This window comes from Nycticebus coucang, chromosome 16 (assembly GCF_027406575.1).
Source record: "Nycticebus coucang isolate mNycCou1 chromosome 16, mNycCou1.pri, whole genome shotgun sequence".
Lineage (NCBI taxonomy): Eukaryota > Metazoa > Chordata > Mammalia > Primates > Lorisidae > Nycticebus > Nycticebus coucang.
Genome location: NC_069795.1, coordinates 13350718 through 13494896, shown reverse-complemented (window position 1 = coordinate 13494896; position 144179 = coordinate 13350718). Strand labels below are relative to the sequence as shown.

Here is a 144179-nt window from a genome sequence, read left to right as displayed (position 1 = left end):
TCTTTTAAGGCTAGTCAAGTAAAGCAGTAGGAGTGGAGAAGAATCAGGTCTTGTATTTAGGATATTATATACTAAAACCACAAGACTTATGTGAAAAATAGGGCTAGGAACAGACTATTCAAAACCTGTAGGACCTTATAACAAGAGCACTAGTAATGACAAACATTAAGAGTGGAACAGATGTGTTAAGTTTGTGACAGTAAAAGAAATGTTACAGTGAATAGAGTGTTTTACCTTTAAAAGTTGATGGCATGAGCTTCCTTCCTTAATTACTCACTATGCTGATAGATGAATTTTTCCTGGTCTATATGTTAGGGATTTAATGTTTTTATCTTTTCCAAACTCATATGTTGAAATATAATCTCCAGTGTGATGGGGCTTTTTAGGGGATTATTAGGCTATAAGGTAGAGCCCTCACGAGGGGTATGAAGGCCCTTAAGAAAGAGGCTCTGAGGAGTAGCTTGCCTTCCTTCTGCCATGTGAGGATACAAGGAGAAGGTGGCAACCTCTCAGATTTCTAGCCTCTAGAACTGTGAGAAATAAATTCCTGTTATTTATAAACCACCCGGTTTGTGATAATTTTGTTAGGGAAGCATGGTAACAGCTCAAGGTAGTTGCCAAAATAATTGAAGAGAGGAAGAGCTAGTACTATTTTAGCAAGAAGCAAAAATATTATTTTAACAGTTTGAGTTACAAACCAGGCCCCATCCTAGTGACTGCAGGCATCATGGAGAGTGTAGTGCTGGACTGTATACACAACTTTTGTGGAGTGTCAGCTGCTTCTTGAAAATTCCCAGGGTCATGATCAACTCTGTTCCCACCACGTGCCCCATAACAACTTGAATCTACCTGTTCATGTCAGAAAATCTAAGAGATATTAATCAGTCCTCCAAAATAACCAGCTCCCCAAAACAGCCCATCTGCAAGATCTCGATTAGCCCTGCTCCATGACAGCTCAGGTCACCCTGACCAAAGCTAGTCCAAAATAGCCAAAATAACCTAACTATACCCACCGCTATCCACCCTGCTCATGTCTAACTACTAACAATGTGTTTTAGTAACCCAAGCTAAGGTTCTACCTTTTTGCTAAGGATGTGGCTATTTGATAATGCAGCTCCACACAGGGGTTTTAGCTCCTCCCTGTTCATCTTGTCCAAGGCCTCAGTATCAATCTCCACATGAACATTGACACTGAAGTGCCCTGGCTAATTGGACCAGCAACTAACGCTCAGGGCATCTGCAAGGTCAGCTCGCAAGCCACTTTTCAGTTCTCTTTTTAATGTGGCCATTGGAATTTATTCTTTCTTTCTTGTGAGATCACTTATAAATTTTAAAATAGTTTTTGAAAACCTATTTTTCAGGGAGTGCGGTAAGGAGTTCATTTAGGGAGGTTTTCCCATTATCTCAGTCTGCCATCTAGGCAGCAGAATGCCTGCCCCAATTACTGTCTTTTCTTAACAGGATCACTGTTATTAGAATAATAGGAACATGAGGCTTGTTGTGGTTAGCAGGGCACACTTGTGGGAAGAGAGAAAAGGAGAAAGAGACATTTAGTAAGGAGAGGAATTCTTTTTATACAGAAAGTATAACTTTGGGCCCATTCTGTAGGGCTTATCAAAGTTCTTTTTAGCATCTTCCCTAACATCCACTCTAGACACACAGGGTTAATGATTATTTGGGGACTAATTACTCAATGCGTGAACTATCAGATCTTTCGTCTTTTTCCCTCTTCTGTATTGATCAGCATCTCTACAGTTGGCTGGACCATGGCAAAAGGTGCCATAGGAAACAACAAATCTATTTCTTAACAGTTGTTACCATCTGATAGAACCATGATTGGAAAGATGTAGGAGTAACCAGCTGAAACAAGGTCTGAATCCTTACTGTCTCTGCTCTTTTCGTCTTATTCTACATATAAATTTGGCAATGGCATCTGAAACCTCCTATAGGGACCATCTTGTTACAGAAGGGAATTCTAAGTTCTCTTCCTTGGAACTCTAGGATTCCCAAGAGTCCTCAAAGAATTCTGCAGGAAATAATATATCAGTTTATTTATTCAACAAATATTCACTGAGTGGTGGCCAGATGTCTGACACTGGGTTGGGTATGGTCTTTGGGGAGACAGAAGTGCCAAGTTTCTGGCCTCACCCCTTCAACCAGAGCAGCTCTGCTGGCGTCTGCTTTATAGTCAATAATCTGTGTGTTGGGGGGAGGGGGTCAAGCTGCTTAAAGAAAGTTTAAAAATCTTTTCAGGCATGAGGAATGCCCTTATTTAAAAGAAGTTTTTATTAAGCAAATCTATTCAGGGCCATTGCCTATAATAGTTGTACATGTAAATGAATTATATAGAGGGTGCCAAAAAAGGTATACACATTTTAAGAAAGGAAAAAAACTGTATTAAAATTGTAATACTCAAGTCACTTTTGACCTCTACAATTATAAGAGATACAAGTATAATATATAAGATAAATATTTCAGTATATATCAAATATTACAGCTTTTAATACAGTGTTTTTTTCCTTTCTTAAATTGTGTTCTACTTTTTTTGGCATCCTCTGCATATTAGCACAAAGATGAGAACATAGCAGGGATGTCATTCAGCTGTAACATATAACCCCCAAATCTCAGTGACATAATGTGAAAAGCTTACTTTTTGCTTCTATCTTAGACCACATTGTGCATTGTCTATGCTGTACTTCACGCACCTTCCTACTTTGGGACTCATGGCAAAGCAGCCGCTATTGGAACGTAGCTAGTCTGTGGGATTGGGACCCTTATAAGAGGGATCCTGGGCCTGGCACCCATAGCACAGTGGTTATGGTGCCAGCCGCATACACTGAAGTTGGTGGGTTCGAACTTGGCTCGGGTCAGCTAAAAAACAACAATGACAACTGCAACAAAAAAATAGCTGAGTGTTGTGGCAGGTGCCTATAGTCCCAGTTACTTGGGAGGCTGAGGCAAGAGTATCACTTAAGCCCAAGAATTGGAGGTTGCTGTGAGCTGTGATGCTGCCATGGCACTCTACTCAGGGGGACATAGTGAAATTCTGTCTCAAAAAAAAAAAAAAAAAAAAAAAGACCCTGGACAAGTAGCTTGTCTTCTTTCTGCCATGTGAGAAGGTGGCAGTTTGCAACCTGGAAGAGCCCTCACCAGAACCCAACTATGCTGGCACCCTGATCTCACACTTTGGGTCTCTAAAACAGTGAAAAATAAATTTCTGTCATTTGTAAGCCACCCAGTTTATGGTAATTTGTTATAGAAACCTGAGTCAAAGTACCACCATGAAAGAAAAGCATGGTTAAGTTTACATTGGCTCCACCATGAAAGAAAAGCATGGTTCAGTTTACATTGGCTCCTAAGTTAGATGGGTCACCACTACTGACATCTCATTGTTAAACATATTCAATGGCTTCATCATCTGATATCATTGGCACAGGGAAATATAATCTTTCCATAAGGGAGGGACAGCAAATATTTGGGAATGATAATGCAAAATGCTATAGTACTCAGTAAATATTTGAGATTAAACAACTCTGTACAACACATATTCATGTATCAATGCATTCTTATATCCCAACCGTATAAACCAGTCTCTCTGAGAAGTCCATGACTGTATGCTTTTTGAATTACATGAAAAGCCAAAATGAGTTTAAAATAATCTTAAGATTTTATTGCCACAACTAAGTCACAACTAGCCTTCAACACTCCCCACAAATTGGGTAAGGAAACCACAACATTCATTCCCCCAACCCCAGATCTATTCTGCCTTTTCAAATTGTGCTGTAAAATATTAGAAGGAAAAAGGTCTGGAACATCTAAGGATTAAGGAGAAATTCACATCACCAGAAAGCCAGGCTGTAACGCCCCTGAGGAGCTGAAGAGCTGCGTTCCTGAGCCAGATCGTATAAGATGGGGTTTAAAAACTAATCTGGAGCCATCCTATGTAAAACAAATTGTCTGCCAACAGGAAGCCTCAGAGAGGGATGTAGAGTATAAAGGAATGAAATGGATTCCAGGCTACCATGAGGATTTTCTTGATTGAAACAAGAGCAACTTATGGAATCATCCTCTGTGTGAGCCCCTAATTCCCTCTTTTCTGCAAAAACATGAAAGAAAGCATAGTGAATTTTTTTTTGGTAGCTGGATTACATACAGGAAAGATGCTTCTCTTTGCAAAAAAGATACATAAGGGAAAGGTGCAGTTGAACTCTGAAGTATAAATGAAAAAAAAAAAAAAAAACCTAAAGCAAAACCAAAACTAAAGGGTGGCACCTGTGGCTCAGTGAGTAAGGCGCCGGCCCCATATACCGAGGGTGGCGTGTTCAAACCCAGCCCCAGCCAAACTGCAACAAAAAAATAGCCGGGCGTTGTGGCGGGCGCCTGTAGTCCCAGCTACTCGGGAGGCTGAGGCAGGAGAATCGCCTAAGCCCAGGAGTTGGAGGTTGCTGTGAGCTGTGTGACGCCACGGCACTCTACCTAGGGCAATAAAGTGAAACTCTGTCTCTACAAAAAAACAAAACAAAACTAAAACCAACCTTAGCAAAAGGGAATAATACTGATTCTCAAAGCTGAAATGTCCATTAATCTGCACTATAGACCAATTGGACCTAATGGATATTTACAGAACATTTCATCCAAGAGCTGCAGAATTCACATTCTTCTCAACTCATGGATCATTCCCAAGGGTAGACCATATGTTAGATTACAAAACAAGTCTCAAAAAATTAAAAAAAATTGAATTCATACCAAGTATTTTCTCTGACCACAGTGGAATAACACTAAAACCGACAACTTGAGAAACATTGAAAACTGTACAAACACATGGAAATTAAATATGCTCCTAAATGACCAATGGGTCAATAAGAGATTAGGAAAGAAATTTAAAAATGTCTTAAAAAATGGAAATGAAAAAACCACATATCAAAACTTATGGAATACAGTAAAAGCAGTACTAAGAGGAAAGTTTATAGCAGCAAGTGCCCAATGACTTCTCCCATCCAAGTACTAACCAGGCCCTACTCTGCTTAGCTTCCGAGATCAGACGAGATCGGGCGCATTCAGGGTGGTATAGCCATAGACCCCAATGACTTCTTCAATCATGAGATACAGGTATAATAGCAGAAAAGTTTTAAGTAAAAAAACCTAATGATGATCTCAAACATCTAGAAAAACAAGAGCAAACAACCCCAAAAGTAGTAGTAAAAAAAGAAATAATAAAGATTAAAGCAGAAATAAATGAAATTGAAATAAAAAAATACAAGAGATCAACCAAACAAAAAGTTGGTGTTTTGAAAAGATAAAAATAATAGACACACCTTTAGCCAGACTAATTAAAAAAAAAAGACCCAAATAAATAAAATCAGAGATGAAAAAAGAGACATTATAACTGATACTACAGAAATCCAAAGGATCACTAGAGACTATCATGAGCAACTATATGCCAATAAATTGGAAAACCTAGAAGAAATGGATAAATTCCTACATATGCACAAGCTACCAAGATTGAACTAGGAAGAAATAAAAAACCTGAATAAACTAATGACACATAACAAGAAAAAAGCAATAATAAAAAGTCTCCCATCAAAGAAAAACCCAGGAACCAATGAATTCACTGCTGAATTCTACCAAGCATTCAAAGATAACTAATACCAATACTACTTAAATCATTCCAACAAATCAAAGAGAAAGGGATATTCCAAAGTTATTTCATGTGGCCTGTATCACCTTGATACCAAAACCAGACAAGAACATAACAAAAAAAGAAAACTATAGGCCAATGTCTCTGATGAACACAGGTGCAAAAATCCTCAAAAAATACAAGCAAACTTAATTCAACAGCACATTAAAAAGATTACTTATCATGGTCAAGTGGGATTCATTCCAGGGATACAAGGAAGTTTCAAATTCATCAACAAATGAATGCAAATACATCAACATGATACATCCTATCAACAGAATGAAGGACAAAAACCACATGATTATTTGAATTGATGCTGAAAAAACATTCAATGAAATTCAACATCCTTCATGATAAAAACTCTAGAAAACAGTGGGTATAGAAGGAACTTACCTTAATATGCTAAAAGCCATATATGAAAACCCCACAGCTAGTATCATAATGAATGGGGAAAAACTGAAAGCCTTTCCTCTAAGATCTTGAACAATACAGGGAGGCACACTTTTACCATTGTTAGTCATCATAGTACTAGAAGTTCCAGCTAGAACAATCAGACAAGGGAAAGAAAGAAAGACCATTCAACTTGGAAAGAAGGAAATTGTTTCTTGTTTGCAGATGATATGATCTTATATCTGGAGAAACCTAAAGACTCCACAACAAAAATGTTAGAACTTATGATAAAAGGATTTTTTTTTTTAATCTGGGTAGATGCCTAGCAATGTGATTGCAGGATCAAATTTGACTTCTTTGAGGATTCTCCATATTTCCTTCCAAAAAGGTCATATTAGTTTGCAGTCCCACTAGCAGTGTAAAAGTGTTCCCTTCTTTCCATATCTATGCCAGCGTCTGCAGCTTTGAAACTTTGTGATGTGGGCCATTTTCACTGGGGTTATGTGATATCTCAGAATGGTTTTGATTTGAATTTCTCTGATGATTAGGGATAATGAGCATTTTTTTCATGTTTGTTAGCCATTTGTCTGTCTTCTTTAGAGAGGGTTCTATTCATGTCTCTTGCCCAGTGATATATGGGATTGTGCACTAGAATGTTTATAGCATCTCCATTTATAATCACCAAAATGTGGAAACAGCCTAAATGCCCACCAATCCAGGAATGGATTACAAACTGTGGTATATGTATACCATGGAATACTATTCAGCCACTAAAAAAGATGGAGACTTTATATCTTTTGTATTAACCTGGATGGAGGTGGAACACATTCTTCTTAGTAAAGCATCACAAGAATGGAGAAAGAAGAATCCAATGTACTCTATTATAATATGAAGGCAGTAGATGAGCTAATACAAGAGGTGGGTAGGGGAATAAGCAAGTGGGGAGAGGGAAGAAGGGAGGGAGATGGGGGGTCACAGTGTATGGCACACTTCTTGGGGGTAGGACACAATTATAAGAGGGACTTTATCTAACAAATGCAATCAGTGTAACCTAATTCTTTGTACCTTGAATCCCCCCCAAAATAAAATTTGTGCTTAAAAAGATTAGAACTGATAAACAAATTCAAGTAACTTTATAAGATATAAAATCAATATACAAAAATCAGTAGCATTTCTGCAGGCCAACAGTAAACAATATGAAAAAGAAAATAAGAAAGTAATATCATTTACAATAGCTATAAAGAAAATGAAATAGTTGGGAGTAAACTTAACCAAAGAAATGAAAAATCTCTATAATGAAAACTGCAAAACATTGATGAAAGAAGTTGAAGAGGACACACAAAAAAAGGAAATATATTCCAAGCTCATGGATTGGAAGAATCACTATTGTTAAAATGTCCACACTACCCAAAGCAAACTATAGATTTAATGCAATCCCCATTAAAATACCACTGACAATTTTTACAGAAATAGAAAAAAATAATCCTAAAATTTATATGGAACCACAAAAGACCCAGAATAGCCAAATCCATCCTGAGCAAGAGGAAAAAAATTGGATGAATTAATTACATTACCTGACTTCAAATTATACTACAAAGCTGTAGTAACTAAAATAGCATGGTATTGGCATAAAACCCAACACTTAGACCAATGGAACAGAATAGAGAATCCAGAAATAAATCTATAAATCTATAGTGAACTTATCTTCAATAAGGGTATCACTCTCGTGACGTTTGACCTCTCGTTATAATTTAAGCTTCTAGGTCCTCCAAAAAACCAACATTAAAATGGGATCAAGTATGTTGAGATTTTATTAGGGAAAATGCTCGTGAGTGAAGGGGAAGGGGACTTGGAGAAGGTGGGAGTGCTGTTTGACCTTGAGAGAAGGTCGTGTGGAAGTGGCCTTAACTAATGTACCCTTGGAGAAAGTGATAATGAAAGCTAAGTCTTAGGCTATCTTCCTCATAGTCAGGGGGTGACTTCTGTGATCACCAAGGCAGTGGATGTATGTTGGGGTTTCCTTTACCTTTTCTGTATGTCGTATCGAAACATCCACTTAAATTCTTTTATTTGTACTATTTCATTTGGTATCCCCCCTGCCCCCCAAGAAAAATCAAGAATTTCAAGATGCCAATTAAGCACAGGGTCCTCCTGAGTTCAGGGCCCTGTGTGACCTCATGGTCCTGAAGCTGACAGTGTTCTGCCTTAGTACCCATGGGAAGGCTGAGCCCTTGGACAATTATGCTCCATATAGTTGGAGATCTTCCCAGCACCCATAGATAAGCAAATTTATTAATTTTTGTGGGTTTTGTTTCTTGTCTCTTACGAAAGCTCATCTGTGAAGGAGCCTTCTCAGAGTATTCCTACTAGCATCCTTTGTCAATAGGTCAGAGGTTTTTTTGTTTTGTTTTGAGACAGAATCTCACTTTGTCACCCTCAGTAGAGTGCTGTAGCCTCACAGCTCACAGAAATCTCAAACTTTTGGGCTCAAGTGATTCTCTTGCCTCAGCTTCTTGAGTAGCTGGGATGACAGGCATCAGCCACAATGCCCAGATATATCTTTTTTTAAAGATAGGGTCTCATTCTTGTTCAGGCTGGTCTTGAATTCCTGAGCTCAAGCAATCCGCCTGCTTCAGGCTCCCAGAGTGCTAGGATTACATGTGTGAGCCACTGCACCCGGACTTCAGAGTTGTATTTTTAAAGTGCAGATCAGCAGTCATCACTCTCATTGGTTCTAGAATAAAGTCCAAATTCCTTACAATGTGCTGGAAGCCACTGGGACAGCTAGGCCTCCTGCGTCTTGCTCAGGGTGCCTAACCAAGGTGGCCAAGGGGCTTGTGTTGAGTCCTGCCTCAGGTGAACTCTGCTCTGGGGAAAGGGTGCTTGTCTCTAATATGTGCAGAGGGAGCCTGACTACAGTGCTCCCAAGGTCTCTGCTGCTGCTCTCTCTCCCATATCACCTGTCATCACTCTATCTCTTGTTTCCCATGTTCCAGCAGCATTGGCCTCCTTCATTCCTTGAGCAGCTTGCTCCCACCTCCATGCTGTAGCAGGTGTGGGTCTGTCCCTCTGAAACGCTTTCCCCTGGCTCTGTATGTGGCATGCCCACTCTCAGCCTTGGGACCTCCATTCGAATATTGCCTCCTCAGGGAGGCCTTCTCTAAATATCTCAAAAAGTGACCTCCTTAGTCAATTCTCACACTTATGCAGTGATTCCATAAGTAGATAATGAATGCCTACTATGTGCCAGGCATTGGCCCACGTGCTAGGACACTAAATCCCTGCCCTTAGGAAGGTTTCTTTCTGGCGGTAAGGGTCAAACAATACAGGTGACGTGTCAATTTTTCCGTGTCTACTTGACTAGATGACTGTGCTCAGATGTTTGCTCAAACTCTAGTCGAGATGTTGCTGTGAAGGTGTTTTGTTTCAGTCAGATTTTGGTACAGCAGATTAGCCTCCACCATGTGGACTGGCTTCATCCAATCAGCTGAAGGCCTGAAGAGAACAAGACGGAGGCCTCCCTCCCTCCCCCAGGAAGAAGGAATTCAGGCTCCAGCCTGCTCTCAGGCTTGACCCTGAGATGTCAACTCTCGCCTAGGTCTTCAGCTCCCTGGCCTGCCCTGCAGAGCTCAGACTTGCTAGGTGTCCACATCGTGTGAGTCAATTCCTTAAAACAAATCCCCCTCTGTGTAGACCTTCACTGATGCTTTTCCTCTGGAGAGCTCAGATTAAGACAGTAGCTAAGAAAAGCAAGTAAAATAGATGATAAAATAGCAGTTAGTGATAAATGCAATGGATAAAACCCCATAACCTTATTTATTTTCTTCATAGCATTCACCTGTAACTATTTTGCTTGGTAACTTTTTTGTTCTCTGTCTGATCTGCTGGTGTATTCACTGTGACATGCTGCTCTGGTTATCTTTAATGTGTAACAAAACACCCAAACTTAGTGGCAGAGCTGTTCAGCAACCAATTATTTTATTATGCTCACAGTCTCTGTGAGTGCACATTTAGAAAAGGCACCGAGGGGCTGGCTATTCTCTGCTTTGCGATGTCTTGGCCTTTGTTTTCAAGACTTGAGCTTGGGGTGACCAGAGAGGGGACGCAGGAGCCTTTCTAGGATGGCTTCTTCCCTGATGGACTTGGTGCCTGGGCTCAGTGGAGACTGCTGATGGCCACCGACATGACTCAGTGTCTCACAGCCTGGTAACTGGGTTTAATGGGAGGTCTTATCTTCATACATTGACCATTCCAAGACAGCCAGGCAGAAGTGGCTTGGCCATTTGTGGCCTACTTTCAAAAGTCTGATAGTCTCTCTTGGTTTAGACAGTTATCAGCCCATATTCAAGAGGAGGGAACACAGATCTCTCAATTGGAAGAGTGACACAAATTTTTAGGCCATGTTCCCAAACCACCTCACTCTAGAGGTGCTCAGCATCTAGAAAGCAAGTACTCAACAAATATTTATTGATTGATTTATTTATTGATTGATTTATTTATTTTTTGGCCGGGGCTGGGTTTGAACCCACCACCTCCGGCATATGGGACTGGCGCCCTACTCCTTGAGCCACAGGCGCCGCCCTATTGATTTATTTTTGTTGTGGCAGTTGTCATTGTTGCTTTAGCTGGTCCAGGCTGGGTTCGAACCCATCACCCTTGGTGTACCCACTGAGCTACGGGCACAGCCTCAACAAATATTTATTGATTGCATAAATAGAAAAGCCCAATTCAACCAAAAAAAATGTTATATTTATTTTACTATCAAGGGATAATTACTATTAAAATATGCTTGTATTATTTTTTTAGTGCATGGACTTAATGTGCATATGTTCGTTTTTCTCAATGACTATTTCTCTAAGTTCTTCTAGTATAATAATATTTTCCACTTGGTATTCTAACTTTCTCACGCATTCTTCCATGCCACCATATGTCTGTGTAGTATATGCTTTTGGATGGTATCATATTTTACTTATTTGACACCCCCTAATGTTAGACAATTGGACTTTTCCCAGGATTTTGTAAATATTTTAAGTAAATAAAGTAATTAACATATTTGTGTGCAGATCTTACAGACTTTCCCATGAGTTCTTTTGAGGATAACTTCCTAGAAGTAAACTTGTTGAGTCAAAAGTATGCACATTTCCAAGATCATTGATAATACGTTCATACAATATGATTTCCTCATTTTGGAGAAAACAAAACTACTCATTCAACAAAAACCTTCTTGTGTATTTTAAATTAGATTTATTTTCTTTAAACACGGTAAAGCATAAATGTATTCTTTATTCTAAATATTTACTTTTATGGTTTTTGCTTTGTTACAGTTGGTATTTCCATCAAATCAGTAGTGCTTCTGAGAAGAAATATCAGAAGGCTTTCCAAAAATATCACATCTTTGCAAAATGTTCAGATTTGAAAATGAAATGTGTCCCCAGTAATTGAATTGCACTGCAATCCAATTCATCTCAGTTCCAAGGAGGAAAGAAAATTGCACCATGAGAGTCGTGACTATAGGACGTTACCCATGCCTTGCAAACTTGCTTGAACAAAAACCTGGAGCCTAGATATAGAGAGGGAGAAAATGTGGGTTTTAGTTTTGAGAAGGTGATACAATGCTTCATCTCTTCGGACATGATAGTATTTTAATCTTGTTAGGGACCATCTTATTTCTTTCATTTTTGCATAACTTTAGTTACATAAATGATGGGTATTGCACTGATGTATAATTTAATTTTTACAGTCTGACTAAAATTGCAGAGTAAAAGATCATGATACAATGTAACATAGCTGCATTTGCCATTTATGATCTTTGTATAATCAAGTGCTCCCTAAATTCATGTTTTAACTTCTCCATGCTTTAAAGCTGCATGCCCATTCTATGTTTGGTTTTACGATATCTACATTTAGTCTTGGCCAGTGTGATGTTTAACCCTTTAGGAAGATGACCTGTAAAACTATCTATTTGTCCATCATCTATCTTCCTTAGAGCAAATGATATCAGTGGAATAAAATTCTAAAGGCCCTAAGTTCTTAGATCAAAAATAAAATGAATTATCTGATCCTACTTAGAATAGTTTTCTTTGGCAATATTATAGCAGCAGAAATTTACCATCTTGTAGCAGGGCTCTTTTCAGTGACATTGTCACTGTTACTGACACCAGCCTCTCAGTGAACACTTACAAAACCCTTGTTCAGCGGAAGTTTCCTGCTACATCTTTCCAAATTCTTGCTCTTTTAACATGCCTTATTTCTGTGTCAGTTAACTGAGCTGTAATGTCATGAGGAATTCTTTGAAACAGTGTGAATCTTGTTCTAGCCACAACTTTATCTGCTAGGGTATGTGACTATGAGTTCCAACCTTGCTTCCTCCTCCCTGCCTTCAGGACCTTAGAGATAGCTGCACCTTCTGCTAGGTGTTTCCCTGGATTCTGGGAAGAATATGAAAATGTGTGTGTGAAGAGGTTGTCAAAAGAGTTTTAAAACACGAAATAACAATTTAAGATCCCTTTTAAAAAATAAAATTTCAGATGTGAAATTAGTTTATATAAATTCATTCAACAGACTTAGGTAACACTTTTTGTTGTTGTTGTTAGACCAGAAAATTTCTGTTACACCAATGTATTTGTACTTAATTTCAGCTGGGACTTTGGGGCTTTGAGTTATGCAGGGATTATGCCCCTGTATAATGGAGTGTCCTGGCTTTGTGAGGTCCCAGGGCTCCCGAAATCTCAAAGACAACAGTTGACATTTAGAAATGTCTGTATTATTTCCTGTCATTTTCATGGAGCTCAGAAGTTTCTTGGTAAAGAAGTTGATCCCTGTCAGTGATGGGTTATAGTCATAACTCATGATGCTGTGAGACACTGCATCTCAGTCTGTTTCTTGTCACCTGTGAAGAATTCCAGATGTTTCTATGATCCCTGCACAAAGGCTCAGGTCCACATCGGAATTATCTGATCCTACTTAGAATTCACAGCAATTCTGGGACATCTGAATTCTTAGTTAATGTTCCAGAAAGTCTGGAAGCTCAGGGTTAGCACAAGTAAATAGAAATAGAAATATTCTACTTTCTTAATTCCACAAATGGTATTTCCATTTCACATTTCATTTTTCCAGAGTATTAAATGGAAAGAAAGGAGAGAGAGAGAGAGAGGAAAAAGAAGAAAAAAAGGAAAGAAGTCCAGTGGTTCTTGGCATACTTCCATGGAGTTGTTTTACCTTGGCATCTGGGCTGTTCTTCCTTGGCAGGCTTCAGCATACTCTTGGAGTGAAGGCACACCACTGGTTAGCCACCAAAGGTTTATTCTATCCCGCTTTCTTTTGTTCTATGTACTGTTTCCAAAAAGCAACAATTTTGACCTTAATTAAAATCAAAATCATAGCTTTTTGGTGATACAGTATGTAGCACAAAAGGTCATCAAAATCTTTTATTAGGTTTTTGGTATAACTCTGACTAATTTTCCGTTATGCATCTAGATTTCTGTTTGTATAAGCTTAAAAGTGTACACCCTTGTTGAGTCCCCTTTGAGATTGGTTTGTACTTTGAATATTATGCTTTTAATCTAAAAAGAGTATTTGGTCTCTGCATTGACTTTACTTCTCACGTCACTTTGATCTGGAGGACTCACTTATCCTCCCTGTTGTCGTCTCATCTCCCTGTGACAGGCAGCCCCTCCCTCTCACTTGCAGATGATACAGGGATGCTGGTTGCACCTCTCCTCCTTGCCAAGAGGCCAACAACCAGCATTAAGGCATGGCTGGTAAAGTCCTGCCCTGAATAAGGGAGCAACATGATCATAGGATGAAGGAGCTGCAGGACTTAGCCCGTGTGTATTGGCAGAATGGAGGGAAGTGACTTTCATCGGCTGGAGCAAGGGGAGTGGAAGATAAAGCTGGATAAGGGAGAGCTCATCACTTTGGGAGCACCTTCTGGGACACCAGCAAGAATCCTGTTAACACAGTGCTGGGATGGCTCGTAGAGCCTGGGAAAAGCAATGGCCGCCTAAATGAAGCAGTGCTATTAGAACTGCCATGGCACATAGAGGAAGAAGGCCCCAGAGAAGTGGGTGTCTAGCCTCAAAGACTGTGCAAGCCTAGAAATGCCATCAACTGACTGTGTTGCCACGAAGACCCAGAAAACCTTCCACCATATATTTTCCTAAGCAATAAGTAATGCGTTGGTGAACGGGGCAGCCATTGCAATTCCGAGGGCTGTGGTAGGAGATGTCATTGCAAAACTGAGCTCCTTCATATCAATGAACATGATAGAATCCTAAAATAACAGAGGCCAGGTGGCAGCACTTAACTACCAGAAGCCAAACAGGTGCAATTATTGTTATGAACTTCAGTGCTGAGTGGCAGTCAGAGAGGGCTCACCCACAGAAAGCTACGGAGATGGCTATAGAGTGTGATGTTCCTAGGGCTGAGACAGATTGGGAGCAAAGGAAGATATTATTTAATTTATATAGCTAGAATGGCTGAGGGCAGCTGCCCAATATACAAATCATGATTCTTTGCTCAGTTTCTAGACCTGAGCCAAGTTTCTACCCTGGAATCCATTAACTCAAGGAAAGGCTATGTCTTCAGAAGAAGGAACTTCATTGTATTATAGCAATTGTGCACAGTAATGATGCAGCCAGTCCTCCCCCAGAGGCAGCTGTGGCCACTTGCTTGGGTAACTCTACAAAAGGGGACGGGGTATGGTAGCTGGCCTCTAAGATGGGTCCCAGCGATTATCACCTCCTAGTCTTCAGGCCTCTGTGTGGCCCTCTTCATCCTGAGTGGGGCTGATCAATAGGCTATTTAGAAGCTAGGCCATAAATACACTGTGGCTTCTACCTTGCCCTCTCTTAAAGATCACTGCATTTGGAGGAAGCCAATGGCCATATCAAGAGGACACTCAAACCACCTTTTGGAGAAGTCCAAGTGGCCAGGAACTAAGGCCTCTTGACAACAATCAGCACAAACTTCCCAGTGTGTGTCTTGGAATTGGATGTTCTAGTTCCAGTCAAGCCTTCAGTTGACTGTACCCCCAGCCCACATCTTGACTCATGAGAGACTCTCAGCCAGAACCATATAGACGAGTCATTCCCAGATTCCTGACTCACAGAGCTGGCCTGAGATAATGAATGTTCATTGCTGTTTTAAGTCACTACATTTTAGGTTAATTTGCTACACAGTAAGAAGTAATTAATAAAGGGAAATACCCAAATGCTTTAATGACTATTTAGGTCTGAACTGATACCCAGAGGCCTAACGGCCCTGTTAGAGTGACAGCACAGAGAACTCAGATAATCATGGAGTCTTGGTCCAGGTAAAGCACACAGTAGGTCCACTACATCTGTGGACTTGTGGCAGATGTTTTCATAGTTTCCAAATGTAGAATTACAATGGACATATTTGATACCTGCCACAACTGCTGCACTGATTATTGGGCCTTTGGAGAAAGCCAAGTAGACAGTCCTAAAACTGAAAGACAGTTGTGTATCCCAAGAAGAATGCTGGAGATTATTGCCACCTATAGGGACTTATAGGGTGCAGTTGTGATTGTCCCTGACCTATCTCCATTTAATTCACCAGCCTGGCTCCTGCAAAAACCACTGGATCCTGGATAATGACAATACACTACTGAAAATGATAAAAGAAGTAGCCCAAATTGTAGCTGCTAGGCCCAATATGGCACTTTTACTACAACAGATAGACTCAGCCTTTAGTACATGATATGTGGCTATTGATCTGGTAAATGCATCATTATCCATGCTATTAGAAAGAAGAAAAAGAAATGGTTCATGTTCACTTAGATCAGACAGACAATAGAACCTCCTACATTGACCACCTCCTTAAGTTGACCTAATTTTTGTAGACTAGACATGCACCACATGTACATATCAGTACAGTAGGCCTATTTCCTTAAGTTGACCACTTCTATACCTTGACCAGTTTGTTACAGTCCCTCGAGTGGTCAATTTACAGAGGTTCTACTGTATTTATTCTTTCCTTAGGCTATTTTAACTCTTCTGCCTTTGGTCATTCATAGTCTGAAGATAACTGGACTAGCTAGACACCCACTCTGCAGAACAGACTCTGGTCCAGTATATTAATGTCTCCTGTCAAGCAGGTGGAAATGCAAGATGTAGCTGGTGTGCTAAAAGCCTTGGTAAGACCCACGGGCTCCGGGTCCTGGGAGACAAACCAGTGCTTCAGAGTCCTGCCACATCAGTGGTAGAAGTCTAGTGGTCTAGGCACCTTGGGGGCATCTTGCACCTCCCACCACTGAGAAGGAAGGACAATGCTTGTAGGTCCCAGTTTCTGGAGGTGACATATTCCACATCTGGGAATCTTCATCTGACTCACAGACTGGGTTACATGGAAGGCTTCCTACTGTAAGTCAGGCCCAGAAAAGGGCTCTGAAGTAGACCCTACTGTAGTGCAAGTAAAATAGCCCTGCTGCCTAAGCTGACCAACCCTGTGGACCTTAGGTTACTAGTGATATCACAGAGGGAAAAGGCCAGCATGTGCAGTTTACAGTAATTCCCACTGGGAGAAGCACAAAGCAGACCCAAGGATTCTGGAGTAAGGCCATGGCATCTGCAGTGGAAAATTTTACACTCTTCAGAAACCAGCTGTTGGACCTTCATAGAGATGGAGCATCTGGATATAGGACCCCAGAACTGCCCAGCATGAGCTCATCAGGTTATAAGGCTGGGTGGGCTGAGCACCACCATGGCAAGATAGAAGTATTGCATCTGGGCCAAACACGAGCAGGGCCTGCGTGAGTGCCCAGCCAGCTACACGAGCAGCTAGCCCAGGCCTCCATACCCCCATATTATTGCACCAGGAGCTCTCCCTCAGTTCAAACCTACAGCCACATTTGGAAGGGGGATCCCTGATGATCCACTGATGGAGGAGGAAAAAGTGGGAGCTTGAACCTTGGATGGTGTGTGTGTGGATAGGAGCCAAAAACAGACCGTGTCTGCACCATGGTTGTACTCAGGCTGAGCCTCAATACAATGGTGAGGGGAACTCTAATGGGGGTTATCTACCAGGTGTAGACAGAGAGCATCTGTCTTCTCCTTGCTTGCTTGCTTCCCTCTTGTTCATCATTTATTGGTCAACATACCTATTGATGTATTTTCTGTCAATCATTTATCTCTCTATTTCTTTACTTTTATTTAGCGATCATTTATCTGTTATCTATTACTTTATCTGTCAATTATCCATCATTTATTTGTCAGTCACCCATTATTTATCTATCCATCTATCATCTATCTCTTTATCATTTATTATCTGTTTACCTTTCATCATCTATCTACTTTCTATCTTGGTATCATCTCCCTCTCCCCTTTTCTCATCTGTCACTATGAACAGACTCATTGGTAATAACAAATGCCTTAGAGGAGAAAAGCTGAAAGCTGAGGGTTAAGGAGGCCTGGGCTAGCAGGCCCTGTGAGGATGACCTTGGACTCAAAGCATTCGTATCCCATGGTGACACTGGACCCAAAGCATTCATGTCCCATGCTCCATATTCACTAGAAAGTCTCCACCACGGAACAAAGAGGCCCTGAACAATCACGGTCTTCTCAGCCATTCACTTTTTGTTTTCCTTTAAATTTATTGTTTTCTGATTTTTGTCCTAGACACTTTCCACTTTGATTTAAGACTGCTGTGCTAAGAACAATAACTAAAAATAACTTCTATTTTTGTAGCATACTCTCATAATTTGCCTCATTTTATCCTGGCAACAGTCCTGGGACTTAGGAATAACAGGGAGAAGATTTCTTCCAGATGAAGAAAACTGATGCTCAGAGACGATCACGGCCCTGCCCAGGGCCATGGGGCCAGCTGGTGAGGAAGGTACAGGTCTCCAGCTTCTGTTTCCTTGGGCTCCTTTGGGGTGTGGAGGGAATGCAGAGCCGTGTTGACCAGCAGGGGGCGCTTGTCTCCTCTTGTCTGCATGGATCCACCCTTGGGCTCCCAGTTCCAGGTGCACACCTCTTTCCTGAATCTCCATCTGCTGATCACACCCACATTGCCCAACGCACCTCTGTGTGTGCTCATTCTCTAGGTCCTTGTAGACCCTTCGTTGCTGTAGGCTCTTCCCAGTCTCTAGTAAGAATGCATGGGAGTTAGCACCCAGCCAGAGGCTGTAAATCAGCCTTAGTGCTAGCAATAACCTTTCCCTTCCTGCTATAATACAAATGTGGAGCTTGTCATGGAGGTTTATCTTTGTGGCATGAATATTGACCTTTCCCCCATATGTCCTTACATTGTGTGCTTTCTCCTGCAGCACCCAGTTTTGTTGTGTTTCTCCTTCCTGCTTTCTTATTTGTTACAGTTCCCCCTTCTGTAGTGAGAGACCCTATGAATGACAAAGTCATTCAATTATAATAAAATTGTATCGAGTCTTCCCCAGGGGTCAGGCATACTGCATAGCACACTGAACTAAAATCCCAGCCCTCATGGAGTCGGCATTCTAGGGAGGGAGACACATGATAAATAAAACAAATAGGGAACTGATATAATTCGCCAGATGTTAATAGTTTCCATGAAGAAAAATAAAGCAGGGAAAGGAATAAGGAGAGGGGGTGCGGGGAGATGGGGCATAGTCAGGGGGAAATTTGTAATCTGTAGAGAAAAGATCAAAGAAAAGGTTAAAAGCAAGAGAAGGTAACATTTGAACAAAGACCAGAGGTGGTGAGAGAGCTAGCCTTATAGATATTTGGGAGAAAGATATTCCAAAGAACAGAAAATGTAAAAGACCCAGTGGGGGAGCAGACCCCACATGCAGGCCAGTGTGGCTGGGCTGGAGAAGTAGGGAAGGTGAGGTCAGAGAAGTAAAGGGATGATAAAAGGGATGTGGGTCCCAGAGGGTGGGTTACCGATTGTGTAGGGCCCGTGGGGCCATACGATTGATGTTGATGTCAACCTAAGATGAGAAGCCACTTCCAAATGAGAAATACAATAGGATTTCTATAAGTTAACTGACTGAGGGACTGTAACAAACCATACAACAGACTAAGGTGGTCAACATAAGGAACCAGGCCTACTGTACTGATACATACATGTGGTTCGTGTCCAATCTATGAAAATTAGGTCAATTTAAGGAGGTGGTAGATGTAGGGAGGTGGTCAACTATGGATGGAAGTTCTATTGTACATGTGAGGTGACCTGGTCCAGATGAGTATGTATGACGGCCTCTTCCTATAGAACATTTTGAATGTCATTCCTTTTTAATAGCATCTCTCTGGGATTTGGAGAAAGAGGCCAAACATCCAGATGTGGAGTCCCACAACCCTGAGCTCATCTGTAGCTGGGACATGACAAACTTTTCTTACTGAAATAACTGTTGCATTCAGCTCGTAGGGACTGAGGGAATATAACTGTGATTAGAGTCTAGCTCTCCAGGAGGTTCCTATCAGCAGCTGGTTTAAAGAATGTACCTTTTCTTAAATGTCAGGTCAATGGCTGCTAGGAAGAAGACACGGGAGGTTGGCCTGGTGTCACCATCCACATGTCATCATGCCACAGGTGCCACAACACAAAACCCAGAAATTTCCTAATTTCCCACATGGGCATATCGAGAGTTGAGATGAACTCCATATTGCTGCTACTGAATATCTACAAGGTACCAGGCATGGGTGGTTGTTGGAATAGATAAAATCATTGGCTTCATAGACCTTAAAGGAGAAAGAGCGAGGGAGAGAAATGTGTGTTCTTCTGTTAACTAGTGATGAATGACATGAAGAAAAGCTGAGCACACTGAACTGGGATACAGGAGAAGTGATGATTAGGGAAAGTGGCACAGTCACCTTGATTTCTGAATAAAAGAGCAGAGCCCTATGCCAGGCACAGTGACTCACGCCTGTAATCTCAGCACTCTGGGAGACTGAGGCGGGTGGACTGCTTGAACTCAGGAGTTCGAGACCAGCCTGAGCAAAAGAAAGATCTCATCTCTACTAAAAATAAAAAAACTGAGGCAAGAGGATCACTTGAGGGGGAGGAGACAAGATGGCTGACTGAAGCCAGCTTTCCACATAGGCTCCCGTTCAGAAGGAGAGTTAAAGGACAAAAATTCAGCAAGTAACCTGGTGGATTTGAGCTGCACTAAGAGAGAAGGTTGTAGAACGCACGTCAACCCCGCTGAGGCGAGCTGCGACCGCAAGGATACAAACAAAAGGTACAAAATCCATCACCAAGCGGACGGGAGTCCCCTCCCCCATGAGAACGGCTCAGAGTGCCCCACAAACAACCGGGCAGAGTTCAAAGGTCCTCCCACTAAACTCCACGGGAGAGACTCTCTAAAAACGGGACCTACCTCCCCTACTAGGGTGCCACGGCGTCCTCCTGCCAGGCATAAAACTGTATAAACTGTATATAGTCTCTACCTGGAATTCTGAGCTCCCAGCGCTCCCCTTTGCTCACACTGGGGTCTGGAGGCCAGTCCCAGTCAGTCGGCGGAGACGGGACTGCACCGGAGTGGCAGTTCCCTGAGGCACAGTGCGACAGCCGTCTTTTGGTGACAATAAGGCCAGGCATAAAACTGTGTAAAGCTGTGTGTGTTCTCTGCCCACAACCCCAGGCTTCCAGTGCTCCCCGCGCTCCCCTCTGCTCTCGCTCCAAGGTCTGGAGGCCTTTCCCCCAGGGGTCCAGACTCTTGGGCAATTGCTTGAGGGGTGTAGACAGTGCTGGGCTGCAGCCGGTCGGTGCAGACTCTGGGATACGGGAGCGGAGAGAGGACGGTTGGCCCGAGGGGAGCTACACCAGAGCGACGGTTGCCTGAGCCATAAGGCAGAAGCCCTTTTTTGCTAGCAATACGCCTTACTACAGAATATTCTGAAGCCACACCCCCTGTCTCCCTGGGCAACCAGACTCTGAGTTTGCCTGAGGCAACTCCAACTTGCAAACCAGGGAAACTCCCAGGGCAGGGCTGACCCAGAGGTCCACTTTACTAAACCTTAGACGCACCTGGCCCTCAGGGGATCGTCAGCCTATAGACAATACAAGAACAAAGACAAGCTGATTTGGAACTCAATTCAGCTTCTCTTCTGCAGGGGAAATGCAGAGCTGTTCTGTTCTGTTCTGTCAGTAACATTAATCAGGGGCGAGACTGGACCTGAGTGAAAACCCCTCAACCTTCATCTAGCGCCCGAGGTTGTCAGGCCTCACCTCCTCCTGCTGGAGAGAGGCAGAGCGCAGCGGCCTGGCAGACTTCCTTGTGATTCCGGCAGGTACAAACTCCTGGAGTACCGATTCACTACAGGCAACTGGGTCAGCCAACTGCAGGGCTATCAGTGACTGGGTGTGAAGTGGTGCAAGGTGGGGAAGGAGGCAACAACCTTCCCAGACTGATTTATAGGCTGGGTGGCTTCTCCTGACTCCACACAACACTGGAGCAAGCCACACCATAGTAGTGTTCCCAGAGACCTCTTAAATTCTCTCACCCGAGACAGGTGCAGACTGAGACAATTGATTTGGACATTTTTGAACTGAACCAATCACTTGAGGACAAATCAGGTGGTGCCCTAGGTGCACGGTGGTAGGAAGGTTTGATTTTTCTTTTCCAATTGTTTGCCGGTGGGGGGCAGGGTGACTTAATTGCTGATATTTCTCCACAGCTGAGACTTCAATCCAAAGTATCTGTTTCACTAGGGTGGAACAGAAACCAGCTGAAAACAAGGCAGAACCATTTAGCCCCACCACACCAGACAGGGCCCCAGTTTCTCAGGCCACAACACTGTACAGGCCCTCGACAAAGCCCCAGGGGAAAAAATCAGAGGGAGTAAAACAACCATGGGGCGGAATCAGCGGAAAAGCTCTGGTAACATGAATAACCAGAATAGATCAACCCCCCCAAGGAAAGATATGGCAGATGCAATTGAAGATCCCATTCATAAACAACTGGCTGAGATGTCAGAAATCGATGCAGAATTTGGATTGCAGACAAGATTAACAAAGTGGAATTAGGAATTCGAGGAGAAATTCAAAAGTTGTCTCAAGAATTTAACGAATTTAAAGACAAAACCACCAAAGACTTAGACACACTGAAGCAAGAATTTGCAGCCCTCAAAGATATGAAAAATACAGTAGAATCCCTCAGTAACAGAATGGAGCAAGCAGAAGAAAGGATTTCTGACATTGAAGATAAAGCCTTTGAACGCTCCCAAACTCTCAAAGATGAAGGGAAATGGAGAGCAAAAACGGATCACTCTCTCAGAGAGCTCTGGGATAATTCAAAGAAGGTGAATATCCGAATCATAGGAATTCCAGAAACAGATGAAGTGGCCTCGCTGGGCACAGAGGCCCTTCTGCGTGAAATTATGAAAGAGAATTTTCCAGACATGCCTAGAGATTCTGAAATTCAGATAGCGGACAGGTTCAGAACCCCAGCACAACTCAACCCCAATAAGACATCCCCAGGCATATCATAATTAACTTCACTAAAGTTAATATGAAGGAGAAAATCCTCAAAGCTGCCAGGAGAAAGAAAACCATTACCTTCAAAGGCAAGAATATTAGAATGACTGCAGATCTCTTTGCTGAAACTTTTCAAGCCAGAAAAGGGTGGTCACCGACTTTCAATCTCCTAAAGCAAAATAACTTTCAACCCCAGATCTTGTATCCAGCTAAACTGAGTTTCATTTATGATGGAAAAATTAAATACTTTAATGACATTCATATGTTGAAGAAATTTGCCATAACCAAACCAGCTCTTCAGGATATTCTCAGACCTATCCGCCATAATGACCAACCCAATCCTATACCACAAAAGTAAACTCACTCAGAAACTTCGGATCAAACTCCAATTTCCACACTGGCGAAAGGATTAAAAATGGCCACTGGACTTTTGAAAAACTCGATACCCAAAACTTCACCAGACTTATCAATATTCTCCATTAATGTGAATGGCTTAAACTGTCCTCTAAAGAGGCATAGGTTAGCTGACTGGATACAAAAACTCAGGCCAGATATCTGTTGCATACAAGAGTCACATCTTAACCTAAAAGACAAATACAGACTCAGGGTGAAAGGATAGTTGTCCATATTTCAGGCAAATGGTAATCAGAAAAAAGCAGGTGTTGCAATTTTATTTGCAGATACAATAGGCTTTAAACCAACAAAAGTAAGGAAGGACAAGAATGGTCACTTCATATTTGTTAAGGGTAATATTCACTATGATGAGATCTCAATTATTAATATCTATGCACCCAACCAGAATGCACCTCAATTTATAAGAGAAACTCTAACAGACATGAGCAACTGGATTTCCTCCAGCTCCATAATCGTCAGAGATTTCAACACTCCTTTGGCAGTGTTGGATCGATCCTCCAACAAGAAGCTGAGCAAAGAAATCTTAGATTTAAACCTAACCATCCAAGATTTGGATTTAGCAGACATCTACAGAACATTTCATCCCAACAAAACTGAATACACATACTTCTCATCAGCCCATGGAACTTACTCCAAAATCGATCACATCTTAGGTCACAAGTCTAACCTCAGTAAATTTAAATAATAGAAATTATTCCATGCATCTTCTCGGACCACCATGGAATAAAACTTGAGCTGAGTAACAACAGGAATCTGCATACTCCTACAAAAACATGGAAGTTAAATAACCTTATGCTGAATGATAGCTGGGTCAGAGATGAGATTAAGAAAGAAATTGCCAATTTTTTGGAACAAAACAACAATGAAGACACGAACTATCAGAACCTCTGGGACACCGCAATGGCAGTTCTAAGAGGGAAATTTATAGCAATGCAAGCCTTCCTCAAGAGAACGGAAAAAGAGGAAGTTAACAACTTAATGGGACATCTCAAGCAACTGGAAAAGGAAGAATATTCCAACCTCAAACCCAGTAGAAGAAAAGAAATAACCAAAATTAGAGCAGAATTAAATGAAATTGAAAACAAAAGAATAATACAACACATCAATAAATCAAAAAGCTGGTTTTTCGAAAAGGTCAATAAAATAGATAAACCTTTGGCCAACCTAATCAGGAAAAAAAGAGTAAAATCTCTAATCTCATCAATCAGAAACAACAAAGACGAAATAACAACAGACTCCTCAGAAATCCAAAAAATCCTTAATGAATATTACAAGAAACTTTATTCTCAGAAATATGAAAATCTGAAGGAAATTGACCAATACTTGGAAGCACGTCACCTTCCAAGACTTAACCAGAATCAAGTGGAAGTGTTGAACAGGCCCATATCAAGTTCGGAAATAGCATCAACCATACAAAACCTCCCTAAAAAGAAAAGCCCAGGACCAGATGGTTTCACGTCTGAATTCTACCAAACCTTTAAAGAGGAATTAGTACCTATATTACTTAACCTGTTCCGAAAGGTAGAAAAAGAAGGAAGACTACCCAACACGTTCTATGAAGCAAACATCACCCTGATCCCCAAACCAGGGAAAGACCCAACAAGAAAAGAAAATTATAGACCGATATCACTAATGAATACAGATGCAAAAATATTCAACAAGATCCTAACAAACAGAATCCAGCAACACATCAAACAAATTATACATCATGACCAAGTCGGTTTTATCCCAGGGTCTCAAGGCTTGTTCAATATACGTAAATCTATAAATGTAATCCAGCACATAAACAAATTAAAAAACAAAGACCATATGATTCTCTCAATCGATGCAGAAAAAGCTTTTGATAATATCCAGCATCCCTTCATGATCAGAACACTTAAGAAAATTGGTATAGAAGGGACATTTTTTAAACTGATAGAGACCATCTACAGCAAACCCACAGCCAATATCATATTGAATGGAGTTAAATTGGAATCATTTCCACTCAGATCAGGAACCAGACAAGGCTGCCCATTGTCTCCATTGCTTTTTTTTTTTTTTTTTAATTTTATTTATTTAATTATTTATTTATTTTTGTTTGTGTGTGTGTGTGGTTTTTGGCTGGGGCTGGGTTTGAACCCACCACCTCTGGTATATGGGACCGGTGCCCTTCCCCTTTGAGCCACAGGCGCCTCCCCATCTCCATTGCTTTTTAACATTGTAATGGAAGTTTTAGCCACTGCAATTAGGGAAGAAAAGGCGATCAAGGGTATCCATATAGGGTCAGAAGAGATCAAACTTTCACTCTTCGCGGATGATATGATAGTATATCTGGAAAACACTAGGGACTCTACTACAAAACTCTTAGAAGTGATCAAGGAATACAGCAGCGTCTCAGGTTACAAAATCAACATTCATAAATCGGTAGCCTTTATATATACCAACAATAGTCAAGTTGAAAAAACAGTTAAGGACTCTATCCCATTCACAGTAGTGCCAAAGAAGATGAAATATTTGGGAATTTATCTAACAAATGACGTGAAAGATCTCTATAAAGAGAACTATGAAATTCTAAGAAAAGAAATAGCTGAAAATATTAACAAATGGAAAAACATACGATGCTCATGGCTGGGAAGAATCAACATAGTTAAAATGTCTATACTGCCCAAAGCAATATATAATTTCAATGCAATCCCTATTAAAGCTCCACTGTTATACTTTAAAGATCTGGAAAAAACAGTACTTCGTTTTATATGGAATCAGAAAAAACCTCCAATAGCCAAGACATTACTCAGAAATAAAAACAAAGCAGGAGGAATTACGCTACCAGACCTCAGACTATACTACAAATCAATAGTGATCAAAACAGCATGGTATTGGCACAAAAACAGAGAGGTAGATGTCTGGAATAGAATAGAGAATCAAGAGATGAATCCAGCTACTTACCGTTATTTAATCTTTGAGAAGCCAATTAAAAACATTCAGTGGGGAAAAGATTCCCTATTTAACAAATGGTGCTGGGTGAACTGGCTGGCAACCTGTAAAAGACTGAAACTGGACCCACACCTTTCACCATTAACTAAGATAGACTCTCATTGGATCAAAGATTTAAACTTAAGACATGAAACTATAAAAATACTAGAGGAGAGGGCAGGGAAAACCCTTGAAGAAATCAGGATGGGCGAGTATTTTATGAGGAGGACCCCCCGGGCAATTGAAGCAGCTTCAAAAATACACTACTGGGACCTGATCAAACTAAAAAGCTTCTGCACAGCCAAGAACACAGTAAGTAAAGCAAGCAGACAGCCCTCAGAATGGGAGAAGATATTTGCAGGTTATGTCTCTGACAAAGGTTTAGTAACCAGAATCCACAGAGAACTCAAACGTATAAGCAAGAAAAAAACAAGTGATCCCATCGCAGGCTGGGCAAGGTACTTGAAGAGAAACTTCTCTGAAGAAGACAGGCGTGCGGCCTTCAGACATATGAAAAAATGCTCATCATCTTTAATCATCAGAGAAATGCAAATCAAAACTACTTTGAGATACCATCTAACTCCAGTGAGACTAGCCTATATCACAAAATCCCAAGACCAGAGATGTTGGTGTGGATGTGGAGAAAAGGGAACACTTTTGCACTGCTGGTGGGAATGCAAATTAATACATTCCTTTTGGAAAGATATATGGAGAACACTTAGAGATCTAAAAATAGATCTGCCATTCAATCCTGTAATTCCTCTACTGGGCATATACCCAGAAGACCAAAAATCACATCATAACAAAGATATTTGTACCAGAATGTTTATTGCAGCCCAATTCATAATTGCTAAGTCTTGGAAAAAGCCCAGGTGCCCACGAATGGATTAATAAATTGTGGTATATGTACACCATGGAATATTATGCAGCCTTAAAGAAAAATGAAGACTTTACCTCTTTCATGTTTACATGGATGGAGCTGGAACATATTCTTCTTAGTAAAGTATCTCAAGAATGGAAGAGAAAGTACCCAATGTACTCAGCCCTACTATGAGACTAATTTAGGGTTTTCGCATGAAAGCTATAACCCAGTTACAACCTAAGAACAGGGGGAAGGAGGAAAGGGAGGGGAGGGAGGTAGGGGGTGGGTACTCCAGCGGTGCATCTTACAAGGGTATATGTGAAACTTGGTAAACGGTCTGTGAAGCTAGTGAATACTGCCCCATGATCATATCAATGTAGACAGCTATGATTTAATAAAAAAAAAGAAAAAAAAAAAGAGGATCACTTGAGCCCAAGAGTTGGAGGCTGCTGTGAGCTATGATGCCATGGCACTCTACCCAGTGCGACAGCTTGAGACTGTGTCTCAAAAAGAAAGAAAGAAAGAAAAAAAAAAAGAGCAGAGCCCTGAACAAGGTGGGGAACCTCAGAAGATACAGAAGTAGTGAGAAGTAGTGTTATGTACCAAATGTTTGGGTTTCCTAGCCAAATTCATATGTTGAAGCCCTAACCCTCAATGTGATAATATTTGGTGGTAAGAACTTTGGGAGGCGATGGTTTAGTTGAGGTTATTAGGGTAGGGCTCTCATGATGGAATTTGTGTCTTTGTAAGGTAGGAAGGTAGCCATCTGTAAGCCAGTTGGAGAGCTTTCCTCAGGAACTGAATCTGCCAGCACCTTGATCTTGGACTTCTCAGCCTCCATAATCATATATATCAATTCCTTATAGTAAATTCCCATGGAATGTAGAATGTAAATGTTTTGGCACAGTAACTGAGATAACGCCAGAAAGGCTATGTTAACCACTGTGATAAAAATGTGTCGAATGGTTTATGAAGCGAGTGTATGATGCCCCATGATCATATCAATGTATACAGTTATGATTTAATAAAAAAAAAATTCCCATGTACATCTGCTGGAACCTAAATTTTGGATTCCCTAGCCTCAGGACTGTGGGAAATAAATGTCTGTTGTTTATGCCTCCCAGTCCACCTATTTTGTTATGACATGGAGTGAACAGCAAGAACAAAGGTTTTGAAGAAGGGAAGAGCTTGGTGGCTTTCAGGGAGAGCAGGAGGGTGGTAGAGCTGGCTCTCAGGAGGTGAGACATTGGGGCCATTATCACTTGGGGTACATTTTCTGTGGAAGTCTGTTGAACAGTTGGGGAGCAAGTGATGTAATCTGATTCTCATTTTTAAGAGATAGTTTTGCCTTTGGCATGGAAGCAAAGGATACCAGTTAGGAGGTAAGAGAGGATGGTGGCTTGAATAGGGAGACGGGAAAGCATGATGGGAAGTGATCACAGGTGGGTGTTGTTTGAAGGCAGAGCCCTAGGATTTGCTGATGGGTTGAGTCAAGCCCTAGGAGAGGGGTAGGAAGGGGTGTGTATGTGTGTTCCCAGGTTAAGTCTGAGATCCTCCACTCCTGGTGGAGTTGATGAGGGTTGGGCACAGGACTCTGGATTCAGGGAAGAGTTCCATCTTAGAGATCATTCCTTGAGATTCATCAGTAACAGGCGGCCAGTATCCATGGACTTCTGCAAAATTCTTGAGTTACTTCTCTCGATGTTGTGGTGATGAGTGTATTGCTGCTTGACAGAGTGAGAGTTGAAATTCACCATGCCACTTACAACATGCCAATGGCCGAGTGCTTTGTGTGCATAACCTCATTTAAGCCTCACAATCCCTTAATATCAGATTTTTGCAGCTTAAGGAAACTGAGGCACCAAGAAGTATGTTTTCATGACTTATTGTTTAGAGAAGCACTTCATTGTGGGATGCTGGCGACAGCCTGCCCAGCAATACCACGCTAGGCTGCCTTTGCACACGAGTCTTTATGCCTGAGTAATCCTTTCTTCCATAGCCTTTGCATTATGCACATTCAGGAAGGTGGTGTTATAAAAAGAGTAATAATGGTGGACATGTATTCTGGGGGACATAGGTTCAAGTCCAACCTCTGTTATTTATAGGATGCTTTGTTAGGGAGAAATAACATATAGAGTTCACATGATGTCTTCCAGGCAAAGTTTGCTCTTGTCTGCCGTCTTCGTTTTGCCATCCGTTCCTTCTCCAGTTACCAGCCAGCTCCTGCCAGCCTAGCCCCTTCTAGCCAATTCTCATTTCCTGGCTGTGCTGGCCTGATTACTTCTAATTGTCTCTGACTGCTTCCAGCTGGGTCTTCTAGCTGGCGTTCTGTGGGAGTGCAGAGACAGTTCCCCAGCCATATGGAATGAGGAGATGGCAAAGGAAGAAAGCAGCAGCTGATACAAGTCAACTGAGGAAGCCATTCGAGGCATCCAGCCCACTGTGATGGGTAATGTCCTTTGAAGGGTTAACTCATCCATGTCAGAGAATGACCATCACTGACAAGACGATTGTATTTGTTGATGCCCAAAGGCAACCAATAATGTAGCTAAAAACATGTTTAGAAAATCATTAGTAATACCTCCCCCCCAGGATTGAAGGAGTCTTGCTTGTCAGGAGCAGTAAACTCCACTTGAGAACCAGTGAATGATTATTTCATGTCTTTATTCAGTAAATATTTACAGAACAATGACCATGTCTCAGGCACTGTGCTAGGTACTGCAAGGCAGCTAAAAATAAAATTAGACATAGCCCCTGTCCTCAACGGATCTAAAAGGGAAGACATTCCTGATCGGTAATACAGGACATAAGGGTATGTGTGAAAGCAGTGATATGCAGTGAGACAGAACACAGGGGTGCTTGGTGTCTTTGCTCACTGATGGGAAAGGCTTTGTGTGACAGGAACATCAGAGATAGGTAGAAATGGGCCTGAGATAGCAGCTGGGGCATGAATATGGCCGAGGCAAAGGTGTAGAGGTATGAAGCTCATCCTGGAAGAAAATAGCCAAAATGTAGTGCCCAGGGAAACTCCACAGGAGAATAAGCCTAGAAATTCAGTTTGGATTAATCAAGGCTGCACTGCTGCTATTCCATCAGATGTTAGCTGCGTGTCTGAGATGAGGACAATACATTGTTTTGTTACCCTACTTTGTCTCACACAAAGACATTTCTGGGATCATTCCTTATTAAATAAGGCCACTTCAGAGCATCAGACTTGTAGTTCCAAAATCAGTTACTAAGCCGAGGCAGGGGTAGGATTTGAACTTGTCCTTGGCATGCATCCCAGCTTAAGGAATTAACAGGGAATGTGAATGAAACCCAGGCGTCAGGCTTGAAAAAGATTTCATGGGCCTGAATTTTCTCTCTTCTTCATCCCTTTCCTAACCTCTACCCTGAGAGGATAATTAAAAGAAAATCTCTATTTCATTGTAAATGTCTTCCGCCATTTTTGTGAAACATATTTTAGGCCATGAAGATACTTTGATGAACAGTCTCTAAAATTTGCCTTAAACCATACTGAATAACATCTCTAAATTTTCATAAAAAGGTAATGTGCTAAAATTGAAAAAAAAATCATATTCCATTAATACAACATTGGAGGAAACTCCCAAACCTCTTGTGATAAAAGGTTCAGAATGGTTTTGACCCCACAGTGAGCTCCATGTGCCTCATTGGTTTGTTGAACATCTACTCTGCTGGCACCGTGCTGGTCACCATCCCCCTCCCATATAACTGTTCTGTTAAAGTTTGTTTACTGAATTGGAGGAGTCCTTGCAGAAATTGTCCCCCAGGGTGGGAGCAAAGGAGTGCCTTAAGCACAGCAAGGAAAATAAAATGTATATTTGGAAAATGGGAAACAATGAGTAGACCAACAGAAAGCACAATACGCTCAGTCCTAGTGACTGAGGCTGGTGACTTCTAACAAGTAAGTAGATGAATTCAGCAGCATATTTAAAATTAGACCTATTTAAAACAGGCATTTCTCTGGGTCACTTTTCCCAGATAGGTCAGAGGGTCCCTACAAGACTGAATTATTGATGGCTGTCTAGCCATCCGCCCATCCTACCTCCATCTCAAAGTATCATGAGGGAAGATGCTATTCGTGTTTACTAGGGAATAAGCAATGAAAGGAACTTTATTAGGACCAAATCCTCCCTTTCAGTTCTCAGGTTGCATGATGAGGGCTGAAGTTTGCATTAAATGCGGGGACCTCAACAGGTAGCATTTTGTAAATGCCTTCCCCTACCTACCCTCCAGCTTCTCAAGATTCTTCATTTTCAGGTGGAGAAGACATTGGGGAGCCTGGAGAGGGTCCCTAGTCGTCAGGGCAGCAGCGATTGTTCATGAGCAGAGCACGGTCACAGCGCTCACAGAACAAAAGCATCGAGGAGCAGCCCGCGCTGGTCCACTTCATCTCGCAATCACGAGCATCATTTCAATGAAAGGCAAAGGTGTAAGCTACAGACAGAGGCAGCAAACGCCCTGGTTCCTACGTTGCTGCTGCTACTATTAGTGTTGCGCGGCTGCTCCTCCTCCAACTGCGTGCGAGCCCGGGCAGTCGCCCTGCCACCTCCCCATCCTTCCTGCCACTCACCCATCATTCCATCCGTCCCAGGTTCTGGGGGCCCTACTGTGTGCCAGAGTCTAGGCTGGGGTACCCAACCCGACCTATAGTCCACAGGGTTCAAGAGAGCCTCGCTCGCTACCCCCGGCCCCAGTAGGTGCGGCTAGTGGGGGATTTCACCGCGGAAAGGTCCAGAAATCTGGGCGAGAAGCGCAGCAGGAGGTGGCCCGACTGGAGCGGCCCGGGAGCGCGCGCCTCCGAGGCCGCGCAGGGTCCCCCAGTCTGGCGCTCAGGTGGCTCCGCCGCCCACTCCGCCGCTCCCCTCCCGAAGCCCTCCCCTTTCCAGCGAGGGTCGAGTTTGGCTGTTGCGCGCGGGGAAGGAGGGGCTACGAGGGATTTGAAAGTGCACGGGCTGCGGAGTGGAGCTCGCATCTGTTCCCGCCGCCCGCGACCGGATTGAATTTCTGCAAATTCAAACTGAATGGGGCTTTCTTCTGCTGCCTTCCAGAGGGCGCCTGCAGCCCGCCGCGCGCTTCTCTCCGGCGGGAGCGGCTGCCCAGCGCGCGGCTAGGAACGAGCGAGCCGGACCCGAGCCCGTGCGGACCAGACGGCGGCGGCCAGGCTGCGGCACCCGGCTCCGGGACCAGGCACCGGGGCTCCGGGACCCAGGAGCCGGACCGCGCCCCTCTCCGCGCGCCCGAGCAGGGAGACTGTCATCAGCCTCCTGGACGGGACTGGGGTAGGGTCCCGGCGTCTTGAAAGGGGACCGGGCGACCCTCCGAGGAAGAACTTCTTGGGGGCGGGGTCCCCGGTTTCCCTTTGCTTGGGCGGCAGCTATTGTCTGCGCGTCGCGCCGGCGGCGCGGGGGGCGTGAGCTGGGGCGCAAGGCGCGGAGACCTGGGCCGGGCGCGGCCGAGCCCAGGGAGGCGGCGGGAGGAGTCGGGGAACCGGAGGAGGAGGAAGTGCTGCGAGCGCCGGAGCCGAGGAGGAGCCGCGCGGGCCGCGGACGAGCGCGATGCCGGCGGCGGCGGGGGACGGGCTCCTGGGGGAGCCTGCGGCGCTCGGGGGCGGCGGCGGCGCGGAGGACGCGGCCCGGCCGGCGGCGGCCTGCGAGGGAAGTTTCCTGCCGGCCTGGGTGAGCGGCGTGTCCCGAGAGCGGCTCCGCGACTTCCAGCACCACAAGCGCGTGGGCAACTACCTTATCGGCAGCAGGAAGCTGGGCGAGGGCTCCTTCGCTAAGGTGCGCGAGGGGCTGCACGTCCTGACCGGAGAGAAGGTGAGCCGCCCGCGCGCTCGGGCTGGGGGACGGTGGCGGGGGGCCCGGGGAGAGCACTGCACTGGGAGTCCGGCTGCGTAGTCCTGGGCCGGACGCCTCTGCCTGGCTTTCCTCCCGGGCTAAAAGAGGAGTCGATCCAAACGTGCGCTCACAGGTACCCGCAGCCACGTCACCTGGCCTTTCCGGATGGGCGATCTGGGGTCCGTTACCCCGCGGGGCTGCTGATTTACCCGCGAAGCCGTCTGGCTTAGCCGTTCTGTTACTGCAAGGGCGCCGCCTGGCGGACAGTAGCGCGGGAGAGGGGTGGGGGTGGGGGCCTGCTCTCCCTTCCAGTAGGGGCTACTGATCAGTGGAGAGACCGGACCCGGGACTAGAGGACGTGGGCCATTATGTCCGGGAGCTGGAAAGCTGATTAGGCAGCTTGTGGGGGAGCTGAGTCGGACCTCCCCATCCTTCTGGACTTTCCTCTCCAGCTGTGGGCTGGGGCACCAGGGTTTCAACACGTTGCCTCCCACCCCACACTCTACATCCCCCCCACATCCAATGTCACCCTCTCTTCTCACCCCAACCATTTTCATCCCTTCCCTCCCTTCTTCCTCTGCTCTCGGTTCCATCCTCCCAACCCCAGGGTGGCAGTTGCAGTAAAGACCTTGCTTCTGGCAGGTCCATACCCCAAGAGGTTGGGAGATGCCTTCTTATCTTTCTGGAAGAGGAGAGCAGAGAGGAGGACCCCGTGGGGACCTGGAGGGGGCCCTCCCCAGCCTTGTGAAGCCTTGCCAGGGGAGGGCAGGTAGATCTAAGGTGTAATTTAGATCTGTGAGAAGAAACCAAAGAGATGGTGACTTACTTTAGAGGATGGGTCACCCCAGGTTGGGAGCTGCTCAGTGCTTGAAGCCACTCCAGGCTGGGACTGTCCCAAGCTCTTGTCCTCTCAGGCTCAAGGCTTCCCCAGGCTGGGGGTTGCTGAGCACTGGAGAGGGAGCAGCCCCTCCGAGTGGCCCATGGGTCAGGGAGGTGTCAGCAGCATGGAGGGACAGGGGAGCTTGTCTTCCTAACCAGGCAAGTAGCCAGGGGAGCCACACCCTCTGCCCTCTGACCTGGGACCCTCTGCCCAGCCTGGGACCATGCTGGGAAACCTCTTGTCTTAGGGCCAACCTGCCCTGCCTGTCTGGCCCCAACTTTACCCAACCCTGGGCCTCCCTCCTGTGTCCCCACTTTGTCCTGGAGTCCTTATGTGTAAGTACTGGTCCCCAACACCCTTGTACACAGCCATCCTGAGTGAGGTACCCCTTTATTCTGAGGAAGTGGTTTTAGAGTGAGTAGTTTTTAAAAGTACCTCCTGCCTGAATTTCCATGCAAACAAGGAGTGTTCAGTGGGAACTTACTGAATTGAGTAACTCTTCAAAGAAGAAAAAACACTGCAAACCTCATTCTAGTAGGAAGGGAGCGAGGCACACTTTCCTCCTGATGAGTTGCCTGACTTACATGAGGCAAGTCGGTTCAGGGCGCTGCTGTGAGGCTGCAGTTGGCTAATTACAGTGAGCTCACTTCTGTTCCTGTGTAAATTCCTTTTGGCCCTGGTGGTAGAAGTTTATTTTCATTTGCAACATATAGGATTCAGTCTGGTCATGCATATTTTCTCTCTAAACACAGCAGAAAGAGGCGGGTCTTGATGCTGACAACATAATTGCAAACATTACATTGTTCTCGCCTGTCCTGCAAAGCTTCCTCTGGCTTCTCTGCACTCTCCCGTCCTGGGCTGGGCTGGGTTGTGCCGTGCCTCTGGCTCCTCAGCAGTGCATTTTTGCTCCGTAGCACAAAGCTCTTGGCCTTGATGGAACTGCCTGGGGATGGTTTCAGAGCTCTGTGCTGGGTGCACTGAGCATCCTGGAATGCAGGCAATTCCTGCCCAAATGGGGCCCAAATGAGGAGCCTCTCTGCATCTAAGCTGCCCACGCCCCTTTCCCTCCCGTCTGATCTTTTTTTAAATGCTGAATCGCACTTCTTCTTTGCAATGAGACAAGGTATTAATTGGATGTAAAATTATTTCCCTCGAACCAACCTATTGGATTTAGTTAAGGCTGTTGGTTTGTAAGGTGGAAGAGGAGGGATGGGGAGGGCTGTTTTTGTTGAATAACTTGGTTTGCCTGATGTGCTCTCCTCCAGCCCTGAGAATCTGTGCTCCAGGGACTGCAGGCTTCAGGGGAAATTTGGATTTCAGTTCACTCCCTTGCTGGCTTTAAAGAAACAATGGTGTCATTCATAGGGTTTATCTCCCAAATCCAACACCTTTAATGCTTAACTAATAGATTTGGGTTTTAGCAGATTGTAGAGATTAAAATGTGTTTTTTGTGCTTGACTCTGCCTGGGAAAGATTGCTGAGTTAATGAGTCCGCATCCCCACTCTTGTTTTGGGTGTTGCCTTACTAAGGCCAAAGCAAAGGTGAAGACAACCTCAGGCTATTTGTAACTTTAAGTTCTTTTTAAAAGGTGAGCTACGGAGAGGGTTTCAGCCTGTGGGAAGGGTTACTCATGTGAGCAGAGCAGGGTAGACCACTGCAGGAAAGGGGTCATCAGACCTGTCCCTGGCAGTGGGTTGGGGGACTCACAGTGGGTGATGTGAATGGCTCATTACTTCCTCCTTTCTTGAAGTGCATTACTTCACTGATTAAGCACTTTCTAAAGACATGGATGACATAGGGAGAGGTGTGAAGTCATGAATACTATAGTGAGAAACAGAGGTAACCTCCCCAGCTCACCCCAAGCTGGAGGATCCAGGGAAGCTTAGCTTGGGGAATCAGTCCATGGAAAAGCTGAAAGATGCATATTACAGGGGTATTTGCAAAACTTGGTAAATGTAGAATGTAAATGTTTTGGCACAGTAACTGAGATAACGCCGGAAAGGCTATGTTAACCACTGTGATAAAAATGTGTCAAATGGTTTATGAAGTGAGTGTATGATGCCCCATAATCATATCATTGTATACAGTTATGATTTAATAAAACAAAAAAAAGAAAAGCTGAAAGAGGGGATGGAGAAAGGGAAGGTGAGGGGCCACCCCAAGATTGACCAGCTTCATAGTTGGATTCTCAAACTGTGCTCTTTTAAATGATTTGTGCCCAAATCTGGAGTATTGCTGGTTGAATGCATTTGGTACCGAGGCTGTGTATGTGTGCATTCTGTTTCTCCTCAGTACACATCTCTGAGAAGCTTTGGGTGAAATCTTCCGTGGTTTCCTGAGAATCATTGTCTGAGTCCAGATGACAGAGGAGCCACTTCTTCCTGACTTCCATTTTCGCCTTCAACCCTGTCTTATCAAAAGACTCCTTTTGCCATCACTACCCGACAGGCAATATTTTGCCTGCTTTTTCCTTGAAGTAGTTTGTTTGAGAGTCATTTGAATCTAGATGAGCCCTTTTACTGCTTGAAAGGAAAGGATGGCTTTGGGCTGAGACTTAATTTTGTCCTCCTTTAGCCACTGAGTTAATGCAGTCACTTAGTCTGGCTTTAAAAAGAACTAGTTCACCTGGTCCTATGAAACTTCTAAATGGTATATTCTCAGTTGGGGCTGAATGTCTTTGAATAAAAGTAAGATGATGATGGTTCGGCACCTGTAGCTCAGTGGCTAGGGCACCAGCCACATACACTTGAGCTGGCAGGTTCAAATCCAGCCCGAGCCTGCCAAACAACAGTGACAACTACAACCAAAAAATAGCTGGGTGTTGTGGGGGCCCCTGTACTCCCAGCTACTTGGGAGGCTGAGGCAAGAGAATCGCTTAAGCCCAAGAGTTTGAGGTTGCTGTGAGCTGTGATGCCACCGCACTTTACTGAGGGCAATATAGTGAGACTCTGTCTCAAAAAAAAAAAAGTAAGTTGATGATATGACCAGGGAAAAATGATCACAAAATCAGATTTTGAAAAGAAACGTCTTCTGTGGCTTTGAGACAAAGAGCTACATTGCTGAGCAAGAGTATCTAGTAAAAACTTGGGAAGACTCAGAGAGGTGCTTTCTGTACCTGACGCCTATGAAATCACAGCCTCTGGTATATAATAGGTATATAACATTTTTAAAAAAATTTATGGGGCGGCGCCTGTGGCTCAAGGAGTAGGGCGCTGGTCCCATATGCCAGAGGTGGAGGGTTCAAACCCAGCCCCAGCCAAAAAAAAAACCACAAAAAAAAAACCACAAAAAAAAAAAAAAAATTTATGAAACATAGTTGGAAAAGGCTGATGGAAAGCATAGGTAGAGAGCTGGTTTGGTAGGAGGGCAAACTACAAAACAGGGACAAACATTTGGGGCCACACTTACCATTTATGATTAAGTCTCTCTTAAGAGAAAAGTTGGGTACATAAAATTGATTAGTTAAGATATTTAAATATCGTCTTGTTCTAACATTTGGTTTAAAAAAGGATAAGCCTGTTTATCACTTCCACTGGAGCTATTTTGGGGTTAAAAATAAGGGTTTCTTGCTTAGTAAGTTGCCAATAATCATGCTCATGCCAGATACCTGCAGTGAAAGAGTTACTAAAAATACAATTTACTATGTTGTGCAGAGCAGGAAATATGACTAATTTTAGAGGTGGCCTTTTAGCAGATCTGTTTTTAGCACATATTTTTGAAACAAACAGGTGAGAAATCCTGTATTTTTTGAAGTGCTAGAAATTTAGGAAATCTAAGGAACAAGAAATGCTTAGAGAACTGCAAATTCCTATTAATCCTCAGCAGGGCCGTCTTGGCAAGAAGGAGGCGTTTGAAAAGTACCTGCTCCCCGTGCCCTGTGTGACAAGGCAGTGCCTGTAGTTTCATAGATTGCGTGTTGCATTTGTGGGCACATTCTTTTGAACTTCCAGCCCTGCCCCCTCTCTTTGAAATAGTTGTGCATGATGGAGATTGGCACACAGGGCTGGGTTCCTAGTGTTCATTGATACAGGTCCCAGGACTTCAAAGGGTGCTTTGAGTCTGCGTAACAGTGCAGAGCTGTACCTGTGGAGAGGAGCACAACCTTACATTTTCTCTGCAGGCGCTGAATCACAGCTCTAACTATTTGTGCATACCTATTCAACGCAGGTCTACCAGACGAAAGCGTTCTGCACACCACAGGGCCATCATCCCTCCCCAGGGTCATCTTCTCCTCCGCTGAGGAGTGGCAGCCACCTGTCCCCTGAAGAGATGGACAGGTTGGCTGTTCTTTGTGTGGGAAGGTGACACAGGTGCAAAGTATCATTTGCCTTGGGACATATACCCTCTCTTGATTATTCATGGGAACTAAGAGACCTGTTTTTTTGGCTCACTGAAACCCCCAGGTAACCGAGCCTTATTTTGACTAATTGTTGAAACACTGCCTCCACTCAGCTCAGGTACAAGTGCTGATCAGAATTCACTTTCATGCTTTCTGATAGGGGGTGTTGTTGGGTGGTAAGATGACCAGCAGGAAAGAGCTGGAAACACAGGGCCTGAATAGTACCCGAGCAGGCTGATACCTCTGCAAACTCAAGAGAGTTACTGTGGCACGTAGAATCTGCTATCTCTTCATAGCATCGTAATACTAGTCCAGTGGTAAGGTGTTTGATGGTTTTCTCGGGGTCTTCCCATATCTTATTTCATTAGGTGCTCACAGCACCCCTGGGCAGGTAAGACCCAACTTGCTGGCGTTCTTACCTGCATTTATTAAGTAGAGGGATGCCCCGAGTGCATGTTTGTCTCTGACTTTATTAGTTTGCTGGGGTAGCTATAACAAAAGACCATAAACTGGGTGGCTTAGACAATAGAAATGTATTCTTTCAAGTTCTAGAGGCTAAAAATCCAAAGTCATGCTGTCGGCAGGGCCATGCGCCTTCTGAAAGCTCTAGGGGAGAATCCTCCCTTGCCTCTCAAGCTTCTGGTGGCGGCCGGCTGTGGCCTCCTTCAGTCTCTGCCCCCACCTTCACCTGGCCTCCCTCCCTCTGGATGTCTCCTGATACATCTCTTCATAGGGATACCAGTCATCAGATGTAGGGCCCACTCGGATCCAGTACTGCCTCAGTTAACTTGCTCACGTCTGCAAAGTTTCACATCAGGTCACATTCACTGGTACCAGAGGCTGGGACCTGAAGATATCTTTTGAAAGGACACAGTTCAGCCCCCCAGCACCTTCTTGGACTGTTAGTACTGTGTTGCAGATGACTTCTGGGACGCTGACATTGGGAAAGAAATGAGTGTGCTCTCAGGGAGTCCACTCAGGACTGACCCCTCCCAGGGAAAGGGCAGAGAGCTTTAGACAGAGAGAGAAGCTGGGCTCCAGAGCAGCTAACAGGCCAAGCCTCTGCCTGTGCCGTTGGTGAGCTCTGGAGCTGAGCTGGCCCTTCAAAGTTGTCCAGGTTGGGGTAAGAGGACTAGACCTTTGTACTACTGCATGGATCAATTTTGGATGGGGGCTGCTGTGGCAACAGGTGCATGGTCTTGGATAGGAAGGTTGCTGTGGACAGTCGCTGGGGAAGACTCTCAGCTGAGAGCCTGAAGTGGGGAGTGAGTTCTTCAGCCGTGAAGGGGGATCCAAAGTGCAGCCCAGTGTCCAGGATTACTGAGAGTCAGGACCAGAGACCAGAGATTTTCTTTTTCTTCCTTTTTTCTTTTTTTTTTTGAGACAGAGTCTCACTTTGTCACCCTCAGTAGAGTGCTGTGGCGTCGCACTCACAGCAACCTCAATCTCTTGGGCTTAAGCGATTCTCTTGCCTCTGTCTCCCCAGTAGCTGGGACTACAGGCGTAACAGTGCAGAGCGGTGCCCGCGAAGAGGAGCACAACCCTACATTTTCTCTGCAGGCGCTGAATCACAATGCCCGGCTATTTTGTTGTTGTTGTAGTTGTTATTGTTGCTTGGCAGGCCCAGGTGGGGTTCGAACCTGCTAGCCCCAGTATATGTGGCCGGAGCCCTAGCTACTGAGCTATAGGCACCAAGCCAATGAGCCCAGAGATCTTCATCTAAGTCCAGACGGATTTCATAAACAAAGTGGGCAGCTTCCTTGCCCTACCTCGCTACCCAGCTGTGGTCTCTTACCCAAAATAAGGGAGTGGCCAGCCATGGCTTGTTGGCAGATTCTACAGGCCACCCACTCTCAGACTCCAGGCCTCACGTTTCTCTTCTGTTAGAATGCTCAGGGCTCCGTTGTGTTTCTCCGTCCTTGGAGATTTGAAGGCTCACTTTATATGATCTGTGTGTTTTCTCTTGAGAACTTTGTGCCAACAGGGTTTGGCCAACTTGCCACCCAGCATGCCTAATTCAGAGACAGATGCTTTCCTGGGATGGGGCTCTTCCTCCCCCATCACGTGGGAGTGATGGATAAAGTTGATGAAGGAGTTGTGGGAAATTGGATTTTTGACAACTAGAGTGACAGTTTGGGACATTCCTATGGATGAAAGGACTACTCAGGGCAGAGCCACCTCTTAACATCCTCTACTCTGCCCCCTCTCTCCTAGCTATGCAGTTTCTAATTGCTGTTTTTGTTTTCTTTTTTTGGTTTAATCATTTTTGCGTTTTTAAGATGCTTTTGGTTACATTTTGGAATAGGTAATACAGATGCGTGGTCTGAAATTTAAAGGTTTCTAGAGGGTTTGCAAATAAGCTGCCTCCGATCCGTAGTCTTCAGTCCCTTGGTCCTCTCCCCAGAGGCCACTCCTACTTTTGTGTAGAGATGGCAGAGGTATTTTTACACTGTATGTGCTCATCAGTATCTTCCCTTTTTTGGGGGCAATTTTTGGCCAGGGCCAGGTTTGAACCCGCCACCTCCGGCATATGGGGCCAGCGCCCTACTCCTTTGAGCCACAGGTGCTGCCCAGTATATTGCTTTTTTCATTTAGTAATATGTCTTGACTTCCCGCCCATAGCTGCTACAAAATTGCCTCATTCTTTATAATTCCTGCATAGAATTCACTGTATGAAGTTCCCGTGTTGACCTAACCTTTCCTTGTTAGGTCATATTCGAGTTTTTTTGTTATTGTCAAACATGCTGCAGTAAATGTTCATGCCCATTTGTCATTTTGTAAATGTTTCTAGTATATCTGAGGAGTAAATTCCTAGTGTTTGGCCAAAAGGTATGTCTGTTGATAATTATTGCTAAATTGCCTTCCATGGGGTTGTCCCAATTTATTAATCATGCTTGCCTGATAGGGAAGTGTCTATTTTTCCACATCTTTGCCACTACAAGGTACTCTTTTTGATTTTTGCCAGTCTAGTTTATTAAACATGTTATCTTGCTTTATTTATGGTTTCTCCTGTTTACAAGGGAGGTGAGTATATTTTGGTACCTCCTCACCAATTTGTATTTTATTGCTGTTAGTTTTTCATGTCCGTTCCTCATTTTCGGGGGAGGGTTTGGTTGTTTTTCTTATTGATTCATAGACACTTTTTATATATTAAGTAAATTAGTCCCCCTTGAGTGATTTATGAGGGTTGTCCAGAAATAGCCAGACGTTGTTAATACTGCTTTTCTTTTTTTTTTTTTTTTTTTTTTTTTGTAGAGACAGAGTCTCACTGTACCGCCCTCGGGTAGAGTGCCGTGGCGTCACACGGCTCACAGCAACCTCTTAACTCTTGGGCTTATGCGATTCTCTTGCCTCAGCCTCCCGAGCAGCTGGGACCACAGGCACCCGCCACAACGCCCGGCTATTTTTTGGTTGCAGTTTGGCCGGGGCTGGGTTTGAACCTGCCACCCTCGGCATATGGGGCTGGCGCCCTACTCACTGAGCCACAGGCGCCGCCCCTGCTTTTCATATTATGTGGCTGGATACTTTCTGGATAGTCCTTGTATTTCCCTCCACCCCCTGTTACTGTTTTTGCTTCTTGGTAATTCTTGCCATTCGCAGATCTTATTCCCTTGGACTCCATTAACTAGAGAAGAATCATAGATGAGTTTTGGGGTTTCTGAACCCTTTTAAATTGTAAGTGTGTAATCATATTTCTGAGGAGAGGTTCATGGGTTTCATCGAATTCTAAAAGGAATTCTTTACCTCCCTAATTTAAGGGCCATTGCATCATTGCCCATCCTTGTCAGTTCTGCTGATTGAATGGACGTTTGTGTTTTTGAGTCACCTGGGTTTGTTAGCGCTAGTGCTAATTGGGCTAAAGTTGTAGGTTGGTTCTTCAGCCATGACCCTGGACTAAGCATGCTTGATTTTGCCTTTCACCCCAGCCATACCTGGGTCATAGGGGAGAGACATGATAAGAGTAGAGACAGATCATTGGAAAACCTTGACTCTTGCTGAGATAAGACAAGTCCAAATCAACACCCCATTATCTCTTCACAGGAAAGGATATGCCATTTATGGTAGGTGGTTGCTGTGGTCCGAATGTTTGTGTTTCCCCCTACCCACAGATTCATATGTTAAAATTCTAACCCCCACTGTGATGATATCTGGAGATGGGGCCTTTGGGAGGTAGTTAGATTTGTCCTCATGAGTGAGATTAGTGCCCTTATAAAAGGGGCTCAAGGGAGCTTGTTTGTCTTTCTACCGTGTGAAGACTCCATGAGAAGGTGCCTTTGCTAGGACCCAGGAAATGGGCCCTTCCCAGACACCACATCAGCTGGAGTCATAATCCTTCCAGCCTCCAGACCTGTGAGAAATACTTTTCTGTTGTTTATAAGCCACTTGGTCTATGGTATTTTATTTTATTATAGCAACCACCACCAAGTCAGTGGTTGAGAAGAAAGAAAAAAGGGGAATATTGAGGGAAATGAAACCCTTCTAAGGAGCAAGAGTTACTGTGTATCTTAGACATAAAATGCACTATGTTGAATGTGCACATATGTGAAAAAAATGTCTCAGTGGACATAGATGAAGAAATGACTTAGGACTCATGGGCTGTTGGGTCTACCTGAAAAGCTGTGTGGGGAGCAGTGCTGCTGGGGCTGGCAGGCGGACCCTGCTGTTGGGATTTGCGTCAGTGAGGCCTCACCCTGATGCCTATCTACATGCCCTGTCCCTTGTCACTCTCTGCCCCTTCGCCCTGCTTTGTCTTTTCTCAAAGTGGGGTCTCACCACCTGCACTGGTTTGCCAAGGTTACCAAGTGCCACCAGCTGGGTGCCTTACATAGCAGAAATGTGCTGTCTCGCAGTCCTGGAGGCTGGAAGTCCAAGGTCAAGGTGTTGGCAAGGTTGTTCCTCCTGAGAGCTCTGTGTGTGCCAAGCCTCTCTCCTTGGCTTGTAGATGGCTGTCTCTCCTTGTGTCTCTTCACATCACCTTTCCTCTATATGTGTGTCTCTCTATGTCCAAATTTCCCCTTTTGATGAAGACACAAGTTGTATTAGACTAGGATCTGCCCTAACGACCTTACTTTAAGTGACTTCTGTAAAGACCCCATACCCACGTAAGGCACTGAGGTGGTGGAGGTTAGCACTCCAGCCTATCAGTTTTGAGGGCACATAATTCAACTCTTAGCGTCATCTGATCCATATGTATTTTGGTTTGAGGTTTATCTCCCCATTAGACCATAAGCCCTGTGAGGAAGGGAACATGGCTCGATCCCTGGTACCTAGAAGAGTCCTAGTGTACAGAAGGTGCTTAGTAAATTTTTTAAAAGTGAATTAGAGAATGGTTTGATTGTCCCAGAGCAGGAGCACAGCCTTCTGGGTGATGTCCAAATGGGACTGCTATGGTTCTGTAAGCCCTTTCTATTTCTCTCACTCCTTGCAGCTCTGGGGATGCCTGTCTGAGTGATGACTAGTTTGAATGAGTTGTCTGGCTGACATTCTGTAGAAAAATCCTGGCCCCAGAACAGCTGTGCCTTCTGCAGGAATTTGTTAAGGTAGGCCACCTAGGTATCAGAGCGACAGGTGACCAACCAGAAGCAGTCCAGTATTTTGCAGCATCGTGGGACTGTTAATGGACCCCTAGCTCTTTCCTGAGAATATGTACCAACACTGCAACAGATGGGGAAGTTGCTATTTGCAAACATACATTTCTTTGGATGTTTCCCATGGAGATATATGTAGGTTTGGAGTCTGTCTTTTTGACTGTAATTTTTTTTTATGAATTTATTAACCTCCTAAGCCAAATTCCTGCCAAAACAAATTGTGATCCTGGTTGCTGCTCTTGGCCTTTTTCTTTCTCACTCTTTTTTTTTTTTTTTGAGACAGAGTCTCATTTTGTCACCCTCGGTAGAGTGCTGTGGTGTCACAGCTCACAGCAACCTCCAACTCTTGGGCTCAAGCGATTCTCCTGCCTCAGCCTCCAAGTAGCTGGGGTTACAGGCGCCCACCAAAATACCCTGCTATTGTTTTTTTGTTTGTTTGTTTATCAGGCTCAGGCCCAGTTTGAATCCACTGGCCCCGGACGGAGCATGTGACTGGTGCCCTAACTACTGAGCTACGGACGCCCAGCCTCTTGGCCTTTTTCTGAGCCATTTGTTTCATGCTCATCTTCCTCCTGGTGTCACCTCTGCCATTTTAATCCCCTACTTGAGTTCTTGTTATCTTAAATCCCCCCCCTGTGCTTTTGGTGAGTTGTCAGGATATCTTGCTGCCTCTCTTCAGGCGCCCTTGTTCCATGAAGTCACTGTCTGTCACCACCTGCTCTTTGCCAGAGCCCTGTGTCATGTGCAGTAACTTGAGAGTGGACGGAGTGTGGTGCTGAGAGGCGGGAGGCAGAGGCTGTGGAAGCTGCCCTGGAGGTTTCTTTGATAGCTTGGATTTCTGATGGTACCTTTGTCAACTGGGGCAGAACAGAGATTTTGTGCAGGAAAGAAAGAAGCGCATGCTCTCTGCTTTGTCCGAGGAGGTAATACTGATGATGATAATAATGACTGACATTTGTAGATCTCATACCCTCTGCTGGGCCGTGTTCTAGATGCTTTGATGCAGAAGACCGTTTATTTTGTGCTAGGCACTGTTCTGTTTTTACAGATTAGAGTCACGAGTGTCTTGGTTTGCCCAGGATTCTCTTGACTTTAGCATGGCAAGTCCCACTTCTGGGGAAGCCCCTCAGATAGATGGCAGAACCACATTCATCCCAGAAAATACTTCAGCAGGGTGTTTGGATTCTAAACTGAGAGTTTCCAGTAAAAGTGTTAATAAGCAGCTAATCAGGTCATGACTGAGTGATGATGCCCCAGGCGTAATTAGGATGCTTTTTGTGGTAATGACCTCCATGTGTGGTCCCGAGGAGCATGGGATGCTTTTCTCAAGTCTGTAGTACTTGTCTGCCATCTTTTATGGGTTCATTACAACATGAAAATCTTTAGCTAATGTGTGTTATATACATACACTTCTACATTTGTGTAGATGTGTATGTTTGTATACGGTAGAACCTCCATGGTTGACCACCTCCTTAAGTTGACCTAATTTTCATAGACTGGACATGTACCACCTGTATGCATCAGTGCAACAGGCCTAGTGCCTTATATTGACCACCTCCATATGTTAACCAATTTGTTACAGTCCCTCGGGTGGTCAACTTACAGAGGTTCTACTGTATATAATATTACATATAAATTATACATATAATATTGTGTTAAATATAAATCTGAATTCACACAAAGAAATTTTGGGTGGTAGACATCCTTAATGAGGGAAGCAGCGAGGAATGGCAGCTACTTTGGGTCATTCTGCCATTCAGTCTGATTTCAGTACATTGGCTCTAAAGATTGAAAAATCTGTGTGAGGGTAAGACAAGACAGGATCCAGTATTGAAGCTGGAAGTGTGTGGCTTATGTAGCACAGTGAACAGCCCTGCAAGTCTCCTTGTTAAACCATCCTCCTACAAGAGGAGGATAGATGATTTATTAAAAACAAAACAAAATACCCAGTGCTTTTGCCTGGCTTATTATGCAGGCTGGCTGGAGCTAACTAGCTTCCCCGCCTCTGCTAAGCCCTCATTTGGGCTGAGAAGGGACTTCAGAGGCAAAAGGAATGAGGAAGTGACTGGGGTGAAAACAAAAGCTTTGGGGAAAGTTGGCTGTGGAGTCTGGATCAGGATATTTTAGCATTTTATCTGAACTCTCCTACTTCAGTGAAACCAAATGGATAAAGATAAGTGTTATCACTTACACAATCTGGTTTTTAGTTGGAATTACTGCTGCTCTGATGGAGAAGTCTAGCTTTCTCAGTTGCATTCTTTATTCTAGGTTAAAAATTTAATTAGAGAAACTAGTTCATGACTCAGTTCTCAACTGAACATTTACATTTAATAAGGCTGATAAAGAAAACTTGTTTTGAAAATACTTCTCCAGGTTTGTATAATGTCATTCCCGTAGGGTGACATTTTATTCTATTAAAAACTAACATTTGTGAGCAGTAGTTGCAATTTCAAGGCCAATTTGATGTAATAAAACTTGAATCTCACTCCAGAGGGATGCGCTATATGGCTATTGTACTCCCACCTAATTCATTACTCTGAGATGCTTTTTCTTAGATCAAGAATGAGCTTTTTATGATAAAGGGCCATTAAAGTGACCAGGAAAGTACCTGAGAATGTGTGGAGTAACGAAAAAAATTTTTTCCAATTATCAGACTTAATTTCAATCAATTTAAATCAATTTCAAAGGAACATATTACTCAACAGCATATTTATTTAAAAAATTGTCTAATATAAATCAGTATGTTTCCTATGATCAGCTGTAAATATCTTTCAAATTTTTTTTTTAAGTATTTTAGGTCAAGTATTTAGGATTTTAAAATTTCTTAAGTCAATTCAACCACAGATACATTCTGGAATACTTGAGGTTTTTTAACATATGAAGATAAATCCTGGGCCAATATTTGATAGTTGCCATCTGTTTTTTCTTACATGGCCACTTACATATATTCTTTTCATTGTTAACGTTGTTGCTAGTTAACTATTCTGATCATACTGCACTATCTACTTCCCTTCTGTCTTAGATACTTTAAGATGCTGACTTTTTTTTAAGATATATTAAGCACGATATTTTCCCCTAGTTTCATGTGGAAAATAAGCAGAAACACAAAGAATAAAATTCACCTATAATCATACAACCCAGTGATAATCATTGTGAACATGTAGGTGGCTGAGTGACATGTGATGCGTTCGATGTTGATTTTTATTTTTGCTCCTTTGAATCTATAACAAAACTGGGATTAGGGTGTTCATATTATGTTATAATCTTTCTTTTTCGCCTGAAATATAGAGAATATTTTCCCATGTTGTTAAATACTCTTTTAAAATTTGATATTTGGTGCATGTCGTTATTTGGAATTGCTGTAATTTTTACAACTGGCCCCAGGTGTTGAACATTGAGATTGTTTCAAAATTTTCCCTGCATAAAGTGATACTGCTATTACTATCCTTGAATCTTTGAATTATCCCTGAAGATAAGTACTTAGAAGGCTTTTGACATATTTCCAGACTGCACAGAAAGATTATGCCAAATGGCATGGCAGTGATTAAAAGTGACTTTTTAATGATGCATTTTGATAATTAGTAAGGCTAATTATAATTCATATACTTGATTAAAAATTTGTTTATTTTATGAACTATCATTAATAATTTTCTTACATTTTTCTCCTGTTTGTCTTACTGGTTTGTATGAACTTTTTACATATTATGGATATTAGCTTTAAAGGAAAAACTTCAGACAAATGAAATGTAACAGAGTTTAAGCAAAAAACAATTCAAGAATTGACTCCTCTCATCCCAAACAAGAATAGGTTAACAGCAACCCTAGGCTGCCAGATAGTGAGATAATATTTATGGACAGAAAAGGGAAAGTGACATACAGAAAATGGAAGCGAAATACAGAAACAGCTATGTTGGTTACAAATAGCTTCATGTTTGCCTTACTTGAACATTGTTTGAACAGTCAGCCACCTGTGATTGGACAAAACTCTGTGATTGGTACAAGAGCAGGTTACACATCCAGTTAGGTTAGAGCTCACTATATATTTTATTTTATATATATTTTTAAGTTTGGCAGTTTCTGCCAAATATAAGAAGGAAGCTTTAAGTGAGACTTAATTTAACATTTTGTGATGCTGTAAATATTTACGCCCAGGCCTTTGATTTATTTTATCGCTCTTTGATTTAGGGAGGGAGAAGAGGCTAACACAAATTTTATATTTTGTCTAGTCAAACCAGTTAATCCTTTTTTTTTTTTTTTCAGTTTTCTCGTTTTTTCTTATACTTAAGTAAATTGAAGGGCTTGTTGTTGGTTTTGGTGTATAAATTATCAGTGAATCTTGCTAGTGTTTCATTGTCATCAGTAGAAAAATCTTTGGGTTGAGTAGGGATTTCTTTACTATATTTTCTCACCTGTTAATGATTGAACCCTTAGGTATCACGTGAGCCCAGGCCACAGGGGCAGACACCTTTGGGTTCCCATCTACTTTCTGCTATTTAGTAGCTGTGTGATCTGGGCACAGCATTCAAACTGTGAACTTGTTTCTGCATCTGTGAAATGATGCTCACCATACCTGATAGGTTACCAATTGGAATCTGGTTACAAACATATTCATTATCATGTTAGTGAAGACGGTTGTTCTCTTACTTTCCAAGCCGTATTTAACTCTTACAGGTACGTATTTATTTGGCTCCTTGGGATAACAAGAAACACATAACCAACCACTCATTTTATCAAGGACCATGGAGTTTTATTTTAAGGCCTTTATTTATTTTAAGGATAAAGGGGAGGGGAGGAAAAAGATTACTGAGCACCCCTGCAGTCAACACTCCCTGGGGACTGGAGTGGCTCTCTGACAACCCAGGGGGCACAGATGTCTGCATTCTTAGAATTTCCCTTCCCAGATAGCTACCTCTGTCTCAGAGGCACTCCCTTCCTTAGAGGCTTCTGGGATTTCTAGGGACTATTCCTCCTTCCACTCTGCTCTGCCTTGCAGGTTCTCAGCCTTCCCGACTTCTTTGCCCCCCTGGTTTTTACTTTTTCCTCTTTCTGCATGTAGGGAAGGAGAAAATGGCTTCCTTCCTTCCACCTTCCTAGTTTCTTGGCTGGGCTACAAATTGACATAAAACAGGTTAACTGGAGAAAAACTACATTTAATTATGTACATATGCATGGAAGTCCCATAAAATATGAGACTCAGAGAAGGGCCAGATGATCGAAGCTTCTGTAGAATCCTCAGCTGAAGAAAGAAACTGGGGCTTGGGGGTTTAGGGAGGTGGTGGTGACACAGTTATGGGAAGGGAAGGGAAGGAAGTGTGTGATGAGTGAAAGTTGTCTTGCTCTACAGATGAAAAGTCTCCTGAGTAACAAAAGTTATCTGGAGCAGCACCCCCCCCCATACAGATATTTACTAATGTAGATTCCCTTTACAGATGTAAATTTCTTTTACAGAAGAACAGCTTTTTGAAGCTACTCAAGTGTCTGCAGTTTTTCTGAATAATCAGCTCAAAATATACAAAGATGTATAATTTGGGTGTGTGTGTAGCGGGGGGATATTCTGGTCTCTTCCAGTAGTATGAAGTCAGACAATTAAGTTCATGAACTCATTCTGGAAAAAGTGCTACACCTCATTGTGTTGAATATCACCACAGTTAACCTTCCAGGCACTCCCCTTGGGAGCCTAGTCCACCCTTCAAAGTGCTTTTTTTAGCATGAGTTGGAGAACTTGTCAGACCTCATAGGACAACAAGCTTTGATGGCCATTCCAGAAAAAGACTTCCAAAATTGCTGTGAAGGGTAGACTAGGGACTGTTGCTGGTGCATAGCTTCCCTAGGGGAGCACTTTGAAGGTGACCATAGTGACCTAGCAGTGAGATGTGTAGCACTTTTTCCAGGATGAGGTGGTGAACTTAATTGTGCAACCGCATACATTTGGGTGGTTTATCCTGATCCCCAGCGTGGGTATTTTGGGGTTCCCTGAAATTTCTGGTATTGATGATGCTGTGCTAGGAAGGTGTGATCATTAGATCCTCACTGGCCTCCTTGTCACCCTTTTTCCCACTGAGTGTCCTTTAAAAGCAGAGAATCATTTTCACTGGAAGAAAGAGGAAATTTATAGGTGATTCTTCACATTTACCAGATTGGTGTGGTTTGAAAAAGTTTGTTGGGCAGCTTATATTCTCCATGTTTTTGATCTGGTAAACTCTTTCTTCAACCCTCAGCAAAACATTTTATTGTCTTAAAAGCTTATGATTTCTCTTACATTTGTGTTTTGGGGCGTACCTACCTACATTTGTTGACTGATCCTTGGCTAGAAGTTCCATCATTTCCAATGTGACCTGAGATCTCTTTAGATCCTAAGACTGGCTTCAGAATTCTGCCTTGTATTATTATAGCCAAAATTTATGTGTTTTTCAATTCCTGTAGTGCCCCCAAGCCTCCCCCACCCTCAAGGTTACTTTATTCTTGTACCTTTTCAACTACATTTGGCTGCCAGTTGTCTTAGGATGTGAAAATGGGATATTGATTGTTTCCTGTTGCCTGTAGGACAGGAATGCTTCTTGAATGAGAGCTAATTTTGGAGTGGAGAGCATTAAATGTCAAATTGGAAAGAAAGCATGTCTAAGACCTCTTTGTTGTAGAAGAGAAGGTCAGCCAAGGCCTAAGGGAAGGGAAAGGAAGAAAGAAAAGGGAGAAAATGCTGAGGACTTCTCTCTTTTCCAAATTACTCTTCCTCTATGTTCATGGACAACTCTTTCTATCATCATAAAGTCCATTTTTAGATTTATTTCTTAAGCCATTTGCTAGGTATACTATGAGGTCAGAATAGTCTCTGCTGGGGAAATTTCCCAGCTGTAACTAGTTAAAAAAAAAAACCCAAAACAACAAAACATGAACAAACTCAGCTATGAAGATAGACGACCATTTGTTTTTTTCATTCATACATTTATTGATTCCCTTTTTCACACAGAGCTGCTGATAACCTGTATGTGCTTTTGTACCCATTAGAAAAGCTATGTCTGGCAGACCAATTAGAAGAAGCCATCCCTTTGGAGAAAGCCAATTAAAAAGAAAAAAACAAAACTCCCTTAAGTGGGCCAATTCAGAAAGGTGTCCCCTCTAGGCAGGCCAGTTGGAAAAAGGCCTCCTCTTTGAGTGGACACTGCTGGTTTAGCAGCGTGGTTTAGCAAGCAGATAGCATTTCAGCAAGAAAAATACGCTCTTTCCTTTAGGACCACAGAGGTTGGCAAGCCAAGTGGGGTCCGGATTTCTCCCCCACGTGGCCCCTCTGCTGGGTGCTAATGTCTAAGGGGCCAAATGCATTGTGAACAGACCTGAGAATCAGATCTGCCCTCAAGGGAGCTGGTGTTCCAGAGTTGGAACCAAATGTTGAATCACAAACAGAACTGCTGCTATCACTGTGGAAAAGGAAATGTTTCCTACAGGAGTGACAGATTAAGTGTCCCAGGATTTTAGCAAATCTCAAGTGGAAATCTGCACAATCAGTCCTCGTTCCTCTTTGGCAAAGTCTACTTTGTTGCTTGCTCTGAAAGAGAAAGGGGAGGCAGGGTGAAAAATGGGATGAGAAATAAATTCAGTGTGTTTATGTCACTCACTGCCCAGGAGACACAAGACATATGTGACAGTTAGGGTCTTGGGGAAATGCCCTTCCCTGGACTCTCTAGACCTTTGAACCTTCTGCCTCCTGAGTTCCTGAGTCATCATTCAACCTGACGCAGGGCCCAGGGCTCAGACTTCCTGTGTGTCAATAGTCCAGGCAGCTATTCAGCCAGGGTCCCGGAGACTCCAGTCTGCATGTTTGAAGAGCAAAATCCCCCCAAAGTTTGGTTGGTGTTCACCAGCCCCTTTCCCTCGCTAGCTGGGTAAATAGCGTGGCAGTGTACTAAGGGGCCTGTGACAGTGCACGCAAGTGGAGAGAAGGAAAAGCAAGAGCCTTTGAACAAAGATTTTCTTTTTTATCTGGGACAGGAATGGGGTGGTTTTGGGTTTCTCCCTGGGTAATCTGAGAGGCTCATCCATCTCTGTGTGACAGCAGGAAATTTCAGCGTTAGGAAAGTAACTTCTGATTTATCACAAACAGCTGGGTGGGCCATGCCTCATGGGTGCCCAGGCTTAAGCAACTTTTTAGATATAGTTGCCCAGCCTGGCATCTGCCTATGGAAGGGCTGGTTGGTGAGTGGCGCTTTGTGTTTTGCGGTGATGGTTGGGTTGCTGTTGTCCTGAGCCGTCCTCACTCCTTCACCTGGAGGCTCTGAGTGGAGGGAAAGTGTCACCTTTAGCCTAACAAGTCTCGCAAGATGTTTGCTCTGAGCTGAATTCCACCCCCTCTCAAATTCATGATGTTGAAGTCCTAACCTCTGGTACACCAGAGTATGACCATAGGATCTTTTTTTTTTTCCTTTGGCCGGGGCCAATTTTGAACCCGCCACCTCCAGTATATGAGGCCAGTGCCCTACTCCTTGAGCCACAGGCACCACCCTGACCGTAGTATCTTTAAAGAGGTAAATTGAAGGTGAAATGAGGTCACGTGGCTGGGCCCTAATCCAGTATGGCTGGTGTCCCCGTACAAAGAGGAAATTTGGACACAGACATGTGCACACACAAAGAAAGGAGCACGGGAGGATGCAGTGAGAAGCTGTTATCTGCAAGCCAAAAAGAGAAGCCTCAGGGTAAACCAAGCCTGCTGATACCTTGATCTTGGACTTCTGGCTTCTGCAACTGTGAGAAAATACATTTCTGTTGTTTACCTGGTCTGTGATACTTCGTTAGGGCTGCATTAGAAAATTGATGATGTGTATACATCCATATTTACTGGATGTCCTGAAAACTAAGGCCAACCTCGAGAATCATTCTGGGAAATTTCATTTGAGTCTAGAAGACTTTCTAATGGGATCCTCTTCCTCCTTCAGTAACATTTTCTTCTGGGAAGGAGCTTGGAATTTCTCTCTCTCACACTTCTTGCCTCACTAAATTCTTTTCTATAATGAATCACATTATGTCCAGATACTATAATACCTAGAAACAACCTCCTTTCTAGTACGGAAACTGATAATGCTAATTGGGTTCCTGATATGCTTTTGTTGTATGGTGTTCTGTGCTGTCTGATTCAGTTGAAGGGACAGGAAGAACAAAAAAAATCCCTCTTAGACAAAGTTTATTCCCAGTAGTGGTTTCCTGATTTCCCTGGGCATAACCATCAAAAGAATAGGCCGGCGACGGTGGCTCATCCCAGCACTCTGGAAGGCCAGCGTGGGAGTATCCCTTAAGGCCAGGAGTTTGAGACCAGCTTGGGCAACACAATGAGACCCTGTTTCCACACAAAAAGAAACAAATTAGCTGGGCATAGTGGTGCATGGCTGTAGCCCTAGCTACTCAGGAGGCTGAGGGAGGGAGGATCGCTTGAGCCTAGAAGTTCGAGACCCTAGAAACTGGAACTTAAGACTGTGTCTCTTAATAAAAAAACCAAAAAACAAAAAACCAAGGTGTTTTAAGTTTCTGTTGGAATTTCTTAAGGGACACACATATAGATCTATGGAATTATTAGGATGGTCCACAAAGGAATTTATATTGAATTGTCTATAAGACATTGACATGTGACGTATGCATAATTTATATACGATTCACGTGAATTCAAAAGGCTATTTTATATAGTTCTTAAAGTGTTCATTCTTTAAGAGTACTGGAAAGGTTCAGCTAAAAATGTTGTTATTGTTAATAGCATGTTGTCATGTGTATTTGTTTCCTGGGGCGGCCGTAACAAAGTACCACAAACTGTGTAGGTTCAAACAGCAGAAATCTGTTGTTTCACAATCTGGAGGCCAAAAGTCTTAGATCAAGATTAGCTGGTTCCCTCTGAGGGCTGCAAGGGCAGGATCTTTCCAGCTTCTGAGAGCCCCAGGCATTCTCTCTCTGTCTTCACATCATCTTTCCTGTGTGCACGTCTGTCTCTTGTCTAGATTTTTTTCTTTTATAAGGACACAATCATACTGGATTAGGGCCTACTACCATGACATCATCTCAACTTCATCATTTGCAAATAAATACCCTATTTCCAAATAAGGTCACATTCACAGGTAGAGAGGGTTGGTATTCAGCATCTTCTGTGGGGGACAAAATTCAACTCATAACGTCCTGTTATGATTTTTCTTATTTTTATTCTATCTCCATGCCCTAAAGAGGTCTTTGGACCTTGGAAGCAAAGAGCAAAGAGACAGGCAAAGTCAAGAGGTCAGTGAGAAGGAGGTGAGGTGGCCAGGGACAGGAGATATATTGACTGGGAATGGGTGTTCCTTGGGCTTCAGGCAGAGTGCTGCCTGCATTCCAGGTAGCTTCATTGCCTCTGTTTCCCCAAGTCCCAGCTCTCTGTGATGCTCATCTGCTCCACTGGCCCATGATGCTAATCACTGTTGAGGGCGTTTGGGCTCCTGCATCAGTGATTAACGGAGAGGGAGAAAGAGGGGAGACCCTGCACTATGGAAACGGACTTGAGCTGTGGTCCCCCAGCTGGTCTGGCTTCCAGGGGATGGCAGGGAGCCGGGCCACACACAGCAGTGTCTCTCAGCCTTGGTTTTTACCCACATGCCCTGTAGTGAATCCCCAACTGGCAAAACCATTTTATTTATGTTTTGTGGTTATTACTAGGACAAGCTGTATACTTTGTGTTTTGTTTTTTTTTTTAATTAGGGCAAAAATAGGTATATTAAATGTGCTTTTAGGCAGCTCACTTTTCTTCCAGACCCTGAAGGCCTCTCTGCCTCTTGGTCTCCCCTGTGGAGAGGCCCTGCAGTGACCCTTATTGGGGGTGGGCGGGGGACAGAGGTTTCCAGAAATGTGAAGCGAGAGGATGATTAATGTCAGACCAGCTCTGCATGAAGCAAGTTTGGGAAGTTTGAGAGAAAGGGCAGTTTCTGTTGATACTAAGAGTCTGAGAGGAAAGTGAGGCTTTAATATACACAAAACATCCGATCAGTGTTCCTCAATGATTTGCTTGGCGCCATCTGTGAGCTTGTTCTCTTTATGGTTTAATGTTACAAACGTTTATAACGCCTGTTACCGTGCAAACAGTTTTAGGTCGCTCTTAAGTTACCACCCTCTTCCCCTGCTCTCCATGTGCACGTGAGGGGCGCAGGGGAAAGCTCCTTCTGCGCTTGGTACCATGGAGGAAATGACTTTCAAAGTCGGGGCTGGCAACAATTTCCTGCCGCAGTGACCTCACTTAGATCTCTGTTTTAACATTCTGTATGAGTTTCTTGGGGGCTGTCATATCAAAGAGCCATATTAAACAGCAGAAATTTGTTGTTTCATAGTTCTGGAGGCCAGAAGTTTGAAATCAAGGTGTTGGCACAGACACAACGCGCTCTCGGTCCCGTGGGAGAGAATCTTCTCTGCCTCATCCTGTCTTTGGGTGGCTTTGCCTGCCATCACTGGCTTTCTTTGGCTGGTGGGTGCGTCCTCATTGGAGTCCTTGCCTCCGTTCACTCACAGGGCCTTTTCCCTGTGTGTCTTTGCCTCCTTCTCCTGTAAGGAGGATTGGATTAGAGACCCACCTACTCCGGCGTGACCTCATCTTAACTAATTTCATCGACAACCGCCCTTTCTCCAGATGAGGTCCTCCCCACTGACGGCCCCACCTGTATTCCCTCTTTGCTGGTTCCCACTGCTGCTCAGCGTCTGGTGCCTTCTGGGCTCCTCCGTCTTCCCGGTCCCTGCTGGGTTTTGGCCCCTGTGAGTTCTGCCTCTGGGCTGCTTTTGTGTTTTAGGTCCTACTCATTAGTCGTTTTGCCGCAGTCTGGTTCAGGCCTCATTCACCCTTGGCATAATCCACCCTAATGGTGTAGAAAGAAACTCCATTTAGCCTACATCACAGCTGAAAAAATCCCTATGGTTTTCTTACCTACCTACAGAACAAATCCTAAATGCCGTCTCTGCATTCAGGGGTGTCTGATCAGTCCCTGTGCTGTGTTCTGTGTTTCTGTCCCAGTACTATTGGTGTCCACATAGGCAAGGGCCATTCTCTGTCCCATCAGTGAGTGTCCTCTGTGGGGTCTGCTGGCTGCCTTTGCTCCCTGCTGGGGCCTCCCCCAGGCCCAGCATCCTGGCCCTGGAGCTTGCCCTGTTCCATCCCGCTGGAAGCAGTTCCTTCCTCCTCTTTCGTCTGCCCCCTGGGTCACCTCTCATACCTCCATGGCCTCGTAGGCACCGTGAGCACATCAGCTTCCCCATGTGGGGATTGTTTAGGGCTGTACTGCACCATAGTACCTGGTATAATTTTTCATAAATGGTGGGTACTTAGATGAGCTCAGTGGAATGAAGGTCCCTGGGTGGAGGCTCTGGCTGCACTTACAAGGTTTTGTCATGGTCCAAAGGTCTCCTCTTTGAGTCTGTCTCTCTTAGCAACGTCACCCTACTGAGCCCTGTGTCACCCTACCGAGCCCTGCGTGCACAGTGACTCCTGAGTTAATCAGTGCTCTGGCAGCAGCTTTTACCCAAATCCGCTGGGGGCTTATTGTGGTTTATTTTTAACTTCCTGCTGGACTGAATGCAGAGTGGTTGGAAAGAATTTCCCAGAGGGGTTCTGGGGGAACCAGATGCCCATGACCCTGGAGTATCGTATTAGTTTCCTGCCATAACAAAGTCCTACAACTGTGTGGTTTAGAACCATGGAAATGTGCTGTCTCATGGTCCTGGAGGCCAGAAGTCCAACATCAAGATTTCGGCAGGGCCATGAGCCCTCAGAAGTTGCTAGAGAAAAATCTCTTCCAGGCCTCGCCCAGATTCTGGTAGTCCAGATTGTGGCAGCATAATTCCTGGTAGTCTTCAGATGGCATTGCATGTGTGTGGCCACATCTCCTTTCCTATAGGGACACCAGTCCTGTTGGGTAAGGTCCTGTCCTGCTAACCTTGTCTTAATGAGTGACACCTACACCTACACATTCTGAGGTGCTGCTGGTTAGGACTTCAGCAGGAAATTTCTTTTTTTTGAGACAGAGTCTTACTACGTCACCCTCGGTTGAGTGCTGTGATATCACAGCTCACAGCAACCTCAAACTCTTGGGCTTAAGCGATTCTTTTGCCTCAGCCTCCCAAATAGCTGGGACTATAGGCACCCACCACAACACCTGGCTATTTTGTTGTTGTGGTTGTGGTTGTCATTGTTGTTTGGCACGCCTGGACTGGGTTTGGACCCATCAGCCGGGTGTATGTGGCCAGTGCACTAAGTGCTTAGCTACAGGTATCTAGCCTTAAGCGTGAAATTTCACAGGGGGCACAATTCAGCTCATAATAGGTATTAAGCTTAGGCTGACCCGTAGGTTCTGGGAGTGACTTGGATGGGTCACTGGTTTGCCAGTGGGGAAGAGATGTGCCCTCAGGGCTAAGGAGGTAAGGAGAAGGGGGTGACTGTTTCCACCCACATTATCTCCTCCAGGTATTGGGAAAACAACTCTGGCTTTATACACTTGGTCCTCGATGTACTGCCAGCAGCTCTCCCACATGAAGGCTGAGGCTGGTGACAAGAGTGACCAGCCTGCGCCGAGGATATGGCCATGGTCAACCCAGCTTATTTGCTGCAGAGATTGGCAGGCCTTCTTGGAGGCAGCTCTTGAGATCTCAGGGTTAAAGACCTGGCACTGTGGCCCTGCATGGTGGCTAGCACTCTAGGAGGCTGAGGCGGGCGGATTGCCTGAGCTCAGGAGTTTGAGACCAGCCTGAGCAAAAGCGAGACCCCATCTCTAAAAATAGCTGGGTGAGCTACCTATACTCCCAGGTACTTGGGAGGCCTGAGGCAAGAGGATCACTTGAGCATAAGAGTTTGAGGTTGCTATGAGCTATGGCACTGAGGGCAACAAAGTGAGACTGTCTCAAAAAAAAGGGGGGGGCGGGGCCTGTGGCTCAGTGAGTAGGGTGCCAGCCCCATATACCCCATATACCGGAGGTGGCAGGTTCAAACCCCGCCCCGCCACCTCACCCCCCCAAAAAAAGACCTAGCACTAGTCCCATCGTGTTTACTCATGTTTATACCTGCAAGCTGCCCTTTCCTGTGTGCCCTTCAAACTCTGGGGTTTCTCCCTCTGCCGACCCGGCTCTGAGAATCAGGTGTGAGGGAGGGCCTTCCCCTGTGTGCTCACAGTTGTCCAGGGCCCTGTGCAGGCTGTCTTGGCCGTTGTCAGTGGTTTAGAGATTTGGGATTATGCCTTTAAAGTGACCAATTTGGGTAGTAAGATGCTTTTGTTTTGCTTTGATCACAATTAACTACCAGATTCAGGTGATTACAATGATCTGATAACCCCTGAGGTAGCCCAGCTTGGGCCCTGCCCTGAATCAGATCTCCCCGCTAGAGGGCAGGAAGCAGCTCAGCTGCAGGTTGAGAGTCACATCCAGGCCACTCATGTCCCAGGTGGGCAGCCTTTGGGCAGGTTTCTTAATCTGAATAAACCAAGAGTTTCCCCTCTGCAAATGGGGAAATAATGGCATCTTCCTCACAGGGACATGGGGATTACATGAGACATGCAAAATGTCTTGCTGAGTCCTCCTTGTCAAGTGCTTAGTAAATGGAACTAGTCCCAGTTTGAGATTGATGTGGCTTGATGACTGTCCACACCTGCACCTTTTTGAGCTCTCACTATGCCATTGACAAGGAGACGGCATATGTCCAAATGGCTCATCAATTTTATGCTTATTGATGGCTAAACTAGATAATTTAGACCATTAAATGGCCCTCCTGGCTAGTTTGGATATTTACCAGACCTAAATTAATCAGACAGTTGCCTATATACATTTATATCTTTAGTATCTAGACCATGGAGACCCACCCAATAGGTTGCTTAATTATAAGCCTTCCTACTATTAGTTAATCTTTTCTCTATGTTGTGATAAAATGTATTCAGTATAATGAGATTAACACTGCTGATCCACTTTAAAAACTGTGACAATTATCAAAGTGTCTACATTTTTTTTTTTTTTTTGTAGAAGAGAAGTGGGGTTTGTAACAATAAATCTTGATTCCCATGAAAGCCACATTAAAATCTTTCCAACTTGATTTTGACATAACAAAGCCCCATTAATGCTGATGAAAGCAGTGGCTAACTGGTGCTTGACCCAAATTCACAGTGTCGGACCCGGTGGGATAGAAATCATAAACTGAGAATAATAACTCCAATCACAGCCACCTCTCTGCCTCGAACAAAAAAGGATAACCTAGAATTTAAAATGTATTTCCATAGTTAGTGATTATGTTCCTTTCAATGGGAAACATCCCTTTGAAGTCTATGATAGTCTTCTCTCTAGAAATAATTCTGTTATTGGACTTGACTGTGTACATATGCGTGTTGTCACTTGTGTATATTTCATATTGTTTCATTTGTTACTTTTTTGCCATTTGAATAGTACAAAATCTGAAGTACAGAAAATCATGTTGAGTTGAAAATAATTTTAATTCTTGGCTGCACAGATTCATTTACTCTTGCCAAAAACAATTACCTTTAACGGCTAGGTGGTTGACTAAATGATGAATAAGAAGTCTGTATTTTAAAAGAATTTTGTACATTGTTGTTCTGGATAGAATCAGAATATTTGTCTTTTACTCGTGGAGTCACCACATTGTGTGACCCTAGGCAAGTTCCCGAACTTCTGTTAAATAAAGTTTATACCTTGTATTAATGGAAACAAAACTGAAACCTGCCTTAAATGGTCACATTTTCAGAGGGATTGTGCTGTCTCTTCATGTTCAAAAGATGAGATCCAGAAGATTTGGGGGAAAGTAAGAGGAATGTTTCAAGTTAGTCTTTCTAAAACAGAGATTGTATCTAATGGGATAAACAATATTGGCTAAAAATTGTGCATTTGTTTTACTTTTTTTCTGAAGAGGGGCCTTTATCACACAATTGGGTTATCATTGTCATTTCAACCTCAAACTCCTAGGCTCGAGCAATCCTCCTGTCTTAGCCTCTCAAGTAACTGGGACTACAGGCACATGCCACCATGCACAGCTAATTTTTCTATTTTTGGTAAAGACGGGGGTCTCACTCATGCTCATCCTCCCACTTTGGCCTTCAGAGTGCAGGGATTACAGGCTTGAGTTGCTTGAGATCCAAACTCTTTTTGCTTTTTGATAGCTGATTTATGTGATGTAATCTTAAGTCATGATGCCATTTAAAAGAACTAAACAAAATCATCTGAAAAAAAAAAAACATATTTGGAGAGTAGCTGTGAATTTCCCATCCAATAGTCACAATTACTGGGAGAGTTTTAAAGACCTCTTTATGTAGCATGGTGCCAAAAAACAATTCTGTTTCTTCTTAAAAACAGCTGAGTTCCGGTTTCCAGTTTTCCTGTAACTTAAGCAATAGTCCCAGTTCTCTGTCCCATCTACACATCATGGGGTTGGCTTTTTTGTTCAAATATTGAAATCCTGGAAGATTTTTGTCATGGATTTTGCTTCAGGAAATCTTCCTTTTGGGTCTACGCTTTTGAGCTCTTTTGGCCCTTTTTACATTGGAACTTTAATAGTTTAACAAATGGTAAGGAGTAGAAAGTGTTACTTATGCGATGCTTCCTAGACTTTGTGCCTCACTAAAAGCCCCTGAAAAAAGGGAAAAGCCAAGGAGAAAAATGCAAATACAAACATGTTGAGCTTCTTTTTCAAAGATAAGCAGGAAATAGAGATGTCCAAAGTTAAGGTGCAAAAGACAGGCTTCTGTACAGTCAAGTTAACAACTTAAAATAGTAAGTACCTTGAAAGTCGCATAAGCTGGCAAATCATACAGCAGAGAGAAAGGAACTCAGAACGTCACCTTTGCTTGGAGGTGTCTTAGAATTTTTGGAGTTGAGTTTATTTCAGTCACCTGGCTGCCTCTCAGGAGTTGTGGTGGGTCATCTCCTTTTTAGATCTGTTGTTCCTTGTCTTATTACTGAAATTTGTGATGAGTTTTACTAGGTGTTAGTGGCTGAGTGGTGCTCCCCACCCCTGTGTTGAAGTCCTAATTCCCAGCAGCCTAGAATGTGATTGTCTTTGGAGATTAAGAGTCTTTAAAGAGGCAATTAAGTTTAAATGAGATCATATGGTGGGCTGAGATCCAAGCTGACATGTCTTTATAAGAAGATGAGATTTGGACATAGACACACAGGGAGGACCATGTGAAGACTTGGGGGGCAAGCAGGTGACCGCAGGTGGCTGTCCGAGAGCCAAGGAGTCAGGTTCCAGGAGGAACCAGCCCTGCTGACACCTTTATCTCACACCCCTGTTCTTCAGAGTCACCCAGTATGGAGTGCTTTGTTATGGCAGCTTTAGTGAACAACTGTGCTGGGAGATAGTAATTAAAATGATTGAAAGAACAAAGTGCATTAAAGAAAGAAGAAGGAGTCGAGGCTTGCGTCTTAAGATCTCAGACAGGCACATGTGTGTGCAAACACGCGCCTACCTCCCACCGAGTTCCCTTGTGAATTCCTTGCCCTTCCTGAGAGCCATTATCTGCTGTCAGTGGAAGGGAAGCATTCATTATTTCCAGCCAGCGGAAGGGAGGCCAGGAGGATTTATGGAGTCATTGCAGGAGCACAAATTCTACTTTATACAGACTAACACCATAAATGCACATGAATAAATCAGGGCAGAGTAAGAAAAAAACCCGGTTTTCCCTTTGTGATGAACACAGGCACCGGGGCAGGCCCTGCTAGTTAGTGAGTGCTTTAGGTGGAGAGGAAGGAAGCCGTGTGCTCACGTGGCATGGTAGAGCAGCCATCTGCAGAAGTTTATTGAGGACCTCACTTGGATGGGTCACCCACAACCCCAGGGCTGCGGTATAGGAGCCATGATAAGGATTCTGTGCTCAGTTGAGTGTAAAACTGTTACTTTGTCCTTTCTTGAAGCTGCTGTGTCTCCACCCCCCTTTTTCCCTCTTCCCTGTCCCTCTGTCCCATGAGCACTGGCTGCACCAGCTGCATTTATCAGTTCTGTCCCCATCCCGCAGTGTTGTCATTTTTGTTTGCTCAGCTTTAACTGCGGTTAATGGATAGTCACTGTGTAATAAGCACTTTGCGTGGTTTAACTCAGCCGCCATTATTACCTCCACTTCACTGCTGGACAACCTTACCGTTACTGGTCTAGAGGGAGGAATATGGGATTCCTTCACTTGCCTGGGATTTCTCAATGAAATCTGAGAAATTTCTTTGGTTGCCAAAAGGCATAATTTAATTCTCACGATACATGAGAAGACCTATGATTGGTCTTCTCCTAGCACTTTGCAAATGAGATAATGGAACATGCCTTCATTCCTTCTGGTCATTTTTCGGACCTTTTCGTTGAGTGCTAGGTCTCAGGCAGTCAGCATGCTGGCCTCCGGCCCCAAGGCTAAGTGCTGTGTGTAAAATACACATCAGCTCTCAAAATACAGTATGGGGAAAAAAAAGAATGTAAATTACCTCAGAGTTTTAAAATGTTGATCACATGCTCAAATGATATTTTCAGTAAACTGGGTAATAGGATACAGATTATTAGTTAATTTCACCTGTTTCTTTTTACTTTGTTAATGGGGCTACTGGGAAGTGTAAAATTACATGGATAGCCAGCATATTTTGGTTGGACAGCACTGGGGGGGACAGCCAGCATATTTTGGTTGGACAGCACTGGGGGGGACACGTGGCTGAGTGAGGATTTCTGCCCTGTCCCCAGGGGCTTATACCATTCTGAGGTAGGAGCCCGTAAGGTCTTGAGCAGTGTTCTCAACCATTTTTTTAGTCTCACGGCACACTTGAACCTATAGTTAAACTTTGTGGCACACTTAAATTATACTGATCAAAAAAAAAAGTATACTGATTCTGCTTTCAACTTCTTTTGAAAATAATTTAATTAATAAGCTTTAAAAATTTTCATGGCACACCTAAGATCCTGCCGTAGCACACAAGGTAGGGTTGAAGGGTTGAGGATTACTGGTCTAGAGGGAGGATATGGTTCCTCAGAGGTCCCAATAATTCCTCCTGACTAGAGCCCAGATGGGGGTGTTTTGGGGCCCAACCTGTGGAAAGCAGGCACCCAGAAATTGGAGAGGGAATCACAACGTGAAAATATCCTTAACATCGACCACCTGTACACTTTGTTCAAAGGGGTGCGTGTAGATAGTTAAGTTGTATGGTATGTGTTTTTTACCACAATAAAAAAAAAGTGTTTAAAAAGAATGAACAAAAATGTAAGGAGTGTGTGTCTCCCTATGACTATTGTGTAAAACATTTAAAGAATGAAGATTTCATTTGACCAGAGGCAGTTGGCTAAATGAAAATTGATAGAATGGAAGCTAGTCAAAATATAATTTGTTCCAAGAGAGAAAAAAAAATGCTGAGAGGGAGGTGAAGAGGGCTGGCGCCAGATTATAAAGGACTTTGATTTTCTCATCAAGGAATCTGGACTTCAATTAGACAATGACCATAACCGTCCTTAAAAAGAAGAATCTGGGCCTCGGTGTGAGAAGGGAGGCTGGCTGGAGCAGGGGTGTGGCCAAGAAGGAACTTCCAGGGAAGACTTGGTGATCTGTTGATGAAGAGAGAGGGAAAAGGGAATCCACTACTCAGGCAACAAGGTAGGGTTGAAGAAGTCCTTGGTGGCAGGAGAAAGAGAGAGGGATTGTTGCAGAGGACCAGTGGCTGCTGATGTGACCCAAGAGAGGCTGGAGGGAGGGTTAGGGCGCAGACCACCCACTTCGGGTGTCCAGCGGGCAGAAGGAAAGCTGCTGTTGTTTTCAGCGAGTTAATTTAACAGTGATGGCAGGCCAGGGGCAATCATGCGCCACCAGCCTTTGTCTCTCAGATCCCATGGCTCTGTTTGCATTTAGATTATGTAATTTGAGGCTTCCCCTCTTGTCACCAGTTATACTCTGGATGATTAAAAACTGGGCAAATTCAAAGAGGCCTGGAGCAGAGGGAGCTGTCGGGGGTTGGGAGCTGATGAGGGTTTGAGACCACAGGGTGCTCAGCTTTTTAACTAACAGTTCATCAGTTACTCTTTTGGGGTGTCAAGTGTTTTGGGGACTACCACGATGAATGACACATGGTCTCAAAAAACGCAGAATCTGGTATAAGCTGCCCCTTTTTTTGACTCATTTCCAAAACCAAAGAAAAGTGATGTTAGCCTGACCTATCTTAATGAGTACCTCTTCTTCCCTTAGGATTCCGAGGTTTGGGTGAACTTGGGCTGGGTGGGAATCTGGGGCACTCAAGGTTATTTTATTCTCATGGATAATAAATGCATCTTGGCCACAAAGGAAGAAAGAGTATTTTCACTGAGCAGACAGGCTGCTGATAAGATTTCTAGCAATTGTGCCACTCCTGCCTTTGTATCTGCAGCTCAGCCTGTCTAGGTCTACCTTGCTATGTCGGATTTGTCTGTTTTGCATTTTTTCCTCCCTTGCTGGAACCAGTTTCTAGTTTTTTATCAGCAGGATGTGTTTCCAGGGTGATTTGCTCACTGAATTGGAGCTAGAGTTGGGGCACGGGCAGATGAGCCCAGGAAAGTGGCTTTAGAATGCCCAGGGTGGGCGTGGGAGGGTTTCCTAGCCCTGCTGGGGGGCTGACTTTATTTTTTTTTTTTAAACCAAAGTTGAGCTTTTGCCTTTGGCCAGCACCTAGTTCTGTTAGCATGGCCAAGATCAGCCCTGATGAGCTTTGTTGTTTAAACTGGAGAAGGAAACTTTTTCCCCTTCATTGACAAAAAGACTTGAATTTTAGTTCTCAGCAGCAGGAGGTTGGCTGGTGGGGAGCTGGGGGTCAGAGGCGGTTGAGCTCTAACACATAAATAGCAGCAATTAATGAGCCTCTGTAAAAGCCGGGATGTGTGTTTGCTGTCTAGCATCACTTGGCTGTGAATTGGAGCAACACTGAAATTAATTATAAAGCCAGCAAAGGATATTTTCTGCCTTCTGTTAAGTAAGTATCATCCACACAGGAGCACGTTCCACTTGGATGCATTTACACACATCGTTTCTTTGGAAGATGGTGTGAATCCAATTTATTTCCAAAACTTCCCACTGGGTCATGCTAATCACCACCGTTTTCAGCCCTTTCCCACTGAATCCAGCCTTGGGCTTGAGCGCAGAGCCTTCAGACCCTGCCATTTCCTTCAAGGCTCTGGGCCCCTCCCGGCATACCCTGCCTAGTTCGTGAATCCAGTGCTGTCAACCAGAGTGTATTGTGTGTACTGGGGTTTACAAAGCAAGCTGTCCTGTCATGACTGGTGACTACCATAAAGGTTCTGTATTGCTTTGTTGCGGCTGCTGTAACAAAATACCAAAGACTGGGTGGCCTTAAACCACAGCATTTATTTTCTCACAGTTCTGGAGTCTGGAAACTCAAGGTTAAGATGTCTGCACGTTTGGTTTAATCCACAGTTAGTTGAATCCACGAATGTGGAACCCATGGATGCGGAGGCCAACTATAGGTCGCATTAGAGGTTACGGCTTCAGCATATGAGCTTTGTGGGAGGAGAAGGACACGATTTAGTGCATAACAGGTTCTGAAATAGTTAATGGAATATTTTTCTTCCATTGGCACTTGGATGCCTCCCTCCCTCCTTCCCTCCCTTCCGCCTTCCCTTCTACCCTCTTCCCTTCCTTCCTTCATCATTGAGTGCTGTCTGTGTACCAGGGCTGCCAGTAAAGGACCATTCCTTCCCGTCTGGGGCTCCCAAGTGTCAGGCAGATTGCCCCTCAGTCGGTGAGTTCTGCAGGATTTAAGAGGTGGTATGGGTACAAGTAGCCCCAGAGTATGGGATTGTGATACTTGTGAGGGCTCCGGGTTGTGTGGTTGTAAATGGTGGTGGTTTTGGGGGGAGACGGGGAAGCTTCTCTGAGAGTGGATGTTTCTGCGAATAACTGTGTGGCCAAGACCTCCCAAGTGAGAACAGTGAGGAAGCTGGTAGGGTGAGAGAGGGAGAAGAGGTCAGGGATGAGCTGGCTGCCTGATGGGGCCCATGCAGACATCCTAGGGACTTTGGTTCTTTCTCTGGGAGCCGTAGGGTGTCGAGGTGTTTTCATGGTCATTGCTATCAGGGAGCTTTCCTGTCTCCCCCCCCACCCCCCAGATTAGCTGCTCTGGAGAAGGTGACAGATGTTCAGACATGTTTGGGAAGAAGAAAGGGTACTCGGCAGAGATAGATTTAGACATTGGGGTTTGAGGGACTTTGGGGGGCTTATGGGGGCTGGCAGTGAAGAATAGGGTTGTGTAATGGAACGCCTGCTTTAATGTGGGTCACATGAGGTCTCTTTAGCACCCCCTTTCCCAACTGTTAGCCACACTTTTGGAAAGTGAGTATTTGTTCTGTGTAGCAGGTGGCTGGGAGGTCCACACTCAGTGAGCCAGGACGACAGTCTACTGTCTTTAACATGACAGCGACCCTGAATTTCTCTCTCTGCTTGAACTCACCCAGGCCACACAGTCCCTCGTCCACTTTCTGGCATTGGCATTAAGCATAAGTCATGTGGCTGCGGTCCACTCTAGTAGTGGAATCCCAAAGGCACACACATCACAGGGGAAGGTTGTGGCCAGCCACCCTTCCCTTTTGCCCCCGCCCCTCCTGGCTGTCCTCCTTTCTTAACCTGCCCATGCACAGGCTCTGCCCTGAATCCAGTGTTGATTGAGGGCCTTCTGGGTTTCTGACACTGTGCTGGGTATTAGGCACATGAGGTTGGAATAACACAGGGTTTGGTGCCAGAATGGGGTTCTGGAAGAGTGTTCTGGGGAAGAAAATGGGCCTTAAAAAAGGGTGAGAAGGATCCCATGGGGTTGGTCCCAGAGTCTGGAGGTGCAGAACTTTGCAAAGGGGGAAGCCTTATTGTAGCCCAGTGATTTGGGTGGGGGGATTACCGGGGACTGTGAGTATCTTGGTGAGGGATGGAGGGTGTGGGTGCAGCTGTAATTGAACTGGTTAGAGAAACCTCCCAGAGAAGGGGATGTTTCTCAGAGGCCGTCTGTAGGGCTTGTGGGTCACGATCACACACAAGCTGAAACCGCACTCCTAGGCAGCGTCACATCTGGGGAGTTTAATGGTTGAAGGGCAGGCTTTGTCTGTCGGTAGTTGAGGACGCTGAGTGGTGAGACTTACCCAGGCAGCAGTAGTGATGACCAGGTACTTGTAGTGGCCTCCTGGAGTGGACTGGCAGGGTTTCCCATCCATTCACTCATTTATTCATTTGTTCCTTCCCTTCCTCCTTCGATCTCAATGAGCCAAGCTCTGTGCTAGGTGCTGGGAGGCCAGACAGTTCCTGCCTTCAGGAACTAAGCACAAACAGCTAAGCCTGTGTGATGGGCATGATAGCCAGGGAGGCACTGCAGGGGGACTGAGCCAGAGCTGCGGGGAAGCAAACTGTAACCTGAGGCTCGAGAGAGGAGTGGGAGTTGGGAGCTGGCTGGCAAGAGTGTGTGGGAGGGAATTCCAGGCAGCCTGGGTGGGGGCTGGAGACAGGAGATCTGCAGGGATGGTGCCTCTGGGAGACAGGGAAGGAGGGAAAGGGACAGGACAGTTTAGGAGGTGGCAGTGACAGGCCCTGGTGATTAATGAGATGGGGTTAGGGGTAGGTGGTGGAGGAGAACACACAGTTGGGGCCACCAGTGGTTGGCCAAGCTGGGAGCCCTGGGGGAGGTGACAGTTAGAGGACCGCAGAACATGCAAGCCGAGATGGCTGTATGCATGTGGGAGCTCAGGAAGAGGTGTGAGCGGGACAGGGTGGGGGCTTCGCCAGGTGGTGTCACACCGGTGGAGGAGGTGGGTGAGTACAGCCCTAGCATGAGGACAGGGGAGGCCTGGGCAGAACCAGGGTGCAGGGGTGGGAGGAGAAGCAGGAGGCTCGGCCGGGAGGGCAAGGGAAGGGGGGGTCAGCAGGGGAGTAAGTGGCCTCCTGGACTGGTTGGTCAGGACAGTGAAGGCAGAGGCAGGGACGTTCCTCCCCCCTGCTCTGCCCAACACACTATGAGGAATGCTTCTGGCGCTATGGGTTCCTCATTTGTTTCTCCAATGTCCGTATGAGGTAGGCACTTATCCTCCCCCCATTTTTGAAACAGAGCGGGGAAATGAGGCTTAGAAAGGTCCAAACTGCCAAGTGGCACCTGGCACCAGCCCATGTGCCCAGCAGCTGTCCTGTGACACCCGGGGCTGCCGGAATGTGGAAAGCAGCTGGAGCTCAGAAGGGAAACTCTAAGATCTGACCCCGGCCCTCAGTCAATGAACTTTGTTCCTTCTTAGGTTTTCACATTTCCCAAGGAAATCCCATAGAATTGTAGGATGCTCTAACAGTCTATTTATTAGCCAGCTCAGGCTGCCATAACAAAATACAACTGACTGTGTGGCTTAAACAACAGAAATTTACTTTTTCACAGTTCTGGAGATTGGAAGTCTAAGATCAAGGTGCCAGCAGAACTGGCTTCTCTGGAGACCTCTGTCCAGCCTTCTTGGCTGTGTCCTTACATGGCCCTTTCTGTGCATGCCCTGGGGGAGAGCAAACTTTCTGGTGTCTGTTCCTCTTCCCATAATGATGCCAGCCCTACTGGATGAGCGCCCCACTCTTCTGACCTCATTTAACCTTGATAATCTCTTTGAAGACTCTGTCTCCAAATACAGTCAGTCTCCTTGGGGGTTAGGGCTTCAACACTTGCAATTCAGTTCCTATCAGAGGGTAATCTTAAACCACTACAAAGAATCTGAATTGTGCCCCCACAAATGGGCCTGAAAAATGCCTGACTCTTTCGTGGTATGGGTTAAATATCTCTTATCCAAAATACTTGGAACCAGAAATCTTTCAGATTTTGGATATTTGCAGGTTTTGGAATATTTGCCTTACCCTTGAGCATTCCTCATTTGAAAATCTGAATTACTCCAATGTGGTTATTTCCTTTGGTGCTCAACACAGTTTTGGATTTGGGAGCAGGTTGGACTTTGGATTTTCAGAGTAGAGATGCTCAGCCTTCATACACTTGTCACCTAGCGTCAAGTGTATTTTAGGTCTTTAATAAGTGTTTGTTGAAGAAGGAAAGATTCATTTGAATACTGTTTAGTATACGGTATTCATTAGAAACCAAAGTGTTCCGGAAAGAAAACTTTTTTTTTTCCTACTTTTCATGTGAAAAGAAAATTCAGTTGATCAGGGTCTCCCATTCCCTGTACATTTTGATTATTTAAAATATGGTTTAAAAGAACTTTGATTAAGGGTAGACTGTGCCCTTTCTAACATACAGCACATTGTATGATGTGTAAAATATGTATATGTTTTTGTGATACTGAAGAGAAGTCTCTTTGATCAATATTTATTTTTTTTTCCTTCATTTATACGGAAGAGCCATTTCACATCTGACTTTTCATTTGGGAGATTGGATACGTCAATTCTTGATATGCTTCAGAGTAATGAATTTTAAAGGCAGTGAAGGGTGATGCAGGATGAAGGGGTGAATTTAAAATCCTGTTAACTCTGATCCTGTGTAGACAGTCTCAACTAAGTCAATATTTAAAGATGATGAGAGCCTTGCCTGATAGGAAACCAGTGCCTTGGGATTTAAAAGCAACTCTTATTCCAGAGAGTTCAAAATGCTGACATGTGGTTCAGGCTTCTTTTTCAATATGCTAAAACTGCTAATAAAAAAAATGTATATAGTTTTCCTTAGCTGAACTGATCTTGAATACTTTTCTCCCTTTCTACAGGTTGTTCATGGAGAGTAAATTGGTATGATAATAACAGCATCCATTTAAGAAGCATTTACTGTGGGTCAGACGTTGTACTAAGTGCTTTCTTTATCTTAGGGACCAGAGGGCTTATGGAGGTGCTAAACCATTACTGGGGGCATTATTGGGCCCAGATGATTTTATGCAACCCTCATTCTAAGTAAAATGCTACATTGGATTTTTTCCTCTTGCTGTATAATGAAGGCCATCAAGCATGAATTTCTTGATCGTTAGCAGATGTCCCCTCTTCTGATGGATTGGGATCCAGGCCGTCCTTGTTCTCCTCTCTCCTGTGTTGGGAAGGGTAGCGTCCCCTTTGGTTCAGGGCAGACTCTTCCTCCTATTCCTTTGTTTGTAGGTTTTCTGTCCTCCCACCTCTCCTGGGTCTTGTTTTCTCCACCCCAATAGCTGGTCTAGTGGTATTTTGGCCTTAGGGGATTTCTTTTTCTTTCTTATGAGCTTAGCTATTTATTTAAAAGTTGGTTTGCTGATGTTATCTGTCATCATTGGTAGGCCACATTTTCCTTTATTTATTTATTTTTTTTGTGGGGAAGGGGAAGGATGTAGTTGCCATACTGTGAGAAATGTTATTTCTTTTTTTTTTTGCAGTTTTTGGCTGGGGCAGGATTTGAACCCATCACCTCCAGGATGGGGCCGGCACCCTACTCACTGAGCCACAGGTGCCACCTGAGAGAAATGTTATTTCTTAATGAAAGAAGTTGATGAATAATCTCTTTCAAATGTCGCATCTTGGAGGTTTGCTATTCTCGCTACTAGTTTTCCACCACTACAAGACTTGCTACTTAACTTGTTGGAAATATGGGTTTCTTTGTAAAATTTTGGAAGGCTTTGCAACTTGAATCTGTTGATGTGCTGGGGACTTAGTTTTACTGATATTTCACAGAAAATTGTTTTTCTTGATGTGCTCAGGATGACGTCCAGGCTTGGATAGTCCCCTGACACTCCCTACCTCCCCGAGCATGCCCGCACAGAAATACACACACACACACACACACACACGCACACGCACACGCACACACACGCACGCACGCACGCGCGCAGGGCCAGATGTATGGTGTTATCACTCCTGTTGTCTAGACCAGGCTAAACTTACTTTACTGCCATTTAACAGCTGATTTAATTTCACCCTTTAAGAGTCTCCTGACTAAAGTTGATTTTCTAGCTGGTGACCCATCGTCGCTCCGGGCCTGACCCAGGTAGAACCAGGGTTGTGTCTGTTTTGCCTGCAGATCTCCGTTTGCTGTCAAATTAAATTAGATGCCTCCCTTTGGCAATCACTGATTAAACTTTTCCTTAATTTTCTATTCATTATTGTCCCTCATTTCAGTTATAGATGAAGGCGATTAAACGGTTTTGTGTAATCCAAGTGGCATTCCATTTTCAGTGTTACCAGTGCAGGGCTTGTCAGTCTGGGGTGAATAAAAACAAGCTGGTGTTTGAAAGTGGAGAGGGAGTTTCACAGGCAGCCTCCTCCCAGGTGAAGCAGCTTCAGGTCCAGGGTTTGCCTGGTGGACTCTCAACCAGCAGAACTTGGGAACTGAGATACCAAACAATGGTGGGGCACACGCCTGTGCTATGATTGCCACAGTGTGGTGGCTTAAAGCAACAAAAAATTATTCTCTCATAGTCTGGGGGCTGGAAACTCAAAATCAATTTCATGGGGCCAAAATCAAGGTGTGAGCAGGACTGAGCTCCCTCCAGAGACCCAGTGGGGGGGGGCCTGGACTTTGCATTCTCCAGCTTCTGGTCGCTGCCAGCGTTCTCAGGCTTGTGGCCGTGACCGTCTCTGTGTCCATCTTCACGTTGTCTTGTCCTCCGTGTGTCTGTCTATCTTACCTCCATCCTTTAAAGACCCTTGTGATGATGTTTAGGGCTCACCCAGTTAATCCCGGACAATCTCTCCATCTCAGGGAGACATTTTTCTTTGTGTGGCCATTATGTCTGTCTTTATTATGTCTGCAGACACCCTTTCCCCAAATTAGATAACATTTATACTCACGTTCCTGAGCTTGGGATGTGAAGCTACCTTTGGGGGGGGGGGCATTTTGGAGGCTACCACACCAGACCTGCCTCATGGAAGGCCTCCAAGATTGTCCAAGGCCAGAGCTGGACTGACTGGTGTTAGGCTGAGAGGCTGAAGGGGTTTCCCCTGCTGTGTCCCCAGTGGCTCACTTCACTGGCTTGTCCCTTCACCTTTGAGCAAGGGAGGAGGATGGGCTGGAGGAAGAGCAAGGACAGAAAAAAGCTGGGAGATGTGTTTGGAAAGACTGCATTTGCTCAGAAGTGTGAAGCGCAGGCAGGGCCACCAGAGAAGGTCCTGTGTGCACACCTGAGCCCAGCATGTTGGAAGTGAGCCCTGACTATTAGGACTGTGACACTCATACCGCTGTGACAGTGATGGTCCCGCCTCATGGAAGGGCCACTTAGATCCTCTTTTCTGTCCAGAGGGGCCTGCATTGTGGACATGTGCTAGTTAATTATTCAAGCTTCCTAGGGTCCTACTTTGACAAAGAGGTTGGAGGGACAAAAACCTGGGGTGGCTCTTTCAACCTTGGGGATGGATCTTGGAGGAGCTGGTGGTGACTTTGCTCCCTGTGGGTCATGAGGGGAGGAGGTGGGTGGGGCAGGGAGAGTGAGGAGAGAGGGAGGCTGCAGGAAAAAGGTGGCGTCATTCACAGCCACCAAGGAAGTACTCACCATGCTTGGAAATATATTCCAGAGGGAAAACAGGTAACCTGGCAGTTTGGGCGGCCAGAAGTCTGAAATCAAGACGTTGGCTAGGGCTGTCCTCTCTCCAGAGCCTCTAGGGGAGGATCCTTCCTGGCCTCTTCCAGCTACCTGCGGCTGCCAGCATTCCTTGGCTTGTGGCCCCATCACTCCAGTCTCTGCTTCCTTCTTCCCACAGCCATCCTCTCTGTTCATTTGTGTTGTGCGAAACCTCCCTCTGTCTCTGTTTTATAAGGACATTCGTGAAGACATTTAGGGCCCACCCACATAAGCTAGGTTAATGTCACTTCAAAATTCTTCACTTAATCACATCTGCAAAGACACTTTTTCCAAATAAAGTCAGAAATACGTGTCCCAGAGATAAAGACTTAACATCTTTGGGTGGCCATTATTCAACCTCATATAGAAAGTTCAGGAGCTAAAAATTATCCTAACAATAGCCGTATGCTCTTAAAAAAAAGGGCAGATTGTATTACTGCTGGGCTTGTACACTGTTGTTTATTCACAGTACTTGTAAGAATTTCATTGCTAAAGGGAGTAATTTTTTAAACATTGCAACACAGGGTCAAGCACAGACAACTAATTGAACTTTTCTGCATCCCTCTGTCTCCCAACCTCCCCCAGAGGATGGATGCAGATATATATGTGTATGTGTGTGTGTACATGTATGTACATGTACACACAATTTAAGAAAGGAAAAAACTGCACTGAAATTGTAATACTCAAGTCACATTTGACTTCTGCATTCATAAGAGATCCAAGACATAATATATAAGAAAACAAATGTTATTGGTATATATTAAGTATTATGGTTTTAGTAGTTTTTTTCTTAAAACATGAATATATTTTTTGGTACTCCATACGTATGTGTAGATATTTTTGGTCAGGAATGAGTACAGTTTATAAAGTTGTTACTTTAGCATCTCCGGTCCCCTGTTTCCCCGAAAATAAGACATCCTCCGAAAATAAGACCTACTCACAGGAAAGATAAGACGTCCCCTGAAAATAAGACCTAGTGCATCTTTGGGAGCACACCTTAATATAAGACACTGTCTTATTTTCAGGGAAACAGGGTAATAGTTGGGGCCAAACGCAGCAGGAATGCCACTTAGACTTCTGTGGCTGAGAGAGTGGCCCCCACTGCCAGGTGGGTGTGGGTGGAGGCTCTGCCTGTTCAGGTCTTGGTTGTTTGTCTCTCTCTTCCTTACTCCTGTCTTTGGATTAAGAGCCTGAATGTGTCTCTTGAAATGAGAGTTATTTCTCCAGAAGAGATAGGAGTAGAAGCTGTTAACAGCCATTTTTGCTTTGAGGATCCCGTCAGTCACTTATTGCACTGTTTATGAAGGACAGTGTGCTGCAGACTCCCTGACTCCCTGAGGTCAGCAGGGGGTGGCTCTGCTTCCTGCACAGATGCCACGTGTGCAGGGACGTAGGAGGGAAGGAGAGTTTAGGGGAATCTCTCCAGGAGGGAGGGGTGGCAGGAGTACCTGGAGAGTGGTGGGATGGGTATTGGGGGAGCAGAGACACCTGCCTCTGAGGGAGCCTGGAGTCGGGGCTGATGGAGGTGGGGCTGACAGAGGTGCCCGGGTGCTGCTATGGGCGGCAGCGGGCCCTGAAAAGCTTCCATGAGTTTATTTATTAGTTTTTTAAATTTAAAGTCTGCCTTTGATTTGGACTCCCTCCCCTTTTTTGTTTTCAAACTTTTTTTTTTAAGTACTTTTCCAGCTTTTTGAGGTGAATTGATAGATATATCACATGTGCTCAGCGCATCTGGTGTGATGTTGTGACACGTGTACATTGTGAAATAGTTACCACAAGTATGCTCAAGAACACATATGTCACCTCACAGGGTTATTGTTTTCATGTGTGTGTGGTGGGGACATTAAAAAGACCGTGTAACCACTTTCAAGTGTACAATACATTATTATGACCTGTGGTCAACCATGCAGCACGTGGCGTCTCGGACTTTTTTTAGTCATGACCTGTGTCCACAAAATAACGTTTGAGCCTCTGACTGAAAACATGTTTACCGGTATTTATTTACTGATCTACTGTCATTTATTGATCTATATATTTGTACCTCTGGATATCACATGTTGCCTATGATGTATGTCAAGTGCACTGTCAAACAGGTCAAAGCTATAATTACAAAAAAAGGAAAGAAATAGGAAGGGAAGGTCCGCAGTCTTCATCCTGCACCCCATGACTCCATAGCGACCTCGGGATGCTCGCACCTCAGAGACATCCCTGGGCAATGGGGGGCGAGGTTTGCAGTGACCCAGGCAGGCATCAGGGTAGGGTAGGAGAGAAGGAACTGGTATCATGTCAGTGGCTGGTTGTGTAGGGAAGGGAGTGAAAGGATGAAAACAGTGGCGTATCATAGAGCTTCGTGAGTAGAAAGACGACTCTCCTCAGAGGAAAGGGGGCATTTGGGGACAGATGCAGATTTGGGTAGAAAAGACAGTGCTCTCTTCCCTTCCATCTCTTCATCCTTCCCTCCATCCTTCCTTCCATCCTTCCCTCCCATGCTACCTTCCATGATACATCGGCTGTGGGGGAAACAACCCCAGAGGAGCTTCCTGTGGGTAGCTGAGATGAGCCCCTGCAGCTGGGTCCTGACAACACAGCCTGGAGCTCATCTGGGAGGAGAGGCAGACGCTAGAGGCAGAGACCTTGGTGCCTGAGCACCTGTGCAGGGTGGAGAAAGTGCGGAGAAAGGCCAGGGGTGCTGCATCCTTGGGCGGTGCACCCCCTCCTTGTTCCTAACCACACCCTAGAACTAAGATGGAGGTACGGATTTAGCTATTTCAGAAGCCGGGGTGTGTGTGAGTGAGGACCCAGATCTGAAAGAGATGATGGTGAGTCCTGAGAGGGATAGAGTGAGCCCTTGGCTGGAGAAGAAATTGGTATCTCATCCACCTACCTTATCCCGCAGGGAAATAAGTTCGACATTAACATGGAGTCCTCCAGACCACCACTCAAGTAGGCTTAAGTCAGTTCCATTCTCTTCTTTAATAATTGAGTCTTTTGATTTTTTCCGGGTATTATATATATATTTTTCCTTTCCCCTCCGGATGCTATTTTAGATAAGGTGTTTCTCCTGTTGCAGAGGAGTCGCTGTGTGTGTTCCTAGGGTGCCTGCGGGTAGCCAAGGAAAAACCTTTGCCTGCAATGTCTGATAACAGGCACGTCCTTGGTTTTTCCTTAGGTGGCCATAAAAGTCATTGATAAGAAGAGAGCCAAAAAGGACACCTATGTCACCAAAAACCTGCGACGAGAGGGCCAGATCCAGCAGATGATCCGCCACCCCAACATCACGCAGCTCCTTGATATCTTAGAGACGGAAAACAGCTACTACCTGGTCATGGAGCTTTGCCCGGGGGGCAACCTGATGCACAAGATATACGAGAAGAAGCGGCTGGAGGAGGCCGAGGCTCGCAGATACATCAGGCAGCTCATCTCTGCAGTGGAGCACCTGCACCGGGCCGGTGTGGTCCACAGGTAGGGGCCACACCACATGGATGAGAGCTGCCCCTGCCTGGGGTGAGCGGCGCTGTGCTTCAGCCTGCGCCAAGCAGGGCTGAGTAGTTGCAGCCTGTTTTCATTCCATGGAATTGTTTTCTGAGTTGGGCGTGGGGGGGTGGGGGGAATGTTAAAAGAGTAATGTTAATAGCCAGAGTGACAGGGCTTGTGTCCTAGCTTTCTCTCCGCTTTGATAGTTTTTTTCTTTTTTTCTCTTTTTTTGTTCTGTTGCCCCAGGTTGAGTGCTGTGGCATCATAGTAGCTCACAGCAAGCTCAAACTCTTGAGCTCAAGTGATTCTTTTGTCTCAGCCTCCTGAGTAGCTGGGACTACAGGCACCCACCATAATGTCCAGCAAGTTTTTCTATTTTTAATAGAATTTTTTGCCTTGCTCTTGCTTAGGCTGGTCTCAAACTCCTAAGCCAAGGAATTCATCCACCTTGGCCTCCCAGAATGCTAAGATTATAGGCATGAGCCACCACACCCAGGTCCTTTGATAGTTTTCTGACCTTGAGCATGTTCCTCACTTTCTGTGAACCTCAGTCTCTTCATCTATAAAATGGGAGTAATAGTGATACTTCTTTCTTGGTTGGTGTAGAGTCCGTGAGTTAGGCACCAGGTAAGTGCTGGCTGCTATTCTTCCATTATTTGCAAACCTACGACACTAGTGGCTCGGGTATCTGAAAGAAGCATAAGGTGGCGTAAGACTATTTTTCACTCAATGCTAGGGATGATGCTTTCAATGTACTTGTTTTACATGTGGTAGCTGCTGCCCAAGAGCTTTTAACTCACTTGAATTGAATCACCATTCAAATGGTGAACTCGCCCTTGAACTCAATGGGGTGTCCCCCATAAGCCAAATAAATCTGGCAAATAATTATGAAGATCAAGCTTGTTTTTATCAGCCTGTTCCCTCTTAGGAAGAGGCTTCACAAAGAAAGTAAATGAAAATACTGTTCTTAGCAATGCTGCCCTTGATGGTGGGTGTCTAGTTTTAATACTGTGTAAAAAAAAATAAAAGTGCCGGGTGGCACTTGTGGCTCAAAGGAGTAGGGCGCCGGCCCCATATGCCAGAGGTGGCGGGTTCAAACCCAGCCCTGGCCCAAACTGCAAAAACTAAATAAATAAATAAATAAAAGTGCCCTCTTTTTTCCTCCTAAGAGTGTTGGCTTTCCCAGTAAATGTATGGTTCTTCCTTCATAGAATCATAATCAATTGTTATTCTAGGTAGTTGAGAAAATTAAATACCATTTTTATTTTAATTTTTTAAATCATTTTTAGTTAAATCATAACTTTGTACATTGATGCATTTATGGGGTTCAGAGTACTGCTTTGATATACAATGTGAAATGCTTACGTTGAACTAAGTAACACATCCATCACAATTATACTCATCTCTTAATAGTTTTGAAATGTACCATTGCATCATGCACATTAGGTAAGGTCCCCCCAAATTCCCTCCCTCCTCCCATATCCCCCCTCCCCTCCTCTCTCTCCTCTTCCTTTCTACTTTCTGGACTATAGTTTTGTTTTGCCATTCGTATGAGCATGTAGGTGATTATATGTTGATTTCATAGTGGTATTGAGTACACTGGATACTTTTTTCCATTCTTGAAGATACTTTACTAAGAAGAATATGTTCCAGCTCCTTCCAGGTAAACATAAAAGATGTGAAGTCACCATCTTTTTTTTTTTTTTTATAAATCAAAACATTTATATAACTCTTATTACCTATTACCATGGTAAATGCCATTTTTAATTGATTCTCGTTTTAAAATGGAAAATCAAGCCATACAATATGTGTGTGTATATGTATTTAAACATATGTGCACACATATGTTAAAACACTTTTTGTTGATATACAATTCAAAAACTATAAAATTAACGTTTAAATGTGTATAATCCAGTGGTTTTTAGTATTTTTACAGAGTTGGACAACCATCATTACTATCTAATTTTGAAATATTTTTACTACCCCTCAAAAGTAACCCAGTTCCCATTAGCAGTCACTCCCCCTCCCCTCCCCACGCCCCCTGCCCCTGGCACCTGCTCATATATGTACTTTCTGTCTCTTTCTCCATGGATTTGCCTGTTCTGTACATTTTATATAAATGGAATCCTACAAAATAAAGTTTTTTGTGATTGGCTCTTTGACTTAGCATAATGTCTTTCAGATTTGTCCATGTTATAGCATGTATCTGAACCGCCTTCCTTTTTATGGCCAAGTAATATTCCATGATATGCCTACACCACAATTTGTCCACTCATCAGTCGATGGACATTCAGGTTGCTTCCACATTTGGGCTATTAGGAATACTGCTGCTGTGAGCATGTGTCTGCGAGCGTTTATGTGAACTTAATGTTCTTACTGCTTTCCAAGAACTCCACTCTGGGAAGTGGAATGGCTGGGGCATATAGTAACTCTCAGTTTAAACTTTTTGAGGAGCACATATTTTTAAAACATGCAATATTTAATGATGAATCTAATTTTATTTCTAATAATGATAATCTAATTGTATCTGGTGGAAAGCCATTCATTTTCTGGTCAGCAAAGAAAGCAGCTCCAGCCCTTTACTTAGAACTCTGAGACTTTCCAGGTGGAGAGAACCGTCTCCTTACCGATAAGAACTGCACTGTGGAGTGCTGTGCCCTGTAGTGTCTAAACCCAGGGGCACGGCCGGGCAGCCCGTTTCCCAGGGCTCTCCCAGAGCCAGCTGTTGTCAGCCACCATTCAGGCCTGTCATTTTCTCCTCAGTGAGGTGAGAGAACCTCTTCACGTCTATTTTGTTAGTCACACATGTTGTCATGAGATCACACTTCATTAGAACTCTGTGGATTTAGCTCAGCAGGGAAGAGAACATTCAGAAATTTTAAGTGAATAACACTATTTTTGGCTCTTTTCAGCAATACTCTTGTGTAGCCTAAAGTGTCATAGCTCTGCTGTTATTAGGAAAATGATGGCTATAAGTGTGCCTGGCTCTTTGTTAAGATGATGAAGGCAGAAACCTCATGAATGAATCAGCTTGGATTGCCGAGTCCACAGGCCGCAGCAGAAAAGAAAATCAGGGGACTGCAAGTGGCAGAGCTTTCTGTGGGACTCAGGGTATTTTTCCAGGGGTGTCATGCTGTCAAAGGATGAGGAGCATCTAGCTTCTCAGGATTTCGAGGACAACAAAGGAAAATCAAGTGAAAGCTGTGCATTGCACGCTGGCCTCTCTTGCAGGAAATTCTCAGCAACCCTTTTAAAGTAATTTTAACAAAATCCAATCCCTGTCGACACAATTACAGTCAGGATGTCAAAAGGAATGAATTTAATAATGTTTTGATAGCAAAGGCAGTATACTTTTTCTTTCTCTGATCTCTAACTTTCTACTTTTTCCACTGTATCCTTGGAAATATAGTCATAATCCAATAATGGTGAGGGCTCTGATTTTTCTTTTTTAAAATATTTTAAATTTTTCTTTTTTTTGAGACAGAGTCTTAAGTGGCTGCCCTTGGGTAGAGTGCCATGGCATCATGATGGCTCACAGCAACCTCCAACTCTTGAGCTCAAGAGATCTTCCTGCCTTAGTTTTTCTATTTTTAGGAGAGACAGGGTCTCACTCTTGCTCAGGCTGGTCTCGAATTTGTGAGCTTAAGAAATCCACCCACCTCAGCCTCCCAGAGAGCTGGTATTACAGGCGTGAACTTCTGATCTTCTAAAGACTGGAAAGACAGGTATCTTTGAAGAGGGTTACTTCCCTTTTGTCTCAAAGAAATCATGACCATCACAGGAATATAGGTGATTAGGGGTCGAGATATCACACATTAAGAGGTTTCTTTAGAGTGTATTCACGAGTGGCTTTAACAGAAAGTCTGACTTTCACAGATTCTATACCACAAATTTTTGACATTTACAATTTGGTTGACTACTGGTTTGCTCTGTTCTGTAGCCCTTGCCAGGGGTGGGGAATTTTCTCCTTATGCTACAAAGGTAGAACACATTCCATAAATTATTTTGAGGTTAGGTTTTTTTCAAGTGAATAAGAGAGTATAGTATTTCAGGGAGATTTCTGAGCAAATACATTGGATTGTCCGAAAGGATTGAGGATGAATTTTTGTGGCTACATGTATAATTTAAAGGGCTTTACGTTTTTTGTGTTAGGAGATGCTTTAAAAATGTGGTTCCCAATAGGGTGGTTATGTTATAACTTAAGGCGAGTAGCATTCTCATTTCTTGTGGTGTTAAATCTATGTATTTAATTACCTACCAGAACTATTTAAATGTCATTTAAAAGAAGCAAATCTTTAAAAATTATGTAAATATTACAAGTATAATTTTAATAAAAAGGTAACTAAACCTGTATAAAGCAGACTCCCTTAAGCCAGCAGAGAACTCCTTATGAAATTGGACTTACCGTAGCCTCTGTGTCTTTGGCTATAATAGGGCTATTGTTAATTTTTTACAAAAGTAGAGTATGGTCTGATTTCTTCATTACTCCATCTTAGAATTACCTGAGATCATTTCCCACCCCCCAAATGTGCTGACCCCATGGGGCACCAAAATCTGATGGTGTGCTGATTGTATACAGAGGGTGGACTCTTAACACAAATCAACAAGAACACCAATTCTGCTGAGAAGCTAATTGGAGAGTCACTTTTCATTCAAAATAACAAAGTCCAATTAAACTGTACAGTCAAAACATTGCAGGGTAATACAATACCACCGTCCCCAACAGGAAGAGACAAGCCTGAGGAGGAGGCTGCAAGACTAGGAGAAAGAGACACAAGATCAAAGAGCCGTGAGCTGGCTGGGGTGTGCGGCTGCAGGGCCATGACCCACCCGTCATCAGTACTGGAAGGGGGCCCTGCCACCCAAGAGCCATGCAGTGCAGGAGAGGAGGCCCTTCTTTGTTCTCTTGGGCCTAATAAGAAACAAGCACCACCTGTGCTGGCTGGGGATTAAGAAGTTCTTTTAACTTCCAGGTTTTCTTGGAGAGGTGAGGGAGGGGAAAGCAGATGATAGGGGAATGATTTCTGCTTACCTCCAGGAGCTGCCCTGAGGGCCTTCTGCTGAGAGCAAGCACATACCTGGACCGGCAGGTCATAGCAAAAGTTTTTATGTTTAACTGGGTTTGAAAAGATAGGGGCCAGGCATGATGGCTCACACGGTCCTAGCATTTGGGGAGGGTGGGGCCAGAGGATTGTTTGAGGCCAGGAGTTAAGAGCAGCCTGGGCAACATAGTAAGACCCTGTCTCTACAGAAAACAAAGATAGTTGGGTGTGGTGGCACATAGCTATAGTCCTAGGTACTTGGGAAGCTGAGGCAGGAGGATCCCTTGAGCCTACAAGTTCAAGGCTATAGCGAGTTATGATCAGGCCACTGTACTCCAGCCTGGCTATCTTAAAAAAAAAATGGGTTTGGAAATATGAGACTTTCCAAAGCTCTAGCTAGTCCAGCAACTTTGTGGGTTGGGATGTGCAGTGGTCAGTAGCACTGTCTCTAACGCCGGACCAATCTGCGTGCTGATGCTGTCACTTCAGAGCAACACTGGGCAAGTGACTCAGGTCTCCGTGTCCCTCTTTCCACAACACGACAGGGATAATGGATTGTGTGCATCCCGTGGTGGTTGTGAGGATAAGGTAAGCCAACCCATGTAAAGCGCTGACAGCCGAGGCACTGCCTCAGGATAGAGCAGGTGTCCCCTGTAACCACTGCTTGTTTTACACTCGGGAAGCTGAGGCTCAGAGTTCAGAGTGCTCAGGACCCCACTGCTGCTCTTTCTCTGCTGGCACCTTCCTTGCTGTCTTGGCCTGGTGGGATTCTACTCATCCTTCAGGCCCCAGCTCCAAGCCCACCTTCTCCAGGATGCCCTCCAGGGTGCTTTGCTCCCCCAAAACCCACAAGTATTTGTTTGATATCTGTATTCGGTTCAGACCAAAGCTCAGTCCAGTGCCCAGCCCAATAGGCACACAGTAAGACTTTGTTGAATGGACGAAGGGAAATGGAATGAACATCACTAGTGTCAGAGTGTGCACGGGGAGGGAAGCTTTCTGGTAGCAAGTCACATGTTCTTTCTTGACTATTCCATATCTTCCCTGGAAGTTCAGGGAAGATTCTTCACTGACTTAGTGCCAATTTGCTTATTTTGGGGGTCACAATTTATAGAGTGGTATCTTCTTTCTAGTGAATAGCTCTTCCATTTTTATTTTATTTTATTTATTTATTTATTTATTTTTGAGACAGAGTCTCAAGCTTTCACCCTGGGTAGAGTGAAAAGCAACTTCACAGCAACTTCCAACTCCTGGACTTAAGCGATTCTCTTGCCTCAGCCTCCCAAGTAGCTGGGACTACAGGTGCCCCAATGCCCGGCTATTTTTTGATTGTAGTTGTCACTGTTGTTTATTGGTGGGCCCAGACTGGATTCGAACCCACCAGCTCCAGTGTATGTGGCCGACACCTTAGCTGCTTGAGCTACAGGCGCCGAGGCTCTTCCATGTTTATTAACAGAATTCATTTCTAGAATGTTACAGGAACTCAATAATGGTTTCATTATGGATACATAAATCAGGTACATGCTTAATACATTATTCTTGTGTTTTATCAAAATGTAAGTAAATCAAAGATATGCAGATCATTTTGTTTTTTAATATAGTTCTTCTGAGGATAAGCCTAATCAAAAACTTTTGTTTCTTGCCAAAGCCTATTGCCTCGGGAGTTAGGAGCTTGGGGAGTTTTGGATGTTTTATTCTTAGCTTATTATTAAAATCCATCTGTGGCCATCGCCACAGGCAGAACTTTCTCCCCAGACTGAATCCTGTCTGAGTTTGGTCTAGGCCTCCCTGGGCTGTGTCGCTCCTGGCCTTACACTTGGAGGTCCAGGTCCCCTGTACTGTTTGCGATGGCCAGATTAATTGCCCCCTTCAAGTCTTCTCTGTAGTCTTTCCTCTTGACCTTGCCTTTAGGATGTTTAACTTTACTGCTTTGGCTCCAACCTCTCACCTCATAACCATCATACTTAGCATCTCATAGGAGGGGACTTAGGATACCTGTCTCATTTTCTTCTTTCAGTGGCCCTTCTCGGGACCCCTGTTTGCTGGCCTGGTTCCCAGGAAGAATCAGAAGCTCAGAGAGTTAAAATAACTTGCCTAGGGCTAGTCAGTGGGTCAGTTGGAGAGAGGCGGCTGCCAAGGCCTTCATGTCTTCACTCAGCTCCTTCTTTCTCCTGCTTGAATCTTCAGTTCTGCACTTTCATCTTTGTTCTCAGCCTTGAGTGGCTGCCACAGGCTCTCTGCTGTGTTCCTGTCCCTTGGCTTAGGCCTCCGAGTTGGATGTGGCCTGCTGAGGCCCTGGGAGAAACTCTGCCTTCACTGCCATTGTACTATTCTGGATGTGTGTGTTGCATGCATGTGTGTGCGTGCTCGCACACACACATGCATGTGACCACACACTGATAGGTAGGCTCACAATGCGTGTGCAACACATGTACATAATTACCCATGCGTACACTCACAGTCATACAGTGTGGCTGTGTGCATGCAGGTGCCCACACAAATGCACACCCATGCTCTCCCCTGCATGCGTGGATGGCGGGGTCCTGGATGTTTGTTACAGCAACAGGCCTCCTCCCCCACCCCCGACTTTTCTCCCTTGCACCATCATCGGTCTCAGAGGACGGTGACTGAGTTCATTGTGGCCAGTCTTGGAACCCTTGAAGTGACCATCTTTAAAGAAAGGCGGGGAGTGTTTTGGGGGTGGTGGCTTGTGGGGAACCTTTGTTAATGATGGCCTGTTCGTTCTTTGGAAAGAACCTCAGTTAGGTAATACCTGGACGGTGTTTGGGGGGCTCAGAAAACTGTACCCCAAAATAAAGGCCTCAGAAGCAAAAGTTTTTCTCTGATCTTCCCCTGTTCTGCTGTCTCAGGGTCCTCTTCTCCCCCAAGGCTAGCCTAGTTTAGTCTCAAAAACTAGAACCCCTCTTTCCCAAGGTGGGTTTTAGAAACCAGAACCCCTTTTCTTGAAAGCCAGCTCTAAAATCTAACAATATCCTGTGTAAAAACTGGTCACAAAGAAATGATCTGACTATCTTGACTGTAGGTCATAGGTCCGCCTACAAGAGAGGGGTCTGCCCCACACTCGGAAGGAAGGAATGTGAGGTGCTCCCTGAGAGGCCAAGAGGAATCCTGACAGGCCTTGGGGGGTCTCCCCACTCATCTGTTGACATTAGGTCATGCCTTTTTTGTCTGATCACGTTTCTACTTGCTGTCCATGCTTTACTGAACCTAAGTGTAAAATGGACAATTCCCCCGTGTTTGTGCTTTCACTCTGGAGGCTCCGTGTAGACACATTCAGTAAGTCTGGCTGCCTATACTCCTGTCATCAGTCTGCCTCACGTGATTTTTCAGCAAACATCAACCCTGGCCTCTGCAGGGTGAGGAGTCTTGTAGGTCCTCTCTAGGTCTCTGGACAAACACTCCCTCCACATACACATACACACCACACACACACACACACCTCCACATGAAGTCTGGGGAGTGCCGTGAGGACGGGTGCAACTGGGCATTTCTCTCTGAGCTGCCAGTTAGCAAACAAGGTCCAGAAGCCGCCCACACCTGTGCCCACTGTCTCTTACAGCCTCTTCTCTGTATCGCCCCCTCCTCATGCTCTCCCAGAGGCTGTTCCAGTGGCATCTCTTGGTTGGTGCGCTCATTTACTCCTTTTATTCGCAAGACATTCTGTGCCCTCACCCAGCACTGCCCTAGTCAACCCATCTTCCAGCATAGGTCATGCCCCATTCCCGTTCTTGCTGCTTCTAATCCTCTTGGAAGCCCCGATGGCCAAGAAAAAGCCATTTCCCGACTATCCAGGGGCCATTCTGTTCTTCTGTTTTATTCTCAGTTATAAGTTAACATTGAACTTCAAACTTAACTCTCCCAGAGAGGAACTCTTTGTACCGCATGACCAGAGGGGGATCCTCCCAATTCCCTCTCCCCTCAATGACAGAGTTATTTTTTATTATTTATTTATTTTTATTGTTGGGGATTCATTGAGGGTACAATAAGCCAGGTTACACTGATTGCAATTGTTAGGTAAAGTCCCTCTTGCAATCATGTCTTGACAGAGTTATTTTTAATCAGGTCAAGGACCCCCGATGTGAGGTTGAGCATCTGCTGCCCCTTTCCTGTTGTCAGGTGTGGACCAGGCAGCTGGTGGTGCCTTCCTTTCCACAGGGCAAATTGCACACTGTAACAGAGCCAAGAGTTTTGGTCTTGGCTAGGGCTAGAGTAAACACCAGGCTTTTCTCATGGACCACAGAGGGTTTTCTGATGGAGCCAGTTTTCTGGGAAATAGAGACCTGCCAGCATTTTTTTAAAGGTACACCATAGAGCTGGATGTGGTGACAAGGGCCTGTAGTCCCACCTAGTTAGGAGGCTGGAGCATGAGCTTTGCTTGAGCCCAGGAGTTCAAGTCTGCAGTGCACTGGCATTGTACCCCTGCACTCCCACCTGGGCCACAGAGCGAGACCCTGTCTCCCTGTTGGAGAGAAATAAATAAAGCTACACTGTAATAGTCAATCACTAAAACCATGTGAATAAATGTGCCCTTTTCTTATTCAACAAGGGGTCTTCTCAAATTTGCATTCTCTTGGGGTCATTTGTGGCCACTTTGGTCATTGTTGAGTCGCTGAGCAGAAGGTCTGAGTGGTCCTCTGTGCTGAATGGACTCAGGTAATTAACTTCAGGTGGCCAACTAAGCTCTGCAGAGAACCGTCCGAGTAAGGCACTCAGTTGTCATCAGGGCATTGGAAGTACTGATCGAATAGGAAGGGGAAACATCCAAAAGCTCCTTCAGAAAACTTCGTCCTTTTTTTTTAGAGCAGTTTTAGGTTCACAGAAGAATTGGGCAGAAACTACAGAGCATTCCCAAATTGTTTGCCCTATTATGGATATCTTGCGTTAGCGTGGCGCATTTGTTACCCCGATGAACCATGTGGATACAGTGTCATTAACTCAGATCTGTAGTCCACAGTTGGGTTCCCGCTTGGTTCTGTGCAGTTCTGTGGATGGTGGCAAAATGCACGATGTCATGGATCCACCACTACAGTGTCCTGAAGAATTCTTTTACCATCCTAAAAACCCTCTGTGCTCTGCCTGTTCTGTCTTTACTGTCTCCACGGTTCTACCTTCTCCAGGATGTCATGTAAGTGGAGTCGTATAGTAGACAGCCTTTTTTAGACCAGTTTTTTCACTTAAAACGGTGCATTTGAAGTTCTTCCATGCCCTCTCAGGACTTGATAGCTCAGTTCTTCTCACCACTGAATATTCCATTGCTGGAGGTACCACTTGTGGCTTATCCATTCACCTGCTGAGGGTCGTCTTGGGTGGAAAATTATGAATGAAGCTGCTATAAAGATTCATGTCCATGCATTCTCTACTCTCTACTCATGTGGTTAAATCTGTAGGTAAAAGCTATTTTAAAAAGTGGGACTTTAGGGCGGCGCCTGTGGCTCAAAAGGAGTAGGGTGCCGGCCCCATATACTGAAGGTGGCGGGTTCAAACCTGGCCCCAGCCAAAAACTGCAAAAAAACAACAACAACAAAAGGGACTTGAGAGCCTTGTTTCCTAAGGAGTCAGAAGGAGAATACCCCCCCATACACACGCTTCTGGATACACACACTTCTTTGCTTACGAAAGACAAAGCAGGAGGTGGAAAGGAAGAAAGCCAAAAGAGGCGAGTGTGCCTTTCATTTGGTGAGGTCCAGTACCTGGTCTTCCTGACAGAGACTAAGGTAGCTCACCTTTCCACTAACTAGTCACGGCACTTTTAGCAGGTTACATTTGTTATCGCCAAAATCTTTTAGAAGCCTGGGCAAAAGGGTAATGTAGTATGTGGGTCAATAACCCTGGTTAGACAAGTTCGTTCTGTGCATTTACCTGCAGGTTGGGGGTTGCTTACTATGGAATGCAGTAACTTGGGACTGATTTTATTTTTTTCATTTCACCTAAGACATATTTTTTTAATTGTTAAATCATAGCTGTGTACATTAGTGCAATCAACGTGCTGGTTTCATATACAATCTGAAATATTCTCATCAAACTGTTCAACGTAGCCTTCATGGCATTTTCCTAAGACATATTTTTACAATTCCTCTCCAGGTTTGGTGACATTTCCCTGACTTTAAAAGTGTTTTTTTTTTTCCTTGTGCATTTTCTCTTAATTTTAAGTCTTTCATTTCTATCATTCTAATCATTGTAGTTGTCCTATAGGGTTTCATGTCCCCAGAAATACCCAGCTTAGTTTTATTATTCTTAGCAATTACCTTTTTTTTAAAAAAAATAAAAATAAAAAACCTTGCCTTTTTAAGCTGTTTTTCTCCACAGTATTTGTTCTGAACCAAATTTCTTCTTAAATGCCTTAGTGTGTCTTCCATTCTTCCCAAGGAAAGAGACTTAATTTCGTTTAAAACAAGCTGTGGCATAGCTGGGCATTGTGGTGGCTGCCTGTGGTCCCCGCTACTTGGGAGGCTGAGGCAAGAGAATCACTTATGCCCAAGAGTTTGAGGTTGCTGTGAGCTGCGACGCCATAGCAGTCTACTGAGGGTGACTGTAGTGAGATTCTGTCTCAAAAAACAAAACAAAACAAAACAAACAAGCTGTGGCCTTTTGCATTTAAATAATGCTGCCACTTTACAATCAGTTTTCATGGAATCACAGTGTTTGGGCTATTGCTGGAATACTATTTTGTATGGGCATGTGTGTTTTCGGAATTACCATATATGGTTGAACTGGAGTCTGGCTTATATTATGTCTGAATCATCTTCAGAAAAGAAGTGCCTTGCAAAGTCTTTGCAAATCTCTCATATGATGGGCACATAATCTGAATGTCAAAATTTTATTTTCAACAACAAAGGACTAGTTGACAAAGACACATTAACCTTGATTTGACTCATTGATGACTTTGGATGCTTAGAGATCACCTGAGGAATTCAGCAGAAAGAGGCAAAGACATTTTACGTGGCTTTAATAATAACTTCTGGAGATATGGCCTCAGTTACAACAGTTTGAAAAACAGTTCTCTGAATGGTTAATTTATAGAGACTTTAAACGAGTGCATAGGGTTTGGGATACGATTGCCAGCAAGTGCATCAGAGACAGATTTAAAAAATGCTGTATGTCCAACATCCGGGCACCTGAAAGATCATGTTACAGTGGAACATTGCACAGAGATTCGAGAGGTCCTACTGGTTCTGCCTGTGATCTGTTTGAATTAAATTATTTCATGAAATGTGAGGGTGTGGAAACAACATTTATGAAATTAATTATGTAGATGACCTTATATGTGATGGTGTATCTTCATAGATAATTACTATAAAGATTCATTTAATAATTCCATTACATTCTTAATAATTGTATATTTGTATTTTCCAGAAATCTTTTTCTGAGGGGTAAAGTCTTACTGGGAAAATGCGGTGGGGGGGTGGATACCACCTTTGGATCACCCTGTATCTGGACACCAGTGATACCTTTAAAGGGTAGATGTAGTATTAAAATATTTTGTGTATTGTTTTATTTGGATTGAAGTAGAAGTATTAAGTTCTTTTACTCATTTGAGGGTGCATTGGATTGGGAAATACCTGTTTATATTCCCAGTTTTAACACAGGTCTTCCCTCTCAGTGAAGTGTCCAGTCCTAAGGCTGCCAGCTGTCACGACTCTGTTGGACCCTTTGTAGAGCTCACCCTTTCTCTGTATTTGATGCCATAGTTCTCCTTCGCATCTTGAAATCCTGCCCTTGGTGTTCCTGTGACAATAGCCTTAGGGTCCTTCCTGCCTCCCCAGTCTGCTGTGAACATCGCTATTCCCCCACCAGCCTGTTCATCTCCCCCCAATTCTATGCCCTCTCCCCGGGCAATGTCATGTCCTTCCAAAGCTTCCATTTCCACCTGTGCTGAGGCTGAACGCTGATATCTTGCCTGCAAGGTTGGCCCACAGGATGCTTTTATAGTTATTTTAAATATGAAATCATTGCCAACATGTAAAAATTGAGATCAAATCCAGATTTCTAGCTCCTCTTGGCAAATGAACTGAGCTGGCCGTACCAGGACCGAGCTGTTAAATGGGGCACCGTGGTCTTGTTTGCCACAGACAGTCCCAGCAACTGCCCCTTTTTGTTCCTGACCTTGAGTGGTCTGTCAGTTGCCATTTTTGTTTTACCATGGTTATGCTTTTTAGTTCCTTACAATAGAGATAAGCGGGAAAAGAATTGCTCATCTTTTTATTGGAAAGTGAGAAAATAAAAACTCAGTAAATGGTACGTTTCAAAATAATGGAAGAGAATATTTTTTTCTAATGGGAGAGAAGAATATTCTTTTTTTTTTAAGAGTTTTTTTTTTTTTAATGATGTTCTCAAGCTTCCATTTATTTATTTATTTATTTATTTATTGCAGTTTTGGGCTAGGGCTGGGTTTGAACCCACCACCTCCGGTATATGGGGCCAGCGCCCTACTCCTTTGAGCCACAGGCACCGCCTGAGAAGAATATTCTTATAAATATTCAAGGTGTGCCTGAGTTGGCAGGCTACACTTTAAGAGGGCAGAGCTTATCATTGATGACCTCGGTAGTTTTGACGACCAAATGTATCCTTTTCTTCATATAAATACTTTTTTCCCCTGAAATTCAGAATGATCTCTTTGGTAATCTAGAATCATTGGTATTTACCAAGTACCTGGAATGTGCCAAGGGACTGGGGTACAGTGGTCAGCGAGGCAACATGCTCTCTGCCCTCAAGGAGCTTGCAGTGGCTGGCACAGGTATTACAGGCATTTCACACTGGACAGGGCTGAGTGCATTTCTCCCTCCACCTCCCCCCGTCACGTCACTTGGCTGACAATGAGTGACCTCACCTCTGACCTGATTAGCATGCTTTGTTCCATCTGGAACTTAATTCCTTTTCGTTCCATAAAGTTAACAATGGAACAGTAGGCATCAGGATACTGACATCTTTGGAGTCTTTTACTCTGTTCATGATATTATCTGCTTGCTAAATAGATTAGCAATTTGTCATCATGATACTTGGGCTCCAAACATATAGTCCTTAGGACTGATCAATTAAGTCAGCTGTCTACTGTTGTTTGTTTTAATTGCATTCCAGATGTGTTCCTTACTCTGGCGAATGTTGCTTACAGTGTTGCAAACCCATGGCTGCCCTCGTATTTCTTGGGCTACCTGGGCAGCACCTGTCTTGAATGGCACATTCCACACTCTCCTAACCTCATTCTGTTCGACTTCTAGCTTCCGGTTTAGGTCTTTCTTTTCTCAGAAACTTTTTATGATCCTTCTGCCCTCTTTGTTCTCTCTCTTCTTTGAAAACCTTCTGCTTTTATTGTCTGCAGTGATTAATTATTTCATGTCTTATCTATGTTTACTTATTGATTGAGTGAGTCTCGGCAGAAAGCTTTATGGATTGGTTGAAAGTGAAAATAACTCATTTCCCTTAAGCAAAATGTTATTCTGCCATTTCAAATGCTTATCTGAAATGTTGTGTGGTTTTGTTTATTTCAGGGACTTGAAGATAGAAAATTTGCTGCTAGATGAAGACAATAATATCAAGCTGATTGGTATGAATTTTTCTTTTAAACAAGATTATCTTTTAAGTGTTGTGTTGTCAATTCTCAACTCTGAAAATTATCCATGGTCTATATCTAATCCCCAGATAATATTCTCGATCACCTTCTTTTACCTCTGATAAAAGTTTTCATTTTAACAATGATTTTCAAAGTGAAAATTGATTTTAATAATAATTTAAACATAATAAGGAAAATAAAATACTGTAATGTAACCATGAATTGAAATTCACAGTCCCAAAATAAATGTTTGTTGGTCACATGTTTCTTCACATTATTCAAACTATAGCTTTTCTATAAATTCAGATGGAGCTGAATTTTTATGGAGGTTTTTTTTATTTTGATTAATCATAAAATGTCTTAAAAATAGTGAAAAATAAATTGGCCACAAACAGAAATGCTGCCCATTGTTTTGCCATGTCTTATTCTACCTTCTTTCTTTCTTCTTTCTTTTCTTTCTTTTTTTTGAGACAGAGTTTCATTTTGTCACCCTTGGTGGAATGCTGTGGCCTCACAGCAACCTCAGGCTCTTGGGCTCAAGCAACTCTCTTGCCTCAGCATCCTGAGTAGCTGGGATGACAGGTGCCTGCTGTAATGCACAAACATATATATATATATTTATTTTGTTTGTTTATTTTTTAAAAGACAGAGTCTCTCTGTTGCTCAGGCTGGTCTAGAACTCCTGAGCTCAAGCAGTCCACCTTTCCTTGGCCTCTCAGAGTGTTGGGATTACAGGTATGAGCCACCACTGCCACTTCTTTTTTTTTTTTTTGAGACAGAGTCTCACTTCATTTCCCAAGTACTGTGGCTTCATAGCTTACAGCAGCCTCTTGGGCTCAAGTTATCCTCTTCCCTCAGCTTCCCAAGGAGCTGATACTACAGGCTCCTACCACCATGCCAGGCTAGTTTTTCTATTTTTAGTAGAAAAGGGGTCTACCTCTTACTCAGGGTGGTGTCGACCTTCTGAGCTCAAGAGATCTTCCTGCCTTGGCCTCCCAGAGTGCTAGGATTACAGGTGTGAGCCACCATGCCCAGCCTTCACTCCATTTTTCAGTGAATGTGGGGATGCTCAACACAGGGACAATGCTAGGCCAGTGGTGGCTGAGCTGAGAGGGCCTCGCAAAGGGAAGATTAGGATTCTGTACCAATCGGAAGGAAGCTCCGTGAGAGAGGAAGTCGTAACTGGTTCATAATTCAAGGTCCACATGTTCATTCTTTAGAAGAATTTGTTTTTTTTGTTGTTCTTGTTTTTGTTTTTTGCCTGTATGGTTGCTCTTGGCAGAATTGCAGGACATCATTTTTACAACCAGATATTAGACAGCACTGTCTTTTATTTCTCTCTTTTCTTTCTTTTCCCACCTCCATTGTAAGTAATTTCCTCTACCTTACTGGCTTGAAAAGACATTATGTTAGGGGAAAAGAGAAGGATCAAAACAATTTTGGGAATTTAACTTTTGTATCTACGAAAGAACTTTTGTTTGGCAAATACTGAAATCATCTCAAGACTCTCCAAAATATATCCTTCAAGTGACTTCCAGTTAGCTCCCACCCCAGTAACAGCGGACCCCTGAGCTGGGTGATTAAACACCATCCATAGGGGTTGATGGATTGATCATCAGTAAGAAACCAGTTTTTTCCCCAAAGCATTTAAGAGAATCTATTTGTAGAAGATTCTTGGATAATCCAAAGAGCTTTCTTTTTGTAAAATTGTTTTACTGTTGTATCTTAGTTGTCCTGAGGGCCAAATACAGAAGCCAGAAAAAAAAAAAAGACAAATGTTCCCAGAACGTCTGTCTGGCCTTACTTCTGGGATCTAGTGTGTTAAACAAAGAAGCCTCCCAGTGGAGGGTGAGGAATAGAGATTTTTTTTTTTTTATGTTCCCTGGTGAGCAGACCTGTACCTTGTCTTTGGAAGATGTGGAGGTGACAGTGACAGAGCTGTCCTCATAGCAGCAGAGATTATAAGAAGACAGGCTCTGTGAAGGCCAGATTTCCATGCCATTGTGTAGATGGAGGCTGGTGAGTCACGCCACTCTCAGGCCACCTCCCAGGCAGGCATTGCTCATCTGTTTCTTTCCTTCCTTTGCCCCGACCCCCTTCCTCCTCTAGTGATAGCCTTGGGTGACCATTTATAGAGCTGTCCTGGGGCATAAGCCATGCTGAAAAGCATAGACCTTTTTCTTGGTTAGACATTTGCTCAGTAGATTCTGGAAGAAGCAATCACTGTAAACAGCGGGTATGTTTATAAGTAGCTCACAGATTGGCTAAATAATAAAACCTCTTAGAGGAGACCTATACAAGTCACTGAGGAAATTACATTCCTAAATTAGAGCCCACAGCTCCCTTCTTAGCCAGTGTGATGGCTGCTCTTTGGATGCCAGGAACTATTTTATTCCAGCCTTTCACAGTAACCTCTCAGCCGGCAGCCTCTGGATGGACATTTAAGCAGGCATTTCAGGTCACCAGGACAAAACTCTGCCCAGTCAAAAACCAGGATTCCTGAAACTGCTAGACAGGTAGCTCTGATAATTGGATTTCCCTTAGTACTCTTTAGTTGGCACTCAGTGTTTTCATGATCAGCCTAAACTAAACCTGCCCTAACTCACACCTGTCTCTGGAAGAGACATTATATCACCCCCGAGGGCAAGTGGGACTTGCATTTTGTTTAGCAGAGTCTGCATTTCTTGCTTTATGAGGGAAGGCGCTGGAAGGAAGAACGCCCAGTCTTGTGGAGTCTCTTGCCCCTGGGCAATTTGGATCAAAGAAAGGTCTCTACTATCTGTTTGTAACTTGAAAGCCCTTTGCACCCTTTTTTCTTCAAAGGAATTACCTAGTTGTTTTTTCAAAGGTGATTATAGTTATTATCATTAACTCTTAATAGTTTTTCTTTGAAAGAATTTGGTTTAAGTAAATATACGTAAGCCATATCTCAAATTAACTAGGATTACCAAGAGTAAGATTTGATTTAACCAAGTTTTTTTTTTTCCTCCTTCAGAAAAAGCAATCTGATGTTTGGTAAATTTAGTATAATCTTAAAATGGAAGAGCCACAACTTAGAACAGTTTTGCACTTGAATATTCCAGAGCAGTGTTCGTTTGGGTGCTTTTTTGAGATTCATTTTGTAGCTCTCAGAAAATGGAGCGATAATTGGCTGATGTCTTTAACAAATCTAATTGAGGTAGACCCAGGTGACATTGCTGGGAGGTGAGCTTCTCTCTAGTTTCACAATTCTAATTATGGGCAGATGTGTAAAATTTTAGTAATTAACAATTATGAATGTGAAACGAACTGATTGTTTCTCTGCAATATATTTTAACCGAAGGCCTTTTGGCTAGATCAACATAGGTCACTTAAAAGGAAGATTCTAGTTCCTCCACTCCCCAAATCCTCTGCTAATTTATCTTCTTGAAACTGTGCTTAAGATAAAGCCATACCCTTGTGTTCCCAGACTTGCCCGGGACACAGAAGGAGAGCTGGTCTTTTATCTTGCCTCTCTGCCGTCTTCCAGCAAGCCCTTCCTTCTAGAGACAGGTGGAGGGATGGGAGGGCCGTTGTGGGGAGATGAGGAAGTGAATAGAATGAGGAACCCTGCTGAGAGCAGAAACAGAGACTCTTTCTCTAATCTCAGAAACTTAAAGATACACTTTCTGGGACTCCAATGAGATTGGGGCCTCCAACATCATTGTTCATAAAGCTGAGCCTTTCTTAAAATGCTGCCCCAGATAATAAAATATCTTTATTCCACGTTGGCCTTTCCATTTTCCCACCTTCTTCCCCTGATCTAGCAATTCAGAACCAGCCCCTCCCTGACTCCTGGAGGCATCTCTTGCCTGGGATTGTGCTGTCTGCTGTGGCTGGCTGGGCTGATGGGACAGGTAGTGGGGGTGGGAAGAGGGTGGGTGCAAAGGCAGAGAGGGTAGGGGAGGTTAAGAGAGAAAAGTGGAATCAGAAAACAACCAGAGTAAAGCGTCTGAACATGCAACATTCCCCTTTTGGCTGGTTTGCCAGGCCTTGTTGTCGTCTAAGCTGGTGAGTTTGGATGATATTTAGAGCTGTGAAGAGTTTTTGGAGTTCTGCTTGGGTGAGGTTCTCTTTAGAAAAGCTGTTTCAGTGACACAGTGTAAGCCAACAATTGCTAGAAACCTTTTCAGTTGTGTCATCTTGATCCATGAGTAACTTCGCAGACTCCCAGCCTTAGCCTGCACTGTGTTTCTCCTCCCGAGCTTTCCTACAGCAAGTTTAACAGTCATGCGCTTTACAGGTGGAGACCTGTTAGAGCGAAAGGGGAAAACAGTCATGAAACTAGACATAAATACTGCTGATTGAGAAGGCACAAGAGTTCTGTTCAAGACTTGGAGCCCATCTCTGCCTGAGCCCTATAGCCTGAGAGACTTCTTGGGGGGGGGGCGGTCAGGGGGGAGACCATAATATTTACATTGAAGTTCAAAGGATGAACTGTGATCTTAATTCTGAGATCAACCAAGATTGAGGAAGGATCTCAGATGAGGGCGTAACACTTAACAGCTCTCTAATGACCTGTCAGTTTCAGTATCTTTAAGATCAAAAATAAACACAGCACAAAAGGCATCGTAGCCCCAAAGTAGCTTTCGATGCTCTGGGCTTTTCTTTCTTCTTTCTGGTTGCCTTACTCATCGAAGAACAAAGCTGTGCCGTGTAGTCACTCTGTCTGTCCTGTTATCTTCCCAGCCAGCACTTCAGGGTTTTCAGAGTTGTTAGATCACTCTATTGTGCTGAATACCTTTGGGGGAAAGTTTTTTAAAAACTTGCATGAAGTGAAAACATTCCTCTGAAGAAGTCAACTGTAAATGACAAGAGCATGTGTCACTGAAGGTGACGCAGACACGCAGCCAGGGAATGGCCACTTGGAAATTTGCTAACTCTGAGCCCCTCTGCTTGTTCTCTTTTCCTGCCTTGGTCCTAGAAAGCAAAGCCTCCCTTTTTCCCCCTGAATGACTCATTTATGAGGTTTGATGAAAATAGGTTTTAGATCAATGTACTGTTAGCTCCAGCCAGCTTTTGCAGTGAGGCCTGGTGTAAAATGTTCACAGCTAAGCCAGGGAACCACCACCTACATTCTGTTGTCTTGAGACTCAAATCCAGAGGTTATGGTTTGCAGCTGTTGCGTTTGCTCTTTGGATGCTAAATTATGTGTTAGTCTGAGAGAATGTTTCCTTTCTCGCTGCCTTCCCCCCCCTCCCCTTTTTTCTACTTTGCTTTTTGACTCTTTCATTTCTACAGTTTTCTGATTCGGAGCTTGTGTTGTCTCCTCTCCTTGCAGACTTTGGTTTGAGCAACTGCGCGGGGATCCTGGGCTACTCCGACCCCTTCAGCACACAGTGTGGCAGCCCTGCCTACGCCGCCCCCGAGCTGCTGGCCAGGAAGAAGTACGGTCCCAAAATCGACGTCTGGTCCATGTGAGTCATCGAGCCCCTCAAAGTGGATGTTTCTCCTGCTGTCCACACTGCTCTTCTCTTTTCCAGGGCACTGGCTAAGTGTCTATTATGTGACAGGGTCTGGAGGATGTAATCAGGGACTCTTTGGGGTCTGGCTTTCCAGCTCTGACCTTTCTAGTCTTTTCTGCACAAACTTTCAGAATTTGGCCTTTGCCAGAATTCACTGAGGTGCTGGGGAGAGAAGCCATCAAAGTCCTACCCTCACAGAACTCACATTTTGGCTTTGGAATCACTCGTGCCCCTCCCTCCCGTCCAGCGTCCTGCGGCCATCAGTGGGAAGCTGCATTCTACCGCCATCCCAGGCTCCCTGTGGGCCTTGCTCTGCCCACCTCTCCTGTTCCATGCACATGTCCCTGCCCGCTGTGGGCAGTTCTTGAGACACATCATTCTCTCTTTCCTCTTGTCACCTCTGGGCTTTGTTTTGTACTAGAGATTTCCTTTGCCTGGAATGCCAGTCCCAGTCCTTTTTTTTTTTTTTTTTTTTTTAGTAGAGACAGGGTCTCACTCTTGCTCAGGCTGATCTCAAACTCCCGAGCGCACACGATCCTCCTGCCTCAGCCTCCCGGAGTGCTGGGATTACAGGCGCAAGCCACCATGCCCAGCCGCATGTTACAATCTTAATCCAGGGGCACCACAGCTGACAGTATAGGAGCCATTCAGGAAAATCCTGGATCCTGGGATAGTACTAAATTCCTTGCCATGGGGAGATGGGCTCAAGACAGACAGAATGAGATCCTGGTTAAGATACACACATGTTGGCTCACACCTATAATCCCAGTGCTTAGGGAGGCCTAGGCGGGAGGATTACTTGAGGTCAGGAGTTCAAGACCAGCATGGGCAACACAGTAAGACCCCACCTCTACAAAAAGTAAGAAAAGTTAGCCAGGTGTGTTGGTGCATACCCATAGAAGGCTGAGATGGGAGGATTGCTTGAGCCCAGGAGTTCAAGGCTGCAGTGATCCACAGTCCTACCACTGTACTCCAGCCTGGGCAACCGAGTGAGACCCCACCTGTAAAGAAAGAAAGTAGACTCTGGAGATGAGAGGGGCTGGGAGAAGGGTGTGTTGACCTGGAGCATTCTGGAATCCCTTAGCCTCTCTCCATCTTCACTGCACTAGCCTTGTTCGGGCTGGCAGAGAAGCTAATGTTTGCTGAATGTGTAGTGTCTGCCAAACACTGTGTCACTTCATTTTCACAATGACCCATGAAATCATTACTCCCTGTTATCCTGTTTTATGAAAGAAGAAACCCATCATCAGAAAAATCAATAAAATTGCCAAGGTTGTGGAGCTACTAAGTGGTGGAGCTGGGGCTTAAACAGGGCGATGTCCTTTCAGGGTCCCCAGTGCAGTACCGGCTCCTGACCCTGTCCTGCAAGGTGCTTTTCTGCCCCATGGCCTCACTGGGGCCGCTTCTTTCTCTGCTCCCCGCCCCCCATTCACTCTTCAGTGAACCCGGCTTCACCTCCTGTTTCCCAACTATATTCCCGCTCCTGCTCACACAGTTCCTTCGGCCTGGAATTCCTTTTCCCGGTCCTGCACCCTTTCTCTTTCCTTCCCTTCTTGTCTCTCTGGGTGCTGGTGCCCAGGGCAGCTTTCCCAGCCTTCACCATGTGGTCATTGTCTACCTGCTGGAAACCCCTGGACTGCAGCTGAGGGGCAGGGGCCACTTGGCTTGTTCCCGGTGTTTCTGTAGCACCTGGCAGGGAGCCTGGAAGGAGGGAAAGAGGATAAAGAAGGGGGGAGGGAGGAGGGAGGAGGGAAAGAAAGACAGGAGGGAAGAGCAGGCCTTTCATCTAGGGGAGCAGAAGCTAGAAGGTCAGGGAGAGGCTGAAGCTGGCGAGAAAGCAACAGAGGAATGCGCATCAGCTTAAAGGTCTGCAGGTGAGAGGACCTGAGGACATTGTGGCTGGAGATTAGGAAGAAGCAGAGACCAGATGAGATGCTGAGGGGTGCAGAGTCCCTGGACTTTGCCAGAAAGGGCCAGCACTCCTGGTCCCTGGCTGAAAGAGGGTGAGACAAGGCAAGGTCAGCTCCTGTTCCTGGGCTGGGGGGTCTGGGGAGTCACCCTCCATGCTCAGGACAGTCTTGTGAGGTGTGTCCGTTGCCTGCAGAAAAGAGGGGTGAGTGTGGCCCAAAGTGCACGTGTGGGTCATTGGCAGTGGGGCCGGGCTGTCTAGTCACTCTGAAGGTGTGCTCTGGGACACAGTCTACACAAGGACAGTGTGTGGTGTGGACCTGCTGGGTTGGAGCCGCAGCTGCAGCAGCGGAGGATGCCTTCTCTGCAGGGTGCCTGGAGGGTTCACAGGCAGCACTAGCCACAACTCTTTAAACTCTGTCCAGGCAGGCCTCAGAACCCTCCCCACGCAGGCCTCCTGGCAGCTGGTACCTGTGGTTCAGTCATACGTGAGCAGAAATCCTTCTGGGAGTCTTCCAACCCATAAGAATTCTCCCAAGTGTCTGGCACATCGTCTTCCTTCAGTAAATATTTGTTGAATGGATGAATGTGAATGTGTGAGGTTGTAATCACCTTCTTACCAGTTAGGGGAAGCTGGTATGCTAAATGGAAAGCTATGGAAGGGAGAGTCTGTGCTCCCAAAATCAAAAGGCTGCAGGAGCCTGAAAAACCAAGACCCCTTCCATCCCCAGGAGCATTATGACGCCATTGACAGGGAGGGGGCAGGAGACATAATCATTGTAGGGAAGAATTTTGGTGATTGCAGAGCAGGTGACAGTTTGCTCTTGAGGTGCCGCCCTCCAGGGGACTGAACAGTCCGTGTTGTCCTCAGTTGTCATGGTGATGAGACTCCTCCTGTGGAGGGGACCCTCCCAGCCTGGTCTGATGGAGCAGGTGTGTCCTGTGAGTCTAGAGCTGCAGATGGGAAGGAGCTGCCTGGGGCTTCAGAGCCGGGAGGAGGCGCTGAGTAGAGGTTCGTGATGAGTGTCACAGCACCCCTTAAGGCAGCATGGGACTTCTGACCCCAACAGCTCACGGTGACATAGGAGCACATCAGTTTTCCTGTCTAGAGAAATACAAAGGGAGCCGAAAAGCACAGGCTGCCAGAAGGTTGGTTTGAAGCTCAGACTTGTTCTCATTCCTTCTGCCAAGTTGCTTGACCAGGGAAAAGAACTGATGTTTAGTGATCACAGATCTTCCATTTCTCAGCTTGGGGCCTGTGATGAAAACAAAGGGATCTTCCCATCCCACCTGCCCTGTTGCCACCTGCTCTGTCTCTATCTGTGAACCAGCAGCAGTGACTCCACCAGCAGGACTGGAAGGAGGAGAGGCCTGGGGGCTGTGTTAAGAAGGATCCTGAGGCCCACCTGGACAGATGCGCCTGGGCCAGGATGCCTGGACACTTCAGGGGCTGTGCTTTGCCCCAGGGAGCAGCTCACATCCCTCCTCCGCCCTGGCCCCTGGTGCCACTGAGCTGCTTCTGGGGCAGCTGGATATTTCTTGGCTTAATTGCACTCTTCTTTCCCGAGAAGGTGACACACAGCTGCAGTGTTCTATGACATACTGTACTGTACAGGCAAGCCCTCCAGGAGTGGCGGCACACTGCAGGGACAGTGATCTTTTGGTTCACTGTGGCAGGGCTCTGGACACCCATGTAAGGTCTCCAGGTGGACCAGAAACTGGAGGCCCAGTAGCCCCTGCTCTGGTGCCCACGGTGGGGATTTGGGGAGGAGCGTCTCACCTTGCTGAGGCCACGAGGGGCCGTGTTTTATTCTTTCTTATAAATGAGGTTAACCTGGGCCAGCCAGCTCCCCAGAGCACTTCCTTAAGGGATGAGGACACCAGACCTGTACTGAATTCATGGCATAAATTAGCCTAAGGAATAAAAGGAAGCTATGTGTCTCTGTGCCACTGTAACAGAATACCTGAGAGTGGGTAGTTGATACCGAGCAGACATTTATTTTCTTGAATTTCTAGAAGCAGGGAAGTCCAAGATCAAGGTGCTGAGAGGTTCGGTTATCTGGTGAGGGCTGTTCTCTGCTTCCAAGGTGGCGCCTTGATGCTGTGTCCTCTGGAGGAGAGGACTACGACTGTGTCCTCATGTGGGGGGCCGACAAGGGGGAAGCACTAGAGAGATGGATGCGCCAAGGCCTCTTTTATGAGGGTCTTAATCCCATTTGCAAGAGAGGAACCTTCATGGCCTAATCATCTCATACAGCCCCCACCTCCTGACTCCATCTCATTGGCCATTAAGTTCCAACGTCTAAATTTTGGAGGGGACACACTGAAACTGCAGTACCACGTGAGCACACGTACGGGGGACCAGAAATGTGTTCATTCAGCAAATATTTGTAGTGCCAGGCCCTGTGCTGAGTCAGAAGCCTCTGTTGGTCCGTGTTCCTGTATTGACACCTGCCAGCCCTCGCATACCTCTGGCTGTGTGACCTGTAGCATTCCAGGGCTTTGTGTGTAGCGGCTCATCTCATCCGCCTTGCAGCCCTTCGGGGTAGTGCTGTGTGATTCCTGCTTTAAAGATGAGGAAACTGAGGCATGAAAGGCCTCAGGCATTTGTCCAAAGGACACAACTCGTGCGTGACAGAGCTGGGATCTGACATGCACGGTGTGACACTGGGATCGTAACCTCCACCCTCTATGCTGCCTCTGCCAGTTATGCTCCTCTGGTGGGGTATAGGCTCGTGGGGCAGATGGGCAATTTTTTAAGAAAGCTGCAAACACATGGTAACGGCTGTGCGGGAAGCAGAGCAGTGCCGAGAACAAGGATGGGACAGTCTCTTGGGCCAGAGTCTAAGGATGAGAAAGAAGCAGCTATGGGGGGCAGTGCCTGTGGCTCAAAAGGGTAGGGCGTTGGCCCCATATACCAGAGGTGATGGGATCAAACCCGGCCCCGGCCAAAAACTGCAAAAAAAAAAGAGAAGAAGTTATGGGAAGAGGAAGGTGTTGGCAGAGGGAACGGCACGGGTGAAGGCCCTGGGTGGGGAGGGCCACGAAGGGGCTTGGGTTTTGCCCTAAGAATCATGAAAGACCATTGGAAAATTGTAAGCAGGTGGGTAACGAAAGGCCACGATGGATTGATTTGTGACCACCTCCAAAAAAGGTATGTTGAATTCCTAATCCTCAGTACCTCAGAATGTGACCTCATTTGCAAATAGAGTCTTTACAAAGGTAATCAGGTTGAGATGAGGTCCTAAAACCCAGTATGACTGGTGTCCTCATGAAAGGTGGGAGTTCGGACACAGACACAGGGATGATGCCATGTGAAGATGAAGGCAGAGTTCAAGGTGATGGGTCTATAAGCTAAAAACACCTAAGATTGCCAGTAGCCCCTGGAAGCTGGAGTGAGGCCTGGAACAGAGAGTCTCCCTCACAGGGTCAGAAGGAACCATCCCTGGGGAATACCTGGATCTTGGACTTCCAGCCCCTAGAACCGTGAGACAGTACATTTCTGTTGTCTGAGGGCTGAAATCTCTCCAAAGGTGAGAAGTAAACTGGTGAGTGAAAAACTCACTATTGCGAATCTCAGAGCCATTTTTCTTCTCAGGAGGCGTGAAATATTTTTTAATAGAATCAAGCTCACAAACAGACAAATGGAGTAGAGTCACTGAATGCCGGGTCACCCCACACTTGACAGAGTGTGAGTCTCCATCAGCTGCCTAACAGGTCCGTACATATTCAGATCTTAAAACTGAATTCTCAGTCTTTGCTGTCATCGATAACTTACTGCCTGCAAGAAAACTGGAAATGAAAGAAAACCACAGAACATAGAATTTTACTCGCATGATGGCAGAGGAACCCCTGGCACAGGGAGTAAGCCCCAGTGCACCTTTTCAGAGTTCCTCAATGTTTGCTGCTCTCACTGGGCAGAGCCAGTTTACATGGCCAAGCTCAGATGCAGAAGGAGAGATAGACCCAACCTCATGACGGGGAAAGAGGCAAAGAATTTGTGGCCATTTTTCTTCTTTTCTTGTTTATCTCCCCCCACCCCCGTATACACAATTAATATATTGAAACCCTAGCTCCCAATGTGATGGTATTTGGAGATGGGAACCTTTGAGAGGTGATTAAGTTTACATCAGGTCATGAGAGATGAGATTAGAAGGGACACCAGATATCTTGCACAAGTGTGCTCTTCCTGCCGGGTGGGCACACAAGAAGGTGACCCTCTCCGGGCCAGTAAGGGGTCCCTCCTTAAAACCTGACCCTGCTGGGCACCCTGATCTCAAACTTCCAGCCTCCAGAACTGTGAGAAAATACCTGTCTGTTTGCAGCCACTCAGTCTGGGGAATTTCATTATGACATCCTGAGTTAAGACACCTTCTTACCTGTAAGTCTCACCTGTAAACAAATACCATGTGTCAGGTGGGGCAGAACAGGGAACTGCAGCTGGGTTAAGTCAAGAGGCTGGGAGAGTTTAATCTGCTCCTGAGGGGTTCCAGACAGAGGGAAGTGTATATGTGAAGGCTAGAAGGTGTGAAATGTCTGACTCTTGTGCTCTTAATCTTGGCAAAAACATAAAACTTCAGACCCTTCTTTAAGAGATTAGCTTTCTCCTGCTTTGGGGTATTGTGTCTGAGATGCAGGTTAGGTTTCTCTTTGGTGCCCATGACTTTGCTGGCAGAATTGGAAATGGAAAACCCAAAGAGGATTTAATTTAAAAGCCTGTTTTAAAAGAGAGTGAAAATGGAACCAGTTTTCTCCCTGGGTTAGGCACTTAATATAAAATGCCTTCCCTTTTTATTGCTCTGAAACCACAGAATGAAGAGTTCACTTCCCAAATCAAAAACAGCTTCCCCCAAAGGAGGATGATGATGGAACTTCCTGTGTGAGACTGATATTAGGAAGGCAATCAACCTGTCACTGAGAGAAAGAAGGCTCTAACGTGAATAGGGCTCCCAGGATGTTCCCATAGGGAAGCAGGAGTTAGCAATATAAATGCAAAATGGGGCACTCTTTGTAGGACTGTGAAAAATACCCCTAAAGTCATCCCCCCTGCTTTTTTTGAGACAGAGTCTCACTCTCTTGCCCAGGCTAGAGTGCTCTGGCCTCAGCCTAGAGGAGCTAGGCTAAAGGAGCAACCTAAAACTTTCACAGCAACCTAAAACTAGTAGGCTCAAGCGATCCTCCTGCCTCAGCCTCCCAAGGCTGAGACTGCAGGCGTGCACCACTGCACCAACTAATTTTTTCTATTTTTGTAGACACAGGGTCTTGCTTTTGCTCAGGGTAGTCTCCAACTCCTGAGCTCAAGTGATTCTCTAGGGTCAGCCTCCCAGAGTGCTAGGATTACAGATAGGAGCTACCACACCGGGCTCCATTCACTTCTTTCCTTCACTCCAGATGACAGAAACATGCGTGTGTGTGTGATACCCTAACTTTTCTTCCAGGGAACATTTTTTGTGTGTCAGACTAGATATCAGGACCACCATTTGGCTTCTGAATGAATTCCAAAGATTCTACATGTGTAGTTCACGAGGCCTGTCTCTCGCTTCTTCCAGCTGCCCTTCCCTGTCTCTCTTGCTTCCGCTTTAACGTCAGAGGATCCCGCAGCACCCAGTGTCTCTGGGTTCCTTCCACTTGACAGTAACTCACCCTTATTGCTTTCTGCTGGGGGAAGCCCTACCTGCGTATGCCTGCTGCCCCTCTCACCCCAATCTCTGCTCACCCTCATTCTTTAAGACTGTCTTTGATTCTTGGGAATCCCGTGTCTGCCCCAGAAAACCCAGAAAAGCCCATGGGCCGTATTTCAAAAGACCCATCGGGAAATTCTGAACATGTTTTGGAACTCCTACTAATTCTATGGGATTACAGAGGTTTATAAACTACATTCCACATTTTTCCCTTGGTATTCTCACATGCTTCTGAAATGTCAAAGGGACTCAATTTCTCTTTATCCAGAGATTAAACATGTATGAAAGCCCTCGGTGCTCGGTCTGGTTTCCCCTTTAAAGTCTCCCAGCTAGGATTGTATGACTATTAATGGAGGTTTCCATTATTATTTGGCAATAGAATATAAATATAATTGCATCTTTTCTCCTGGTAATTTTTAAAAAGCTTGTTGATGAAATGATAGGCCACTTTTGTAAAGCATTTAATTTATGCCAGGTACACCATTGACCTTTTCCTGTGGCCTAGTTCATCTGACGCTCTTACAACCTGAGAGGTAGGTACTGTGTTGTTATCCACATTGTATGCATGAGAGACTCTACCATGAAAGAGGTATGTCTTCTTCTTCAAGGAGTTGTGACTATTCTTCTTAATGACAAAGTCCTCTAAGAGAAGTGAAATTCTAGAGGCAGTTTGCAAAGCAATCAGTCAGTTACTATAAAGACCACTTGCTCAATTCTGGTCAGACCTGGCATCTGAAGTTTACCAGTGCTGTCTGTCTGTCTTTCTTTTTTTTTTTTTTTTTGTTAATTAGGCCCGGGTGAGGTTTGAACTGGTAGCCCCTGGTATGTGGGGGCTGGTGTGGTAACCACTCAGCTACTGCACCCAGCTGGTTCTGTTTTTCAGATAAACATCTAAGGTCACAACCAGATAATGGAGAGGGGCAAAAACCAATGTAATATGCAGTGACTGGAGGGGATTTTGGTCATGTGTTGAAGCTAGTCGGAGACTAGCAGGTGAACAGTTTAGCTCCTCAAGTTCTTGAAGAGAGAAACTTTCATAAAGGTTTTAGAGTTGATCCTCTGACCCTGTACCCTCACCCACCCCTTTAGTTTGGCTCCTTGCCCATTACCATGACTTCCCACCTTTCAGAGACATACTGCACTCTGTGATGCAGCCCACCTGTGACAGGAAGCTATGTGTCCCCTAAACGTGGGAGGGAATGTAAAAGGTCATATTCTACAAACCTGAGGACTGTATGCTGTCCTTTTAAGGGAAGACCGTTCTTGATAACTCTATCTGTTGACTCAAGTTATTTTTATTTGAATGTTACTTACAAATGCATGAGCCCAAAATTAAACGTGTTTTATTCATGGCCTGGTACAACTAAAAAACCAAACCTCATTTACAAGTTAAATATAACTAAGACTAAAAGAACCCAAAAATATTCAAATTCACAACATTAATTGAATGCCATAGCTGATGTTTTTAATTGCTGTACACAGCATGAGTTAGTTCTCAGGGAAGGCAGAGGTTTTTTAGCTTCTCAGGCCCACTTTGTGCTGACTCAGCCCCCTCCATACCCATGTGCATTTTTCTTTTTTTTGTTTTTTATTATTGGGGATTCGTTGAGGGTACAATAAGCCAGGTTACACTGATTGCATTTGTTAGGTAAAGTCCCTCTTGCAATCGTGTCTTGCCCCCAGAAGGTGTGGCACACACCAAGGCCCCACCCCCCTCCTTCCTTCCCTCTCTCTGCTTTTCCTCCCCCACCCCATAACCTTAATTGTCATTAATTGTCCTCATATCAAAATTGAGTACATAGGATTCATGCTTCTCCATTCTTGTGATGCTTTACTAAGAATAATGTCTTCCACTTCCATCCAGGTTAATACGAAGGATAGAAAGTCTCCATTTTTTTTAATAGCTGAATAGTATTCCATGGTGTACATATACCACAGCTTGTTAATCCATTCCTGGGTCGGTGGGCATTTAGGCTGTTTCCACATTTTGGCGATTGTAAATTGAGCTGCAATAAACAGTCTAGTACAAGTGTCCTTATGATAAAAGGATTTTTTCCTCTGGGTAGATGCCCAGTAATGGGGTTGCCAGATCAAATGGGAGGTCTAGCTTGTGTGCTTTGAGGTTTCTCCATACTTCCTTCCAGAAAGGTTGTACTAGTTTGCAGTCCCACCAGCAGTGTAAAAGTGTTCCCTTCTCTCCACATCCACGCCAGCATCTGCAGTTTTGAGATTTTGTGATGTGGGCCATTCTCGCTGTGGTTAGATGGTACCTCAGGCTGGTTTTGATTTGCATTTCTCTAATAGATAGGGATGATGAACATTTTTTCATATGTTTGTTAGCCATTCATCTTGTCTTCTTTAGAGAAGGTTCTATTCATGTCTCTTGCCCATTGATATATGGGATTGTTGGCTTTTTTCATGTGGATTAATTTGAGTTCTCTATAGATCCTAGTTATCAAGCTTTTGTCTGATTCAAAATATGCAAATATCTTTTCCCATTGTGTAAATAGTCTATTTGCTTTGGTTGTTGTCTCCTTAGCTGTACAGAAGCTTTTCAGTTTAATGAAGTCCCATTTGTTTATTTTGTTGTTGTTGCAATTGCCATGGCAGTCTTCTTCATGAAGTCTTTCCCCAGGTCAAGATCTTCCAATGTTTTTCCTATGCTGTCTTTGAGGATATTTATTGTTTCATGCCTTAAATTTAAGTCCTTTATCCATCTTGAGTCAATTTTTGTGAGTGGGGAAAGGTGTGGTCCAGTTTCAGTCTTTTACATGTGGATATCCAGTTCTCCTAACCATTTATTGAATAGGGAGTCTTTCCCCCAAGGTATGTTCTTGTTTGGTTTATCAAAGATTAGGTGGTTGCAAGATGTTAGTTTCATTTCCTGGTTTTCTATTTGATTCCAAGTGTCTATGCCTCTATTTTTGTGCCAGTACCATGCTGTCTTGACCACTATGGCTTTGTAGTACAGCCTAAAATCTGGTATGCTGATGCCCCCAGCTTTATTTTTCTTACTAAGAACTGCCTTAGCTATACAGGTTTTTTTCCGGTTCCATACAAAACGCAGAATCATTTTTTCCAAATCTTGAAAGTACGATGTTGGTATTTTGATAGGAATGGCATTGAATAGGTAGATTGCTTTGGGAAGTATAGACATTTTAACAATATTGATTCTTCCCATCCATGAGCATGGTATGTTCTTCCATTTGTTAATATCCTCTGCTATTTCCTTTCTGAGGATTTCATAATTTTCTTTATAGAGGTCCTTCACCTCCTTTGTTAGGTATATTCCTAGGTATTTCATTTTCTTTGAAACTATGGCAAAGGGAGTTGTGTCCTTAATTAGCTTCTCATCTTGACTGTTATTGGTGTATACAAAGGCTACTGACTTGTGGACATTGATTTATATCCTGAAACATTACTGTATTTTTTGATGACTTCTAGGAGTCTTGTGGTTGAGTCTTTGGGATTCTCTTAGTATAAGATCATGTCGTCAGCAGAAAGGGAGAGTTTGACCTCCTCTGCTCCCATTTGGATTCCCTTGATTTCCTTGTCTTGCCTAATTGTATTGGCTAGAACTTCCAGCACTATGTTGAATAGTAAAGGTGAAAGAGGACAACTTTGTCTGGTTCCAGTTCTAAGAGGAAAAGCTTTGAGTTTTACTCCATTCAGTAAAATATTAGCTGTGGGTTTGTCATAGATAGCTTCGATCAGTTTTAGAAATGTGCCACCTATGCCTATACTCTTCAGTGTTCTAATTAGAAAAGGATGCTGGATTTTATCAAATGCTTTTTCTGCATCTATTGAGAGGATCATATGATCTTTATTTTTGCCTCTGTTAATATGGTAGATAACGTTTATGGACTTGCGTATGTTAAACCAGCCTGCATCCCTGGGATGAAACCTACTTGATCATGATGTATGACTTTTTTGATGATAAGCTGTAATATATTGACTAGGATTTTGTTGAGAATTTTTGCATCTATATTCATGAGTGAGATTGGTCTGAAATTCTGCTTTTTGGTTGGGTCTTTTCCTGGTTTTGGTATCAGGGTGATGTTTGCTTCATAGAGTATATTGGGGAAGATTCCTTCTTCCTCAATGTTTTTGAATAATTTCTGCAATACAGGAATAAGGTCTTTCCTGTGAAGCTATCCGGACCAGGAAATATTTTTGTTGGAAGCTTTTTTATTGTTTCCTTAATCTCAGTGCTTGAAATTGGTCTGTTCAGGAGCTCTATTTCTTCCTGGCTGAGTCTAGGGAGAGGGTGTGATTCCAAATATTGATCCATTTCTTTCCCAAATTTCTGGGCATAGAGTTTCTGGTAGTATTCAGAGATGATCTCTTGCCTGTGGGATCAGTTGTTATTTCCCCTTTATCATTTCTGATTGAGGTTACTAGAGATTTTACTTTTCTATTTCTTGTTAGTCTGGCCTATGGTTTATCTATTTTATTTATTTTTTCAAAAAACCAACCTCTTGTTTCATTAATTTTCTGAATGATTCTTTTGTTTTCAATTTCATTGATCTCTGATTTGATTTTGGATATTTTTTTTCTTCTACTGAGTTTAGGCTTAGATTGTTCTTCTTCTTCCAATTCCATAAGATGGCTTGTGAGTTTGTTGATGTGCTCTCTTTCTGTTTTTCGAATGTAGGCATCTAAAGGGATAAATTTTCCTCTCAAAACTGCTTTTGCAGTATCCCACAGGTTTTGGTAGCTTGTGTCTTCATTGTTGTTATGTTCAACGAAGTTAATGATTTCCTGTTTTATTTCTTCCTGCACCCAACTGTCATTCAACAGAAGGTTGTTTAATTTCCATGCTTTTGTGTGGGGTCGAACGTTTTTGTTGGAGTTGAGTTCCACCTTTAGTGCCTTATGGTCTGAGAAGATACAAGGTAAAATTTCAATTCTTTTGATTCTGTTGATATTTGTTTTGTGTCCCAGGATATGATCAATTTTGGAGAATGTTCCATGATGTGATGAGAAGAATGTATATTCTTTATCTTTGGGATGGAGTGTTCTATATGTGTCTATCAAGCACAGTTGTTCTAGGGTCTCATTTAAATCTCTTATATCTTTGTTTAATTTCTGTTTAGAGGATGTGTCCAGCTCTGTAAAAGGAGTGTTAAAGTCCCCTGTTATTATGGTATTATCGGATAGCATATTACTCAGACTGAGTAAGGTCTCTTTCAAGAATCTGGGAGTATTTAAATTGGGTGCATAAATATTTAGAATTGAAACATCTTCTTGTTGTATTTTTCCCTTGACCAATATGAAGTGACCATCTTTGTCTTTTTTGACTTTAGTTGCTTTAAATCCACATGTATCAGAAAATAAGATTGCAACTCCTCTTTTCTTCTGAATTCCATTTGCCTGAAAAATTGTCTTCCAACCCTTGACTCGGAACCCACGTGCACTTTTCACTTTTCCCGTGGCTTTTAAACTTGAGTGTGCCAAGTTTGCAAGCACCTGGGGGGCTTACAAAAGCACCCCCAGAGTTTCTGACGCTGTAGGGTTGGAATGACACCCAAGAATGTGCATTTTCAACAAGTTTGCAGGATGTTGCTAATGCCACTGGTCTGAGGACCAGGCTTTGGAAACCATCATAATACTCTAATCATCAGGACACTTTTCTCACACTTACAAGCACAGATGCCTCACTGACAAATTTACCTCCACTTCTTTCTCATTAGGTTGTGACAGTGAAAGTGATTTTATGTATGTATATATATATATATATATATATTTTTTTTTTTTTTTGGCAGAAACTGTGCATTGGTACACAAATACAAAAGCAGGCGCTGAAGTTGAGTGCGTGCTAAGTGGAAGGTTTTATTGGTTACATGATAGGCACCAATGTGGCTATGCATTGTGAAATGTTTTAGTATGTCACCAGAAAGAAAATCAAAACTAGAGGTGCTAAGTCCCTGAGAATGTGTCGGTGCACCTTGATTTGAGAAACGCTATTGAGCTGGGCAGAATAAAGCATTCACCTGCAGGAAAAATGACACCAGGCTCTTTAGCTTTGGTTATGAGGGTCAGAGCCAAGACAGATTTTTTTTTCCCCCTTTAGCTCAATTCACTCCACCTCTGTTGAAATATTAGGTCTTTGCTACATAGCACGAGAACTTTAAAACTCCTTAACTGCATGAACTTGCTGGTATGTATTCAGGGCAGAGAGCCAGGTTGTTGAGGGGACTCCAGACTTGCCTGTCACATAAAGCACAGGCAAAGGCCTGGGGTCCTCAACCTGGGGAAGACCCAGAAGGGTAGGAAGATCCCAGTTCTAATTTTTAAATACGCTAAATGTGAACCATGGAAGAACAACTGCTATTATTTCACAAGCATTGGGTGAAGGAGGTAGATAGTGGCATAGTATTGGGAAGCCCTTCCTTTTGCACAGAGTGCCCCACAGAGTCTACGCTGAGGCTAAGGAGTGCTGGGTAGAGGCTGCTTCAGTGTTCCCAAGCAACAATTTTGTGGAATGGGCCAGAGGGTTTCCCTCCATAAAAGCCACGTTCCAAAGCCTCTATGTATCCAGAAATTCTATAATTTGGGGGGCCCTTTAAGCTTTTCCTCCCATCAGTCTCCAAGAATTCTCCAAAGTAAGGATGTTGAGCCTGTCTCAAACACACTCAAATGCAACATTGCACAAAGGTGTCCCCAGCACTCAGACTCTTTCCCTTCACAGCCAGCTGTCCCTCCCCCCAGCTTCCTCAGTCCTATCTCTGTTAGTGCTGCTAGTCCAGCTCTCCACATCTGCCGTCAGTCACATGCCCCACACATGTCATCTTTGCCTTTCCCTTTCTGTTGCTCACCATCACTCCTATTCTGATGTTAATAGCAACCTGCTGGATTTGCTGCTTTCCATTCTGAGCCTCTTTAATCCACTTGTACAAAATGACTGCTCTCTGAACTACTCCCTGAATTATTCGGCCATAGAGCTTTTTATTCACCTACCATCTCTTCATCCCCTGGGGATGTGTTCTGATATACATGTAGGGAAACGCTGCCTGAAACAGCTCTATGTACGCCTTGTTCATCCTCTTCTCCATTTCTTGGTGTTTGTACCTTAACACCCATAGCCAGCTGGCCAGCCAAGGGTGCAGAGCTCACATCTACTTGGCCTCTGAGACCTCCCCTGTCCATGTACTTGTTTATAAAGCCCTCTTTCTCCCTTAATTAAACTCCTCTAGTGGTCAAAGCCACACAGTTCAGCATTTTCTTACTCCCTTTGCACTTATACCTCTCGAAAGCATTGTGCTTGTTTATTTGTTTGTATGTTGACTGCCCATCTCCTTCCCCACTCCAAAGCCAAGCAGGCAAGTCTTTCTCTTGCTCACTAGTATCTGGCACCTATGACTCTGCCTTGGGCAGAGAACCATCCAGCAAATAAATATAAATTCTGAAACTGTCATTACAAAAGCTTTGAGATACGCAAAAATCAAGAAACATAAAATCCACACAGATGGAAACAAATGAAGCCCTCCCAGCAACCCCAATAAGCCAACCAAGTTGAAAGTTGCCCAGGTGAATGAGAAAAGACCCTGTTGGCTGTGTTTCTTGGAAGTGAAATAATGGACCATGACACAGTCTGTCTCAAAACTTGCATAGTGACCTATGTATTCCGTATTTGTGTAATGAATGTTAATGTATCTGTCTCCTTGACTGGACTGTGAGTTCAGAGTGGAACTGGGCCTTAGCATATGTCTGAAATTTGAGAAGGATTTCTAACCAGACCTGTGGGCTCTGGCATCCATCATTATCTGGAAGGCCATAATTCAGAGGTGCCTCCATGGAACTGGGCCTCCAGGGTCTTAATTGCAGTCCCACTGGATTTGTTTTGACTGGAAATCTTATTGCCTGTTTTTAAAGCATATTCCTATGGGCACTTTTAAGCACTTGAGACCTCTTGGTGGGCAGGCATTTCACCCCCACCAGGAAATCTCATCAAAATGATATTGGTTTGTGCATGAGTGCAATAAAAACCTTCAGAAATGTTGCTGTTCCCTGTCTTGGCTCTGGGTATAAGCAGTTAAGTCCATTCAGAAGGTATTTCAACCACATCTAGATACTGTGTCAGGGCCAGGTGGCAGAGTCTCACAGTAAACAAATAAAAAATGAAGATGGGAAGGAGAACGCCACAAGAATGTCTCTAGTTACAAGTCAAAGCACAATTCAAGGTAGAGCAAAACACTGTTTTTGGCATGTGGCTTTGTTTCAGAGGGCTGAGTGGTAACCCACCGTGCTAGCTGGGCGATGACTGGTGCTCCCAGGCGGGCCTTTCTCTGTGGATTTTTGATCTTGCCTCTTCCAGGTTGAGGAACCATCCTTGAGGAACCACGTAACAGGAGAACTATTCTTACGTGAAGTTCCTAATGTCTCCGAGGTGTTTCTCATATCATTTGGTCTGGGATCCCAGCTGTTGATGTTAGAGAGAGCAGAGGGTCATGGGTCCCCTATTGGAGGTCACTTTTGACGTTCTTCAAGCTCCTGATTATCTCTGTGGTCCCCAGTCTGAGACTTCACACTCAGTGCTCTCACCTAAGCCTTTCATCGTGACGCGGAGCATTCTAGAAAGATGACTGTGAAGAGGCCCTCTTGGTGTCAGCGTGAAAGCAGTAATGTTGAAGCATCAGCTAAGCCTGTTTGTCTCTGCCGTCCACTCTGAGAGGCTTGTCTGGTCTCATGCATTGCAATCTCTCTTTTCAGAGGTGTGAACATGTATGCCATGCTGACGGGGACACTGCCATTCACAGTGGAGCCTTTCAGCCTGAGGGCTTTGTACCAGAAGATGGTGGACAAGGAGATGAACCCCCTCCCCACCCAGCTCTCTACAGGTAATGCACCTGCCGCTCTCTGGATTATGGTTCAGAACTTTTGTTCTGACCGGTTTGGGTCCATTTGTGAAGCAGTATTTGTTTTCTAGCAATGGTATTATGCGCAAGACCGAGTTTCTTCCTGGTTTTAAAACTAAATCTCAAGAAGTGGTTGGGTTTCCCATCTCTAAGCCACTCCCTGCATCTTACCTGTACCCTTTCCTGTTCTATTCCAGATTCAAACCCCTAACTTCCTTCTTCCTCCTTCTGCACAAAACACACAAGTCAAAAGGATCTTATAGTCTCCCTTTGAAAAATAATTGCAGGCTTGTCATAAAACCCAACATATTATAATGCTGACTTGGAAAAGAGCGTTTACAATCACATTTCTATTGTTTCTTCTCTCAGAAATACTAATTTCATTTGAATTGGGTCTGTGATTTGTTTTCTAGTTGAGTTTCTGAGCCTGTTCAAAAGCTTGCAGATATACATAGGTTCAGTTTCTGCCTTGGACGGAATCATCAGGTGTGTTTGGAAACTATTCCCAAACTTTAGCTGGTTCACATTTCAGTCAACAGTTTGTATTAAGGTTTGGTTTCAGATCCAGTAAATTAGTACAATTTGTTCTTTTGTTTGGTTCACAATTCACTTCAAGTTTCTGGTCTCAGTGTGGGCTTGGTGATCATTTCACTGGCTCCTTAGAATAAATTCAGCTTTACTGAGATGAGATTTTGACTGAAAAAAAAAAAAATTATTTAACTTCAACTTGTGAAACATGGTTAAAATATAGCATTTTATCTTACTACTTTAATGTATTTTTCTCTTGAATTTGTAAAGTATGTGTGAAGCTACGCTTGAGTTTATTATGCTTGCCAAGTGGAATCACAGCTGAAGCGCATTCTCGTATGTCATTATCTCATTTGCCTATCCTTTCACCTTTATGAGGAAGGGTAAACTCTCTGGAGGCTGAAAGCAAAGGAGGCAGCATGTCCTTGGGAGGATAAGTGACAGTTCTGTCATCATATGATATGTATTTCTGCACTGAGAGCCATAACTCTTAGAGTTAGGAAATGTGCAAAATATTGAATGAATTGTTCTATTTGGCTTGTAGAGGTTTCAGAAATATGGTAAGTGCTGTCAAGCACCGTGAGGCATGCTCATTCCTTCCTTCCTTCCTTCATTCATCCCACGTTTCGTCCTCATTAGCTTGTTCCGTGGATAACTACTGTGTACCCATTAGGCGTGTCCTAGGCTGAGGAAGACAGAGAGGAAACCAGGCAGTCTCTTCTCTTATAAAGCTCAGGCGTCAGTGGGAAGGGCAAAACATACAAGGATAAATAGATATTGGCTAGTGCCAGTGCTCTAAATAAAATAAGTCAGCATAAGGGGGATAGTTTTTTCTTAAACAAAAAAAGATTATTTGAAAAATATTTTATTGTGGTATAATTGTAGATTCACCTGCAGTTGTAAGAAATAACAGAGAAATCCGTGTACCCTTCCCTCAGTTTCCTTCCCAGGGTAAGATCTTGTGTAATACCACCTCCAGGAGATTAATACTGATAAAATCCATTGACCTTATTCAGATTTCACAAGTTTTACGTTCATTCAAGTGTGTTTTTATTTCTGTGCAATTTTATCACATGTGTAAATCACCATAGCCAAGGTACAGTCCAGTCCTATCACGGGGATCTCTCTGCTATTCCTCTTCCTCCCCTTTTCCTTAGCCCCATTAACCACTCCCCTGTCCCTGTCTCTCTAATTCGGTCATTTCAAAATGCTAGATCTACATATACACACATAATGTGTGTATATATATAGGGCTTTTTACACTCAGAATAATTCCCTTCAGATCCTCCTAGTTGTTGCTTGTGTCAGGACTTCTGTTTCTTTTTATTGGTGAGTAGTATTCCCCGGTATGGATATACCACAGTTTAACTGTCACCTGATGAAGGACAATTGGGTTGTTTGCAGTCTGGGGCCCGTATGAATAAAGCGTCTATGAACATTCACATATAAGTTTTTTCTGTGAATATGGTTTCATTTATCTGGGACAAATGCCTAAGAGTGAAATTGCTGGTGGGTTAGTTAGCACATCTTGAGTTTGGTAAGAGCCTGGCAGCCTCTTGTTCAGAGTGGCTGCGTCATTTTGCATTCCCACTGGCAATGGGCTAGCGATTGCTGCATCCTAGCTGACATTTGATGCGTCATATTTTTTAGTCATTCTGGTGGAGGTCTACTGGTATCTCATTGTGATAATGAGGTTTGATATTTACTAATAAATGCTGTCTTTCAAAATAGTCTTGTTAAGGGTTATACACTCATGCATAATGCTGTCTCGGAGCCTGTAACGTAGGAAGGAGCCTCTCAGAGCCTGTAACGTAGGAAGATGTCTGTACCCCCTGGCTTTGGGAGGGGGACAGTGCTCACTTTGAATTTCACTGAGACCCTGAGGGGCTGGATAGCTGCTGATCTGCTCCTCCTTGTATTAGTCTGGATAGGTCAGATTGGACTCTGGTGTTAACTAGCCCCCAATCTCAGTAGCTTAAGATAACAGAGGTTCCTTTCTCACTCTTGCTACATGCTTACCTATTAAGAGTTGGATCAAGCAGTAAGGCTTCTGCCCAACCTAGGGCCCAAGCTGATGGAGCAGCCACCATTTCCAACATTCTTGGTTCATGCAGAGGGGGAGAGAAGGAGAAGCTCTCTCACCAGCACTTAAATCACTCACCAATATGTTGCTTCCACTCATAATTCATAGTTTGCTAAAACCTGGCACATGGCTTCACCAGGTGAAGGGATGGGGCAGTGCAATCCTACCATGTGTCCTGAAAGTGCTGAGGGAGAAATATTTGTTGAACAGCATCAGTGTGAGCCACACAGGCTGTGGGAGGAGGAGCAGGCAAGTCATCTCTGGCTGAGCTGGGCAGCCAGGCAAGGACAGGTAAGTTAGTGACACAAGAAAATCAGTGTCATGTCAGGTGCATTGGCTCACACCTATAATCTCAGCAATTTGGGAGGCCAAGGCAAGAAGATTGCCTGGGGCCAGGTGTTTGAAACCAGCTTGGAAAATATAGGGAGACCCCATCTCTACAAAAAGCTTTCTTTTTTTTTTTTTCATTCGCTAAAACATCCCTTTATTGACTGTGCACAGTTATTAACAATTCACATTTCACTTTATCTACTGAGTTACAAAAAGCTTTCTAAAATTAGACTTTGTGGTGGTGCATGTCTGTAGTCTTAGCTACTCAGAAGACTGAGGCAGGAGGATTGCTTAAGCCCAGGAGATGGGTTGTAGTTGCACTCCAGTCTGGGTGACAGAGCAAGACCTTGTCTCAAAAAAAAAAAGAGAGGGGGGGTATAGTCTTCTAGAAAAGAAAAGAAAAAGAGGGGTAAGGGAATGAGGGATTAGGGAGAAGGGAGGTGGGAGGGGATAGGGGTCACCGTGTATGGCACCTTTTGGGGACAGGACACAATTAACAAATTGTGAACTTTAGCAGGAACTTTAACAAATACAATCAGTGTAACCTAATTCTTTATACCCTCAATGAATCCCAAACAATAAAAATATCAGTCTTGTAACTTTAGAGCCATACCTTATTTTTACTTGGAATAATATTATACAGCTTTAGCAGGCTGGGCTCTAAGTGTTTTCCGATTGTGAAAATTAAAGTTACCCTTTTTTTTTTTTTTTTTTTACAGAAGTATCGGCTTCTTTTTTTAATTAATTAATTAATTAATTTATTTATTTAGTAGAGACAGAGTCTCACTTTATCACCCTCGGTATAGTGCCGTGGCCTCACACAGCTCACAGCAACCTCCAACTCCTGGGCTTAGGCAATTCTCCTGCCTCAGCCTCCCGAGCAGCTGGAACTACAGGCGCCCTCCACAACGCCCGGCTATTTTTTTGTTGCAGTTTGGCCAGGGCTGGGTTTGAACCCACCACCCTTGGTATATGGGGCCAGCGCCCTGCTCACTGAGCCACAGGCGTCGCCCTAAAGTTACCCTTAAAGAAGTAAAAATCATACTCCTGAAGGTGTTAAAAAAAAAAAAAAAAAAGACCAAAGATAATTGCCAGGAAGAAATACTAAAACTGCTCCAGGCAATTTCAGCATGACCGGAGTTGGTATCTGACCTCACATAGCTCCTGCTCTGAGGAGCAGTTTGGCCTTCAGCTGTGTGTGTGCTTGTTAACAATCTCCACATTCCTGCAGGACTGTGTTGTCTTGACTTGTCGAGCATGAATTGCACTTTCGCCTTTCTGTATCTCGTTTTCCAACTTAGGAATCTGGCGGTACCCCTCCCCTACCCCATCCCTTTTTTCTTTCTATTGGGATATTGATCCTTTGTCCTGGGTATCAAGCGTAGTGTTTGCACAGGATAGAGGCTCAAGGAATCTAAGTTGCCGACTCTGGTGTCAAAGTGCATGCATGACCCAGAAAGGCAGCCAATAGATTCTTTTGACAACTCACAGTTGAGAGTTGGCCTGATGCAGTGGGGCCCAGAGCAGTGCACCAGCTGTGGAGGTAGCCCAGACCAAGTAAATGACCTTGGTTTTTGGTGTCAGCTGCTGTCCTTCTGACAGTCCCCTGTTTTTCTAGCCCTTTGCACCACAGTAAGTATATCTCCTTCCTCTTCCAATGAGCCTGGCCCACCTTCTTTATGATATCATATGATATCATCTGCTTCCATCCCAAAATATGAGCTTACCAGTAACAAGAGTTGCCACCATTCATTGAACTGTCATGTGCTTTTCACATGTGGTATCTTGTTTTTCACAACTCTGCAAGGTAAACACTATTATTCCCTCCTTAACCGAGAACTGGGTCTCAGAGAAGATTAAGTCTTGATAGACTGGAAACCTGGGTTTTCCTACTATGCCATGCTGTTCCTCTCGCTTTTCTGGTTTTATTTGATGTAAACCCCCATCCCCACTCCAAGGTTTCGGGCTATCAGCTGTTGTCTCTCTGTCTTCATGTTTGGAGGTATGTCCATCCAAATTGAAAATACGCCAACCTTACTAAGTGTCTCACTAACGCACATCTTTACTAATTAGATGATTCTGTCACTTCTATCGGTAATGGTCTCATCTATTTCATCTTACTACCCCTTTTCTAGATTGAGTTGGAAGAATTTTTACCAAATTTGAGTTGAAAACAGGGTCATTACCCTTGTCGGTCCACAGAACATGCTTCCAAAGAACACCCACGTCTCCATCATGGAGTTTGAAAACTTAGGCTTGGCGGGCTTTTCCACTTCTCTCTTCTAGACAGTTCCTCTCTGCTGGTTGGCACTTGTATGGCACAGAGCAGTGAATCCCTTTTGTTACTCGGGAACTTTTCAGACAGCCACTTATCTTTTCATCACCACACCTCACCCATAGCATTTACAATATATCCCAAGCAGTCTCTTTGAATCAAAAGGATTTCGTGCCTCAAATTCACCAACGTCAAGCTTTTGTGAGAGTTGAGCCAGAGCTAATTAAGGGGTCCTAGAAGGTGTAACTATCAGACTATCAAATAATTCCTTAGCTCAGGAGGTGATGACGGGGGAGCTTTGGGGTGGGGACTCTAATTCATACAGTGGGCTACCCTAACACGAAAAGCCCCGTGGCTTTGTCTGTCTGCTGGGGCCCCTCACTCAGCAGTGTCCGGGTGCTGATGGCTCATGAAAGCAAATGAGTTTTACCCTGGAGGACCGTGCCATGTGTTATGCTGAGCAGGGTGGCAGGGCGCCCATGTGGTTTCCCCCACCTCCCCAGCCCTGAGTGGAGAAGCCACATTGTGTTAGCTCAGAAGGCCACGCCTGGCATGGCTTTTCAGGACACTGGGAAATATTTTAATAATCTCTTTTCTCTCGTGAGACATAGGAATTTACAAGACCCTAACACAAACTTCAAAAGAGCTTTGAGGAAGTTCTCAAAGTCCTTTTTGGAAAGCAATGCAATGTTTGGATGTCCAAAGAAATAAAATTTGTCAGTAGAGTGTTGAACTAAAATTACTTGTGCTCATCAGCAATTTGTGAAGATGCAGAGTGCTTGGTTACAGAAATAGAACAAAAACACATACGCATTTGTCCTTAGTTTTTCTGGTTAGTCATCCTCTGATAAAGCTTGTCAGCAGCCTGGATAGTTGTCCAGGCCCTCTCCGGGTAAGCAGCAGAGATATCTGAGAAAGTATCATGAACTCAACAACCTCCCAATTCAATTCCTTAAGCCTGCATCTTTTTTTTCCTTGTCCAATAGATGCTCCCAGTTAAGATCCAAATAACTTGCAATATAGAGGTATTCAGAGAAGGGATATAGAGGTTCTGGAAAAGGAAATTTTTGTTTGTTTGTTTTTGGAGACCTGTTTACTTTTAAACCATGGAAGAACATTTTAGGAAAGTTTTATTTGGACACCCAACTATAAAACATACCTTGTGACTGTAATGGTGTTCACATGCACATTTTACCCACTCAATCTTGAAATGACCTTTTGGTGATCTCAGGAGCAATAGCGTAGAGGAGGCCACCCTGGAGAAGTTACCTGGCAACGTGACCCAGCAAAAGCTGTTTCTCTTGAGTTGATGGGGTCATCACAGCTGGGCCCCTTTTTTTTTTTTTTTTTTTTTTGGCCAGGGCTGGGTTTGAACCCGGCACCTTCAGCATACGGGACCAGCGCTCTACCCCTTTGAGCCACAGGCGCCGCCCAAGCTGGGCCCTTTGTGATGGCATTATTTTTACTCTACACAAAATGGGTTGATTGAAGACTTTCTTTTAAGAACAATATTAAAATGACAGCTTAAAGACTATGAAAAAGTGAGAATTTTTTTTTTTTTTTTTGTAGAGACAGAGTCTCACAGTACCGCCCTTGGGTAGAGTGCCGTGGCGTCACACAGCTCACAGCAACCTCTAACTCTTGGGCTTACGCGATTCTCTTGCCTCAGCCTCCCGAGTAGCTGGGACTACAGGCGCCCGCCACAACGCCCGGCTATTTTTTTGTTGCAGTTTGGCCGGGGCTGGGTTTGAACCCGCCACCCTCGGCATATGGGGCCGGCGCCCTACTCACTGAGAGAATTTTATGACTTTTCCTCACAAAACTAGAATATCTTAGAAAGCAGAAATAACCTTGAAAAGTAGGATAAAAAAATTCGAAGACCAAACAAATGGACTGTTTTCTACCATTTATTCTTTGGTATATTGGAAATCCTGCACAAAGCAACTTGAAAGAATATTTTTATATTACAAGGACATTATAACAGTGTTCCATAAAATAAGGAAAGTAGATGAGGAAACTACCATAGGACCACCACTAAGCAAGACAGTCAAACCGTCTTCCTGGGGGAGTCAGTGCCGATGCTGTTTGAGTGGAGTCAGTGCCGATGCTGTTTGAGCGTGCGTGAATGTGCTGTACGTTCTGCAGAGCAGTTTTGTAGCATGTGCCCTTCATGTTTATCATAGCATGTTTTTATGTCGTCGTTGTCTCCATTCTTATAATTTTAAAGGATAACATTCTGCTTATAGACAAACTAGCTTCCTACCTCCAGCACTTCGGTGGACAGCAGGTACATGTTTGTTAAATCAAAGGAAACCCAAGGCACTTAAAAAAGTTGTTTTTGCCGGGGATGGAAGGACACGGGATTGTAAAGATTTTATGGTTCGTCAACGTTTTCTCAAATCCTTTCCTTGCATATCATGCTCAGCATGACTGACGTGATGGCAGCGAGCTTCAGAGGCTGAAAAATAAGAATGAACTTGACTGGCATCCAGTCTGCCCAACTAGTTGCGTCCTTTTGGGGGGCAGCACGAAAGGAGAGGGCTGGCAGGTCCACGTGGGTTCAGAGTGTGGCCCTCACTGGACCTTTGTACAAAACGAGGATTTAAAAACTTGAGTCACTCTCTTGCAGGGTTGAGCCTTTAACAAAAACATGTGGCTGTCTGGTGTCTGGACAGCTGATGGGCTGGGCTGTGTAGGCATGGGCTCTATCTGTCCTGGGCATTGTTTTGTCCATTCACGGAGTGTGGAGAAGAACAGGACAGCTACGGAGAATGGCTTCGGAAATGAGCAGGACCTCACTGGCCTCCTGAGACTCAGAGTATCCCCCGATTCCTAATTAGAAGTTCTTAGAATGCCTTTATCCCTCTGGCTTCTTCTTCAGTGCTCAGAAACCTACCTGGAGGGCAGGTACTTTCTGTTTTATTGATTGATTGATTGATTGATAGAGACATAATCTTACTCTGTCACCTGGGTAGAGTACTGTGGTGTCATAGATCGCAGCAACCTCAAACTCGTGGCCTCAAAAGATCCTCTTGCTTCAGCCTCCAAGCAGCTGAGACTACAGGCACCCGCCACAACATCTGACTGGCTTTTCTATTTTTAGTAGAGACAGAGTCTCACTCTTGCTCAGGCTCTTCTAGAACTCATGAGCTCAAGCACTTCGCTGGCCTCAGCCTCCCAGAGTGCTGGGATTACAGGCATGAGCTGCCACGCTGGCCCTGTCTATTTTCCTGAGGATATCTCTTCTGCTCACCTCTAAGCAACAAGACCACAGGTTGTGTTGGGAAGTCCAGGGTGTGGGGAAACCCAGACTGTTCTTGCTTTAGTATGTACCACTTATGTCCCTTGGACAGATGTCCTACATTCTTTTTTAAAGAATAAAGGAAATAGGATTTAAAACACCCCACCTGTCTAAGGGGAGGTGGGATTGAATCTAACCAATATGAATCATTGAATCAAAATCCTGCCCAGAGACTAGATCACCCCAGTGGTGATTGGGGAGTGGCAGGTGAGGCGGGGTCACCTGCGCTGGTGGTTGTCAGCGGTGTCTGGGTTCAGCCTGTAACATGGGTGTGTTCTTTCCTGAATGTCTTCCAGGAGCCATCAATTTCCTGCGCTCTCTCCTGGAACCAGACCCTGTGAAGAGGCCAAATATTCAGCAAGCTCTGGCGAATCGTTGGCTTAATGAGAATTACACAGGCAAAGTGCCCTGTAATGTCACTTATCCCAACAGGTAATTTAGTACACACAGAGGGGCTCCTCCTCAGGCAAGATAGGGCCTGTCCTGTGACCCTGAGTACTTCTGGGTAGTAGAGTCCTGAGAAAGCTGCCTTCCCTCTTGGCTGTTCTCCCCTCTGCTGCACCCCTCCTGCACACAGATGAGCCATCTCAGCCCACAGAGGAGGCACAGACAAGGCCACCCCGTGGGGTTGTGCAGCGCGGCCTGTGGGGATATGGACAGAGGGGTGAGTGGAAGCTGGATACAGTCTCTGAGGGGGAGGTCTTCCCGGACGGACAGTGTTTCTAGTTCTCATGCAGGGACAGTTTAGACCAGTTGTGGCCTCTGTGTGTTTCTGTGTTTACATGTATGAGCATGTGCGTGAGTGGATATGTTTGTGTGTAAGTGTCTGTACACCTGTGAATGTGCAAGTGTGTGTTTGATTCACCCATGACCTTACCTGCCAACATCAGGCAGATCCCCCGTGGCACATCCCCCTCCTCTTTCAAACCACCCTTCATCTCCTCTTCTGCTTTGTTGGTGGTGCTTATTTCAGCCGTAAGTGCCCTGCCTCCAAGCGTTAGGGGCTTCAGCAGTCGTTGGTGTTAGGCTGGCTCTCAGTGAGCTTGCCGTGAGGGGTCACTATGTCAGTTTCCACGAGCAGGTCTAGCTAAGGAAGGCCCACAGACAGGAGCCCCCAGCCTAGAACACTGCTGGCATCTGGTGCGGCCCAGGCCTCTGCATGCTGGGATACTGACTAAGGATTTGAAAACCGGTCGAGAACACCTGTTTTGGGACTTTCCTGTACTCATTTGAAATATTACTAACTAACCTGCAAGAGGAGGTGAGAGCTCTCACTGCGGCTACTTCAAAGACAAGATGGAGATCACACAGACACAATACCTTCTTTCTTCCTTCAGACCCCGGGAGGGGTCAGATGGGCACCCAAAGGACAGGGAAAGAGATCCTCCATGGTCATATTTTCTATGCCTGGAAGGTCTGGAAACACCCCTCAAGCCTTATGAAAGCTGAAGTGCTGAGTTCTCTAAACAAGATGGGAAGGCAGGGCCCTATCTTGGGATGGAAGTTTTAGAACGGCAGTTCTCAACCTGTGGGTTGTGACCCCTTTGGAGGTCGAACGACCCTTTCACAGGGGTGGCCTAAGACCATCCTGCATATCAGATATTTATATTATGATTCATAACAGTAACAAAATTACAGTTATGATGTAGCAACGAAAATAATTTTATGGTTGGTGGTCACCACAAGATGAGGAACTGTATTAAAGGATCGCGGCATTAGGAAGGTTGAGAACCACTGTTCTAGAAGCACTTAAGGTGGTGTGGGAGTCTACATCTCCACTATTGGGCCAATTTTATACTCTTAACTCTCCATGTCGACATAGGAGGTGGTTCCACTTAGATGCCATCTAGAATTCTAGCATTTGGCTCATGGGAAATAATTTAAACAAAGTCTAGGTAACTTAGGTTACCAAGGGAACCTGGAAATAGATTGCTGGTTTGCAATACCAGCTCAATTTGGGACAGTTTTTGAAATAGACACCAGAAATGCTACCCCAAAGTGAGGCAGACCTCATTACTGATGACATGTATATGGGTGGCAGTACGCAGGTATCCTTTCCGTTAAAGGAGGGGGCATTGGTGGCAGCCGAATGAGTCATTAGGCAAACGTAATCACTGTCTAAATGAGCAGAATTGATCTGCTCAGCGCAGCAGCTGTTCAAGGAAGCAGAGCTGGTATTAGACAGGTCCTGTTGGCTGTGTCTTCATTCACACGGGATTGTGTAGCTTTTCCACAGGTTGTAGACAGCCTTTGGTAGATGAAAGCTAAAATTCAAGTCCATATGCTCGTGTTGCCAGATCAGTAGTTTTTGCATTTGGACTTGGTGAGAAGCACAAAGGCTATACATGCAACTAGTTAGGGGAATTGTGAAAAACTGGCCTAGATCTGTTATATTAGCAGCTTGGCATCTTCTGTTTATGGAAGCCCATTATTCATTGTACACTAGAGGCAAGTATAGTTTTTAAGTAATGAAACCAGAATTCTAAACTGTTAGGGGAGATACATGTTATTTATAGTCTTCATTTTGAAAAATGTTTATCTTCAAGGCAAAAAGAAGTATTTATTTAATAATAATTTTTCTGGTTTTACCAGCACATAGATAAAGGGAATATGAACACGTGACTAGAGAAAAGACTGTCTTCTTTATAAAGTATGTTTTATAGCCCCAAATTTAATTATTTTAAATAATATCCATGCTTTTCTTTTGGGAAAGTGAAGAAAATAAAGGCCCCGTGTTTTACATTACTCTTCTGTAAATGCTTCTCCTCTGAAGTCACACATGGCCCTCCAAGTTGATCTCCAAAAGGCACAAGGGAACTATCTTTATTTTTTTTTATTTTATTTTTTTTATTAAATCATAGCTGTGTAGCTAAATCACATTGATATGATCATGGGGCATCATTCACTAGCTTCACAGACCGTTTACCAAGTTTCACATATACCCTTGTAAGATGCACCGCTGGGGAACTATCTTTAAAAGTAAGTTTTTTATAGTAAACGTTCATGCCAGTCAGTCAACAGATGCTTGCTGGGTGTCTGGCCCCCTCTCCGATCTGGGGCAGACGTTTGCACAGAGCCAATCTTGGTGCCTCTTCCTGTCTCCCAGAAGAGGCCGGGCAGTCTCCCCGCCCCTCCAGTTCACTCTGGAGATGGTGGGAGGGAAGATGGCCGTGGGTGATATAGGACAGAATTAGACCAAATTAGATCTGTGGTTTAAAAACGGATTTTGTGCGAATTTGCTTAGTTCAGATTGTATCTGGTGTTCTGGAACATTTCACCATTCTCTGTTTCACCCAAACATACAGTGATAATACATATTCAGTAGCTGATGTTGGAGAGAGCCAAATATATACATTATTTATTGGAAAACATTTAAAATAATTGCTTTTACTCAAGAGTCAGTTACAGTCTACTTTTTGGCAGAGCTCCTGGCTTTTTTCTTGTAGTTTATGTCTTTTTTGGTTGTTATTGTTTTGTTTTGAGACAGGGTCTCACTCTTTTGCCCCAGGCTAGAGTGCTGTGGCATCATGGCTCACAGCAACCTCAAACTCCTGGGCTCAAGTGATCCTCCTGCCTCAGCCTCCTGGGTAACTAGGACTACAAGCACCAGCCACAGTGCCCGGCTACCTTTTCTATTTTTAGTAGAGATGGGGGTCTCGATCTTGCTCAGACTGGTCTTGAACTGCTAGCCTCAAGCAGACCTCCCACCTCAACCTCCCAGAGTGCTGAGTTATAGGCATGAGCCACCACATGAAGACTGCAGATACAAAGGGCAGAGATGGTGTATCTATTCCTGCGCCCTCCCGCCTCTCACCTCTGCCCCTGGAGCACCTGCTCAGCAGAAGGCAGGGAAGGGTTTCTCAGAGCACTGAGGTCTGATTGACTAGGAGCAGAGCCACAGGCATGTCTGATTGGCTAGAAGCTGGGCCACACCCACTCTGGAGTTTCCAGGTATTTTCAAACAACTGTACCCTCTGTGTTAAGCGTTGTGGCAAACCTCAAGTAGTATATTTTGTAATCTGGTGGCAAACAGGAGGCAAGAAGGCTGATTTCTTTGTTCTTCCAGTGTGGATTTTTGGTTTGTTTGTTTTTGTTGTTGTTGTTGTTTTGATTTTTTTTTTTTTTTTGTAGAGACAAAGTCTCACTGTACCGCCCTTGGGTAGAGTGCCGTGGCATACACGGCTCACAGCAACCTCTAACTCTTGGGTTTACGCGATTCTCTTGCCTCAGCCTCCCGAGCAGCTGGGACTACAGGCGCCCGCCACAACGCCCGGCTATTTTTTTGTTGTTGTTGTTGCAGTTTGGCCGGGGCTGGGTTTGAACCCGCCACCCTCGGCATATGGGGCCGGCGCCCTACTCACTGAGCCACAGGCGCCGCCCCGTTGTTTTGATTTTTGTTTGGTCAGCACTTCATCAAATCTAGGGGAGGAAGAGCTGAGATGTGGGTTATGCTGATGACTGGAGGACAGTGGGAGTGCTAGGAGTGCTAGGCCTCCTCTTGGCACCCCTGTTAACTGACGGTGCATACTAGGCAATTCGGTGTCCTCTCTACAAGGATGGGGTTTCTCTGGTCATTATGGTTCTGAGGTCCCGTCATGAATGTCTTCAGACCCTTTGGCTTGGTTGTGAATTCTCCGGTCAAGTGAGGTTGCTTTCTGCTCCGAGTATCCTATCTGCATCTCTCTTAAGAGGTTTAGAATGTTCTTTTAACACACCCTGCTACCAACACACGCACTCCTGATGACTCCTGGCTTGATTTCTTGTTCTCTGTAGCCACTGGCTGCGCCTATCTGTGAGGCATTGAGTGTGGGGAATTAGCATCTAGAGCAGTGGTTCTCAACCTCCCTAATGCCGTGCTCTATTTTCATTGTTACAAAGGGGTGGCAATCCACAGGTTGAGAACTGCTGATGTAGAGTCTGAGCCAGGCCATCTAGGTGTCAACTGGGAGCTGCTGCTTCCTGCCTGTGTGGTCCTGGACAAGTTACTTTATTGCCATGAGCTTCAGTTTCTTCATCTGTGAAATGGGATGACAGTTCCTACTCATACGACTGTCGGGAGAGCTAAGTTAGTTTACAGTCCATCTTCCCCACTGGAATGTAACCTCCAGGTGTGTGGTGGGTGTGTGAATGAATGAGTGAATAAATGAGGGCCTGGTATTTCTTTGGCTCCCAAAGAGCTTAGCTTCACAATGCCCTCATAAAGTCGCTCTAACCTGTCTTCCCTTGAGAGCACCCCGCATGACAGCTGAGCTCCAGGCTCCCATGTGTGAACCTGTGAGGTCTCCTTCCTCTAAACATGGTCTGGCCTTTCCCTAACACTCCCAAACCACATTAAGTGTGGCCTCTATCCATGGCAACAAATACATTTTAAGAAAAGAATGTGTAATTGGAAAGAAATAAATATAATCTGGTTATTAGAGGATATGAAGGGATTATTCAGACTGCATTGAGTGTGTATCAGACGGCATATGGTTCTGTGGGAGATGTCTTTGGTTTTGTAGATGTGCACTGTAGTGCTAAGGAGTGAAATGTCATGGTGTCTGAAATTTAAAATACCTTAGCAAAAAAGAAAAAACAGATGAAGCCAGGAGGGCAGAGTGTCCCTCGGCATCTGCAGGTGATGGTATGCGTAGGTGATTATGCTGTTCCCTCCGCTTTTCTGAATACATGAAACTTTTCATAATAAAGTGAGGGAATGGGGCTGAGTGCAGTGGCTCATGCCGGTAATCCCAACATTTGGGAAGCCGAGGCAGCTGGATTGCCCTGAGCTCACAGGTTCGAGACCAGCCTCAGCCAGAGTGAGACCTCATCTCTACAAATAGCCGGGCGTTGTGGTGGGCGCCTGTCGTCCCAGCTACTTGGGAGGCTGAGGCAAGAGAATCGCTTAAGCCCAGGAGTTTGAGGTTGCTGTGAGCTATGACACCATGGCTCTCTACCAAGGGTGACAAAGTGAAACTTTGTCTCAAAAAAATAAAAACAAAGTGAGGGAATGAATGGGTGGGTGAATGCGCCCAACCGTCCACAGGGGGCCCGTGTGGGCCCCTCAGTGAAGGCGGAGCAAGTTAGGGTCGGGGTGACTGGGTCTCGTTTCCTCTGCCTGGCAGGATCTCTCTGGAGGACCTGAGCCCGAGTGTGGTGTTGCACATGACCGAAAAGCTGGGCTACAAGAACAGTGACGTGATCAACACCGTGCTGTCCAACCGCGCCTGTCACATCCTCGCCATCTACTTCCTCCTAAACAAGAAACTCGAGCGCTACTTGTCAGGGGTAAGCGGGAGCCTAGAACAGCGTTTTTCAAACTTTTTTTTAATCTCACAGCACACTTAAAACTATAGTTAAACTTCCACGATACACTTAAGTTATGATGATCCACATTAAAAAAAAGATTAAAAAAGAATATACTTACTGTGCTTTGAACTTCTTTTGAAAATAATTTAATTAATCTTTAAAATTTTTCATGGCGCATCTGAGATCCTCTCACAGCACACAATGTGCCGGGCATACCGCTTGGAAATCACTGCCCTACAGGCAGTGTTCTCTGATCTCTATGGAAAAAAAGAAAACAGAGCTCTTAGACCCCAAGTGTTTCCCAGGGGCTGACACTTGATCTCCGCTGCTAATTTAGCCTTGTGTGGGGCTGAGTTTCCCTTTGTGGAGTGAAGTAGTAGTGAAACCTGCATCTCAGGTAGCACTTTTTATCTGGGGTGTTTTTCAAATGTTCTCCCACAAAGTTAAGCCCTGACCAGAATTGTTCTGCGATTCAAGCCTCTTTTTCCTTCAGCTTCTGTTGCCTTTTCTGTTCTGATACCCCTTTGCTCTTCTGTTTCCCCACATTAGAGGTTTTAGGGGCTGCTCTGGCTGTTAAAGCTGGGGAACTGTGTCCCTCTGGCATTTGTCTCTACAATATGGTGTAGGAGGAAGCCACTGTTTACTATTACTTCTCCAGAAGATAGAAATGGAGTTGAACTTCACTAACTTGACCCTGACACTTTCCTCAGTCTGGGTGTCAGAAAATCCAAGTGTCCTGTGTCACACACAAGGCACTGTTGGGGGTCCTGCAGCATGGAGTGGACAGTGGTACCCTGGCCCCTTGGACCCCTGCCTCATTTGGGGGTAAGGGAATTTACATGCTTTGGTATCTAGTTATGAATAAATCATCTCTGAATGGGCAGTGGCTCAAAAAGAATTCTGCAAAGAAAACTGCATCCAAGGCAATGTGGATTCCATCCATACACAAGTCCTGCTTCCACTCAGAGTGGTGGGTTCTGACAAGATCTAACAGGAAGTCAGCCAGAGAAGCTCAGCATTATGAGGAAGCCCATCTGAAATTTGACTGAGTGTCCACTTCCTGGAAGGACGACCTCACCCCATGCATGTTGGATCTTGGGATGTGCTAGCATGGAGTTGTCACTGTTAGGTAGACATTTAGAGTCCAGAAATTGAGGATAACTTCTAGAGTTTTTTCAGTGCTCTTTAAAGTGTTGTGATACTCCAGTATGTCACAAAATTTCACCAAACAGGCTTAAAAACCTTTTTTGAGTCTGTATTAGAGCAAAAGATGAAAATGCACCTGCATTTGGGGAAATGATACTGTCCATGCTTTGGTAAAAAGGACCAAAATAATACCCGGAAGACAAGATGGTCAGAGCGTGTCTCAGGTTAGCAAATAGATCTGGGAGGCATCTAGAAAACACTGCTGAATATATAAAGAACTTGATGGGAGGTTTGTTAAACAGTTGGATGAAAGTACAGATGTTTTCCAAGCTGATTCAGCTTAGGATATTTGCTAGATTTTGCTTCAGCAGGAAATTATCTATAGAACTACTTTTTTTCCTTTATGGGTGAATCACTGAAGGAAAGAAAAAAGATTATCAAGAGTAAAAGGTTTTTAAAAATAAGAATAGTGTTTTATGGGGGGAAAAAAGTTTCATGTAAATAGGGATGGGGTGGTATTTCTGATAGGGGCAGAGTAGTGACCCTGAGGCTTGATTTCCGAGATGTTGCCGCTGTGGCTGCATTGATCATAGGAAGGCTACTGTGGGAGAGATGCCAAGTCCAGAAGGACAGGACTTTCAGCACACAGTGTGCTATTTATATTATTTCATTATGTGATAAGGAAAGGCTAAGAACATCCCTTGCACCACACGGCAGTTCTTCATTCTGTCATCATGAGCAACTTAGAAAACATACGGGACTTGAAGGGCTTTTCCTTTTCTCTTTTCTAAGAAGATGATTTGTCCTAAATTTTTCTTTCTTTCTTTTTTTTTTTTTGGAGACAGGAGTGTCACTCTGTTACCCTGGGTAGAGACAGGAGTCTGACAGTTGTTCTTCCCAGCTCACTTGTTTGGTTTCTGCTTTCTCATCTTTCAGTAGTCTTTCCTGCACAAATGAAAGAACTGAAGTCCATCGAGGAGTAGTGACGTGCCCTGGGTCACCTGGCCCTTTACTAGCAGAGCCAGTAACAGAAGTAGGTTGCTTGACTCTGGGCCCAGGGCTCTCCTCATGTCTCGTCCTCCCTGCTGGCCATCCTGGGATGAGACTTTGCTCTGTAGTTTTCTGGCCTGCCAGCCATTTTCAGCACTCTCTCAGCCATGTCCTGGTTTAAAAATTAATGACTGCTTAATACACATTTCTATTTCTGAAAGTTAAGCCATACTTTTTCTTTTCTCTGGCAGAAATCTGATGTCCAGGACAGTGTCTGCTACAAGACCAAGCTCTACCAGATAGAAAAGTGCAGGGCCACCACGGAGCCCTATGAGGTGGGTGACCCACTGAGACAAGACCTGGGGTTTCTTGGAAGTGTGGATTTCAATTTTGTACAAAGAGCAGAAAGGAAACCAGTTACTGTAGGACACTTCAGTGGCAAAAGGCAAATACTCTCATAACTGAACCCTTGAGAAATTGTTTCCAGTGGAACCACCATTACCTTCACTTAGCCCTGGTTCTCACTGGTCGCTATACATAAGAGTCACTGGGAACATTGAAACAGCTGGACACCCAGGCTCCCCTAGACCAGTGATGTAGAATTTTAAACTTCCTAAATGACTCCAATGAGCAGTACAGGTTAGAAACCACCATCAGGTCTCCAGAGGATGAAAATGGAATGCTTAAGGTTCACACTCATGTGTGGAAGCTGAAAAAAAAAAAACTGAACTCACAGAAGAAGAGAATAAAATTATGGTTAGTAGAGGCTGAGAAGTTAGCGGAGGGAGGAAGAGGTTGGTTAACGGATCCAAAATTACAGCTAGAGAGGAGGACTCAGTTCTAGTGTTGTGTAACACAGTGGATGACTGTAGTTAATAAGAGTGGCTCAGTGAGTAGGGCGCTGACCCCATATACCGAAGGTGGTGGGTTCAAACCGGCCCCAGCCAAACTGCTACAAAAGCCGGGCATTGTGGCGGGTGCCTGTGGTCCCAGCTACTGGGGAGGCTGAGGCAAGAGAATCGCCTAAGCCCAGGAGCTGGAGGTTGCTGTGAGCTGTGATGCACAGCACTCTACCAAGGGCAATAAAGTGAGACTCTGTCTCTACCAAAAAAATAAAAAAAGAATATACTGTGTGTGTTCAAAAAGCTGGAAGGATTGTGAATGTTCCCAATGCAAAGAAATGATAAATGTTTTAGGTGACAGATATGCTAATTACCCCCATTGGATTATTAAACACTGTATACATGTATCACAATATCACTCCGTACCCCATAAATATGTGCAATTATTACATGTCAGCTAAAAATAAAAGGAACAAATGCAAATGCTAAAAAAAAAAATGAGATGCTCAGAAATATAGCTGAGTGTGAGGCTCAGCGGCAGGAGAAGGAAGTCAGAGGGGGACGGAAGGTTCAGGTAAGCTGAGCTGGCCTAGTCAGCTGTCGCTGGTGACTTGAGATTACGTTGGCAAACACCACGGTTCTTTGATTTAGAATAAAAACTAGTATCTTGTGGATCCCAGATACTTGTTTGTGAGGAGACTGTGAATTTCAGATCCAGGCCCAGGCACTTGGGGATGAAGTGTTGCCTTAGGCCTCTCAACTCACCCTTTGCCAGATGGGTTCTTCACCTGGGGAGCCTCTTCTACGTCCTGTACCCCGAGTGTCAAAGCTGGGGGGATGGACATTCCAGTCGGTGCAGAGGGACAGGAGAAACTGGCAAAGACCACAGTGAAGGGCGGCCAGGAGCAGGATGGGAATGGGAAAGGTCACGTGAGAAGTGGCCTGCAGTTTCGGCTGAGCAGCTCCTTGTCCTCAGCTTCATGGCAGTGGAGGAGGCGGAGGGGAGATCACACAGATTGGGGGCAGTGCAAGAGGGGACATGGGACCAATGAAGGATGCAGCCATGGAAGGACAGGCTGCCAAGACAGGCCACAGGGCCCAGGGTGATGAAGATAGAGCTGAGGCCTTGGGAGGTGGGGCTGTGGTGGGCAGGCGTGAGCTGTAGGCTCAGTGAGGCTTTCAGGCCCAGAGCAGGAGACTGGGGTTGTGCAGGATCCAGATGCCCCCTGAGTTCCAGACTTCTCTGGCCAGTTGCCTACTACATGTTAACCTGCTGTCTGGTGAGTGAAGGTGCCTGAAGTCTAGCAGGCTCAGAACAAACTCTCCCCAGCCGCCCCATCCTCCCCAGCTGTGTAGGGGAGAAACCCAGGGGCTCTTGACCTTTACCTGTCCCTCACCCCAGGGCCAGCCTGTCTCACCTGTAGAGGTGACTACTGAATCTCTTGAACCCCTCTTCTCTATCCATCCCCAGTGCCCCACCTTGTCCCAGCCACATGGCCTCTGCTATGACATCTGACAGCCCTGCCCAACCTTTTGCAGGTGGTTGCTCACCACTCTCTTCTCTGCATGGCAGCCAGAGCAAGCTTTTCACCCTCAAATCACATCATGTCGCCTCCCTGCTGGGGACTTCTGAAGGCTTCCTTCCCCTGCAGGGGCTCTGTGCTGAGCCCACCGTGCAGCTCAGGTCCCCTGCTTCTCCTGCCTCAGTTCTGCTTCTGAGTCTGGGAGACTCCCTCTCCCAGTGTTTGGCCTTGCTGTGTACATGCTATTGTCTTTTCCCAAATGTTCTTCCTCCCACCCCCTTTGCCAAGTTGACCTGCATCTTCAGATCCCAAGTAAGGTTAGCTCTTCATGGACCCCTGCTGTTCCCTGACCTCTGCTATCAAGTTCCATCCCTCCAGCAAGGGCTGTCACCACATTCTGCATCCTGTGCCTGGTCTCATTTTCAGCTTTTCGTTTGTTTTGGGTTATTTGATTAGCGGCTCTCTCCTGCTGAGCTGTGAGTCCCCTAAGAACAGGGACTAAGTCTCTTTGGCACCTGTCAGTATTTCTAGAGTCTACCCAATGCCTGGCATATAACAGGTGCTCAGCAAATATTTGCTGAATGGGCAAATGCAAAAATAAAGTGAGCCTCAGAAAATGGGGGAGGACTGGGATAAGCTGCTAGAGAAGGGGGAACATTCCAGATGGGACCCATAACTGGGTCACCTGCAGCATAGCACACACTGGCATCATCAGCAACAGATGTCCGTGCTTTAAGTCAGGAAGGGTCTCTACAGTCACCCACACTTGTGGAGATCTCCCAGCTGGAGTCCAGGGCCTGCAGAATTCCTTCATCTCTTGGTTTGCACTTGACCCTTTAGGGCCTCAAAGAATAATGCAAACTTAGATTCACCGAAAGCTCCGTCTGTGTGTCCAAGTGACCCCTAAGCCACTTTGCTGACCCTCCCCCTTGTCCACATTGGCCTCACACTTGCCCCACTGCAATTGTGTGTCTGAAGGTACCGGAACTGTGATGGGAAAGAAGGCCCTTCCTTCATCCAGATTATTTTTTTGTTATTTCATTTGGCCCGAAAACACATGGTGAGCACTTTGTTTTAAGCATTTGTTGAAATATTTAATGGTTGGGATTTAAATAGGAACACTAATGGGCAAGTAGCATTTCAATTTCCTATGATCCATTTGTTTTCTCCAAACGGTGCTGATACTTCTGCTAATTAAATTACAGCTATTACCAGATTATCCAACTTCTCTCTGTTGGAACCTAGAAAGTAGAATGGGGCTAGTTGGCACAAGTGTTAAGAAGGTCTGGAAGGGCCCAGACTTCACAGGTAAAGCCTGCTCAGGGCTTCTGGGTTTCCTTCCAGTTGTCCTTGGCTGGCCCAGGTGAAGTTGGGGAGGCGGGGAGAGGGAGTGGTGGGCAGAAGTTTCAGGTTGTGCAAAAATTGTGGTTTGGCTCAGGGTCTAAGCCCTCCAGGGACATCATGAAGTCGTGTCCCCTGCACTAAGCATCACTGTAACCAGTGATCTCTTTGTTCTCTTGATTCTGGTTCTTTTTTCTCCTACGAGACAAAGGAGCTGAATTAAGTGGAAAATCCTTCCTTCCTAGGATTACAGTGCTGTGATTTTATGACTTCATTGTTTTTCTACCTTTCTTTCCTGCAAAAGACAGAGAATACATCTATAAAAGTGGGACACATCTCTCCTCAGAGAACACCTATTCATGTGTGGCCTAAGGGACTTATTTTCCTAAAAAAAGAGATCCTTTGGGGCCATGAGGGTGGAGGAGGAGGCATCATTTTTAAATTGACTTATTAAAGCCATATGGAGCCCAAAGCCAGTTTTGATAAAGTCTTTTAAAAATGGCTCACATCTGTAATCCTAACACTCTGGGAGGCTAAGCAGGGTGGATTGCCCTGAGTTCACAGGTTCCAGACCAGCCTGAGAAAGAGCGAGACCCTGTCTCTAAAAATAGCTGGGCACTGTGGCAGGCACCTGTAGTCCCAGCTACTTGGGAGGCCGAGGCAAGAGGATCTCTTGAGCCCAAGATTTTGGGGGTGCTGTGAGCTATGATGCCATGGCACTATACCAAGGATGACAAAGTGAGACTCTTAAAAAAAAAGTGTGAGTAGAGACAGAGTCTCTCACTCTGTTGTTCAGGCTAGAGTTCCGTGCCATCAGCCTACCTTACAGCAACCTCAGACTCCTGGGTTCATGCAATCGTCCTTGCCTCAGCCTCCCAGGTATCTGGGACTACAGGTATCTGCCACCATGCCCAACTAATTTTTCTATTTTTAGTAGAGAAGGAGTCTTGCTCTTCTTGCTCAAGCTCGTCCTGAACTTCTGAACTCAAGCAATCCTCCCACCTCGGCCTCCTAGAGTGCTAGGATTATAGATGTGAGCTTCCATTCCTGGCCAAAAGTCTTTTAAAAAATAATATTGATTTGTAAAAAAAAAGGTGTAAAATATGACTAGATAATCTTCTCTGCAGTGACAAAGTGATATTGGAATTTTGGGGGGAAAGCTACTCAGAGAATGGCAGTGGGTCTGGATTTGCCTGCTGGGGCTGCCGTAATGAGCACCACAAACTGGGCAGAAGTTTATCTCCCCACGGTCAGGGGACCAGGAGTTCAAGGTCAGGGTGTCAGCAAGGTTGTGCGGGGCAGTCTGCTCAAGGCCTCCCTCCTGGCTTGGGGGGTGGCGTCAGTCCTCAGTGTTCCTCAGCTTGTAGAAGCGTCCCCATCATCTCCGCCTTCGGCTCCCCACGGCATTCTCCTCATGTTCATGTCTGTGTCACATCTCTCCATTTTCTGGGGACGTCAGTCACATTGCATTGAGACTCACCCTAATAACCTCATTTTAACTTGATCACCTCTGTAAAGACCCTTTCTCTAAATAAGGTCCAGTTCTGAGCTCCTAGGGGTTAGGACTTGAACCCGTGAATTGGAGTGAATACAGTTCAATCCACAATAGAAACTATAAGCTTATAGGCTCAATATTAAAAATGTTTACTTCATGTCTTATTTAAAAATCTGTACAACTTTTTAAAATAAAGTTCAGAATCAGGTCAAACAATTTGCACTGTTAAAAGTCAGAATCTTGCTTTTAGGGGACAGAGTGACAAGGAGAGGACATGGGTGTGCAGGGGAGGGGGACCTTCCAGGCACTGGCTGGGTTCTGTTTCTTGATTGGGGTGTCGTTTCCATGGGTGTTTTTGCTGTTTGAGAAAACACATCAAGCACTTACTTATCCTTAGTGCAGTCCCCTGCTCTGTGTTTTAGAATTTAATAAAAAGTTTATCTAGAAAATGTATTCAGGATACCAGCTGCCTACTTCCACTACGATTTCTGAGTTTTGTTATTGTTGTTTGTCTCTAAACATTGAAGTGAATAATTCTTAGCCAGAACTGCAGGGGAAGTGGTAGGGAGAGAGTTTGAGGAATAAAGAGTGGACACTCTTTTGAATTATGAAAAAATTCTGTTTTTTGCAGGCCTCCCTGGACACCTGGACAAGAGACCTTGAATTTCATGCTGTGCAGGTAAGAAGTGGGGGGTCATGAGGTATTAGTCAGAGTTCACCAAAGAAAACAGGACCAGTATATACAGACACACACAAACACACAAATTAAGAGAGAGAAAAAGAAAGATCAGAATTGAGATTTATTTTAAGGAATTAGCTCACACAATCCCAGGGACTGGCATGCCCAAAATCTGCAGGGCAGGCCAGTGCGCTGGAGATTCAGGGAAGAGTTAGTTAATGTTGCAGTTCTAAGCCCATAGGCCACCTAGAGGCAGAATGTCTTTTGCCAAAGACCACCCATGTTATGCAATGGCTCTCAACTTTAATAATGCTGTGGCCCTTTAATACAGTTCCTGTGGGTCTCAACCCACAGGTTGAGAACTGCTGTTATAGAGGATAATCAGCTTAAAGTCTATTGACTTGAATGTTAATCACATCTTAAAAATACCTTTACAGCAACTTCTAGACTGGTGTTTGACCAAACTGCTGAGTACTATGGCTGAGTTGACACGTAACATTAACCATCACTTGTGATCCTAAGGGTTGACTGATTTCACCCAGCCCTAGACACCCCATCCTTACCCTGAATTAAAACATGCAGAGAATTATTGTGAGTGGGGTTAGCAGAATCCCCCGATTTGATTGGAGCTTTCCAAGTAGAGTGGAATTTTTATTATCATTCTGCTGTCCCTGCACACTTGGCTCCTTTCCTGTTTCTACTTGTTGGAGAAGTGGTGGCAGACGAGGAGGCAGAGCAGTGTCCATCCCTGTTAAATCCACAAGTTTGCAGCTCAGACAATGAAGCAGGTGCCCCACATTTTTTGGTGATAATTGGGAGAGGAACTTGCCGAAGGTCACCCAGCAAGTTACGGGGAGAGCCAGGAATGGGTCCCAGATTTCCAGACTGAGAAGCCACAATGACAACTGGTGTCATTGGGTGCAACACCTGCAGGGGCAGAGCTGAGGAGGAAATGGGGAGAGTGTGGGTCTTGGAAACGCAGAAACCTGGGGTCATTCTTCAGTGGCTATCATTATTCTAGTGGCACAGCCATCAGGGAAGAGTCTGAGGGGGAACAGCTCTCGGGAGCTCAGTTCTCAGAGGCCAAAGATGTGGCTTTCTCTTCCTACTCTCTGTGGGAGCCTCAGAGATCACTTCCCAGAAGTCCAGTAGATTGCACCTCCAGGCTTCTCCTTCTCCTCCCTGGGACAGTCCTCAATATCAGTCTTGGGGAAAGGATCCTTTCTGGGGCCACATTTTCAAAATGTTCCATTTGCGTAAGTGTCCATGGACATCTACAGTGGGTGGAAATGGGTGGTAGAGAACAGAAGCTGTTTCGACTATGGCTTGCAGCCAGGGCCTCTTGTCTCCTCTCTGATCTTCATAGGGGGGGTTCAGGATTGCACCATGAGGGTGCAGAGAGGATGAGCTCAGCACTGGGAGCTTGAGTTTGTCATCCACATGGTTCCAAGCTCACTTGGGTGCTGGGAGCCCTGCCAGGAGAGCCCCTGCAGGCAGCAGTACCCTTGAGTGAGGAGCGGGAATTTGGGGGGGTGCAATTAGTCCCCCTGAAGATCTGTTTCTGTTATGTAAGGCAATTTAGCATCCTGCTCCCTAGGAAATTTCTTTCAGAGAAAATAGGCCATGCAAATGAAAAGGTATAATTGGGTGATCGGTTGCATTTGGTAACACTTGTGCTTCGAGGGCAGTGAGATGGGCTAGTTGTAAACAGACTTGCTGTTATTGACTCTTTTACGGGACTGACCCTGAGTTTGTCCCCTGCAGGGAGAAGTCAGGGATGGATTCTTGATTTTACCCTAGAAGTAGTCAGTTACTATGAGATCGCTGATCCTTTTAGACTAAGAAAGATGGTGGGGTGGGGGGGAGGAGGTTGGAGGACACACCAGGATAATTGGGGTTAAGTTAATCCTGTGTGGCTTCAGCATTGGTTTCCTGGCATTTTCTGTCTGTTGGTGTATTTTCCCTTTCTTCTGGCCCCACAGTGGGCTTTCTACTCATTGCAAAAGAGCTCTTTGTCTAATTCTCATTACAGGAGAAGTTTGGTCTTACAGGCCAGCCCTGGTCTCTTTCCACAGCACACACTCACACTTGCACGTTTCTTGGTGCTGATGAACTATTGGCAATACTGGCCCCAGAAGTTTTACATCTTGATCGTGAAACTTTTGAAGCTCCCAAAAGGCTGGAAAGGAGCTGAAATGAAGCCATAAAGCTGTTGGCAGCTCTCTAAACGTGGTGGGGGGAGGGGGGGGGGCGCGCACAGCAGCCTAAAGAAAGGTTTGCTGACAGTTTCAAAGAGCAACCCTAAATGGGAAGGGACCACAATTTTGCCTTAACACGAATATTCCTTTAAAATGTGTGACAAAGATATGTTTAGTTATTTCTTCCTGTTTAAGGTGTTAACAGGTAGAACTGATTACGTCTGCATAAAAATAGAGATAGAACTGAGCAAAAAAGGAGATCCTGCCAGACTTTTCAGGAAAGGCTGGTAATGTCTGCTCTGCTGCTGGGGGCGAGAGGTGGGTGGGTGTACAAAAAAGCTCCTTTGCCTTCAAGACAGTAGCCTTGTGAGTGTGGCACGGAAGCAAAGGGAGAGGGACACAAAGCAAGATTGTGATCCTTCTCTGCGACCTTGGTCCCCTGGAGCACCAGGTCCCCTTGGTAACCTCCCAGGGAAGGGCCCGGAGCATTCGGCCCGCCCTGCAAGGCCTGGTGGTCTGTGGCGAGCTCCTGCTTCCACACCGGCAGCTGTGTCTGGCCTGTCCACTGTTGGAATCACTTTACCCTGCTCTGCTTTGACAGTGTGGTGCCAAGCTGACAGTTGACAACACTGACTTCAGGGCTAGGAAAATCTGAGTTTCTATTAGGGCCATGGGTGGATTATTTAACCACTTCAAGCCATTTCCTCATGAGTCAAGGAGGGAATAGAATATGCCCGCTGGGGTCATGCTCTCAGTGTGGTGTCTGGCACCCTGTGTGTCTCACAGAGTGTTGGTGACATCTGTTAAGGAGCTGAGGAAGCAGTGTGCATGGACAAGCTTCACCTCTCCTTCCTCCCTACCTGCCCCCTCTGTTGGGGAGGGGCCCCATCAGCTGAGGGACAGGCCCTGGCTCATCAGGCTCGGCACCCACCCTCCTCCCCTACTGTTCCTTCCCACTCAAGCTCTGGGCATCACAAATCTGAATCTGCAAAGGTTTTGAACATCCTTATTAAAAAGGGCTATGAAAGTGCAAAGAGATGTTTCCTTGAGAAGCTTTTCAACAATATCCATGAAAAATAGATGAACATTCCTAATTTGCAGAAGTTTTAGTTGACGACAAAAATGTAAAAATGCAGCTTCCCCCATCACCTGGGATGAGGTCAGGGATGTAATTGCCGCTTGTTTAACAGTAAACACCAGGCACCCCCTTTAAGGCCAGAAAAAACAACCGCTGATGCTTCTTGGTGACATCACCCTTCCCAGAAGCTTGAACTCAATTTATTTTAATTCAGTTCAGTTTCCACTGGCCTTTTTGTTTTTCTTTTTAAAACATTTCAATAACTATTAAGCTCTTTCTAAGCATCTGGCCTTATGCCAGAGGCTGTGGGCTTGCTTGAAGATGTATAAAATAGTCAAATAGTCCCTCCCATTAGAGGGATTATCATGTAGTTCAACAAAGCAAGACTTAACAGCAAAAAAAAAAAACAAAAAAACGCTACAGACAAGTGAGTTTTAAGTACACAAGTTAAGTGCTCATATGACTAGAGGGTAGAGAGGGCCGGAAGTACCCAGGATTTGTTTTGTCCTCGTTGTGTTGGACACTTGGTTTGACTGCACATACAGTGTCTCCTATTAAGGTGGAAGCATTTCTGTTCCAAGTCGCCATTACTGTGGGCACAATCTTTGGACACCACTTTAAACGCAGACGGTAGGTTCCCAGAGGTCCTGATCTGCTTTACCTTAGTTCATTCAGCTTGTTCCAGAGTAATTAACTTCCTATGGGTAGCCTTGCCCTTGCTGGCACACCTTGATACAGCCCAGTGCAAGGGAGCTAGAGACTGTCAAAGCCACTTGTCACCCAGACAGAGAGAGATGGGCTCCCCGGAGCGTCCACTGGGCCCTGGCTCTACCCTCGCTCAATACAGTTCAGAGTGTTGATCGAGTCCTGAAAGGCCGAGTTCCTCTGATCTACACGGATGACTTTTCAAAGAGGTATCACATGGTATGCTCTTGTGTGTGTCTGACAATGTTTGTTTGCTTCTGATTTGAAGGATAAAAAGCCCAAAGAACAAGAAAAAAGAGGAGATTTTCTTCACCGACCGTTCACCAAGAAGTTGGACAAGAACCTGCCCTCGCACAAACAGCCCTCTGCCTCTCTCATCACACAGCTTCAAAACACCAAAGCTCTGCTGAAGGAGCGGAAGGCCTCTAAGTCAGGCTTCCCTGACAAAGGTGGGTGAGCTCTGAGGCCCCTCTCGGGCCCCTTAGATTAAGATGCATGTTGGCTGCATACCCCGCATGGATGGCCCTATGGCCCTGGGACAGACATGATTCTCGGGACCATGGGAGAGTGGAGGTGCAGAGCTCAAGTGGCCCAAGAACAACCAAGGCCAAATTGGATGGGGTAGGCCACTCGTGCTGGAGGGAGTTGAGAACACAGACTTGGAGCATGATGTAATGGAAACAGACTGGGGGCATAATAGTTTAGGAACAGGGATTAGGGTGCACAGTGCTGTAGGAGCAGAGATTGGGGTACATGTTACTGTGGATTAGATATGGGGTATGTGGGACATGGGAGCAGAGACTGGGGTATGTGTCACTGTAGGAGCAGAGATTAGAGTACGTGGTACCATGGGAGCAGAGATTGGGGTACGTGTGTACTTGTTACTGTGGGAACAGAGATTGGGGTGCATGTTACCATGGGAGCAAAGGGGAGTGCATGAGGTGTTGTAAGAGTGGAGGTCAGGGTGCAGGAGCAGAGATCAGGTGTCCCCATGGTGGTCCCATGGACCCTGTGAAAAGGGAATATGGTAAACCTGGGCCTAGTAGAGCCTGTTCAGACCCGAGTTCAAATCCCAGCTCCACTGCCCACTGAGGCCTTGGTTCCCTAACAGCTGACATTTGTCACTAGATCCCTTACTCATTGTGACTCCCACCCATTGGAGCTGCTGGGTGGATGAAATGAGAACATACGTTGGCTCCTTTGGCTGATGCAGAACCCAGCACATCACTGACAACTGAGAACTGTGTCTCCCTCCTCTGGGACGAACATCAGAGCTCAGTGGGCATAGGCTCAACAAGAAGGGGAAAACCCCCAAGAGAGGGGACACTGGAGCCGAGGGTGTCCTGAGGCACAGCTGTGGGGAGGGATGGGCAAGATCACAGAATTTGCTCTCTTTGTTGCAAATGAGGACATCAAGGTTCAGAAAGAGCTATGACTGTCTGCCATCAGCAGACAGTGGGACTGAGCACCTGCGTGGGACTCAACACCCCTCCTGTCCTCCTCCCTCCCAAACTGCTCCTAGACGGAAGCCACTGACCCCACGTTGCCCAAAGCAGCCTGCCTGTCAGGCAGCAGGATCCCCAGGGGACCTCAGAGGGGGCCAGTGCCCACATGCAGCGGGGACACTGGAGATGTCAGCGTTAATGAAGTTCTACTCCTTTCTGCTGGTGAATCTCAGGCGACAGTGGGCCTGGTTTCTTTTGGTGTCTGTGTACTTATTTACATAAGACCAGGAGGCTTCCCAGTGCCCTCAATGCTCCTGAAATCACTCCCAGCGGGCAGCAGCTGGCTCTTGCATCTGGGCCTCGATAGGGCCTATAAAACGTTATGGGAGAAGAAAGTAGCTAATACAGACCTTATTCCACATGAATTTGGCTTCATTTCTCTCAGCTCCAAATCCGTAGGGGGTTTCCTCTTGCTTTTCTGGCACAGTTCTGCAAACCCCGATTCTAGTCTGTGCCAACTTGAGATAGAAACCGTGGGGATTGGCTGGGTGCCTTGACTATATGGAGGAAGAGTGTTCTGCCCCTGCTCAGAATTGGATGAGGCTCTAGTAAGATCAAAAGTCACGTGGAGCCTTAAAAGGGAAGGAAATCCTGACACATGCTGCACCGTGGACGAACCTGGGGGACATGATGCTGAGTGAATTACGTCAGCCCCGGATGGCAGATTCTGAGTTCTCTTACGTTAGGTCCCTGGAATAGTCAGATTCACAGAGACAGACGGTAGAATGGTACTCGGCAGGGGGCTTGGGGAGTTGGGAATGGGGTGTTGTTATTTAATGGGTGCACGGTATTATGATTCGCAACAGGAGAAGCATTCTGGAGAGTGATTCCATAGTACTGTGAACATACTTAACACTGCTGAACCATACACTTAAATGGGGAGAATGATAAAAGTTCTTATGTGTTTTTTACCACAATAAACTTTTTTTAAAAGTCCAGTGTGGGCTCTCCAAGGACCCTATTGGCCAGGGGCTCGGTGTGCTTCCAAGAGTTTCCTGAATGAGAGTTCCTGTCGAGCATATGGACCTTTTTTTTTTCCAAGGCCTTTTGGCAGGGTCCAGAATTTTAAACAACCAGATGATAAGCTGGGGCCGTGAGGCAAACTGGGATCCAGGAGACGTCCTATTTCCAGCTTTCTGTCGTGTCTACCCTAGAAAGATAGTCTGGGCCCCTGTGGGGAGAGTCAGGTGCTGCTGGCGGAGTAGCCAAGGCCGTTTGCTAGCTGGTTCCTTCCAGCCTCAGTGTGTAACTATCTCAGCCAAGCGCGGGGTCCGAGGGGGCTGCGCACTGTCTGGGCGGCTGTCATCACGGTTTGTGTTCTTTCTTGGTATGCAGATTCCTTCGGCTGCCGCAATATTTTCCTCAAAGCCTCCGATTCCAATTGTGTGGCTTCTTCTTCCATGGAATTCATCCCTGTCCCACCCCCGAGGACGCCCAAGATACTGAAGAAACTGGAGCCCCACCAGCAAGGGCCCGGGAGCACCGGCATCCCCCCCAAGGAAGACCCCCTGATGCTGGACATGGTGCGCTCCTTCGAGTCTGTCGATCGTGATGGCCACATAGAACTGCTGTCCCCCTCTCATCATTGTAGGGTTCTGAACTCCCCAGTGAGCTTGGCTCGCAGAAATTCCAGTGAAAGGACCTTCTCCCCGGGGCTGCTGTCTGGAAGCACATCGCCTCTCCAAACCCCTTTGCATCCCACTCTGGTCTCCTTCACTCATGAAGATAAGAGCAGCCCCCCCAAAGAGGAAGGTGTGTGCTCCCCACCTCCAGTTCCTGGCAGTGGCCCCACACAGTCTCTGGGGAGCCCGAACTGCGTGAAAAGCCGAGGCAGGTTCCCTATGATGGGCGTCGGGCAAATGTTGAGGAAGCGACATCAGAGCTTACAGCCATCTGTAGATAGACCCCTGGAAGCTGGCATGCCCCCACTGCAACCAGCAGCCCCTACAAGCCTGTCCTTTGATGTGGCTGATGGCTTCAAGAGCCAGTGCTGACTTGGGCTGGTGGGATTCTAGGTATCTCTCAAAAAAAAACCCCAATGAATTGAATAGTACTGCACGCATCCATCAGTGTGTAACCAGTCAAAGACCTTGAGTGGAATGCCCTTACGGCCCCATCAGTTCCTGCCGTGCAATCCCACCTATAGTTGAAACCCACAGACCCAAAGCCTACACATTCTGACCTCGCTTAGGGACCCCGAAGATGCTGGGAACCGAGAGGAGTGTTGGCTCCAGGGGCAGCCGCTTCCAGACATTCAGAGTCCCGCTTCCTCCTGCCTTCCCACCCATTGCTGGGCTTGCTGGGGAAACTGTGCTTCAGCCTCTGGGCCACCCAGATCACAGACTGTTACATTTCTTCACTCTGTGCTACACATGTGCCTCCCAGCAGATTGTCCTTTTCTCAGCCGTCGGCCACAGGCACATAGGGACCGACAGCATCACAAGTCATTCAACCAGGCCACAGTCTCCTCTGCTGAGTGAAGCCCTTCCTTTCATAGCAGTGATTGCTGATGGATGGCAGGGGTTGCAGACAGGGAAGGGGGGCCCTGGAACCTTCAGGCGGACAGCAAGGAGCTTCAGGCAAGGATGGACCCAAACAAGGGGGGACCTGTGGAAAGATGAGGACCAGAGGAAACACTGACTTCCCAAGCTAGGTTTTGACAGATTTTCTTTTCTTTTATTGAAACTTGGTAATGGTTGAATTATCTTCTCCAAAGAGATGTTTCTTTACATGATGTCAGTAAATTAAACTAACACGCACACACACACACACACACACACACACATATATATATATATATATTTTTTTTTTTTTGAGAAGAGTCTCTGTCACCCTGGCTAGAGTGCCATGGCATCATGGTAAACTCACAGCAACCTCCAATTCTTGGGCTTGAGCAATCCTCTTGCCTCAGCCTCTGGAGTAGCTGGGACTACAGGCATGCGCCACTACACCAGGCTAGTCTTTGTATGTTTTTAGTAGAGACAGGGTCTTACTTTTGCTCAGGATGATCTCAAACTCCTGGACTCAAGGGATCCTCCTGCCTCAGCCTCACAATGTGCAGGATTACAGGTGTAAGCCACCTTGTCTGGCTTGAAATAATATAATTTTTAAAAACCTGGATGGAGAAATGATAACCAAGTCCACCTAACTCATGTTTTTGCAAGAGATGGCCCCATGGAGAGCAGAAAAGCTCTCTCCCACGAGGTACTCAGTGGCTGTGGCCTGGTGGCAGGTGGGGTAGAATCCCAGTTGCCTTGTGTTCATCCCATTGTATCAACATGGCCCTGACCCTTCCGGAGGGTGCAGAACATAGTTCCAGTTGGTGCTTAAGAAAGGGAGAAAGGATGGTTGTGGCAGGATTCAGAGCAGGGTTCAGAGGACATGGAAGGCACCGTTACCTCTGCAGGGCAGTTTTCAAGCTACCCAGAAAGCAAGTGCAGTTTAGAGCAGTGCTGGTTTGCTGTGAGGTGTCAACAGTGTGCCTGGCAGGGGATTGCTCGAACACGGGCTCAGCAGCGCTTCTCACACAGGGTTCCGTCCACACTGTGTTCTCACCTTTCACCCAGGATCGAACCAAAGACGCATCTCCAGTTTTGTGTCTGTTGCGTCCCTGTATGTGCGTTTTGTGGACTTCCGTGTTGTCTGACTGTCCAGCTGGAGCCTGCTGGAGCTTGTCCCCACCTGGGGCCTCAGCCCTGGCATCTGGCAGGTCACGAACAGAATCAGAAGAAGGATCCAGGCCACAAGGATCCTCTTCTCCGCAAGAAGGAGACTGTCACAGAATGGCCTGGAATCTTCCACTTCTGATTGGTGCAGATGTGACGAGAGATCACCACCGTGGTCACCCTGGGGTAGTCATTTCATCCATTGATTCTGAACCGGGCTGAGGTCCTGGAGAATTGCAAAACCAGCCTTTATTTCCCTGGCAGCCAGCCCTTGCCAGATAGCAGGGAATGGTTCTTGATCATTTTCTCATTCACCAGTAGTGA

General features: G+C 44.8%; 1 protein-coding gene across 2 annotated transcripts; it reads left to right on the top strand.

Annotated features, from left to right (window-relative positions):
- Positions 1–31335: 31335 nt before the first annotated feature.
- On the top strand, positions 31336–142957 carry HUNK (hormonally up-regulated Neu-associated kinase). Of its 2 annotated transcripts, XM_053565812.1 has the most exons (12): positions 31336–31429; positions 31781–32548; positions 75039–75331; positions 89892–89947; positions 95253–95388; positions 111738–111865; positions 120697–120832; positions 126505–126667; positions 129076–129159; positions 134657–134704; positions 138954–139134; positions 141526–142957. In XM_053565812.1, exons 2-12 carry the CDS (start codon positions 32288–32290, stop codon positions 142182–142184), a joined length of 2145 nt encoding a protein of 714 aa, XP_053421787.1. In that variant the 5' UTR covers positions 31336–31429; positions 31781–32287; the 3' UTR covers positions 142185–142957. The 2 variants fall into 2 exon arrangements, with proteins under 2 accessions (XP_053421787.1, XP_053421786.1); XM_053565811.1 differs by lacking the exon at positions 31336–31429 and having other exon boundaries at positions 31576–32548.
- The last annotated feature ends 1222 nt before the right edge of the window (positions 142958–144179 follow it).

Bases quoted from the DNA above. Each gene is read 5' to 3' on its own strand.
- HUNK (XM_053565812.1), top strand. From the start codon at position 32,288: ATGCCGGCGGCGGCGGGGGACGGGCTCCTGGGGGAGCCTGCGGCGCTC. The intron at 120,833-126,504 runs GTAATTTAGTAC...TCTGCCTGGCAG, and splicing joins AATGTCACTTATCCCAACAG to GATCTCTCTGGAGGACCTGA. The intron at 134,705-138,953 runs GTAAGAAGTGGG...TCTGATTTGAAG, and splicing joins TTGAATTTCATGCTGTGCAG to GATAAAAAGCCCAAAGAACA.